The following is a 131421-nucleotide window of genomic DNA, read 5'->3' as shown; positions in this document are numbered from 1 at the left end:
CCCCGTCCCCACCCTGCAAACTGTCAGATCCCATCCGCACAAGCCCCAAATAGTTATGATTTTATACTGAACTTATTTTATTAAAGTATAAAAAGAGACTATTCTGTACAATTGTCATTTTATAAACACAAATAATACAGAGCAAGGATCAACAAAACCCCTGTCTCCTCTCCCTTTCACAAATATTCCCTCCACTATTGTGAAAACTGAACAAACCAAATTACTACAGAATGCTACATAGAAAAATCAAGCTAACAGGAATAGTGTTAGGGGAGAGCAACTAGGGAAACTACCCCCTGGTCAGAGAGAGAGCCCTAAGCCAGCTGGAAGCTAAAAAAGCACAGCCTGGGCTTTGCGGTCCCCAGTTATATCTAATACTAGCTCTAGCAGGATACATATTTCAAATCTGAAATATTCTAATCACAAAATATTAAATAATTTTTTTTTCTACATTTTGTTGTCTGGTAATTTTATTCTTCAAATCACATTGGTCTCAGGCTTTGGTTTTGGGTTCCTTCTGTCTTCATCGTGGCATGGCTGGCTCCTGAAGGTAAAATAGGCCCAAGGGGAGCTGGGGAGGAGATGCCGAGTCTGACACGGGCGCAATTTTTTTACCACAGGAGCAAGACTTTTCACCACTTCCACGGGGCGGTGAAAAGTCTTGTCCACATTCCCGCAGGGCGGTGAAAGGTCTTGTCCCCATTCCTGCAGTAAACTAGCTGCAAATGTCCCCATTACTGCAGATTTACTGCGGTGACCAAGGTTTACTGCAGTAAACAGTCCGCATGTCATTCTCTATCTCCCACCACAAACACCCCCCTGTAGCGGCGACCCCCCCCAGCAGCGGGATAGATGCCCATTCTCTCCTGCCGCCATACAACCCCTCACCCCCTTATCTTGAATTAGTTGGTTAACCGGAGGAATACCTGCTTCCTGTGGCCAGCTGGCCCACCTCTTCAAAATGGGCCTTCTCCTCTCCAGTGCATCCTGTGATGCACCAGGGAAGGGGCTCTGATTGGCCCAAGTTGTTTAAGGCCCCTCCCATAGGAGTGCATCCAGAGCCTCAGGCCCCTCCCTGGTGCATTGGGGAGGGGAAGGCCCATTTTGATGAGGTGGGCCAACTGGCCACAGGGAGTAGGCATCCTTCCAGTCAGCCAGCTAATTCAAGGTAAGGAGGTGAGGGGTTGGAGGCGGGAGGTGTTGTATGGCAGCAGGAGAGAGTAGGCATCTCTCCCGCTGCTGGGAGGTTCGCCACTTCAGGAGGGGTGTTTGTGGTGGGAGAGAGTGGGCATCTCTCCCACTGCTGGGGGGTTGTTGTTGCTGCTAGGAGGGTATTGTTTGTGGCGGGAGAGAGCGAGCATCTCTGCCGCTGCTGGGGGGGGGGGGGGAGGTCGGTTGGCTTTCTAGCAGTTTCCAACACTGCCATGCCTGGGTTATAAACAGTGCTATCATTGTACTGGCACCTCTGGACCAGCCAGTCACTGATTTTTGTCACCAAAAGCCGACGCCACTCTTAGAAAATGGCTCGGCAATTGTTAAGAATCCACCAGAGTGCTCATTTCAATGTTGAAGAGCCCATTTGAATGTAAGTGTCAGAGACTGCTAGAAACCTCACAAAAGACAGAGATACGCCATTTTGATAATCCGCCGCTAAAATGCCTGCAGGCTAAACCATCAGAAAACAGTTTAGCGATGGCGTTAAAGTTTTGAGAATCTGGGCCATGTTTGGTTTCTGTCTTCTGCCATTGCAGATGTTCCTTTAACCTCACAGGGTCTTCCCTGTGACAGTACGTTCGGAGTTAATAACTGGGATGAGTTTAAAACTGTATTAGATTTTGAAGTTCTAAAAGCACTGAAGCATTTGCACTCTTCTTCATTTGCTTTGGACAAACTTCCTTTTTCTATCATGGTAAGAACAAGAAAGATTATTCTTCGATTAGTAGCCTATCTGGTTAATCTCTCTTTAGAACAAGGGGCTAGTCTTGATACACTTAAGTTTTACTGTGGTTACACCTTATCTGAAAAAAGGTAAATCTGATGCTAAAAATAAATAAATAAATAAATACAATATTCTGCCTACAGACCAATATCTAACTTGTCTATGCTCAGTAAGGTCATAGAGAAGATAGTACTTGATTAATTACAGGAATTTGTAGGCAAACAGAAGCTGTTACATTACAGTCTGGTTAAAAGATATTCTCGTCTTCGAAAATCAGGAATATGATGCATTATGGCTGCAGTTTAACCAGCCAAATAGGATTGCATAAACAGCATTGGCCAGTTTAACTTAGCCAGTTAAAGCTGAATTATGGTACTTAACTGATTAAATGCTGGCTACAAGCACAGTTTCCATGCTCAAGTGTCTTCTGAACCCTGATTTGACCTGATCTAGTTTCGATGAGTTCTCTAAGAAATCTGATATTTGTTGGCAGGCTAGTTTGTCTAACTGGTCACGTGTTAATTCCATCCCCGCTTCACCCCTGGATTGCCCTCAAAATTACTGGTTTTAGTTTATTGTTTATTGAAAAAAATCTTATCGTATTCCGTGTTATCTCAAGAATTCTAATTGGATTACAGATGTATATACATGTAGCATTCAATGAAAATAGGAAAAAATGAAGAACAAATATCAAAACTTAAAAGAAATACATACATAAAAATTAATAAAGACAATATCGAAAAAAATAAATTACAAAACTATCACAAAAAAACAAAACAACATAATACTAAATATATGACATTGCACCATCAAAGTATTGTATCTCTCAAATCATACCTTGATCAAAATGATAACAGCACAATATAAAATATAATGTGAGCTTAACTGTTAAAACAGAATCATCTTTTTAAAATCTTGTTAAATGCTGGTATTGATCTAATTGCTTGCACCTGACATAGCAGATTGTTCCATAACTTAGGCTCTGCTACATAAAAAAATTGAGGCTCTATATTCCTCAAGCCTGATTGATTGAAATTAAACATCTAACAGATGCGCTGAAGGGGAGCATAGGGATCCTACAGGTTGATGTTAATGTAGAGAAGCAGAAATGGCTGGTGAAATACTACATATTTGTTAAAATGTTGAACACAAGTAACAAAATCTAAGAATGAATTCTGTATTCTGTTGGTAAACAGTGTAAGCTTATAAGCATAGAAGAAATATGATCAAATCTGGACAGACCATACATCACATGAGCTAATGAATTTTGCGCTATTTGGGGTGATTTTAATGCATTCTTTGAAAGTCCTAAAAGCAAAGCATTACAATAGTCAAAATGCGGAATTTCCCATGCTTTGAATCGCCATTCTAAAATAATGTGTTGTCAAATAATCCTTAAACCTTTTTACCAATCTAAGGACTCCTTTTACAAAGCTGTAGTAGTGATTCCCACCTCGGCAAATTCACCAAAGCCTATGCAATTTCTATGGGTTTTGGTGCATTTACCACAGGAGAATTACGACGTCTACAGCTTATGCAAAACATGGCAATAAAACTTATTTATAAGTTAGGGAAATATGATCATGTCACCCCTCTCCTGAAAGAAGCCCATTGGCTACCTATTACATACCGTATCACCTACAAAACACTAATGTTGGTCTTTAAAATCAAATCTTCCCATCAACCATCTTTCCTTGACAAACTTCTTATCCCTTTTTGCCCTTCTCGGACTCTCAGATCCGCTGATCAGAATCTACTATCTATCCCCTCAATCAAGGAATTCTTCTATACCAGGAAATCTAACTTCTCTGTGGTCGCTCCAACTTTATGGAGTGCTCTGCCTCCCCAACTTCGTCATGAAAAACTCATCGATAAATTCAAGACACATCTAAAAACATTCTTATTTCAAGATGCTTTTCATAGCCCTTGAACCCCTCATCATCAAGTTAACCAACTGCTTTTAAGAAGCGATCCCATTCCTAATGTTTTCTCCCTCTTCCTCTCCTTTTTCTTTCAACCCTTTTTTTTCCCACACCCCCTTTTCATCACTAAAAATGTACTCTAACTCCCCTCCCCTTCCTTCTAACCTCACTATCATGTTGTTATTGTCTAAAGTCTTTTATGTACACTTGCACTTTTTCTCATAAATATTACTTTTTATAAGCATTTCTCCTATTCTTATTTTATCATTTTATTGTAAACCGGCTAGATACCAGTTGATGGTCGGTATATTAAAAATTAATAAACTTGAAACTTGAAAAACTTGAATCACTACTGTGGCTTTGTGAGGGGCCCTAAGTCTGGAAAATAAATAATACTAATTTTCTTACTTGGTCTCCCGTAGTCAGTGCCGCATCAATAATTACATTGGACAGTTTTGTCCAGTTAGGCCCCCTTTTACTAAGGTGCGCTAACCGATTAGCGTGCGCTACATGCTAACATGTGAATTTTAGTCTATGAATGCGTTAGCATTTAGCATGCACTAATCGGTTAGCGCAACTTAGTAAAAGAGGGGGTTAGCTTTGATAGTCAGAGGCACTACCTGATCAAGTGCCAATGACTATCAGTGGATAGCCCAGCACAGGTGATTTAACCTGGCCATTGGTATAGTAAGGATGGGCGGGGTGGTGGTCCACCCCAAGCGCCATCTTGATGAGAGTGCAGGCACCAGTCCTCCTCTCCACCCCGCTGCTCCTTCCCCACTCCCCCATTGCCTTGCGTGCACACCACTTCCCTTCCCCTGTTCCTCTGTAACGTTCCTGGTGTGAGCAGTAACCCCCAAGTTGCTATCGCACCAGCGTTGGCTCTTCCTCTGATGTCACTTCCTGGACCCACGCCTAGGTACGGGGGAAGGGAAGCAGTGTATGTGTGGCAGGAGGGGGCAGGGAAGGAGCATGTGGAGGTGGAGGGCAGAGAAGAGGGTGGGGGAGGGATGCCAACACCCCGGGCGCTTCTCACCCTTGCTACACCACTGACTGCCTGGTCAAGTGCCAGTGACTATCAGTGAATAGCCCAGCACAGGTGATTTAACCAGGCAGGCTTTGAATAGTGGCATCGCGGTGTAATAGCAATTATCATTAGATTTAAGTGACCTGTGCGTTGTGTTAGCATGAGCCGTGCTGAAAGTTCATTTGAACATAGGACAGCCACTGCCGCGCACAAAATGAGGAACTGAAGCCAAGCTAAGTGGTGCGCAAAGTCTCACACGCTATTATCTCATCAGCACCTGTGTTTGGGTAAATCACCCTCCCTGTGTGTTGATCCAATTATTAATAGATAAGAATAACAATAATTGACCTATGGCTTTTTATTTTTCACTTTTTCGCTTCCAAAGCTGCTGTTCAGGGTCAGTACTTTATTGCAATTTATTAGTTGACATTTGCAAAGAACAAACTGTTTAATTATGTAGATTTTATGATATGGTTTGTTTTTATCTTATATATGTTTTAATTGATGTAAACGGTTTAGTCTTTTTTTGTAAACGTTATAAAAAAAGTTTTTAAACACTGCAGAACTGAAATGTGTAGGTTCAGATCAATCCTGGGTAACGGCTACAGTAGGAAATCTGGATTATTATCCTTGCCCTGATAAAGTTTGGTGTCTTTACAGTGCAGAGCTACAGCAAGGTAGGGATGGGCTGTCATGAGCGGCTACTTAGGAAGCTGTGGAACTATGGGGGTTGAAGGGGACGTATACGGATGGATTAAACACTGGTTGGCAGGCAGAAATCAAAGGGTTGGAGTGAAGGGCCACTACTCGGACTGGAGGACGGTCACGAGCGGTGTTCCGCAGGGGTCGGTGCTCGGATCGCTACTGTTCAATGTATTTATAAATGACCTGGAAACGGGGACGAAGTGTGAAGTTATAAAATTTGCGGATGACACCAAACTCTGTAGCAGGGTTAGAACCGCGGAAGAATGTGAAGACCTACAAAGGGACCTAAACAAACTGGAAGAGTGGACAAATAAATGGCAAATGAACTTTAATATAGAGAAATGCAAGGTCATGCATATAGGGAAAAAGAAACCGATGTTCAGTTACAAAATGGGGCGATCAGTGCTAGGGGAAAGTAACCTTGAGAGGGACTTGGGTGTGCTGGTGGATACAACAATGAAATCAACGGCACAGTGTGCGGCGGCCTCAAAGAAAGCAAACCGAATGCTGGGTATTATTAAGAAGAGTATTACAACAAGGACGAAGGAAGTCATCATGCCGCTGTATCGTGTGATGGTGCGCTCGCATCTGGAGTACTGTATCCAATATTGGTCACCGTACCTTAAGAAGAACATGGTGATACTTGAGAGGGTTCAGAGAAGAGCGATAAAAATGATAAAAGGTATGGAAAACCTTTCATACGCAGACAGGTTGGAAAGGCTGGGGCTCTTCTCCCTGGAGAAGCGGAGACTCAGAGGAGACATGATAGAGATCATGAAGGGCATAAAGAAGGTAGAAAGGGACAGATTCTTTAGCCTATTGGGAACCACTAGAACAAGGGGGCACTCAGAGAAATTGTAAGGGGACAGGTTTAGAACCAATGCTAGGAAATTCTTTTTCACTCAGAGGGTGTGGACACCTGGAATGCGCTTCCAGAGGTTGTGATAGGACAGACTACATTACGGGGTTTCAAAGAAGGATTGGATAAATTCCTGAAGGGTATGGGGATTGAGGGATACAGATAGAGGTAGAGATAGGTTATGAAAGGGTATAGATAGAAGAATAAAGGGGACTAAAGAGTTTTAGACAAGGATCACCTTACAGGTCATGGACCTGATGGGCCACCGCGGGAGCGGACTGCTGGGCGCGATGGACCTCTGGTCTGACCCAGCGGAGGCAACTTCTTATGTTCTTATATCGTTTGCAAATGAGCAGGAAACAATGACATTTTGGGGTCGATATTCGAATAGATTTAACGAACCAGAAACGGCTCCTGGCTGGATAAATTGCCTGTTCAGAGCTAATTGCTAATTTTCACTGACACTTAACCGGTTAGCGCTGCTGAAAATAACTGATAAACGTTGAACTGAAAACCACCTATTTGGGGGGATACCAAGAGCATTTACTTACGTAAAATCCGGACATCTGGTAACCCTATCCAAGGGCAGAGTCAGTCCTTGGCTGATTAAGTTCTACTATTATTACTAATTATTTCTAGAGCGCTACCAGAATTACACAGCACTCTATAGAGTCAGAAAGAAAACAGTCTCTGCTTGAAAGACCTTACAGTCCAAATAGACAAGACAGCCAAACAGGATGCCAGGGTTGGGCATACAGTTAGGGGGATGAGCAGTGGACAGTGGAAAGTAGGGTTATAGACTGAAGGCTATATCAAAAATGTGGGCTTTCAGTCTGCTTTTAAACAAGGTAAGGGAAGGGGTGTGGCGGACAAACTCAAGTAGTTTATTCCAGGCATTCGGGGCAGCTAAATGAAAGGAATGAAGTCTGAAATTGGCAATGGAAGGGAAGGGTACAGATAATAGCAGCTTATCTGAGAAACAGAACTCTCAGGGAGGCATCTAAGGAGAGATAAGAGAGGAGAGATACTGAGGGGCTGCGGCATGAACACACTTGTAGATTAGTAATAGGAGTCTGAACTGTATGCGGAGGTGGATAGGGAGCCCGTGAAGTGATTTGAGGAGAGGTGTAAGGTAAGTGTAGCATGATTGGCAGAAGATAAGTCATGCAGCTGAGTTTTGCACTGCTTACAAGGGGGGAGAGGCAGTTCAGCTGGAGACCGGTTAGAAATAAATTGCAGTAGTCTAAGCGTGAAGTTATGAGAGTGTAGATAAGGGTCCATGTGGTGTGTTCAGAGAGAAGGGGTGAATTTTTGACAATGTAGAGATAGAAGTGACAGGTTTTAGTAGTCTGTTGGATGGATGTAGAAAATGAGAGGGCGGACTTGAAGATGACTCCAAGGCTGTGAGCAGAGGAAACTGGAATGATAATAGCATTATTTACAGCGATGAAGAATGGAGGGTTTAGGAGGAAAGATGAGCAGCTCAGTCTTGGACATGTTTAGTTTCAGATGGTGGTGAGACATCCAGGCAGTGATGTCAGCCAAACAGGCTGAGACCTTTTCTTGGATTTTAGGTAAAATTTTGGGTGCAGAGAGGTAGATCTGGGAGTCCTCAGCATGTAGGTGATACTGGAAGCCATGGGAGGAGATCAGGGCACCAAGGGAAGAGCTGTAGAGAGAGAAAAGAAGTCCTAAGACAGAAGCTAGCGGGATAGCAGCAGAGCAGAGCCTGCCAACACATATGCTACAGGTGCAATTGGAGCAGTAGGAGGCAAACCAGGAGAGGAAAGATTCCCGGAATCCAAGTGAGGACAACATTGTCTGTATATTATGTATGTTAACCTGTAGTCCGCTCTGAACTTGTAGGGGAGAACAGGATAGAAAATGAAATAAATAAGCAGTGATCAAGAAGTATGAGGATCGAGTAAAGGCCCTTAGATCTGTCCAGGAACAGGTCACTGCAGGCTTTGATGAGGACAGTCTCTGTGGAGTGTAGAGGGCGAAAGCCAAACTGTAGAAGATCAAGAGTCTTTTGAGATGAAAGGAAGTCAAGGCAGCAACAGAGGACAGCACACTCGAATAGTTTGGATAGGAGCAGAAGAAGGGAGACAGGCAGGTGGGATCCAGCAAGGGTTTTTTGAGAAGCGGCTTAACCAACCAAGGTAACCACATAAATAGTACCATATAAATATCCTATCTTTATGCAGTGACCCATAGCTAGTTAAGTGCTGAATATCGGCTTAACCAGCTATGTATAAGTTGATTCTGGAAACTTGGAAATTAAGCACCAGTGCCCAGATATGACCCAGCATTAAATTTCTGGGTTTAATGCTGTGGCAATCAGCAAAACATGAATCACCATCAGCTGAATATCAGAACCTTTGTGTTTTGTCATTCACCAATAATGCTGTGCTCCCTTTGGAAATACTGCACATTTTGTGGGAATAGGGCATGCTAATTTGGAAAGAGGGCACACTATCCTGATAGTGGAACTACCATGCATGTGCAAACTTGTGAGTGCATGTGTGGCCTGTTGGGAAAAGAGTGTGCCCACTTTCTGAAATAGTGCATTCCTATTATTGGGACACGACAAAAAAGCAAAAAGAGTAAAATAAAAATCCCTGTAAACAACAAGGAAATCGGCATGAAACGAGCGGCCCATCCCTACAAGATGGTGCTTGTTATAAGTAAAGAAAAAATATATATATACATACACTCTAAGCCCAATTCTATATATGACTAAAAAATTGGTGCTGATTAGTGCAGCGCTAAGCACGATTCTATACAAGTAATGTGCACTGAATAGAATCACGCTTAGCGCCCCCTAAGCATTGCTAGGTTTCCCAACTTTTAGGCATATTCTATTTATGCCAGGGTTTTCTTGGCCTAAATGCTTGCAACTACAGTATATTGTGTGCACATCAGCGCATAAGTCAAAAAACATGCGCATTACTTGAAAAAATGAAGATGATCTGCCCCCTAACCACACCTACTTTTAGATACGCACATTAGACAAGACACATATCACTTTGTACTATGCACCTACCAAATTGTGCGCTTAACTTTCAATTAATTCCAATGTATATAAATTATGAATTGCTAATTGCCAGTTATCAGCACTGATTAAGCCTATTAATCAATTAAGTTGTGTGCGTATATCAGCTATGTGCACTGATATAGGCGTACAACTTTGGGCACATTGGGGCTGATTCTATAAAGGGCGCCTAACTTAATTGGCAAAATACCCTTAATAGGCTCAACTTAAATGCTAAAAAAAAAAAAAAAATTAATTGGATGATAGGCACCTATCTGATTCTATAAAAGATAGGTGCCTATCACATGGTGCTAAGCGGCGTCTAATGCCTACGTGGGCGTTTCTATGGGCGGAGCGTGACTTAGGCGCCGCTAAGCGTGATTCTCCAAAAACTTAGGCACCTGAAATGTAGGCCTTTAAAACTCTCATGCTTTTACAAAGGCATAATTCTATAAACAGCGCCTAAGTGTGATTGACACGCAGCTGGCACCATTTATTTAGGCGCCGTTTATAGACTATGCCCCATTATACAGAATCTTTGCCTACATCATTAGAAAACAGAGATCACCACTTTTTCAAGATACTTTAATTCTGCCCATCAATTTCCTAAGTGAGAGGTCTTGTAATTTCCTGCTGTCTGTACAGCCAGCACTTTCTGCAGGGCACATTCCATAAGCTTGAAGCGTATGATTGCCAAGAGCATTAAACTGTGTTCTGACCCTCCCCTCCCCTCCCCCCCAGTGCTTCCTGAACTTTATGTGCAAAACATGCAGCAATGGACGTGAGGGTCTGATGATTTATCTACTGATTCATACTTTAAATACCAGCCCAAGCGAAACCACTCATTGGGTTGTCCTTTGTCATGCTGCATTGCGTTTCACCTATGAGGCAATTCCAGCTTTTAACAAGTTTTAGGCTCCTCCCTATGTCACGGCCAGAATTCTGAAAGTAAGAAGATCATGCAGTTCCTGTACTGGCTACCATCAGAGCTTCAAGCACACCGATTCATGCAAAGCACCAAAGCTGGGCATGTTGCAAAAGAAGCATTTGGGAAAAAAAAGATTTTAGGGTAAAAGTGGAGAATGTAAAAGAGAAATAAAGTCCTGTCCTGTCCTGGATGGTGCAGCATTTTGCCCTGGATTGGTAGCATGGAATGTTGCAGCTCTTTGGGTTTTGGCAAGGTACTGGTGACCGTGAGGATGGGCTACTGAGCTAGATGGGATCATTGATCTGACCCAGTAAGGCTATTCTTACCCATGGATTTCAGGATTGTGTTTATTGCCCTGGCTCTGAACGAATAAACTGCACATACTTTTGCATGCTGAGGGTCAAAACAATGCCCTGGGGCAGAAATATCAAAACATAGGGATTTATAGGTACTAAAATTATGTGAAGGTGTAATCTCTGTGCATGATCTTGCCTGGGGGAGAGTCAATAATTTGATTATTGGTACAAACTCCATGGGTAAAAGTACCCACAAGATTTCTCCCAGTACAAGCTGTCTTGACTATTGTACCCCGGGGAAGTAACATAGTAACATATATAGTAACATGGTAGATGATGGCAGATAAAGATCCGAATGGTCCATCCAGTCTGCCCAACCTGATTCAATTTAAATTTTTTAAAATTTTTTCTTCTTAGCTATTTCTGGGCAAAAATCCAAAGCTCTACCCGGTACTGTGCTCGGGTTCCTACTGCCGAAATCTCTGTTAAAATCTACTCCAGCACATCTACACCCTCCCAGCCATTGAAGCCCTCCCCAGCCCATCCTCCACCAAATGGCCATATACAGACACAGACCGTGCAAGTCTGCCCAGTACTGGCCTTAGTTCAATTTTTAATATTATTTTCTGATTCTAGATCCTCTTTGTTCATCCCACGCTTCTTTGAACTCAGTCACAGTTTTACTCTCCACTACCTCTCTCGGGAGCGCATTCCAGGCATCCACCACTCTCAGTAAAGTAGAATTTCCTAACATTGCCTTTGAATCTACCACCCCTCAACCTCAAATTATGTCCTCTGGTTTTACCATTTTCCTTTCTTTGGAAAAGATTATGTTCTACGTTAATACCCTTCAAGTATTTGAACGTATGAATCATATCTCCCCTGTCTCTCCTTTCCTCTAGGGCAGGGGTGCCCACACTTTATGGGCTTGCGAGCTACTTTTATAATGACTAAGTCAAAATGATCTACCAACAATAAAATTTAAAAAAAAAACACAAAGCACACTGAAAGGCAGAGAAAATGTTAATTATTCATATTCCGGGTTTTTTCAAAGAGGTCACAGCAGATGACTCTATGCAATGTCACCTCAGTAACAAAATACAAAAATAGACAAATACACCCCCTCCCTTTTTACTAAACCACAATAGTAGGTTTTAGCACAGGGAGTTACGCTGAATGCCTCGCGCTGCTCTCAATGCTCATAGGCTCCCTGCGCTAAAAAACGCTATTGTGGTTTAGTAAAAGGGAGCCATAGTGCAAAATATAGACAGCAGATATAAATTCTCAAAACAGACACATTTTGATCACTAAATTGAAAATAAAATCATTTTTCCTACCTTTGCTGTTTGGTGATTTCATGAGTCTCTGGTTGCACTTTCTTCTTCTGACTGTGCATCCAATCTTTCTTCCTTTCTTTCAGCCTCCTGTATGTTTCCTCTCCTCCAGACCTCATTCTCTCCCCCAACTTTTTCTTTCTGTCTCCCTGTTCCCCCTTCTTTCTGTCTCCCTGTTCCCCCTTCTTTCTGCCTCCCTGTCTGCCCCCTTTCTTTCTTTTTCTGTGCCCTCCCCCAAGCCACTCGGTTTGCTGCCACCGCCATCGGGGAACAGCCCCCAAGCCACCGCCGTCCCAAGCTTTCCCTGCAGAAGCGTCGCGCTGACCAGCATTCCGCTCCCTGACGTCAATTCTGACGTAGGAGAGGAAGTTCCGGACCAACAAGGCATTTCTCCTCATTCCATCCAGCCTGAGCCCCATCTCTCCTTGATCCAGCATTTCCCTTCTGTGTCTGTCAGAATTACCATTCCACCTATTTTCCAGCATCACCCTTCTTTGTGTCCACCTCACCTATATCCCTATCTCACCACTTTTTCAGAATCTTCATTTGTCTCTGTCCTTGTCTTTACCCCATGTTCACCATTTGCCCTTTCAATGTCTTTATCTCCCCCCCCCCACTTTTTCAGCATTACTTCTATGTCTCTATTTCACCTCCTCTTCATGTCCCCTCTGTATCTCTATCCTTATTCAGTAGGTCCTGCTTACCCTTTCTCTTCTTTGTGTCACTATCTCCATTTTCTGCTTTCCCCCCTTTTCCTTTGTTACTGCACCCTGTAGCCAGAATTTTCCACCCTCCCTCCACTCAGGCCCAGCCCAGTATGAAATATTTCCTTTTGTTTCCCTCCCCTCTCTCTTTCTTTCTCTCTCTCTTCCCCTCCCTCACCCACGAGTCCTGCATCTGGCCCTCTCCCTTCTACCTGCACCCGGCAACACCCCCTGCTCCGCGGCTCTCTTCAGCAACTCGTCAGCAGCGGTGATCAAGACAGGCTGCCAAAATCGAGGCCCTCCCTCTACGAGTCCCGCCTTTATGGAAAAAGGAAGTTGAAACAAGCGGGACTCACAGAGGGTAGGCCCCGATGTCAGAAGCTTGTGTCGATCGCTGCTGCTGAGTTGCCGAAGAGAGCCGCGGAGCAGGGGGTGTGGCCGGAAGCAGGTAGAAGGGAGAGGGAGATAGGAAGGCTGTAGAAGCTCCGGAACATGACACCGACCCCGGCCAGGATGATTTCTTTTTCAGGCTGCTGCTGCCGCTGCCACGCTCCCCCCCCCCCCCCCGAAATGACAAAAACAGCCTAATGCCCGGCGTCGGCGTCTTTGACGTCGGGGAGAGGAAGGCTGATAGGCCCGGTAGATCGGGACGGCAACACGAGTCTATCACAGAGCCCGGGATCGCGATCGACGTGTTGGGCACCCCTGCTCTAGGGTATACATATTCAGGGCTTCCAGTCTCTCCTCATAAGTCTTCTGGCGCAAGCCTCCTATCATTTTCGTTGCCCTCCTCTGGACCGCTTCAAGTCTTCTTACGTCCTTCGCCAGATACGGTCTCCAAAACTGAACACAATACTCCAAGTGGGGCCTTACCAATGACCTGTACAGGGGCATCAACACCTTCTTCCTTCTACTGGCTACGCCTCTCTTTATACAGCCTAGCATCCTTCTGGCAGCAGCCACTGCCTTGTCACACTGTTTTTTTGCCATTTTATTGTGTGGAAAACAGCATTCTGGAGACATTTCTATAACTGAATGCCTAGAGAGCACCTGGTAGGAGTCTATTTCTCCTTCCCTTTCCTTCTAATTATTTATTTATTTAAAAACTTATACCCCGCTTAAACCCAAGCGGTTCACAAGATACATACAGTTTTTAAAAACCATACAAATATTAAAAAATTCTCCCACAGTAAGGTTACCAGATTTTACTCATGTAAAATCTGGACCTATGGCCACACCCCAGGCCTGCCCACTTTTACCTGGCACCAACCCAGCTCCACCCTGCAGCCCTGCCCCCTCAACCTGCTCTCTTGCTTGGAGCTGCGTCGGGAGGCCACCTGCACATGCGCAGGTGTGACGCACTGACGTCACTGGGTTGCAGGGCTGCGGGGCGGGGTTGGGGCAGAATGGGGCACAACTCCCAAGCCGTCCGGACATGTCGTCTTAAAGAGAGGACATGTCCGGGTAAATCCAGACTTCTGGTAATCCTATCCAACAGTATTATTAAAGTGAGCAGCTTTCAAGAAAAGGCTTCTATAAATAAAGTCACCTTTTAAATCTCTGTCAAGAGAGTATCCAAAATTACCCTGTCAGATTATTTCATAGTAGCACCCCAGTCACTGAGATTACTGAAGCCTTCATTTTTGAGTAATATTCGCTTGTCAGCCCTTCACTAACTATCCGTAGTGTCCCCTCTGACCTCAGGGCTTAACCTGGTTGATATACTTCCAGCACCTAGGTCAGATACTTGAGGTGGTTAGTATAGATTGGAGAGGTGAAGTATGTATGTGTTTAATGCAGTTATAATTATTTTTTATTATTATTGTGATCTGTCTAATTGAAGGCAGATTATAAAGATACCAATATTCAGCAGGTGGCGATCAGTATTTTGCTAACAGCCACTGGCATTAAACCAGGAAATTCAAAGCCGGGCCATGTCCAGGCATCGACATCAAATTTCTGAATTTCCAGAGTCGGCTAACACATAGCTGGCTAAATGTGATATTCAACACTTAACTGGTTATGGGTTACTGCATATAGCTAGGATTGATTTTTATGTGGTCCTATTTATGCTGTAAGTGCCGACTCCAATGGCGTAGTAGTCAACCACAGAGATGGGGACTCAGGCCCAGATTCTCAAAACTTTAACGCAGTAGCTAAACTGGTTTCCAAAGGTTTAGCCTGCATGCATTTTAGCGGTGGATTATCAAAACAGCTTCTCTCTGTCTTTAATGAGCTTTCTAGCAGTCTCCGACACTGCCATGCAAATGGGCTCTTCAAGATTAAAATGACCATTCTAAATCTCAAGGAGGCATGTTGGAGGTGTATTTTGGGTGGGACTAGGGTAGGCTTATGAATTGGATGTTTTTCTGAGATAATGAAACATTGTAAAAATATCCAAGGTAAAAAAAAAAAAAAGAATGTTTTGGGCTAGTCCTGTTTCAACAAGACTACTTAAGTGCTAAAAAGGTGCCTGCCCTGACAAGATAACCATTGGAAGAATGAAGGCATGAATGACCCCTCCCAATGGTCACTGACCCCCCTCCCACCTCCTAAAAGATGAAAGTGACAATACATACAACTGCAGATATGATGGCCAATCCCTGCAATAGCCTAGTGGTCAGTACAGTGGACTGTAGAGAAGGGGATCCAGGCCCATATTTCACTCTAACTGATACACTTGTGATAGAAAGTGTGAGCATCCCCAAAACTACAAAATTCCTATACTGAATCTACTTATAGATGGAACTTGCAGACATAAGAGCTATTGTAGTGGTATAGTTAGGTACAGTACATTTTTTGCTGTTCCTGGAGGGCTCACCATACAATATAATGTGTTTATGATGTGATATATACCAGGGACCTTTTATGTGACGTTCACTGTAGTGTCCCCTAGGCTACCCCACTGATCTACTGGGATGTCTGTATGGCCAGTCTAATAAGGCTGCTGGTCCCCTGACATCCCAGTGGCCTTTTTTTGTGCATTTTTCCCTTGAACATTTTTTGTTTGAAAGTAGCCCTTAAAGAAGGATGCACTGTGCACAAAACATCTAAAATAGGGTGATTTTTGAACCATATTTTCTGGTTCATAAATGACCATATTTGGATTTGAATGTTATATCAAAAATGCCCCTCAATAAGTTCTATCTGCCTTGTTTAGATTAGGTAATCATCAGATTCTCCTTATGGTCCAAAACTCAGTATGGTTTTACTTTGAAGGGCGTTAGCTGTGTGATGGTTAATTTATAAATTTGTAAAGGAGTCCTCAGTGTGATGTCATAAATTATACCAGAATGCACCATCAATTGTACCTCTGGTGCACCATGCACAAGCAAGGCCCAGACAATAGCTGGATTACAATTGTCAGCTTTTGCCACACACCATCATCAAGACTGACTCTTATGTGTATAGTGCTGTGTACATCTGGTATGCTGACAATAATAACAATCCCTTAGCATGCATTACTAATATCACAGCCTAATGCGGTGTATAAATGTCTCATTTCGTTGTCCCATTTATTTTGCTTTTAAATATTTTAGTACTGTTCCATCTCTTTCCAGGATCCTGTTTTGACCGGAGGGGATTATGTAACAGGCACTCAGGCTCTATTACTGTTTACTGTCTGGTAGTCTGTTCAGGACACATAAATTACAGGACTTTATAGACATGTATTCTAATCTTTCACTCACTGTAGTATATTATAATACAGAATGTCTCACTCAGGGCTGGCACTCTCATTAAGCCAAACTAGACAGTTGCCTAGAGCACCAAGATTCTAGAGGTAGTAGAAGAGCAGAAAGTAAGCTTACTAAAATTTGCTGGGCACTAAGGTCCACTAGCTTGAGAAGCTAAACCACATTTTAAAAAAGGTCTTATTTGGTTCATACTGGTGATGATTGCAGGTTGGAAGACACAAGATTGATGGGGTGGGGGGGGGAGCACAAGACTGACAATTCACATAGGGCAGAGTTTCTCAGTTCAGTCTTGGAGCACATCCAGCCAATGGGGTTTTATCACAATGAATATGAGTCACATGAGTTACATTTGCATACCAAGAAGGCAGTGAATGCAAATCTACTTCATGCATATTTAGGGTTATCATATGGCTCCAGAAAAAGGAGGATGGATCGCAACATCCAGATTTTACTTCCGATGAAAGCAATGGAAGTAAGGAGGACAGACTGAGACATCTGAGTTATACTTCCATTGAAAGCAATAGAAGTAAAACCTGGATGTCTCAATCCATCCTCCTTTTTCTGGAGCCATATGGTAACCCTATTTTACTCATTGTGGATATCCTGAAAATATGATCAGCTGGGTATGCCCCAAGGCCTGAATTGAGAAGCACTAATCTAGGGTACAAGATATTCTTTCACAAGCCCTGATTGTGCCACTCACAGTATGCAAATCATTCTGAATTTTGCCATTTACAACCATAATTTTGCAAAATGTTGATTAAAAACATAGGAATTGAATGGACTTCTTTGCATTCAGTGCACCGCTAATCAGCAGCGATGGTTTATAAAAGGAGCCCACAGAGGGTCAGATGTTCTAAACTCACCATGCCTATAATGATCAACGCTAAACCAGTTTGAACTGGTTTACTGTCGAAGTAATTTACCGACTGATGTACATAATGGCTTACTGTGGGCTTTTCTGTAGGTTTGTTGCAGCCTCCGACTCTGCAATGCAAATGTATTTATTTATTTCTTTTTAGTATTTATATACCACTTATAGCTTAAGGGGCTCATAATCGAAAGAGAAAAACGTCCAAAAACCGGTCTAAGTCGGCACTTGGACGAACATTTCTCAAAAACGTCCAAGCACCGATAATAAAACCGGGTTTTGGACATTTGTATTTCTAAACGACCTAGGTCTTCATAGTGCCGCTCAATGTCCAAAGCTAAACGGGGTGTCTCAGGAGGCGTGTCGAGGGCGGGAGTTGGGCGAGACGTGGGCCGGCTTAAACTTAGTCGTACAGCATGTATAACCGAAAGTTTAACAACAGAGCCTAGACGGAACTTGGACGTTGTGACTTAGACCAGTGTTTTTCAACCGCTGTTCCGCGGCACACTAGTGTGCCGCGAGATGTTGCCTGGTGTGCCGTACGGTCAGGGCCGCCATCAGGGCAGTACCACCAGTCTAGGGAGAGGGGCGGTCCGCCCCACGTGGACAGGAGAGAGCTGGACGGGGGACCCGCGGAGTTCAATACATCTCGAGCCGCGAGGCTCGTCTTCTGTTCCTGCCTGCCCTGCAGCTAACATATAGCCGATCGCAAGCGTTCCCCGATGTCAGCGCTGACGTCGGAGGGAGGGCTTAAGCAAAGCCTGCCCTCCGACATCAGCGCTGACGTCGGAGAATACTTCCGTTCGGCTATTTGTGTGCGGCAGGGCAGACAGGAAGCAGAAGACAAGCCTCGCGGCTTGAGCTTCGTTTTGCTGAGAAAGTTGCAAAGATGGGCTGGTAGGCAAACACGGAACACAAAAGGGGGGAGGGAGTGCGTTTTGGACACAAGGCATGAACTTGGGAGAGAGGAAGGGAGGGAAAGAGATGCTGAGGTGGGGGAGGGAATGCGTTTTTGGACACAGAAGAAATGGACTTGGGAGAGAGGAAGGGAGGGAAAGAGTGTTTGGACACAGAAGGCATGGACTTTGGAGAGAGGAAGGGAGGGAAAGAGATGGTTGTGTACACGGGGAATAGAAGAAAGGAGAATTTTTGGTCATAGGGAGGGAGTGAGGTACAGATAGTGGCATACCAGGGTGGGGGGGGGGCAGTCTGCCCCACCCCAGGTTTACGTCCCAAGGGGGTGCACAGCTGGCCACCCTCCAGTGTTGTCCCTAGGCCGGCAAACTGCGGCTCTTTAGCCACTTGAGTGCCACCGCCGCCAACGGTGTTGTTGGCGGTGGCAGCATTATAAAATACTTTATTTGTGTTTATTTGATTCCTATTCAAGAGAATTACTTTATATATAGTCAATATAGGCACAGAGTTAAATTTTTTAACATTTTCTAATGGTGGTATGCCTCGTGATTTTTTTCATGAAACAAGTGTGCCTTTGCCCAAAAAAGGTTGAAAAACACTGACTTAGACCATGTAAAACATGGTCTAAGTCACAAACACCCACCTAAACTCACCAGATAAGCACTGCAAACACATAAAACAGACCCCCACACACTACCCCAGTGATCACCAACCCCCCCCCCCCCATAAAAATGTTATTCACAACTTTAAATTTCAGCCTCCAGACCATCATCACCTGGCCGCCTGGCATAGGAAAGCCTAGTCGTCCAGCCCAGAGGCAGCTGAAGTCATCTTGGGGGTGGGTTAGGGACCCATAGAGAGGAGGACCCATGCCCATAAGCCCCTGTAATCACTGCATTGATACTGAAACATGTGCACATACACCCCCAAAACCCTTTTTTACTAGCATATAAGTGGCTCCTGCTGCCATAAGGGCTATTGGGGTGGTAGATAAGTGGGCCTAGAGGATTCTGGAGGTGGTTTGGGGGGCTCATCATGACCTATAAGGGAGCTGTAGGGAGGAGAAGCCATGGCACCCTTTTTGTGAAGTTCACAGCAGTGCCCTGTAAGGTACCCCACTATTTAGGTGGCATGTCTGGGTGTACAGTCCATCACTTTGCAGATCCCTCCCACGTCCAACAGGGCTTGTTCTAGGCGTTTTGGACAGAAATGTAGTATAAAGATGGACGATCAGATCGGCAGGATGTATAATTTGACAATTTTCGAAAGTAAAAAAAAGTTGGACGTATCTTTCGAAAATGTGTCTTAGGCTCTTAACTTTGGACGACTTGCGAAATGGACGTAAACGGACTTAGACGTCCCTTTCGATTATGCCCCTCCACGTGGTTTACATTCAGGCACTCAAGCATTTCTCTGTATCTGTCCTGGCAGGCTCACAATCTATCTAATGTACCTGGGGCAATGGGGGATTAAGTGACTTGCCCAGGGTCACAAGGAGTAGTATGGAATTTGAACCTGCAGCCTCAGAGTGCTAAGGCTGTAGCTCTAACCACTGTGCCACACACTCCCCAGAGCTGTAGTAAAATGAGGTCATTAATATTAAAACGAGCACTCCGACTGATGCCCTAACATCGTTTGTTGATGCAGAAAATTTAGCGCCGACTTCTAATGACCTGAAATTACTGACAGGTTTGGAGGTGCTGGTAAATGTGTTACTGACAGGTCTGCCATGAAATTGAAATAACAGTTATCATCATACAGGAGGAGGGCCATATATGCGTGTGTTATAAGTGTTTTTCATGCACGTGTGTTAAAGGCACATCTTATGCACATCCATTAAAAGCATACAGTTCAAAAGGGGGAAGCATACGAAGGAATGCTGAAATGTTTTCAGCCCAACCAGCGAACTGAAAATTCTATATATTTTTTGTTCATTGGTTCAATCAATGAATGATAAATATCTCACTCTGATACACTTGTGATGGAAAGCGTGAGCATCCCAAAAGCCACAAAATTCCTACTGAATCTACTTATAGGTGAAACTTGGTGTGGAACGAGCTGCGGGCCAAGAACTTTTCAGAACCCCCTTGTATATGTTGCACAAAAGCAGTATTGTAAACAAGTATTTGCATATGCATAGTTTGCTGGTACTTCTCCGCCCCCTCCCCTCCAGCAATAACGTATGCCTATGACGTGCCACAATAAGGCACAGCTATGATTGATGCTCACAAATGCCTATGTAACTTTCTTTGGTCAAGTGGGCATTTGTGCCTGTCTCAAGTGAACCATTCTGCGCATGTGTTGCCCACTTTCTCCTATAACCGATTGGATGGGATTAGGGCGGACTTCCACGAAAATCATTTGCATGTGAAATAGTTTCAGCATCAATCGTCATTTTCAAATCGGATCATTTATCGGCACCACAGTGACCCACAGGATTTTAATGCCAATTTTAGGGCATCCGGACCAGAGTGCAAAACTGCAAATGCTGGACGTGAGGTGGATTTAGGGTGCCAGGGCTAGTTGTAACTCCATGCTGGCTTTGGGCAGCTGCTGTAGGTGAAGAAAAGCTCAGCATGCCAGCAAAAGGAGAGGGATGTAATGAGGGTTTAAAAATAAAAAGCAAGAGATCTTTAAGTGCAGTGGAAGGCATGTAGGTAATGGCAAGGGCTGGCCTTAGCAATTGAGGGGCCCTATGCAGACCAGTCTGGTCCCCCCCCCCCTCCGGATTTACATGAGGTGTCAGAAATTATTTATTTAAACAGAATTCTTTAATCACTGACTTTTATTGTAAACTTAGGAGCCCTTTTACTAAAGTTTAGTGTGTGCTAAATGCTGCATGAGCTATTTTATATCTTTGGGCCATGTGGCACTAAACACACGCTAATGTCCATTGGCATGTGCTAAGCTTTAGTAGTGATTTACAAGCCTGGGATACCCTGGTCCGAAGAGGCAATAAAATGACACTATCCTGAAAAGAATAAAATCAAAGGGCGAGGGGGAATGAGAGGTAGGAGATGTAAAGCTGATCAGCAATGCTGTGGAGCATTATTACCAAGGAGAAGATGGAAACAGAAAGGAAAAACAAGCTTTAACTTTTGGCCATTTGCCAGTTGTAAAGCTGACTCAGTTAAGCATGGGGCTCATAGGAGCAAAGGGCCCTGTGCAGCTGCCTCTGTTATCTCTGCTTAAGGCCAGCCTGGTACTGGCAAGGGGGTAAAAGGAAGGGTGTTTTAGATGAGTTTTTAGTAAGCCAGCTCAATAAATTTTGGAAGTAAAAAAAGGGATATACTAAGTCTTGGCCATCTTATGATTAAAAATATTTCTGTAAAGCTTTTTTTATCTTACTTTTTTATTTTTAATTTCACAAGATTTCAACAAATAAGAAAATTACTTTAAAACAATAATTTTTTTAACAGGAGGTTTAATCGTTTCATTTTGGTTATATATCTAGTTTCATGCCCCCATCAGGGTCAGTTGGCAGGGTACTGCCTCTCCCTGCTTGTGACCAACACATTAATCTCAGCCAGGGGACCACGAAGTGACTTATCCCCAGCATGATTCAGATCTCACTGACAAAGGCCTGGGAGTAAACTGTGCCAATGATGAAACAGGCACGTCTAACGTTAAGCTGTCACAAACTGCACGTACAGCACAACCAAATCATCTAGCCCTCTGTCTTTGGAAGCACGTATGCCATCTATGTTGAAATTTTGATGACGGGTTTCAGATCCTAACTTCAGAAGTTAAAAATAATAATTTTTAAAAATGAAGTTGCATGTCTCATTCTTTTGAAGGCCCCTTATAAGCATGCGCTGAGAAGTCTGCCTTGACAAAAAAAACAACCTTCCACTTTCCCCTCCCCTCCGGCTCTACAACGCCCCGGCTGATGCTTCCTAAATGTGTATGCCTGCCTCACATTCTTCCAGCACACGGGGAGGGGTGATTGGCTTCCCACTCACTGAAAAGTGATCCCCTGCCCACCCTGTTAAAAAAGAAAGAAGGAAATCGGAACTTATAGCCCTCCTTTTAATACCAATATTTCATCCAGTTAATAAAGCACCTCCTCACCCCATAATAAGCGTCCAAACATAAATTCAGAAATGCATCATGCTTTTAGCCAGTTCTGCAAGGGCTCAGTACCCACAATTTTGAGCAGGGTCTAGAAAGAGGTACAGTTTGAGCTTACTTTAGAACAAACCCGTTTCTTCCATCAGCCCTAGAGGAAATGAATCGGCGGCTAGCACAAGTAATGGGGGTTCAGCCTGAAATACAGGGCCAGTTTTACACTGCTGTATATGTATTTCTAATGCAAAATAGTCATGAGTATCTATTTCAGCGTTTTCTCTGACAGGAAGGAAGCTGGAGCTCCTCTTGATACTGTATTATCACCCGGGGCAGAATTTGCTTCCATAACCATTGCAATAGGCTTATGAAGGGGCGTGCTTCCTTACACGTTTGACAATCCCATTTACACAATGCATTTTATTTCACTCAAAATTCTTATTCTGCAATTATTGCAAAAACAACTACAACAACAAAACAAGAGCTATGGAGATGAAAAAAAAATGCACAGGGTTTGGAGCCAGAATAGGCACCAACACTGCAAATTGACTCCTAGATTCTCAAAAAGTTGTGTTAAAAACCAAACAGGCTGCTGTCACAGCCGTTATAATTGCGATTTTTAAAAAAGTGAGCCTTTCTCCAAAAAACGCTCATGCAAATGAGGTTGGCGGAGAGTAGCGAAGATTCGCTAAATTTGCATGTGCCCATCACTGGTGATAGCGATGGGCACATGTGCAGAATAAACAGACACAACATCCCCACCCCTGAAAAAAACAACAAATCGAACCTCCGAAGTCAAGCAACCCTTCCAACTGTCAGCGGGAGCAATGCCTATTCCTTCCTGCCGCCAAGCAACTGCATCCTCTGGCAGCAGGAGAGATGCCACTCTCTCCTGCCTCAATGCAACTCCTCCCCCATTATTTAGATGGCTGGCCAGAGGGATGCCTACTCCCTTCATCCAGCAGGCCTGCCTTCAAAATGGTGGGCCTTCCCTCCCCTGGTGCATCTGATGCCTAAAGCTCTGATTGGCCCAGATGCCTAAGGCCCCTCCCATAGGGGGGCCTTACAACAACCTGGGCCAATCAGAGCCTCAGGCCCCTAGGAAGTGTAAGGCCTGCCATTTTGAAGAGGCAGGCATGCTGGCCGGAAAGAGTAGGCATCCCCCTGGCCAATCATCTACATAAAGCAAGGGGGAGAGGACATGAGTCGTCAGAGGCACAGGGGGGAAGGGTTGCATGGTGGTGGGAGAGAGTGGGCATCTCTCCCGCTGCCAAAGGGTGCAGTTGCTTGGCGGCGGGAGTGGACATCTCTTTTGTTGCCGAGGGGGGAGTTGTCAGGGTGTCTGTTGCGTGGTGGCAGGAGAGATGGGCATCTCTCCCATTGCCGGGGGGTGCAGTTGCTTGGCAGTAGGAGTGGGTATCTCTCCCACTGCTGAGGGGGGTGTTGGGGGTGTTGCTTTCTGGCGGGATTGAGCATCTCTCCCGCTGCAGGGGTGGGGGATTATTAGTGTCAATGATGCAGCAGGAGAGAGTGGCATATCTCCTGCCGAACTTCAGTTTGGCTTGGGGATTTTAAAAATTATTTTAATTTGCATTGTGGGGGGCTTAGCAGTGTTGGGTGATTGTGCGATGCAGCAGGAGAAAGTGGACATCTCTCCTGCCGATCTTCAATTTGGGGTTTTTTTGTTGTTTTTTTTTAATTATTATTTTAATTTGCATGTGTGTGTGGGGGAGGGGAGTTGAGCAGTCATTGCCTTACTTTCCTGTCAGTGCCTGAGCCAATCAGCGCTCAGGCACTAATCAGAGAATAAGGGAATGACAGCTCAGACCTGTCCATAAATTTTGGCTGCAAATGTGGCACAACGAGGTTAGAGAATCATTCGGCAATTATAGAGAATCGCTCGGAGTGATCATTTTAATATTAATGACCTAGTTGTGCTACATTTGCATGGCAGTATTGGAGACTGCTAGAAAACTCGGAAAAGACCGTATTGATAATCTGCCGCTAAAATACATACACACTAAATTGGCTGGAACTGATTTAGCGAGCACGTTAAAGGCAGATTTTAGTTTTGAGAATCTGCCCGAGTGGGGCACCTCCACCGGCCAATGACCTGGCCGCGTTCTTCAACAACAAAATCTCCAATCTCAGAGCCACCCTACCTATTTCCTCCAACAACCATCTGAACTATCTGGACATTCAGTCCCATGATGACGAAATCAAGGCTGATTTTTACTGGAACAACTTCACCACCCCCACCTGGCAACAATTCTGCAAATTCTACTCAAAATACGCCAAATCCCACTGCAAACTAGATAGCTGTCCACCAAATGTAATGCAAGCTGCCCCGATCTCTTTCAAAATCAAATTATATACTTGGCTCTCCTCCCAACTACAATTAGGCTCATTCCCTGTGGACCTAGGCCAGATTCTGATTACGCCTATCGTCAAAAATCCCAAAGATCCCATCTCCCTCATATCCAATTACAGACCCATTGCGAAAATACCCTTCTTTACTAAGTTGATGGAAGGTCTAGTCAACCAAGATTAACAACCTACTTGGACAAATTCAACATCCTAAACGACAACCAGTCAGGTTTCCGCCCTGTACACAGCACTGAAACCGTCATCGCTTCTTTGGTAGATTACCTTCACAACCTATTCAGCCAAGGCTCAAGTGCTCTAGTCCTACAATTAGATCTTAGTAGCGCCTTTGACTTGGTTGATCATGCCATTCTTCTGGATTGTTTGGAGTCTATCGGCCTCTCAGGCAACGTGTTAAAATGGTTCCATGGTTTCCTAGGTCAAAGCTCCTACCAAGTCTACAGCGACAACTCCCATTCCACCAGCTGGGCCAACACCTGCGGAGTTCCACAGGGCTCCCCCCGTCCCCCACGCTGTTCAATATCTACCTGGTCGCCCTAGAGAATCTACTGCTAAACTTGAAGATCAAATTCTACATCTATGCTGACGACATCACCTTAGTCTTCCCCATCTCCAACATAACCCCCGAGATAAACAACCTCCTAACTTCAATCCTAACGCAAATCGAACTATGGATGACCGTCTTCAAACTGAGACTCAACTCAGATAAAACCAAGTTCTTCCTGGCAAGCCCAAACGACAAAATCAAAGATACCTCAATCTCCCTGAATGGCCAAGTCTTTCCCTTAACAAACTCCTTAAAAATACTCGGAGTGACTCTCGACCGCAACCTTACCTTCAAAGCTCACACCGACCTTCTAGTCAAAAAAGGCTTCGCCACCTTATGGAAGCTAAGATCCATCAGAAAATACTTTGACACCCCCTCATTCCGCCTACTTGTGCAATCCTCCATCTTAAGTCTAGTCGACTACTGCAACATCATCTACCTGGGATCTTTCAAAAAAACCACACAAAGATTGCGAAAAACACGGCAATCCGACTGATCTTTGGACTAAAAAAATGGGAACACATAACTCCCTACTACCACAAACTTCACTGGCTATCCCTAGAAGCAAGAGTGCTATTCAAGTTCGCCTGTTTCTGCTACAAATCCATCCTTGGCTCAGCCCACCTTTATTTAGTACCCCATTTTATCCTAGACCGCCCATCCAAACTCACACGTAGAACCCACCTGTTTAGCTATCCTACCCTAAGGACCTGCCGTTACAAAAGATATCTAAATAGAACTCTTGCCTTCCAAGCAGGTCAACACAATAACTGGCTGGCCCACATCATCTCACGCACTTCATCCTACTTAAACTTCAGGAAGCTACTAAAAACTAATCTTTTCACCCGATTCATACCCTAAGACCCTATGCTCACCCTGGCCCCTTCTATCTCTCTATGTCCTTTACGCAGATTGTCCTGACCTTCTTCCCTGTACCATTTCATTGCCATAATTGTACCCATCTTTCTTTCTGTTTGTACCATTTTTTTCTCTCTATTGTACCATTTTTTCTCTCTGTTGTACCATTTTTTTCTCTGCCACCTAATTTTCTCTGACTGTAACGTTGTACCATTTTCGCTGATTCCTTCTTCGTTGTAAACCGCCTCAAACTACTATGGCTTTGGCAGTATATAAGAAATAAAATTATTATTATTATTATGAATAAGGCTCCTCTAGGCTTATCCTATATAATAAAATGCTAGCCGCGCATGCGCACTCAACTGCGTGCTTCCGTTTTCCCTGATCTGTGAGATGTAATAATAATAATAATAACAACTTTATTCTTGTATACCGCAATACCATGGAAGTTCAATGCGGTTAACAGATGAAGAGACTGTTGAGAGGGATAGATTCTTCAAACTTTAAAAAAATAAAAGAACAAGAGGGCATTTGGAAAAGTTGAAAGGGGACAGTTTCAAAACGAATGCCAGGAAGTTCTTCTTTACCCAGTGTGTGGTGGACACCTGGAATGTGCTTCCAGAGGACGTAATAGAGCAGAGTAGAATACTGGGGTTTAAGAAAGGATTGGATAATTTCCTTCTGGAAAAGCGGATAGAGGGGTATAGATAGAAGATTAATGCACAGGTCCTAAACCTGTTGAGCCGCCGTGTGAGCGGACTGTTGGGCACGATGTAGGTCCGTGGTTTTGCAGGAGTGCGCATGCGCGAGTCCCCAGCCTTACTTTACAGCACCTACCACTCGTCACCAGCGCTGGACTTCCTGGTCTCCGTGTCAGCTCCTCTCACCAGCCGCACCAGCATCTGAGAAGGCTTCCGACGCTGGCGGGATCGAGATGAGCCGTGGTGACACCTCTCGGGGTTGGCAGGGAAGCCCAAAACACTCCAGCCGCGAAGGGATGCCGTGGTCCCGACTCAAAACCAGCTGATTCCAGCAGCATATGCAGCACTCTACACACGCTGCTTCGGGGCCTTTTACTGCCCTGATTTGCTCTGCCGCGTCTCTGATGATGTCATCAGGGACGTGCCAGAGTAAATCAAGGCAGTAAAAGGCCCCGAAGCAGCGTGTGTAGAGTGCTGCACACGCTGCTGGAATCGGTAGATGGTTGGACCGCGGGAAGGGAAGGGTGGGGGCGGCAAGGGACTAAGGGAGCAGTCAAGACCGAGGGATGGGAAAGGGGGGGTAAGGGAAACGCTGCTGCTGTACAGGGAAGTGGTGTGGGGTGGGAGGAAATGCTGGTGCTGCTGTGGCTGCTGCACAGGGAAGGTTGGGATCTAAATGCTGCTGTACAGGGAAGTAGTGGCGGGGAGGGAATGCTACTGCACAGAGACATGGAGGGGGAGGGGATGCTGCTGTGGCTGCTGCACAGGGACGTGTGGGGGGGGGAGAGAGAGACAGATGGATAGAAAGAAAGCCAGACAGCGAGAGGAAGGCAGACAGAAAGAAAAGAAGAAAGGCACAGGGGCAGAGAGAGACACAGAAAGACAGACAGACAAAGGGGGCCAGGGAGAGAGACAGACAAAAAGAAAAACAGCGGGAGGGAGAGAGACACAGAAAGAAAGACAGACAAACATATATTCTAGCACCCGTTAATGTAACAGGCTAAAATACTAGTCCTATTATATTGTATAAAGCAAACAAGCCCTGACTGTGATCTTGAAAATGGCTGTAAGAGCTGGATGCTAAATCGCTGTTAAAATTCTGTGGGTTACTGTGGTGCCGGTAAATTGTTTGATTTGAAAATGGTGATTGATGTTGAAACAATTTCACATACAAATGTGTTTCACGGTGGTCCACTGTAATCCCATCCGATCAGTCATTGGAGAAAGCAACTGACACATGCGCAGAGCCGGCAGGGGAAGCTGACACATGCGCAGAGCCGGCGGAAGAGCCCCGAACTGCTGAGTAGCAGGGGAAGCCCTGAAGCAGCCTCTTGCTTCTCAGTTGTTTAGGGCTGGATGAGTAGTTTGTTTTATTTTTAATGGGCATAGATGTGTGTGTGTTACACACGCACATCTGTGCTCAAAAACAAAAAGTCATGCCAGGATTCCCCCAACTGACCCCTCCCCCATCCCCAAACTTTGAAAAAAAAAAAAATTAGCAGGATGGAGGCCCACTCCCTCCTGCCTTGGCCACCCGGTCCCCTACACCCTCCCCCCATAAGGATTGGCAGGAGGGATGGTATCAGGAGAAGCGTTGAGAATGTGATTAGCTAGGCTTTCTGGTAGTCAATGCATGTCTGGATATAGATGCTCAACGTCAAGGAGTCCGAGGTCTTAGCCGTACTGGACTGCCTGAGCATTGCTCGGACTGAGTCGAGGCTAGGAGCGTGGTAGCAGGTATTTGCATTTGATGCGCCTGCTGTAGCCCAAACTGGCTCCTTCTGCAACAATATATGAAACTGTTCTTGCAGAAATGGTCCATGAGGTAAGATGCTTAAGCTTCTTAGCTTTCTTAGGGGGGCTCCCTTGAAGTTGCCATTGAAGAAGCCTTGCTAGGCGTTGATGTTGCACGTGCATGATGCATGTCTGATAGGTGTCGATAGTGATCATTCATGAGAGATATCAATGCTGGACTCTCCAGGCATAATATCAGTGAACCGAAAAGTTTTTCGAACTGAAATTTTCTTGCTTTAGGCAATCTTTTCTGTAATTGAAAACAGAGAGTGCAAAAAAAATACCACAATGATTAGGACAAAGGTACTGGATACACAAGTTTTGTGGATCCCTACTTGAAAAGGCCCTATTACATTAATCACACCTCTTGAAGCCGCTAAAAGCCCTGCTCATGGATTGAAAACCTGCTGACAAAGGTCCCTGGGAGCTGAGTAGATGCTATGCCGAGAACAAGGCGACACTCTCAGCCTATAAATGGGTTCAGCAGAGCCCGCAGGCCTGAAATGTTAATCAAAATTGAAAAATTTTTCACCCAAGAAAAATGAAATATAGGTCTAAAATGAAGAGAAGGCACAAAAGTAAACATCTAAATAAAAATAAATAAATAAACGTGCATAAGAAGTACTGAGAGAAATAGCTTCTCGCTCTGCAGAAAACGAAAACCTGAAGGAGCCACATGCCAACGTTGGGCAGGAAGGCATTGGCGCGTGCTCCGTTCTGGCGGTCTTCAAACGTTTGAAGCTTTTAAAGTGACAGTGCACTTTTCGACTGTCCATACTGAGCTCCGTGGAGGACGCCGTCCACATATGAGAATATGCTGCCTGCTTGTCCTGGGATAAAAGCAGCACAGTATTTCACTAATCTCTGTAGATATTGCTTTGGGAGATCAGTAGCTGCTGACGTTTGTGAGACAAATCAAGACAAAAGAGTCAACCCATCTCTTCCTTTTATAAATAGGCCCTTGTCCGATTTTTGGCAAAATCGAGGTGGATGCAGCGTTCTAATTTAAAACGAATTACATAAAAGGACTGCAACGTGGAGCCTTTCCTAACGAAAGGCTGTTTTACTCGGATCCCTGATACTCTCTCTGCTACACACACACACACACATAGGAAATCTGGGACAAACATCTCGCAGAGCCAAACAGAGAAATAAATCATTTTTCTTAGCCAAAAGCCACTCCTCTCTTCTTCCTCTTAAATTAAAAAAAAAAAAGGTCAGTCAGTTTTAAGGCACTTCTGTTCGTTAACATGCAGCGAATATGTGTAATGCATGATATATTCTACATGCAAACGTTATACTAAACCCCACTTTTCATGCATGTACATTGCAAATGCAAAGACAGCCACCGACTTTTGCAACTGCTTGGAGGTGGAAGACGTATCTTGCAGCACGGAATTAAAACGCACCAGTGTTTATTCTCCCTTTAGGTGGGCGTGTGCATAAATGGCAGTCGAGCAGCCAACCAGCGGCCGAGGGCTGAGCATGTGGGGAGCTTGTTTACAACTAGAGCTTCAGAGAAGCTTTAACCCGGCCGGCAGGAGGAGGAAAAGAAAAAAAAAAAAAAAGCATCAGCTTATATTACAAGCGACGGCAAAAGCCCGGCACAGATGTTAAGTGGGAGCCGGCTCCACGCCCTCCCAGCCTGCGGCACGTGGCACCCCTGATTCTCCCCCACAGGTGGGCACGTGAATCTGGCTGCCAGGAGGCGAGGGGTGGCTGGACGGGTTCAGGCAGCAAATGCTAATGGGTTGGCTTTAGGAGGTCGAGTCGGGGATTGGGCAGTTGGTGTCCGCGAGGCGCTTTTTCGTGGGAAGCTCTGCACGCTGGTCAAAAGAGAAAGCGAGGGGTTAAAACAAAGCAAAGAAGAGGAGATTTATTCGCTTGTTGGAAAAGAGTCTGTGAACGTTTGCAGCACCCGGAGAAGCGTGCAGGTGAGTGCCAGGGGAAGGCAGATTGGCAATGGCAGGGGTGATGGGGGGGGGGGGGGCAGCATGTTGGAGGCTTGGACAGCTGCTGTGTGCATTTGAGTGCTTAGGGACGGGTGGGTGTGACCGCATGCGGCGGGAAGTATACGGGCACTCTGGCACTTAACTCGGCCAGTACAGTATTGCGGATGCCGGTGCAGGGGCTGTCGGGGCTGTGAGTCTGCTTGCAGGCATCGGACGTAGAGCTCCGCTGTGCACAGATGGCTCCCCTTTGCTGCTGCTACTTGGGCGGGATTTGCTTTGGCAGGGTAGTAGGGGGAGGGGAGCAGAGGGGCTTGCGTTCTTATTTTCCGCTTGCAAACTTTGCTCCTCCGGACCGGCGTTTGCTTTTATGTTTGTACGTGGGCGCAGTTATTTTCTGTTTGGTTAACTGCCTGCTGACTTTAGGGGGATGAGGGGGGCGTGGATGGTTCGGCAGTGAAGTTAGAAATTCCCTCCTCTTGGTGAAGCTCCTCCTCCCGCTGCCTCAGAGCCAGCTGCCACTCCCTCCCCTGCTGCAGCTTCTCTTAGGCACGCCTCACGTGTGCTGAGACTCAAGGGTTGTGGGGCATACACGAAGCTCAAATGTATGCTCTGCAGGCTTAGAAATGGTCTTAGGACAAGTATTATTATGAAGGGGGTGGAGGTGCGCTGTCGAGTTATGCAGCAGGGTTGGCTTTTAACCATTAAGGAGATGAGTTGGTGGCCTGGGATGGCAACAAAGAACAACTGTTGTTGAAGTAAAATGGTGTAAGCCCAGACGAACTTCCAAGAACACTCATGTTTGTACTTTTTAAACTATAATGAGTTTTTATAGAGTTGTTTTTGGAGTGCTGGTAACTATACTTGTTGAGATATTAGAACCTGGTGAAGGAAAGAAGGAAGGAACATAAAAATTGCTATACTCGGACAGACTAAAAGTTCTTCAAGCCTAATATTCTGTTTCCAACAGTGGTCAACCCAGGTCCCAAGTACCAAAACAGGTTTATGCTGCTTATCCTAGGAATAAGCAGTGGATTTCCCTAAGCCATCTCAATAGGCCTATGGACTTCTAATTTACGAAATTAGCCAAACCATTTTTAAACCCCGCTAAGCTAACTGATTTCACCACATTCTGAATTCCAGAGTTTAATTACATGTGTGAAGAAATATATTTTCTCCAGCTTGTTTTAAATCTACACTTCTCCCTCCGTATTCGCTGCGATAGGCGATTAACAGACCCGTGAATACAGAAAAACTGCAAATAACTTTTTCATATGCTGTTTTCTACCTGGCCTGTTCCTGAAGGGGAGGCAAAACACAGTGAAGAAAGTGCTGGGAATCGGCAATTTTCTCTGTAAATGCTTGGAATCAGTGATTTCTCTATGCAAGCTGATGTAACTGGGGGGGGGGGAGCCAGCAAGCAAGCAAGCAAGCAAGCTAAAAACTGTGAATAATCGAAACCGCGATTGCTGAAACTGCGAATACAGAGGGAGAAGTGTACTACTTAGTAGCTTCATCGCATGCCCTCTAGTCCTAGTATTTTTGGAAAGAGTGAACAAGTGATTCACTTCTACCTTACCTTTCTACTCAGTATTTTGTAGCAGTGGCGTACCTAGGGGGGGGCGGGGGGGGCGGGCCGCCCCGGGTACCAGCCCTAAGGGGGTGTTCCCGGCCTTGCCGTTCAGTCCCCCGCCACCCCCGAAGGACCGCTCGCCCCCCTGGCCTCCCCGCACCACCTATGAACAGCCGCAGCAGGATCGCGAAGTCAGCGTCAGCATCCCTGCGCTGCTTCCTACGACGCGATCCCGCCCCTCCTCTGACGTCAGAGGAGGGGCGGGACCGTGGCGCAGGAAGCAGCAGGGATCGCTGACGCTGACTTCGCTATCCTGCTGCGGCTGTTCATAGGTGGTGCGGGGAGGCCAGGGGGGCGAGCGGTCCTTCGGGGGTGGCGGGGGACTGAACGGCAAGGCCGGGAACACCCCCTTAGGGCTGGTACCCGACGCTGACTTCGCGATCCTGCTGCGGCTGTTCATAGGTGGTGCGGGGAGGCCAGGGGGGCGAGCGGTCCTTCGGGGTGGGTCGGGGCATCAGGCCTTCAGGGTGGGGCGGGCGGGCAGGCAAGCAGGCTTTCAAGGGGGAGGGGGTGACAGGCAGGCAGGCAGGCCTTCAAGGGGGGACAGGCCTTCGGGGGGGGGTGCAGACATTCAAGGGGTGCAGGCCTTCAAGGGGGGCAGGCAGGCCTTCAGGGGGGTGCAGACCTTCGGGGGGGGGGTGTAGGCCTTTGGGGGGGTGCAGACCTTCAAGGGGGTGCAGGCCTTCAAGGGGGGAAAGGCAGGCAGGCCTTCAAGGGGGGGACAGGCCTACAAGGGGGGGGGACAGGCCTACAAGGGGGGGGACAGGCCTACAAGGGGGGGGACAGGCCTTCAAGGGGGGGTGCAGGCCTTCAAGGGGGGGTGCAGGCCTTCAAGGGGGGTGCAGGCCTTCAAGGGGGAGACAGGCCTTCAAGGGGGGGGGAAGGCAGGCAGGCAGGCCTTAAAGGGGGGACAGGCCTACAAGGGGGTGGGACAGGCCTTCAAGGGGGGGACAGGCCTTCGGGGGGGTGCAGACCTTCAAGGGAGTGCAGGCCTTCGGGGGGGGGGGTGCAGTCCTTCAGGGGTGGGGTTTAGGCCTTCAGAGGGGGACAGACCTTCGGGTGGGAGGTAAAGTCCTTCGGGGGGTGCAGGTCTTCAGGGGTGGGGTGTAGCCCTTCGGAGGGGGGACAGACCTTCGGGGGAGGGGGGTCCTGGTGTAAAAGTACACAGAGGGAGAGAGGGAAGGGGGGGTTCAAAGATACATGCATATGCCAGACTTTGGGGGTTAGAAATAATGGGTCTAAAAACAGAGGAGTGGGAGAGAGATGGTGCATAATGGGATTTAGGGAGGGAAGGAACAGAAAGGGAGAGAACTTGGAAACAGGGGATGGTGTGGAGGGGGGATAGAGATACTGGATAGGAGGATAGTTGGGAACAGAAAGGGAGAGATGGTGGATCCTGGGGTGGTGGGGAGTTGAGAAAAGGTGAATCTGTGGATGGAGACAAAAAAAAGGAAAGATGCCAGATCTCCGGGAGAGGGAAGGGAAACGGAAGGGGAGAACAGAGATGGCAGACGGATGGTTAGCACGGAGAAAGGAGACCCTGGCAAGCAAGACAACAAGAGCCTGGGACCAACAAGATTTGAATATTGATCAGAGAACAAAAGGTAGAAAAAATAATTTTATTTTCTGTTTTGTGATTACAATATGTTAGATTTGAAAAGTGTACATGAGACAGCTTGAAATGGGAACTTTTCTATTTTTGTGAATGGCAAGGCTGAGTTCAGTTAAAATATATGCTTTATAAGAAAATATAATAATGTGTTTTATAAAGTTTATAAGCATTGCTGGCATACTCGGTGAGGTGTTCCTAGTGTTGGTGGTGGTGGTAGCATGTCAGTGTGTTGAGAGGAAGAGGTAGTCTGGGAAATTCTGCTGAGCAAACTCTGGGCCCATTTCCACCCCCAGTTAGTGCACTCCACTCAACTGGTTCACACACTGAGTGGGTCTTTGGGTGTTATTTCTGGGTAGTTGTTTTAGAATCTCTTCCAGTGGTTTGTCAGTATCTCCTTCTGGTCCAAGGAAGGAAACTTTGTCAACCTTAGCATTGACCTTCAGAATATGTTTGTAACAGCGCTGCTTGTGTGGCATTAGGCTATGTAGTAATCGAAAGAAAAAAACAGACCTTTGCACATTTTTGCACTATATGGTGGGTGTATGAGGAGATTCATTTCCTGCACAGTTAAGTCCATTTTTTCTACTGAATAATAGTATAGGTACAATGAAAGTAAATAGCAAAAATGTTTGAGTAGATAATTAAGGAAATCTTTTTCATATTGCTTGCTTATGGACTGGGAAAAAAGACTGTTCAAGCAAATGTCTCCAGAACTGCTTTAATGGAAAAATGTGATTTTTTTTTTTTAAGTACTTTGTGAAATTTATTGTTGTTGTGAAATTTATTGTTATACTTTGTTTAAACTTAAAAAGCGGTGTCATTAACAGTGAATCTAATCGACAGGGTGAATCGGATCGAATGAAATATTTTTCTCTGAATCAGGCAGCACTATTGGCTACCATGAGAATGGGCTACTGGGCATGATGGACCATTGGTGTGACCCAGTTAGGCTATTCTTATGTTATGTTCTCATCTGTAGGGGCCTTTGTTTTCACTTCTTATTTTAATGTATTTTTTTCCTGGGAACTTATCAGTGTTTTTTTATAATGGGGAGGGGGGGTTGGGTCTGGGCTTGGTGGGGTAGGTGTGTCTGGTAGTTTTGTCTGGGTGGTGGCTGGGTGTTTCTTGGGTGCTTGTTGTGCGGATTGGTGTGTCTGGTGAGCGGTCTGGGTGTTGTTGCTTGTGGGGGTTTTTTTCATTATAAAATATGGCTGAGGGTCTAGTCCGGCTTATTATTCTTGTGGGTTCTGGGGTGGGATTTGTTTGCTTGCCCCAAGTTTTGGCCTTTTGTTGTGTATTGCTATGCCTCTCATTGGCAATTTTCTCTTGGGAGAGGCTTGTTCATGCTTGTTGTTGCTGTTACTCTCATTCTGTGTTCTTTTTGATAATGTATAAGTTTCTGTACAGACCATGGTTGCTTGTCTGGACCTTTTGCCATTCTCAATAAAAATACTTTGGAAAAAAAAAAAAAAAAAAAAAGAAAATTTTCACTGCCTGTTTCTATTCTGACCATTTATTCCATTTCATGGTTATTGCAAAAAAAAAAAAAAATTTTACATGAGGGGGGGGGGGGTGTCAAAAAATGATGGGCCCCGGGTGCCACATACCCTAGGTACGCCACTGTTTTGTAGACCTCTATTATATCACCCCCTGAGCCCTCTTCTCTAAGCCAAAGAGCCCTAGCCGCTTTTGCCTTTCCTCATAGAGAAGTGGTCCCATTCCTTTTATCATTTTCATCGCCTTAATAGGTTTGCGCTGGTCTTGTTCCATTGGCATAGCCACAGGTACGCCCAGCCCACCCATTTTGGGCTAAGGCCCACTCAGTAGCAGCACATCTACGATGGGGATTCCCAAGCCCTGCCAACTTAAAACTCCTGAAATCTCTCCTGCTTCATACCTCTAAAAAGCCATGCATTGCTGGCAGCAAACAGTGTGATCGATACATACTGCTCGTGCTGTCCTATAGCCAGTGGCGTACCTAGCATATGTGATACCCGGGGCCCATCATTTTTTGACACCCCCCATCTATATGAAAAATATGATTTTTAGTAACAAGCTACATATCGCACAACAAGAGTGTACCTAGGAAAAGGCAACATATTAAGCATTAGAACACCAACACATACATTGTAAAACTAAACAAGTCAGATCCTGTACAGTCAATTGATCCTGTACAGTTAATGCTATCAGAAAGCCATGTCCCTTTCATACACACAGATACACCCTCGCCCAATATGGAATATTCACAAACTAAAAATAGAAATATGTAGACAAAAGTTAAACTGAACCGCCAAGAAACCAGACTCTGCATACAATGCAACACTACAACACCACAAAAACAGTAATACATGTCCTCTAATACTGTGCAAAATATAAAGACAGCAGATGTAAATTTGAAAAAAACTGATACATAACAATCACTACTTTACAAATTAACAAATAAAAATAAAACAAATAATGAGAAATAAGAAAATACCATTTTATTGGACTAATCCCGTAAGCTCGGTCCTCATCCTCACAAACCACCTGATTCCATCCACACAAGCCTTGAATTGTTTTATATTGAACTTATTATATTAAAGTATAAAAAGAAACAATATTCTGTACAATTGTCAATTTATAAATCAGCGTCTTCTCCCGACTCTCTCTTCCCCATTTCCCTTCAGTGTCCTCAGCCCACTCTCTCCACTTTCCTTCAGCGCACGCACATAAAAACAAGCAAGTAATTTTATATCATTTTCATTCTATTCATTCATAGAAATTAAAGTCTAAATAATGCCAGTCATATAACAAAACATGATTTTACAAAAATAATTCCCTGCAGTCAAGCCTGCAAGGATTACTAAATGTCTTTCAGCACCTCAGTAGCAACTATACAAAAATAGACAAATATAACCACTCCCTTTTTACTAAACCGCAATAGCGTTTTTTAGCACAGGGAGCTGCGCTGAATGCCCCATGCTGCTCTCGACGCTCCATGCGCTAAAAACTGCTATGCAGTTTAGTAAAAGGGGCCCATAGTGCAAAATATAGACAGCATATATAAATTCTCAAAATGGACACATTTTGATCACTAAATTGAAAATAAGATCATTTTTCCTACCTTTGTTTGGTAATTTTATCAGTCTCTGGTTGCACTTTATTCTTCTGACTGTGCATCCAATATTTCTTCCCTTCTTTCAGCCTCCTGTATGCTTCCTCTCCTCCAGACCTCATTCCCTCCCCAAACTTTTTCTTTGTTTCATCCTGTCCCCTTCTTTCTTTCTCTCTCCATGCCCCCTTTCTTTCTGTATGTCTGTCTTTCTCTCTCTCTCTCCGTGCCCCATTTCTTTCTTTCACCCTGCCCTCTTCTTTCTTTCTTTCTCTCTCCATGCCCCCTTTCTTTCTCTATGTCTGTCTTTCTCTCTCCCCGTGCCCTATTTTTTTTCTTTCTTTCACCCTGCCCGCTTTCTTTCTTTCTGGATCCCTATCCCCCCCCTTGCTTTCTTTCTGTCTCCCTGTCTCCCACGCCCCTTTCTTTCTTTCTCCCTTCCCTCCCCCATGCCACCGCTGCCACCACCACCATGTTGCCACCACTGCCGGGGAAAGGCTGCCACTGGCCATCGGAAACAGGCCGGCGCCGAATTCGCCCTCCTTCTTTTCCCGCGGCCCGACCAACTCTGGCTGCCCGACGTTTATTCTAACGTCAGAGAGGACGTTCCGGGCCAGCCAGGCAGCGATTGGCTGGTGCAGAACATCCTCTCCGACATCAGAATTGAAGTCAGACGGCTAGAGTTGGTCGGCTCGGGGAAGAGAAGCAGGGAGGGAGAATTTGGCGCCGGCTTCTTTCTGATGACGGCAATGGCAGCCTTTCCCCGGCGGCAGCCTATTCCCCGGTGAGTGGCCAGCTGTGCACCCCCTCGGGCCTTGCATCCGGGGCAGATTGCCCCTCCTTGGTACGCCACTGCCTATAGCTTTCCTTCTGATGTACTCTGCCTATGTAGAAACAGGAAGTTGTAGCAGAAAGAAGGCTGTGGGTCCAGCACAAGCAACATGTATCATTCATGCTGCTTGCTGCCGGCAAAAATTGGCTCTCTAAAGGCTATGCAGCAGCATCGAGCTTGAGACACCAGAGTGCCGGAGGGAGGGGGCAGATTGCCAAAGTGGGAGAGGGAGCGAGGTGCCTAACCAACTTGGTTCCAGGCCCACCCAAAATTGGGTATCTGGCTACTCCCTTATCTTGTTCTACACAGCTTAAAGTCACATAAAATAAACCTGTCACTGCTCATTAGAGCTTACAGTCTAATCAAGACAACCCAAAACTAAAACAGACAATAAATATACTGTCATAAGTAGGGGAACAGAAAAAGATTCAACCAATCAAATCTCCACACAATTGCAGTTATTACATTATACTGTATTACTATTTTTGTTATAATGTCTTCAACTCTTTTTATTGGAAGAGAGAGAGATTTCCGAGCTTCGTGGTATCAAGTGCGTCTGACTAGAGAATGACATGGTGATAGAATTCATCATCGTTCCATCCCCGAGGATAACCAAAGGAAACCATTCCGTGTCCTTCTTTATCTCAACCTCAGTCCTTCTACACCAACATTCTTTAATGCAAGGCTTGAGGGTCAGTGACTGTGCCCGTTTGCACTCTGATTCTTTCCTCTCTCCTTAAAGAATGATACGGGGATTGTTTCCTGTGGTTATCCGCGGGAACAGTGATGAATTCTGTCATTGTGTCATTTGCTACTTCTGACCAATCGTACTCTTTGCAAAAACATTAGGGGCCTGAAACATTAGGGTACTAAAAGTATTTTTCACATTTTGAGGGCAATTTTATAACAAAGCAAAGTTTAAAAATTCTCAAAACTAAACCTGTTTTATGAAGGCAATGAACAGGCCTATTTGCTTTTATTAAATAAGCTATTATCATTAGAAGCCAACTGAATCTGTGACCAAAATTTGCTTCTTGGTTTTATCCAAAGCCAAAACCAACCTGCTCTTGATTCACCTGTGTCTACCCAGGGCAGGCACAATCTCGGGCACTTCTGTCCCTGCCATTTCAATCATTAAAAATAGCTGCTGAGACCTTCAGCTGCAGTTTTGTGAGACTGCCACTGAAGGTCTCAGCAGCCATTTTTAGTGGTGGAGACACCAGGGACAGGATTGCTTGGGTACTATTCTTGCCTTGGTTAGGTCACTATACCACTAGGGCTTATAAGGTAGGCTAGAGAGGGCCTATGTGTGATGGGAGGGTAGCACTTTTGGTCGGGGAGAGTTAGAGACTGGTGGTCATTTTATAGTTAGGGAAGGAGGAGTTTTGGTTTTGGCCAAAAATCCAAAACATGACATAAGTATCAGTAAATATCTAGTCACTCCTATGCTACTCAGCAACAGCACTGGGCAGGAATGAGTGAGCATTGTTCTTGCCCCCAAAGAGGCCACTAGACCACTAGAGCTTGTTATGGTAGGCTTGGGTGACCTTAAGGTAGAAGGATAGAGTTTCTGTTTCTGCCAAAAATTCAGTGGCATATTTTTGAAAGAAACCCAAATCTGGATTTTGGGTTGGTTTCAAATGCTGAACCTGAAACCAAAATTTTGTTGGCCTCTAATGGATATCAGATACAGCAGGGTTGATCAAGAAATGGGAGATGCCAGCAACCTACTTTATATCATCTTTAAACTCTTGTTTAAACAAGGTGTGGACAAATTTCTGGAGGAAAACTGCATAAACTGTTATTAAAACAACCGCACCTTCAAAAAGATTTAAAAAGGATGGAGTCGGTCCAGTGGGAGGCTACTAAAATGGTGTGTGGTCTTCATCATAAGGCGTATGGGGACAGACTTAAAGATCTCAATCTGTATACTTTGGAGAAAAGGCGGGAGAGGGGAGATATGATAGAGGCATTTAAATACCTACGTTATGTAAATGCGCATGAGTCGAGTCTCTTTCATTTGAAAGGAAACTCTACAATGAGAGGGGCATAGGATAAAGTTAAGAGGTGATAGGGTCAGGAGTAATCTAAGGAAATAACTTTTTACAGAAAGGGTGGTAGATTCGTGGAACAGTCTCCCAGAAGAAGTGGTGGAGACAGAGACTGTGTCTGAATTCAAAAGGGCCTGGGATAGGCACGTGGTATCTCTCGGAAAGAGAAAGAGATGGTTACTGCAGATGGGCAGACTGGGTGGGCCATTTGGCCTTTATCTGCCTTCATGTTTCTATGTTTCTAAATCCTTGGGGCTAAATAGCATGGAATCTGAACATTTGGGGGGGACTCTTGACAGATACTGGATTGGCCACTGTTGGAAGCAAGATACTGTGCTAGGTGGACCCCTTGTTCTGGCCCAGTAGGGCAGCTTGTGTGTTCCTCTAGGCTGAAAGTTGAGCAGCTCCTGACTTTCCATGGAATAATCAGCAGCAGGGATGTGAAGTCAGCACACCAATCCTCTAACTCATACTACAATGGATGGGTCATGCCTCTGAGTTAGCCACTGACTCATAGCAACATGCACAGTGAGGAATACCTCCCCCTGTGGTGTTTCATGGCAGAGTACAGGAAGAGTGGTTTGCCATTGCCTTCTCCTGTGCAGTATGCAACTCCACTATGTTGCTACTACTGCCTAAGACAGGGTCCCTCAGCATACAGCACCTGGTATTCCCAGGCAGTCTCCCATCCAGGTAAACATAACATATTAACATAATAAATGACAGCAGATAAAGACCTCAATGGTCCATCCAGTCTGCCCATTAGCTATTATCATTAGAAATACATGATTACATTAACTTGTCTCAACTTTGATATTTCTGGGCCATAGACTAAAGTGCACCTGGTAACGTCCTAGGTCAGTGTTCTTCAACCTTTTGACACCTATGGACCGGTGGAAATAAAATAATTATTTTGTGGACCGGCACCAGTCCACGGACCGGCAGTTGAAGAACACTGGGCTAAGCCGTGCCCATACCTGCCCCATACTCCACCCCCATAATAGTACTAATTATAACACAATTTTTTCCATTCATTTTTCATATATACACACACACAATATAATTGTATTAACAACACATAATGGTTAACCACAAAATTAAAATACATAAAGAACACTGTATGCTTACATTAATTCCTACCAGAAAACAGATAACCTCATGCAAATGCAGGACCACAAACTAAAAGTACTAATATTTACAAACAAACCCTAAGATGCAAGACTTTGCAAGCAGTCCAACCCCAGAGGAAAAGAAACATGCATTTCTTCCTGAACAGACAGATGTACATCAATCACTAAATTAAAAAATAAAAGCATTCCCCCTACTGTTGTTGTCTCTCTCCCTCCATGCTGTGCCTTGCCTTCTGGCCTGCCCCCCGGTGTTATCTTCGGGCTGGTCCACAGTGTGATCAACGTGGCGTCTTCGGTTCAACTCCCTGAGTGCTGCATTGCACAAAGCTGTAGGCTGTGGCTCCTTGCACATGTTCCGCGCCTTATCTGGAAGCCTTCCCTCTGATGTTGCGATATCAAAGAAAAGGCTTCTGGTTCAGGCGCAGGACGTGCGTAGAAGCCTTTTCCCTCGGCTTTGTGCACTGCAGCACTCGCGGAGCCAGCCCAAAGATGCCACGATCGCACCATGGACCGGCGGCTGAAGAACACTGTCTTCTGCCTGATGGACATACCAGCCCTGCGGACCGGTAGAAAATTTCTGTGGACAGGACTGGTCCACAGACCTGCAGTTGAAGAATACTGTCCTAGGTTTAATTGCTGAAGTTGCCGTCTAAGATTATTCTAGTCCAGTGGTCTCAAACTCGCAGCCCGCCAGGTACTATTTTGTGACCCACAGTCTGTACTAGTGCTGTCTGTACCAGTGCTGCCCGCTCTTTGTAGTGTCCTCCGGCTTCCCCCCGGCCTCCCGTTCTTACCTTCAGATAATTACTGCAGCCTGCAGAGAGGATCACCGGTGCTGTAGCATTCCTTGCAGGCTGCTGTTGTCCTCAGCAGCACATTCCCTCTGCCACGATCCTGCCCCTGACATCGGAGGAGGGGCAGTACCGTGGCAGAGGGAATATGCTATGGAGGCCGATGGCAACCTGCAGGAACGCTATAGCACTGGTGATCCTCTCTGCAGGCTGCGGTAATTAGCTGAAACTAAGACCTGGAGGCCAGGGGGGAAGCTGGAGGACGCTGCAACGAAGGGGGGAACATGTTCGGGGGGGAGGGGAGGAAGATTTATAAACTATAAAGAGTTTTACCTCATGGCAAATTGTCATTTCTTTATTAAAACATTCACTATTTTTTCTGCGGCCCTCTAAGTACCTAAGTATCCAAAATATGGCCCTGCAAAGGGTTGGAGTTTGAGACCACTGCTCTAGTCTATCCAACCATCCCATTGTTTGCAGGATATCTATTGTAAAGTCTGGCCAGTAACATTCTCATGTTCCAAGTTAATGGAGTTCCCATTGATGCCCTCCCCAGCCCATCCACACCAAATCACCACATATGGGACACAAGTTTGTCCAATACCGGCCTTAGTTCTTTAATTTATATCATTTGTTTGTTTTCTAATTAGAGATCCTTTGTGTTTATCCCACTCTGGTACTAGCCAGGCTTGATGCTGCTTAGCTTCTGATTGTTAGAACAGGCCTACTCGGGGCAGCCAGGCCGTAGACGTGCCCTACTACAATATAGTAAATCTAAGTGAAACTTGATTTGATTTACAGAAGCATGGGATATTGTTTTATGTACTAAATTAAGACCAAAAGACTACAAAATCTACAAAATATATTTATCATTTGAGCAAAGATACTATATTGAACATATATTATAATGTACCAATTTTGATTGCAGCTTCAAAATAAAAACATCTTTATCAAAACTGTTTCTGATTCCAACCCTAACTCCACAGCCCCGTGCAGAAGGCTTCAAGGGAAGTGGTTCAAGTAGGGTTGCCAGATTTTCTCTTTGAAAAAAGAGGACGCCTGGTCCCATCCCATTCTGCCTCTGTCTCCGCCCCATTCCTCCTCCAGCCCAGCCTCCACACGAATCTCCCCGAGTTCAAAGGACTCATTTGGAAGTCTTCACGCATGCACTGACGTTGATGCAATCGCTTGCATGCTCGCATGTATGACATCATCACGGAGACGGCCGTGCATATGCAAAGGCTTCCAGACACGGTCTCCAAACTCAGGACTCCAGGTGCCTGGACAGTCCACTAAAAAGAGGACGTGTTCGGGTTTTCCCAGATTTATGGTAACCCTAGGTTCATGGGACAACAGGTCTAGAATGGCAGGAGCTGCTTGGATGGAATTGATTCCACTATGTAAAACGTTCCCTCAGAAACTGGAAATTGTCGCCTTTTGAAAAGGAAGGAAAGATGGCTCATCTTATGTCCTGTATCTGCTTTCTACAGATAATTCATACTTTTGTTGGGCTGTAAAAGTAGAGTTACCATATGGCTCCAGAAAAAGGAGGACAAATAAAGACATTTACTGCCATTAAAATTTTGGCCTCTAGGAAGATTGTTAATTTGTACAGAATAAATGGAATTTTTAATATGCAGCATCTCTCACCAGGCTGCCAAAGAGGCAAAGCTGGTATTGGGACTGTGACCTTATTCACGTGCTATCTCATTTGCATGTATGCTTTTGCAGATTCAAGTCTTATGCCTGCTTTTTAAAAACATTTGAGCTCACAGTTATATCAGTAGGTAAAATCCTCTATAAATTAAGTCTCTGACTTGTGTGACATCGCTACATAAGAACATAAGAATTGCCGCTGCTGGGTCAGACCAGTGGTCCATCCTGCCCAGCAGTCCACTCATGCGGCGGCCCCAAGGTCAAGACCAGTGCTCCAAATGAGTCCAGTCTCACCAGTTTAGCATGAACTTGTCCAACTTTGTCTTGAAACCCTGGAGGGTGTTTAACCCCTATAACAGACTCCGGAAGAGCATGTCTTTTTTATAGAAGCTTACTTCCTTTACTGATATCTACAATGTCTGTTCATGGGATCCAAAGAACTTCGGCCCAGCCCACAAGTGAACTAGGCCTTAAATCATTTGACCAGGAGTTTGGCCAGATGTAACTCCATAGGCAGGGTCTGTTTTGTGTTTTTTTTTTTTCTTCTTTATTAAGTAATATAGTTTTAAAATGTTTGCTTGTGAGGCTACTCTTGGCTGCAGCTGTGAAATGCATGATGGCTCAAATTCTTTTGCTTCTGTTGTTGTTTTAATGGCATTTCTTGTTAAATTTACCACATAGAGCAGGGGTGTCCAATGTCGGTCCTCGAGGGCCGCAATCCAGTCGGGTTTTCAGGATTTCCCCAATGAATATGCATTGAAAGCAATGCATGCACATAGATCTCATGCATATTCATTGGGGAAATCCTGAAAACCCGACTGGATTGCGGCCCTCGAGGACCGACATTGGACACCCCTGACATAGAGGCTGTGTGTGCATCCTGTACTGGGCCACTGTGAGCTCTGTCTGCTTCAAAAAATACAGGTTAAGATCCTATCCCTTCCCTCTGAGTTTATTTTATGAATGTGGTGCTGCTAGCAAATAGATCACAAAGCATAGGCCAGGATTGTATAAACAGGGACTTAAGGTTACCATATGGTTCCAGAAAAAGGAGGACGGATTGAGACATCTGGGTTTGGGTTTTGCTCCCATTGCTTCAAATGGAAGTAAGCCCAGATGTCTCTATCTATCCACCTTACTTCCATTGCTTTCAATGGAAGTAAAACCCGGATATCGGAATCCATTCTTGGGAAACTGGGTTCAGTTCCTACCACAGCTCCTTGTGAATCTGGGCAAATCACTTAAGCCTCCATTGCCCCAGGTACAAAATAAGTACCTATATTTAAACCACTTTGATTGTAACCACAGAAAGGCCCACCCCTTTCACTTTCAACTTTTTCCTTGGTCTCTTTTTCTTGCTTCATCCTGTTATTATACTGTATCTAATTAATTTGTTGCCATTCACATTCTGTTGAAATATATAAAGGCCACATTCTCCTCTATTTGGTCTCCTTCCTGGACTGCACCATTCGCGTTTCTCATTTCCCACTGTGGTTTTGAACTCTGTAGGTAGGAAGAGGGTATGCAGTAGTGCTGCCCGATTCACGATTCAAATCGGTTCACCGATTCATTTCAGGTGAATTGATTCAAATCGATTTAAAACAAAAAAATCGGCCTCCTGATTCGATAACTGACCCTCCCCCCTCCCCCTCTAAAGCAGGAGACTAAGACGGGGGGTGGGGGGAGCTCAAGGCAGCCATTTCCTATGAGCAATCTGCATGGAGCAGGAGTGTGGGAAGATTGCTCTTGCCCCCAAAACGCACTAGACCACCAGGTAAGGCTTAAGGGGGGCTTACAGGGCTTAAAATAGCCAGGGGGGGGGAAAGTGGGGGTTAGGGGCAGAGCCGACCCGAATATTCTTAGCAGTTTTTTTAAATATTTGTGGGCCGGCTCTGCCCCTAACCCCTGTGGATATGGACAGAGAAGTGTATATCCATCTATGGCTGGCCAGCCTAAGAAACAGGATAACTTGCTTAATTTGGTTACTCTAAAAATCAGACCTACTTGGGGAGGGCTGTAGTCTATTGAGTCCATTCTGGTTTTATTTGTGTGCTGCCTGCATATCTCAATGAAAGGCGTGGCTGATCTCACTAATCATTAAAACACAAATACCTCCTTGGAAAGGAAATAAGAATCCTAATTAAACAAAAAGGCAAAGCCTTAGAAGATTTGTTTTTTTAAGCAGCAGCTGAATTGTCTAAAACTGTTTCCTTCCCTCTGTACTGTTACTGGACAAGAACTTCATTTCTTTCTTTCTTGTGAGCAGTTTGTTGGCTCATGGCCTGCCTTTGTAATTAAACATTAACACAAGTTAATAGATCTCTGGACTGGTTTGTGCCAGAAGGTAGAGCCTTTGGCTTTCAGCAGTTATCAACATTGTGTTTACTTCATAGGCACAGCAATGTCAGTGCTATGCCTTCGAAATGGGAGGGGTGCTCCTTTTTGGCATGTAGCCTAGAATGCCAAGTCATGTGAGCAGCATTTCCACTGCTGGGGGGAGGGGAAGAAATAGCCTACAGAATATTCAAGCTCCTGGTCCTTGCGGCAGTCTGTTAGATAACACAGAAATGCACCCTTCAGCTCTTCAGAAGAGGAAAATATTCTAGCTACGGAACTTATGCAGTTGGAACAATCTCTAGATAGTACTGTTTAAAAGTTAAAAAAAACCAAAACTAGTTGCACATGAATTATTTTTTTAAATTACAGTTACGAGAACATTTGCTAATACTGTAGTAAAATATAATTGGAGTTCACTGAATGTCCTTTAAAGATTTTATATTACAATACGGAGAGGATAATTAACATCCTGTTTAAGTATGAAGACTCTATGGGCTCCTTTTACGAAGCCGCGTTAGCAGCTTTATCGCATGCACCTTTTTACGCGCGCTAACCCCCGCGCTAGCTGAAAAACTACTGCCTGCTCAAGAGGAGGCGGTAACGGTTAGCGCGGCCGGCAAATTAGCGCGCGCTATTACGCACGTTAAACCGCTAACGCGGCTTCGTAAAAGGAGCCCTGTAAGATCAGAGTTCTAACTTGTTCATATTTACCCACCTTAAAAAATGTCCTTGTAAATAACTGTTTACAATTGCTTATCTTTACATTTTATTTCCTCTTCCCATCTACAGTACCTCTCTTCAAGTGCCCCTCTTCTACTTCTTTAAATGCTTCAGGGCATTATGTTCTCAATCTAGTTCTTTTCAAGAATGTAGAATAAATTTAGCAGCTTGTTAACATGAGTCTGTCTGGCCATTGTAATTATGCCCTTGTTTGGCAATATTACCAGTATTTTATTTGTCAGATTACACTTGTTAAAAAGCATGAATTACTTTGCCTACTTTCCCTATATAGACCATTAACATAACCAGGTATTAATGCACCTAACATTGCTAGAACCTAAGAGGGGGCAGGTACACCCGTAACTTATATCACCCCTCCACACACACTTTTATCAAGCCACAGTGCCAAGCAGCGCAAGTTAAATGCCGAGCCTAATCCTTTGGGCACTGCTCGGCAGTGTGGCTTGATAAAAGGGGAGGGGGTAAGCTAGCTGCTTAAGTGGGAACCCTGTTGCCCCCTTGCAAATACATAACAGAGGCTTAGCTGATATTTGCAGAATAGCACATAGCCCCTCAATATCTCTCCTCACATCTCCCCTCCCCGTTCATCAGGTAATTCCCTCTTATCTGTGCCCTTCTCCTCCACTGTCAACTCCAGATTCTGTTCCTTCTTTCTTGCCTCACCATATGCCTGAAACAGGCTGCCAAGTCAATACGTCATGCTCTATCTCTAGCAATATTCAAATCCAAGCTAAAAGCCCACTTTTTTTTTGAAGCTACTTTCAACCCTTAGGTATCAGATACTTGTACCAATCATATCGTTCCTTCTGCTAGAAACACCCCAATCCTTAGATGTCCTGTCTGTCTGTCCAAATTAGATTGCAAGCTTTTCTGAGCAGGGAACATCATGTTAAATGCATGTTCTATTGCATGTTAAATGTACAGCATTGCCTACGCCTTTCAGTGCTATAAAAATGATAATAGACGTAATAGCATGTAGACACCAAGCTAGCACTTTCACAGTATTCTAAACCTTTATACATGGTGCTTGCATTTACATGCATGATACAAAAGTTATAGAATTACCCCGTTCACATTGATTTGAGATCTTGCTTTGTATTGTATTTGATTTCCTATTCTGACGGTCTCATATCTTTTGATTTGGGTGCAAGTTGTCATTCAGAAGATGCACACAACTAAGGGGCTGTCCTGGCCACCTCTTCACTTTCTAGTCATGACTATTATTTGGCAGCTGTGGTCTCTTTCTGAAGGTTTCGTTTGTTTTTCTCTCTCTCTCTCTCTCTCTCTCTCTCTCTCTATTCAACATGAGTATGTAAACTGTTGCATATCCTCTTTATACAACATATCGGCCTTCCCCCAGTGGCTTCTGCTGTGTTGTTTATTCCATGGGAGCCTGTGTTTAAATGTTGACTGTGCCACCACCTAGTGGATCAAAGCATTGCTGATAAAAAGTGAATGACAGATTCTGCACCAATGCTGCTACTTATCAGTCAATGCTGTTAGTCCTACACAGCTCTGTACAGTTACCACTAGAGACCATCTCTCCTCCATGCATAGAGAATGACAAGGGGACAGAATTAATCCCATCCCCGCGGTTAACTGTGGGAAACTATCCCCATGTCATTAAGGAGAGAGGGACAAATCAGAGTATGAATAGGCACAACCACTAACCCTCAAGCCTTGCATTGAAGAATGCTGGTGTAGAAGGACTGAGGCTGAGATAGACACGAAAGAATGACATGGGAAGTTTTCCTGTGGTTATCCATGGTGATGGGGAAAAATTCTGTCCCCATGTCATTCTCTATGGCACTTAAAATCCATGGGTCAATATTCAACTAGCGGCACTCAGTAGTTTGCTGACCACTGCTGGCATTATGCCCCAAAATTCAGTGCCAAGCCACATCCATGCTTTGGCATTGAATTTCTGGGTTTCTAGAGCCAACTATGCCATAGCCAGTGTGATTATTACATTACATTACTATTTTATATTTTATCAAAGCTCTAATGAGTTCATGGCACTGCATAAAGATAGGACTGACGATAAAATTGGGGACTGTCCAAGATGGCGGTGGGACTGGCGAGCTGCTAGCTGACCGCGTTCATTTTTTTCCTAAAGCACTGTGCCGCATACGAAGTGCAAAGGTTTGGTCCGTCTGGGATCCCCCACCAGCCGGTTCTTCAACGCTGATGCGCCAAACCATGCTGGATTTTGCCGCAGTGTTTTTCCTTTGACAGCGGGAGTGCGAGGCTTGCAAACGTCGACGTCCCGGGACTTAGTCGCCACGCTGGAGCCGGAAGTCTCTCTATTACCTCCCGACCCAGTAGTGCCTCCGTCTCCTGCAGCCACACTGTTCGAGCAGCTGAGCAGCTTTGAGACCGAGGTGGTTGTTGGAGCCGACTCGCTAGAGGGGAGCAGGATGGAGGACGGAGCTGCGGTGAAGAAGATTCAACCAGGGGTCGAAGGTAACATTCCAACCCTGTCAGCGGAGGTAACGTTACTGGATGTTTGGAAGACACACCAGAGAATGGATATCACTATTCAAAAAAACAGCGGGAGAAACTGTATCATTAGTAAGTAAGGTAGACTCATTGGTAAAAATAATTGATGATTTAAAAATGGACAATGAGGCTAAATTTGATAAGGCGAATCAGGAGATGATCGCTTTGAAGTCTGTTTCTGAAAGTCTGATTAAAGATAAACTAATGATACACAGAAAGATAGAGCAATTGGAGAACCATAATAAAAGATTGAATTTGAGAATGTTGAATTTTCCTAGATCATCAGAGATTTCCTCAGTTGAACCGTTTAGGAAATATTTACTACAAATATTAAGTTTCACTCCTGAGACTATTCCTCCTTTGAATAAAATCTACTATTTACCTGGTCCTATAAAGAAAAGTGGGAGTAAGACTTTAGAAAATCTTCAAAGTCCTCAGAATAAATCTCCTGATTTGGGAAATATATTAGCAATTTTGGAAACATCTGTGGTAACTTTGGAAGAGAGAGCTACCTTACTTGTCTCATTTGTGTTTCAGCAAGATCTCAACGCTGTTTTAAAATTCTATTTTCGTAACTCGTACATTCCTTGGTCAATGTATTTGGATATACCCTGACGTTAATAAAACAACTCAAGAAAGGAGGAAAATATTCTTAACATTGAGTCAATGAGTACGAAAGATTTAGGTGCCACGTTCCAATTGGCATATCCATGCAAGTGCCTCATTAAATATTTGAGGACAAAATATACATTCTTTGATCCAGACCATCTCCGGAGTTTTCTGGACATGAAGAAGATCTCCAGGGCTTAAAGGGTGTGATTATGTAATGAGGAGTTAATCCATGTTAAGCCATTTTCTTTATTGTTTTTCTGATGGTTAAATTAAGTCTCTGTATATTCAGGACTTCTCCCCCACAGTGTTTTGTGGTCTTCAGGATTTCTCCAATGAATATACATGAGATCTATTTGCATGCACTGCTTTCAATGCATATTCATTGGGGAAATCCTGAAAACCCGACTGGAATACGGCCCTCGAGGATCGGAGTTCCCTACCCCTGAGTTAGCCCAAACAAGAAGATTTAACCAGCCAGGAGCCATTTCTGTCCGGTTAAATTGCTTTGAATATTGACCCCCCCCCCCTCAGTAAATACAGACCTACAGTATATAAGTGAAACAAGACTCTCTACAAGAATCTATTTTATCATACAGAATCAATTAAGATTTAAAAGCAGCCTCAAAAAGATGACGCCTATCCCCCCATGTTAAAAATAAGGAAGGCCTTAGATTTGTTTGGTTTGTTTTTCAATACGGGCCCTTATATTCCCCACATGTAATTTTAGAAAGCTGCCATTTTCACGTGGGAATCGCACCAGATTCTGCACCAAGGCTGCTTCTTATCATTTAGTTCCATTACAGCTACACAACGTACAGATAACACCTAAGAGACACCAGATCCACAACTCAGACTCCAACTCTAATTCACATTCCCCACTTTACAAGGGGAGTACATGTCACTCCTAAATAATATAGATGTTGACATTATTACAAGCTCTTCACTGGCTTCCTGTTTCATTTTGGATAGAGTCTAAATAAATGGGATATCCAAATATAGGGTGTAAAGAATTAAATATAGAATTTTGAAAGATAAGCTTGGTTGTTGCTTGCCTTCTCGAGTCTTTGATCCCTGCAACAGGACTCGCTAGCTATGAGGCCCAGTATGTGTAAAAGTGTTCTCTAGTAGAGTATATTGCAATTTTATTTTAGTGAAACAAGATGTCCTTAGAAGTGTGAAGAGAAATGTGTTTGCAGTTTAATAAACAGGTGAAAGCTTGGGGTGAATTTTTTGATTTTGAGGAGGGGGAAGAAACTGACTTTATAATTCTGAATTATTGTAAATATATTTTGGCTTGTATTTCGTATGAATACAGTTTCATGATCTTAAAAACTCTTTCCAGTAAAAAAAAAGCAAACAGCAGCGAGTCCTATTAAAGACTTGTTCAACAAATCTCTGGAGACGGGAGTGATTCCTGGGGATTGGAGGAGAGCGGATGTGGTCCCTATTCATAAAAGTGGTCACAGGGATGAAGCAGGAAACTACAGGCCGGTGAGCCTCACTTCAGTTGTTGGAAAATAATGGAAGTGTTGCTGAAAGAAAGGATAGTGTATTTCCTTGAATCTAATGGGTTACAGGATCCGAGGCAACATGGCTTTACAAAGGTAAATCGTGCCAAACGAACCTGATTGAATTTTTTGATTGGGTGACCAGAGAGCTGGATCGAGGACATATGCTAGATGTAATTTATTTGGATTTCAGCAAAGCCTTTGATACAGTTCCTCATAGGAGGCTGTTGAACAAACTTGAAGGGCTGAAGTTAGGACCCAAAGTGGTGAACTGGGTCAGAAACTGGCTGTCGGACAGACGCCAGAGGGTGGTGGTTAATGGAAGTCGCTCGAAGGAAGGAAAGGTGACTAGTGGAGTCCCTCAGGGTTCGGTGCTGGGGCCAATCCTGTTCAATATGTATGTAAGTGACATTGCTGAAGGGTTAGAAGGAAAAGTGTGCCTTTTTGCAGATGATACCAAGATTTGTAACAGAGTAGACACCGAAGAGGGAGTGGAAAATATGAAAAAGGATCTGCAAAAGTTAGAGGAATGGTCTAATGCCTGGCAACTAAAATTCAATGCAAAGAAATGCAGAGTAATGCATTTGGGGATTAATAATAGGAAGGAACCGTATATGCTGGGAGGAGAGAAGCTGATATGCACGGACGGGGAGAGGGACCTTGGGGTGATAGTGTCCGAAGATCTAAAGGCGAAAAAACAGTGTGACAAGGCAGTGGCTGCTGCCAGAAGGATTCTGGGCTGTATAAAGAGAGGCGTAGTCAATAGAAGAAATAAGGTGTTGATGCCCCTGTACAGGTCATTGGTGAGGCCCCACTTGGAGTATTGTGTTCAGTTTTGGAGACCGTATCTGGCGAAAGACGTAAGAAGACTTGAGGCGGTCCAGAGGAGGGCGACGAAAATGATAGGAGGCTTGCACCAGAAGACATATGAGGAGAGACTGGAAGCCCTGAATATGTATACCCTAGAGGAAAGGAGAGACAGGGGAGATATGATTCAGACGTTCAAATACTTAAAGGGTATTAACGTAGAACAAAATCTTTTCCAGAGAAAGGAAAATGGTAAAACCAGAGGACATAATTTGAGGTTGAGGGGTGGTAGATTCAGGGGCAATGTTAGGAAATTCTACTTTACGGAGAGGGTGGTGGATGCCTGGAATGCGCTCCCGAGAGAGGTGGTGGAGAGTAAAACTGTGACTGAGTTCAAAGAAGCGTGGGATGAACACAGAAGATTTTGAATCAGAAAATAATATTAAAGATTGAACTAGGCCAGTTACTGGGCAGACTTGTACGGTCTGTGTCTGTGTATGGCCGTTTGGAGGAGGATGGGCAGGGGAGGGCTTCAATGGCTGGGAGGGTGTAGATGGGCTGGAGTAAGTCTTAACAGAGATTTCGGCAGTTGGAACCCAAGCACAGTACCGGGTAAAGCTTTGGATTCTCGCCCAGAAATAGCTAAGAAGAAAAAAAAAAAAAAAAAAAATTTTTAAATTGAATCAGGTTGGGCAGACTGGATGGACCATTCAGGTCTTTATCTGCCGTCATCTACTATGTTAGCAGCTTTCAGTTGATAAGAGATCTTTCTCTGAAAGCCCCCAAATGGCACCTAAAAAAATCGACTCCAAATAAATAGTACTGCATGCTGTTCTATAAATGGTGCTCAAGTACCGTTTATAGAATAGCACTAGGAATCACACCTAGCTTTAGGTATGTCCACTTATACCAAATTAGGCATGGATTCCCCTCCCCCCTTATGGGATAACTCCACGTGCAAATTGCAAAAGCGACCCTAGTCTGCCCATGCCCTTTTCGGTGCTGTCCTTTTAAAATGTAGGCACAGATCTTGCACCTAAATTTACCCATGTACATTTTCTTTCCAGTTAGCACCAATAATTGCTTGATAAGATCCCAGTTATCGGTGCTGATTGTCTTAGTTTATTTAATTGTGCGCGCACACTCAAATTTGTTTTTTTATAGAATTGGAGGGTTAATCTGTTAACGCCGCTTGGAATGTGTGCTTAGTAATTCCACTGCTTATTTGCAGCAGCAATTTGACAAAATATAAAATCTGTCCTAAGAACCTCTCCCTGGCTGCATGGTTCAGGAGCTCCTGCCTCCCACAGTAGCAGTTCTCTGTGAGGCACCTTCCTCTCTCTCCTGTTTCAAGACTTGTACATTTTTCTAGAGGTGGAGAGAGGAAAGTTCATATACAAATGGAGATCAGAAATGTACACAAAAGAGGTAGGAGATTGATTGCTGAATAAGTAGTTGAGTAAAAATTGATTTGTTAGAACAACTTAAAGCTATAGGTCAGACTTTCAGCCTAAAGCGTGGAACTTGTGGGGCTGGGAAGTAATGTGGGTTTGTGCTGTGTTGACTGTGATATTACATTTCATGGGCTCTGGATCAGAAAGGCAGCCCGTGTATCCAATACTGAAGCCCACAGAGCCTCTGTTGCTTCTAATTATGGAAATAGTTTAGTAGGGATGACCTTATTTTGGTAAAAATATGTTGTATACAGCAAATAATTTACTGTTGAGTTTAGTTAAAACACAGTTGTGACTGGCAAGCTGAAATAAAAATAACCATATAGTCATGCCAGTGAGATCTGTTGTTCTTTCTCTTTTCTGCAGTGTTTAAGGTCTGCAAGTTCTCTGGGGCATTTCTTATATATTTATGATGTAAGGAAGAGTTTGGTGTCATCATTTGCATGAGTTCTAATGCAAGCCTCATGTTTGGGAGTAGATTTTGCATTCAGTGGCTCTGCTCTGGGCACCTTGTTGGGCAGACTGGATGGACTGAAAGAGGTCTTAATCTGCTGTCATTTACTACGTAATAGAGCATATTTACTAAAAGTAATTTTCAAATAGGTTATTTAGATAGGGAAGGGTGAGTTGGATCTATTTAGGCGCTTTTGTGTCTTTCTAAGTGCTCCCATAAAAGCTGCAGAAATCTTGGCTAAAATGAAGCCATGGACATTTATTCCCAGTTAGGAACAGGTGTTTATGTTCTTTATATAAATGTAAATCACAACTCGTTCATGATAAGACCCAAAATCTACCCCTGAAAACCCCTACACCCCAGTCACGCAAAAAAGTATGAATGTTCTAGCTGCACATACTTTTATGCAGAGGGTAACTTTTTATAAGCAGCATTTAAAATGTGTATCCAGATTATACAAGTAAAAAGCTAAGTCCAGAGGTTAAACACGGGGGGGAAAAAAAAAGCCTTGGGGAAGAAACTCCAAAAAGAAATACTGCAGTTTAAGGGCAACTCCCTAAATTGTATATACAAGAGTCAAGACTTTGGATCTACTGTTAGGGGCTAAGTAAGCAAAACGAGTTTTCAAAATAAGCTCTTGGAAGATATAAGGGGAGAAGAGGACAAGATGATGATATGGGAAGATCTAAGGGGACCTAATGAGGAATAGGGAGGAAAGTACTTGGATAAATTTAAAATATTTATATTCTGTATTAGCTTAACATTCTAAGTGGATCACAATGATACAGACATAAACGTATAAACAAGCAATATCATAATAACAAATACTGATTATAAATGGGGTCCCAATGCAAAGAGCACAATGGGTTGGAAGGAAAATTTTGAACCATATTCAAAATAAATTGCCAGCGAAAGGAAGCAAGAAGAGGAGTAATGTGATTGTCATGCCTAGCATTAGCTAGGATTTTAACCACATCATATTGAACCAGTTGTAGTGTCTTTCGAGAAATAAGCTTTAGTCCACGAGAAACTGAATTGCAGTAATCTAGTTTATTTAGAATAAGAGCATGTGTAATTAAGTCATCTAATGAGCACATGAAAAACAAGACCTGACTACTGAGGAAATCTGTGTGTTAAAGTTTAAATGGGATCTACCTGGAATAGGGGAACCAGCAACTGTTGAAATGATGCAGATCCGGTGACAAGTCAAGTGATGTCAACAGCTGCATGTCATTGGCATAGATAAAGAAACCAACACCGAAATTCTGAACAATAATAGCTATAGGAGACCAAAAGAAGTTAACACCATTGGAGCTTAAGAGATCTTTATGGCACGCCACACCTAAGTGGCAAAAATGAGGAAGGCTGAGAGTGATAATTGTTGGTGAGAAAGGAATAGCACCAGTCAGAGACCATGCCACCCATTCCCAAGTCGCATAAATAAGACACCGGGTTGAATGCAGCAGTTAATTCAAGTGAAACCAGAAAAATATCCTCTCCCATATCTAACGTCTAATTTGAAAACCTGCCCAGAAAGTCAATAAATTAGAGCAGAGCTGCCTTCCAGCAATTTAACACAGATATCTAACCTGTCTTTTATTTGTAATCTGTGTTATGCTATTTTACAAGCCCTTGCATTGAGAAGGAGAAGGGGATGACTTTATTTGTGATAATTAGATGTTGCAGAGGATTCTGCTGTTTTCAGAAGAGTATACTTCTGTGTCCTGGCTGGGCAGGTCTGCTCTGCTTGTCCCCCTCGAGGTTCTATCCAGATCTTCTGATGGCATTCTGTCTTCCACTCCAGGGTCCTGTGAAGGAAGTCGGTTTCTGTTTGGACTTGTCTCTGATGCATTTCCCTATTGACTGACCTCAGCATCTCTTCTGTCTTGTGTTCTCCCTGGCACAGGTGACAATGACGAGCATGCTGTCGAAGCGACTGGGGAAGCGCTCCCTGCTAGGGGCTCGTGTCTGCGCACCCAGCTGTCTGGGAGACAGGGTGCTGACCGCAGGGCATGTCGCAACCTGGCAGTCAGAGGTGGCTGGAATGGTTTATCCTCTGTCCATTGAGGGCAGTCTTTGCAAGGGGCTTCTGGAGGAGAATGCCAGGTCTTTCCCGAGCCTGAATCGCTTCAAACTCTACCCAGGACAGAAGGCATGGCTCAACATATTCATCTCTATATTGTACATCTGTGTTTTATGTCTTGGGTGTCCATGTTTTGGAATGCCTTCAATGTTTGGGATAAATACCATGTATAAGATCTCTGAGAGGAAGGGATAACAGAAGGCATGAATGGGCTGACTGGATAGGCCATCTGGTCTTTATCTCCCTTCACTTTTCTGTGTTTCCTCTTCCATGGGTAGAATGATTCATGCTTGCATGTGCTGATTGAAAAGGCTTGTGCTAAAACTGTCATCACTGCTGCCTGACAGACTGTATATTTTTGAAAAGTCTTTAAATAAGAGGTAGCAGGAAAACAGAGAAGTAAGTGGACAGCAGCAGGTGTCTGTCCTGTTGTGGTTTCTGTAGACACTCGATATGGGACCCCCATGGCTACATTGTCCAGCCGGCTGACAGAATGCAGTTTATTTTGCTCCTTTAGTATGCTTTCCCCTTTTCTTTATTAAGAACTCTTCATAGTTTTTCTTCAGACGCTTTTGCTTTTTTTTTTTTTTTTTTTAATTTAGAAGGCATGCTTCATTACTATTCAGAATCGTAATGAAAAATGCATATGATTTGCATGTGTGACTTCAGGCTGTGGTTTGTTTTTTTTTTAGGCTGTACAGTATTTCGATCACAGTTTATGATTGTGATTAATGAGATGGCTTATAAAAATTTAATTGCTATTAATCACACGACTAAAGGTCTTTTATTTCCCACTGCAGCGCCTTGTGACTCTGGGGCAAGTTTATTAACCTTCCATTACCCCAAGTACAAATAAGTACCTGTATATATAATATAATATGTAAACCACTTTGATTTTTAACCACAAAAATGCAAATATATTGAATCCCATCCCCCCTCTCTCTCTCTTTCTCATGAGCAATGATGCAAACTTAGTGGTGAGCATCACTAAGCTCTTCTTGTGGCTGCTGGAGCTCACTGTCTTGACTGTAGCATCCATTGGTGGCTCCTCCAGTTCTGCGGGGTCTGGAGCTCAATTCCCTCCCCCCACCTGTCTACCTTAAAGGTGGTTTTCTGTCGATCTCCGGTAGTAGCAGCTTTACACATAAGAACATAAGAACTGCCATCTCCGGATCAGACCTTCGGTCCATCAAGTCCGGCGATCCGCACACGCGGAGGCCCTGCCAGGTGTACACCTGGCGTAATTTATAGTCCACCATATCTTTATATGCCTCTCTTAAGGAGATATGCATCTAGTTTGCTCTTGAAGCCTAGGACGGTTGATTCCGCAATAATCTCCTCTGGGAGGGCATTCCAGGTGTCAACCACTCTCTGAGTGAAGCAGAACTTCCTGACATTAGTTCTGAACCTGTCCCCCCTTAGCTTCATTACATGTCCTCTAGTCCGTGTCAAATTGGACAATGTAAATAATCTTCTCTGCTCTATTTTGTCGATTCCTTTCAGTATTTTGAAGGTCTCGATCATATCCCCACGCAGTCTCCTTTTCTCAAGGGAGAACAATCCTAGTGTTATAAGTCTATCCTCGTATTCCAGTTTCTCCATACCCTTCACCAGTTTTGTTGCTCGTCTCTGCACCCTCTCCAGCAGTTTTATATCCTTCTTTAGGTAGGGAGACCAATGTTGGACGCAGTATTCCAAGTGTGGTCTGACCATTGCCCTATAAAGCGGCATTATAACTTTCTCCGATCTACTCGAGATCCTTTCTTTATCATGCCCAACATTCTATTTGCCTTCTTTGCCGCTGCCGCGCATTGTGCCGACGGCTTCAGGGTCCAATCTATCAGTACACCCAGGTCCTTTTCTTGTTCACTCTTCCCCAGAGTTGCACCTGACATTGTATACTCGTATTCCTTATTCTTATTGCCTAAATGCATTACCTTGCATTTCTCCACATGCGCTGCTCATCATCACTTCCTGTTTCTGAATGGGCATGATGAGTCGGAGACCAACAGAACACCACCTTTAAGGTAGAGAGTGTGGCGCAGTGGTTAAAGCTACAGCCTCCGCACCCTGGGGTTGTGGGTTCAAACCCACGCTGCTCCTTGTAACTCTGGGCAAGTTACTTAATCCCCCCGTTGCCCCAGGTACATTAGATAGATTGTGACAGAGAGGGAAAACTGCTTGAGTACCTGAATAAATGCATGTAAACCGTTCTGAGCTCCCCTGGGAGAACGGTATAGAAAATTGAATAAATAAATAAATAGATCGGTGGTGATGGTGGGAGAATGAATCACAGGCAGGGGGCAAGGGGAGATGTTGGATCACACCAAGGAAACAGTTGGGTTTGGAAGAGAGAAGAAGAGATTAGGAGGAGGCAGGAGACGCAGCAACACAATTTTTTTAAATTAGATTAATTTTTTAATTGCAATTAATAATACAAATCGCAAAATAACTGCGATTATCTTGCAGTCCTATTTTTTCTTTGCACTAAATAAATCTTTGAGGGGAATGCAACCTAGTCCTGGTGGGGTGGGGTAGTTCGAGTTTATGCAGAGCGATCACGACTCTAACTCCAGTACCCAAAATTGCCTCCGACTCCACAGCCCTGGCCAGGACAAGTCATTTTGCAGAGTAGGGGGGTCTTCCCAGTGGCTTAGCGAGGGTGAGAGGCGCCAGGGACAGTGGCGCCCCTTCCCTGCCCTCTTCTCCGCTCCCCCACCCCATCTGTTCCTTTCTGCTCCCCCTACTACTGCGCACACATGCCCCTTCCCCCGTACCTCTTAAAGTTCTGGGAGCGAGCAGCAACCCCAACCTGCTGCTCGCACCAGCATTAGCCCTTCCTCCGTCGTCGATTCCTAGGCACGGGTCCAGGAAATGACTTCAGAGGAAGAGCCGACTCTGGCACCAGCAGCAGGTTGGGGTTTGCTGCTCGCTCCCGGAACTTTAAGAGGTACAGGGGAAGGGGCATGTGTGCGCAGGGGAGCAGGAAGGAGCGTGGGGCTGGAGAGGAGCATGAGTGCTAGCGCCTCCCTTAATATGCCACTGGGTCTTCCGTTGTGTATCAGAAGCCTGTTAGGGGAGACATGTTCAGTACGTAAGACCAGACTAGTTACAGCTGCAGAGAGATGTGTGCAGCCATTTTCAGAGCACACTGAGGGACCAGCGATAGAGGACGTACCAACTATGTGTTTCATTGCAGGTGTACATCACACACAATGGCTGCGAGTGCTTTGGTTTGGTGGAGCAGCACAACCACGTGGATGATGAAGTGACCGTCTTTCTCCCAGTGCAGGAGCTGCGTGCCCGCAGAAAGATGGAAGATGTACGACTGCTTGAGATGCCACTGATTTCTGCACTTGAATACAACGCACTAGCTTCTCCAGAGGCAGCCCTCAGATCAGTCTCCTGCAGTATTGAAGTCCCTAAAAAGTATGTTTGTGTGTGTGTGTGTGAGAGAGAGAGAGTAAGGATTGCAGAAACATTAGTAGAAGTGAAAAAAATGCTTCTTTTGAAGGGGGGTGGGGGGTGCTGTTAGAAGACTTTTGCCCTTCAGTGTAAGGCAGTGGTTTCCCCTAGGGAAGAAATCTTGCATTGTTAAACACCAGATAAGGTAAATCTGATTCCAAGATAGCATCAGTTCTTTGTATATTTTCATACAAATGAAGGGTATATAGGACCAGTTGTAGTGGGTGCAGATGATTGTCCTGGGCCATCCATGCTACAAGGACCCACAAGCTTGTCTGAAGCCAGCAGAGAAACAGCCAGCAGGTAGGCTCTGGGATCTTGTCTCAAATTTTCATTTGAGTTCCAGCATGTTTAACACCAGTCCAGAGGGTGTCATATAAGTACTATACATATATTACCCATGCTATTTTGTTCATGTAATGCAAGTGAAAGCCTTATAGATAGCTATTTGGGTTCTTTGCCCCTATATTTTTGCAGAACTGAGGAGTCATGTTGGATTATGGGACAGTTTCCCTGCAGTGCTGTTGGATGATGTATGTGGGTGTATTTGTTTGGGGTTGGATTTTTAGTTTATTTGTTTTACACTCTGCTTATTCAGTGGTACCTTGGTTTACGAGCATAATTTGTTCCATAAGCATGCTCGTAAACCAAAATACTCGTATATCAAAGCGAGTTTCCCCATAGGAACTAAGGGAAACTCGCTTGATTCGTTCCTACCCATCCCCATCCCCCAGGGCCAGCAGCGCTGCTCTATTTCCCCCCCCCCCCCCCCGGAGAACCGGCATTGCTCCCCCCGAAGGTCCCCCCCATGTGATCCGGCACCCTCCTGCCACAATCCGGCACCCCCCCCCCCGCCCCCCACTGCGATCTGAAGTCCCCCAGACCCACCTGAACAGGCTTCTTCCATCTCGGCCTCGGCACCGGCATGCCCTGTACGTTGGTGCCGGTGCCCGAAGATCGTCCTCCTCTTCTTTGCTGGGCCTTGAGCATCTGCGCATGCTCAAGGCCTGCAAGTTCACACTCTCTCTGAGATTCTCGGAGATCTTGGAGAGAGCGTGAACTCGCAGGCCTTGAGCATGCACAGATGCTCAAGGCCCAGCAAAGAAGAGGAAGCCGATCTTCGGGCACCGGTACCAATGCACAGGACATGCCGGTGCCGAGGCTGAGATGAAAGTAAGAAGCCTGTTCGGGTGGGTCTGGGGGACTTCAGATCGCGGCGGGAGGGGGGGTGTTGGATTGCAGGGGGGGTGCCGGATCGTGGGGGGGAGGGTGCCAGATCACGGGGGGCGCCGCTTGTAAATCGAGGCATGCTCGGTTTCCAAGGCGCCGATTTTGGGAATGTTTTACTCGTCTTGCAAAACACTCGCAAACCGGTGCACTCGTAAACCGAGGTACCACTGTATAGCTAATGGCAGGAAGATATCAAGTATCATTACACCAAATGCCCAAAACACATTCAGTTTTAACTCACAAACTCGGCCACTTTCTAAAATCAAGATATGTCCTTTGGCTGTAGGGAAGACCCCCCCAGGTTTCCCCGTGAGGCCATGACAGTTGTTGCCTAATTGTGTCTCTTGCTTACAATATTGTAGGACTGAGCCCCTTTATTCCCCCTCCCCTTTTCCCTACTTCCAGGTTCTTCACTGTCTCTCTCCACCTCTACTTTTTTCCATCTGGCACTGCATGGTTTAGTTGGCATGTGGTACAAGAAAAGAGTCCATGTTTACACCATGATCCTCCTGGAAAATGGGGAATCAGAGTAAAGCCAGTAACAGTAAGGAATTCAGCAGCCCCTAAGTAGAGATAGTGAAGGAAAAAGAGGACCAGGCTTAGTCTGTGCCAAGGACAGGATTTTTTTTTTTTTAATGCAGCTCAAGGTAAGGTGGAGGGTCAGAGTAGAGAATGATAAGGGGAAAAAATTTGTCCCTGTCACCACCCCGTCCCTGCAACCACCGTCCTTGTCCCGTTCCCGCAACCACTATCCCGCCTCATCCCCACAACTACTATTCCCGCAGCATCCATACAAGCCTCAGTACTGCAATATTTAGCTTTTTCCTTCCTTATAAATCAAAGTTCTGGCTGTTGAACTAGAGAAAGAGATGTTCAGCTGGCAGAGCTTTGTTTATAAATTTTTATCAACACAACTAATATATTACTTTATCCTAAAGTAATAAAAGGGAAATAAATAGAAAATTTTTTTCTATCTTTGTTGTCTGGTTTCTGCTTTCCTCATCTTCTTATTCAATTCCTTCCATCCACTGTCTATCTTCTTTCAGCATCTTCCATTTGCTTTGTTACTGTGCCTCTCCCTTCATCCCCGCCCCCAATTGGTCTGGCACCCATCTTCTTCCCTCCACTCCCCCCATAGGCTGGCATCTCTGTCTTCTTCCCTTCCAGCGTCTTCTTCCCTTCCAGTGTCTTCTCCCCACTCTCTGTTCCCCGTTTCCTTTCAACAACTTCGCCCCACTTTGTCTTCCCCATTTCCCTTCAACGTCTTCTCACCACCACCCTCCCTCTTGCCACCTCATTGCCCTTTAGCACCCCTCGTGCAGCCCGAGAATCTCCCTCCCTCCCCCTTACCTTTGTGGCGTGTTTGTAAAGTAACTTGCTGAAGCCAACCGAGCCTGCCTGCAGTCATGTGTGTGTGTGGGCAGAAGCTTCTCCTCTGATGCAACCGGAAGTTGTGTCAGATGAGAAGCTTCCGCCCACACACACGGCGACTGCAGGCAGGATCAGCTGGCTTCAGTAAGTTACTTTACTAACACGCCATGAAGATAAGGGGGAGGGAGATAGATTCGGTAGGTAGGAAGGAAGGAGGGGGCCGCGCTCGATCGGTGATCGCGCGCATTACCTCCCATAACTGCGAGGACAAGGCCATTCACTGCTCCACGGGGCGGTGCATGGCCTTGCCCACAGTGAGCACTTCCCCACCCCCTCACCGTTTCGGCAGGGGTAACAGCTACCATGTCATTCTCTAGGTCAGAGGTCACTAGACAGTGCAGATGTTGATACTGCCTGTTGTTTTTCCATCATTGATCCAGGCTTCCTGCCACTGACTCCAAAATGGCACCTGTGTCTGAAACTCTACTGTGTGGAGGATGTGGGAGGGAGAGAAAGAAAGGGGTCAGTAGGACAGCATGGAAAGAGGGGGTATAATGCACCTTATAAGTTTCCCTGGCAAAATTTCATTCCCTTTTGTCTTTTACACTACGTTCAGCTAGTTGTGTTTCAGCCTGAATTTTCCTTCTTGGAAATTAGTGCTAGCAGAGATATAAACATCCCCAAGAAAGAAGGCATCTCAGACAGGTCTGCTATCTTATCTAATGCCCTCTCCTGCTCTTAATTTGCCCATTACCATTATTATTATTATTATTTTTACTGTTGCCTCACTGACACCGAATTGGATACCCGGCTGTTCTGTATTGTGCCACAAAAGGGAATTCTAAGTCCAAACTCAGACCATTTGAATTTGAATAAGGGTTTGGCTTGCCATTGGATCATTTTCCTTTACCTTTTGGGAAGTTTGATTCTCATCTGCTTCAGAGGGAGAGCCAAGGCTGGTGCAAGCAGCAGGTTGGAGATGCTGCTCATGCCGGTGAAGAACCAAAGGTACAGGGAGGGGGGGGGGCGTGGAGAGGAAGAGAGGTGACAGCACCCAGAGTGGCTTGTACCCCCCTTACTACTCCACTGGAAAACCTCTCTGCAATGTGGGTGTTTTATTCCTGGCTCACAGATGACTTTTGTAGAACTTTCCCTCAATTGTCCTTATGCTCCAACACCACATTATCACAAGGGGTGTAACCTGCATGGAGACACTAATTGCTTGTTTAGACTTTCCAAAAATAGTAGGACTAGGGGGGTATGCAATGAAGCTACTAAGTAGTAGATTTAAAACAAACTGGAGAAAATGTTTCTTCACCCAATGTGTAATTAAACTCTGGAATTTGTTGCCAGAGAATGTGGTGAGAGCAGTTAGCTTAACAGGGTTTAAAAAAAAGGTTTGGGTAATTTCCTAAAAGAAGTGTCGCTAAGCCATTATTAAGATGGACTTGGGAAAATCCACTGCTTATTTCTTGGACAAGCAGCATTTATTTATTTATTTGACGTGTTTATGTTCTGCATTATTTTAGCATTCTAAGTGGAGCACGGTAATATAATCATAAATAATTAACACATCAACAGTATATAAGCAGTGCCAAAAATAAACATCTTGATGACAAATCTAAACATAGGTTCCCATAACTAACATAAGTTAGTTAAATGCTGCTCATATTGGAACTCTCAAATATGTTTCTTTTGTGCCAATAAAGTTTATTCAGCTCCAAAATATTTTTAGAAAAATAATAAAATCTGTTTTACTCTTTTGAGATCTTGCCAGGTACTTTAGACTTGGATTGGTCACTGTTGCCAACTACTGGGCCTTTTTGCTCTTAAAGTGGATGTAATTGCCTTGAACTTTTATTAGATCTTTCAATAAACAACATCTCAAGAACATTGTCTTCCACATTCCTCTTTGTCTTTTGGAGGACTGGAAGGTGGTGAATGTTACGCCGATTTTCAAAAAAGGTTCGAGGGGAAACCCGGGAAACTACAGACCGGTGAGTCTGACCTCGGTACCGGAAAAAATGGTAGAGGCGCTGATAAAGGATCACATCATTCATCACCTTGACAGACCAGACCTTGATGAGGACCAGCCAGCACGGTTTCAGCAAAGGCAGATCTTGTCTGACAAACTTGCTGCACTTCTTCGAAGGAGTAAACAGGAAGATAGACAAGGGCGACCCGGTCGACATTGTATATCTGGATTTTCAGAAGGTGTTCAACAAGGTTCCACATGAATGACTACTTCGGAAAAGAGCCATGTAATTGAGGGTGAAATACGTGGATTAAAAACTGGCTGGAGCATAGGAAACAGAGAGTGAGGGTAAATGGACAATACTCAGACTGGAAGAGCATCACCAGTGGGGTGCCGCAGGGCTCGATGCTTGGACCTGTGCTCTTCAACATCTTTATAAATAATCTGGACATAGGTACGATGAGTGAAGTGATTAAATTTGTGGATGATACGAAGTTATTCAGAGTAGTGAAGACACAGGGGGATTGCGAAGATCTGCAATGTGACATAATCAGGCTCGAGGAATGGGCATCAACTTGGCAGATGAAGTTCAGCGTGGATAAGTGTAAAGTGATCATGTCGGTAACAAAAGTCTCATGCACGAATACAGGATGTCCGGGGGGGGGGGGGGGGGTACTTGGAGAGACCTCTCAGGAAAGAGACTTGGGAGTTCTGATCGACAAGTCGATGAAGCCGTCCGCGCAATGTGCTGTGGCGGCGAAAAGGGCAAACAGAATGCTAGGGATGATAAAGAAGGGGATCACAAACAGATCGGAGAAGGTTATCATGCCGCTGTACCGGGCCATGGTGTGCCCTCACTTGGACTACTATGTCCAGCACTGGTCGTCGTACATGAAGAAGGACACGGTATTACCGAAAGGGTCCAGAGAAGAGCGACTAAGATGGTTAAGGGGCTGGAGGAGTAGTCGTACAGTGAAAGAGGAGATTGAGAGGGGACATGATCAAAACATTCAAGGTACTGAAGGGAATAGACTTAGTAGATAGGGACAGGTTGTTCACCCTCTCCAAGGTAGGGAGAACGAGAGGGCACACTCTAAAATTGAAAGGGGATAGATTCCGTATGAACATTAAGAACTGGAACACTCTTCCAGATTCTGTCATGGGGGGAAAACACCCTCCAGGGATTCAAGACAAAGTTAGACAAGTTCCTGCAGAACCAAAACGTACGCAGGTAGGGCTTGTCTTAGTTAGGGCGCTGGTCTTTGACCAGAGGGCCGCCGCATGAGCGGACTGCTGGGCACGATGGACCACTGGTCTGACCCAGCAGCGGCAATTCTTATGTTCTTGTGGTCACTGTTGAAACAGGATATTGAGCTTGATGGACTTAGTCTGTCCCAGTTTTGCAGTTCTTTTGTTCGTATGTTATCCACCTTACTGGACACACTGAATGGACCATGCTGGTCTTTATCTGCTATTTTTGCCGATAGATAGACATCAAACAATAAATGACATAGGTGCCAAAATGAGAGCTTAACAAAAGTACTAAGTCAGTCAGCTGTGTTCCCTCTCTTCTCCAAACACATTAATAACTCATTCAATCGGTGGTTGTACCAGGTTGCAGCTTTATTGACCCTTATAGTGACCTAAGCCAGATCTTGGTTCTCATTCCAGCCCTCAGCCTGCAGCCCAGAACCAGCTATCTGGGTAGTGCGTTCCTTGCACCTTTCCTTTGATACCTCTCTTGCTGTACCCCTTTTTTCCTGGGTTCAGCTTTCTTGTTTGGGTATCTGCCTGCTTGAAGCTGCAATAAACTCTTTTCTCCTTCCTTGTCTCTGTGCCTGTGAGGCAAGAGTGGATGGGCAGAAGCAGGAAAAGAAGTCATCAACAGCTATCCCGATCTCTAACAGTCTGATTCCCCTTGCTCAGGTGCTTCAGTGTTAGGTGGCTGCAGCCACCTCTAATAAAAAATGGGAGATATCCTTGGATGTTGCAGCTTCTTTTGATATGGTCAATCACCAAGTACTCTTTGGCCTTCTACTTGGAACACATCAAACCACACAGAACTGCTCCTCAACTTTTTGTTTCCTTCGATCCAAATAAGTTGGGCCATCCTATTTCTAAGCGTACCATCTCCAACTGGATGGCGGCTTGTATCTCTTTCTGCTATGCCCAGGCTGGATTACCCCTTCACAGTAAAGTCACAGCCCATAAAGTCAGAGCAATGGCTGCTTCAGTAGCTTTCCTCAGATCTATACCTATTGAGGAAATTTGTAGAGCTGCTACTTGGTCCTCGGTTCATACCTTCACTTTTCACTATTGTCTGGATACTTTCTCCAGACGGGATGAACAGTTTGGCCAAACAGTATTACAAAATTTATTCTCCTAAATTGCCAACACCCCCACCATCCCATTCTGGTTAGCTTGGAGGTCACCCATATGTGAGAATACCTGCCTGCTTGTCCTGGGATAAAGCACAGTTACTTACTGTAACAGGTGTTACCCAGGGACAGCAGGCAGCTATTCTCACAACCCACCCACCTCCCCTGGTTGGCTTCTCTGCTAGCTATCTGAACTGAGGAGACGCGCCCTGCGCTGGGCGGGAAGGCACTCGCGCATACGCGGTGCAGGCGACTCGAAACTTTGAGTTTTTTCAAGCAAGTCTACTTGCGAAGCGTCCGTACCCAGGCTCCGTCGATGACGTCACCCATATGTGAGAATAGCTGCCTGCTGTCCCTGGATAACAACTATTACGGTAAGTAACTGTGCTATATCAACAAGGGATCCAAGAGGAAAAAGAACAAGGAACCGGCATGGCTCACTGTAGCGGTGAAGGAAGCGATCAGAGACATGAAGACTTAGTTTAAGAAATGGAAAAGGTCAAAAACTGATGAAAACTGGAAAAAGCACAAACAGCATCAAAGAAGCTGCCATAAGGCAGTAAGAGGGGCCAAAAGAGACTATGAGGAAAAAATAGCCAAAGAGGCAAAAAACTTCAGGCCATTCTTTCGATATATTAAGGGGAAACGACCCGCGAAGGAAGCAGTGGGGCCGTTGGATGACCATGGAATAAAGGGAGTGCTAAAGGAGGACAAGCCATCGCCGACAAACTGAACACATTTTTTGCATCTGTATTTACCAAAGAGGATATACACAACATACTGGAAGCTGACAGGCTATTATACATGGGAAATGAAGACAGGAAACTGACAGGGTTGACTGTCAGTCTAGAAGAGGTATGCAGGTAGTTTGATAGGCTTAAAAATGATAAATTCCAGGACCGGATGGCATCCATCCGAGGGTAATCAAGGAACTGAAAGGGACTATAGCTGAACTGCTTCAACTGATAGCCAGCCAATCTGTTGATCAAATTGGGAAGGATTCCAGAAGACTGGAAAGTGTCGAATGTTGTACGCCGATCTTCAAGAAAGCTTCGAGAGGAGATCCAGGAAAATACAGACTGGTGAGTCTGACCTCGGTACTGGGAAAGTTGGTAGAAGCGCTGATAAAGGACCGCATCATTGATCACCTTGATGGACACAATCTGATGAAGGCCAGCCAGCATGGCTTCAGCAAGGGGAGATTTTGCTTGACGAACTTGTTGCACTTCTTCGAGGGAGTAAACAGGCAGATATACAAGGGCAAGCCAGTCGACATTGTATATCTGGATATTCAGAAGGCGTTCGACAATGTCCCGCATGAACGACTACTACAAAAAAATTGCGAGCCATGGAATCGAGGGTGACATACTCATGTGGATAAAAAAAACTGGTTGGCGGATAGGAAACAGAGAGTGGGGGTAAATAGACAATACTTGGACTGGAAAAGCATCACGAGCGGAGTGCCGCAGGGTGCATGGACCCGTGCTCTTCAACATATTTATAAACGACCTGGAAATTGGTACGACGAGCGAGTTGATTAAATTTTCAGACGATACGAAGCTATTCAGAGTAGTGAAGACGCAGAAGGATTGTGAAGACCTGCAACAGGACATAAACACACTCAAGAAATGGGCTGCGACATGGCAAATGAGGTTTAATGTGGATAAGTGTAAGTTGATGCATGTTGGTAACAAAAATCTTTTACACGAACACAGGATGTCCGGGGCGGTACTTGGAGAGACCCCCCCAGGAAAGAGACTTGGAAGTACTGGTCGACAAGTCGATGAAGCCATCCACGCAATGCGTGGCGGTGGCAAAGAGGGTGAACAGAATGCTAGGAATGACTAAGAAGGGGATCATGAACAAATCGGAGAAGGTTGTCATGCCTCTGTACCGGGTCATGGTACGCCCTCACCTGGAATACTGCGTCCAGCACTGGTCGCCATACATGAAGAAAGACACAGTACTACTCGAAAGGGTCCAGAGAAGAGCGACTAAAATGGTTAAGGGGCTGGAGGAGTTGATGTACAGTGAGAGATTAGAGAAACTGGGCCTCTTCTCCCTCGAAAAGAGGAGAGACATGATAGAAACATTCAAGGTACTGAAGGGAGTAGACTTAGTAGATAAAGACAGGTTGTTCACCCTCTCCAAGGTAGGAAGAACGAGAGGGCACTCCCTAAAGTTAAAAGGGGATAGATTCCATACCAACGTAAGAAAGTACACCCAGAGAGTGGTGGAAAACTGGAACGCTCTTCTGGAGGTTGTTATAGGGGAAAACACCTTCCAGGGATTCAAGACAAGGGTGGACAAGTTCCTGCTGAACCAGAACGTATGCAGGTAGGGTTGATCTCAGGGCTCTGGTCTTTGACCAGCGAGAGTGGACTGCTGTGTGCGATCGACCACTGGTCTGACCCAGCAGTGACAATTCTTATGTTCTCCCCTCAACTGGGAAGGCACCAACCCTAGATTACAGTTGCTTCCTGGGTACTCCAGCTCATGGGTTTCCTCTTATCCCAAACCATATATCGTCACAAAACAGCAGCTGAAGCACTTAGTTGAGAGCAATCACATGCTTCACGGTGCTGGTTTTTTAATCCATCATATGATTTGGGCTAAGTACTCTCATTATGCTCTAACAGCAGTTACAGCACTTACTGTTTTGATGTGGTTTTAATGGCAGTAAAGACCTGAAATAATTCAAAAACATTGACTATGAGACTGATGATTGATTGGAGGAGTGAGCCAGATAAACAGCTTTATAGGAGCTATTAAGAGTAACCTATGCAAGTAAGAATCAGTGCATGTACTTTATAAGATGCACATAAACAGCAATTCTATCCCACCACCCATTCTCTCCTCCCCCTCTACACTTCTCCCTCAGAACAGTGACTTATATATTGCATAAAAAAATAACTCTGTTTTGTAGTGTCTGCTCTTATGCATTTGTATTGACCAAGCTAATTCTATGTGCATACTTGGGGGGGGAGGGGGTTTAAATTTGTAAGTGATCTGTATGCTCAACCTTAAAGACTCATAAGAATGGTGAGTATAGAAGTAACAAAAGTTTATTATAGCAAGTGATGTTCTGATGCCGTCTGGAATGTGAGATGCTTGTCATATTACAACCAGCTAGGACACTCGTACATATTTTAGCACAGAAGTATGGGCCTGAAGGCTCTTTATTTAAAGAATGACATAAGTAGCAACACTTTACTCCAGATATTTTCAGAGGGACTGCCGTGTCAGAACACTTGCTATGAAACGGCAGCAGCTGTATGAAGGAGTTGCAGACCTTGCCATTAATATCATCTGAAGAGGTTTTAAATGTTTAAATAATTTTTTCCTTGAAGCGATACTGCCACCTGCTGAATAATGAGCTGTATAAACATTTTCTTTCTTGAATCTGCAAATATAGGAATTGGTGAACCTTTCTGTTGGACAAACGTATATCTGTAACAAGTTTACAAGAATTATCATCCACCAGTTCAGCAATTAAACAGCACAGCTACACAGGGATTAATTTGTACAAACTTAACTAGAGCTTAGGCTAAGGCTCTGTAGGTCATAAGTGGGTGGTGAGGTCAACAGTGCTGAGACAGTAACAGTTTATGCATTACCCTCCATTTACCCCTCTACACTTTTACTGAACTGGCATAAGCAAGCAGCTTGAGACCTAAGGCTATTTTTATGTTCTTATTGGGTTTTGGCCAGGTACTAGTGACCTGGATTGGCCACTGTGAGAACGGGCTACTGGGCTTGATGGACCATTGGTCTGACCCAGTAAGGCTATTCTTATGTTCTTAGATAAGACCTAGATATTTAACCCTAGTGAGAGTTCATCACAGATAACTTTGTTATTAGATTAACATCATATCTTCGGTAATATCCAGTTCACACACACACAACATCCTCATCAAGCTCGACACGATTCTGTGTTTCGCCTCCAGGCTTCTTCAGGAGCTTATTCTGGGTACGGCTCCATTTCAAGCAAACATACTTGTAGTTTCATTTATAATAATCATAAAAAGCAGTTCATATGGTTGGAGCGGCCAAACTGGGATCACCCATCCAACTTCAAACTGAAATGGAACTTTCCTTTCAGTTTGAAATTGGATGGGTGATCCCAGTTTGGCGCCGCTCCAACCATATGAGCTGCTTTATATGATTATTTATAACTAGCTCTTTAAGCCCGTTACATTTAACGGGTGCTAGAGACGCTTCCTCCCTTTCCCCTTCCCCTTGCTACGGTCTCCCTTGTGATCAGGACGGGGTGGAGGGGGCTGCGTCCGGGGCCGGCGGAGAGGAGCTAGGCGGCTGGAGGAGTAGCAGCAGTCGCTGCCGATCGCAGCCTCCGTCCTACCTGGATTTCCTTTTTTATCTGCATCGGGAAGGTGGAGAGCGGCCTGCGAGGTTCGTTACAGCAGCTGGCGAACCTCAGCAGGCCGCTTTGTAGAGCAGCGGCAGCGGGATGGAGGACGTCTCTGGAACACGCGCCTCCAGCTAGCGCAGGCGCCGTGAGGTGTGACACAGAAGCAAACTCATGCCACCAGGAATCACGATTTTTGAAAAGCGCATGTGCGCTTAGCCCTTTTATTATTATGGATGAAACTACAAGTATGTTTGTTTTGAAATGGAGCCGTACCCAGAATAAGCTACCTGAAGACGCCTGGAGGCGAAGCACAGAATCTTGTCGAGCATGATAAGGATGTTGTATGTGTGTGAACTTGATATTACTGAAGATCAACGGGATGTATGCAAACGAAGCAATTGAGAACTTTGAATCCAAGCATTTTGTGTGCTGATTGCTGTTATTTATACCATTTGATTGTTGCTATACCCAGGTGATGGGTGAACATTTCATAAGATATTTTTAGGGGGATTATTTTATTAATTGGATGAACTGGGGGGAGGCTCTAAGTGTATGTATTAGATTTATAAGTATGTTAGATGAGATACATTTAGGAGTATTTAATAAAATTATTTCACATTGAGTTAAGAATTAATAATGAATATTGTGACTTGATTGTTTAATTAGCTTTTTGGAATTGATGATATAAAATATAAGTGATTAAAGCTATTGAAAGATTAATAATAAGCCTGAAAGGTTTGTTAATTGATTGTCAAGAAAGTATAATGAATATGCATGAGAGAGATTTGCATATAATGGAAGTGACGTATGCAAATCTCTCTCATGCAGAGCTGGATTTTAGGAGAGTCAAAATATGCAAGTGAACCTAGCTTTCGGACATAATAGGGGAAATTCTACCTATGTTGCCGGAAATAATCCATGCTTAGCACTATTCTATAAACCACATCTGGAGTAAGGCGTGGCTTATAGAATATGCGTAGTACTTGGTCCTGGAACTAAAATTGAGGTGCAGCCATTTATATCGGTGAAAACCTGGTATAAATGCCTGCACCTAAATTGTGCACAGATCAGGTGTATTCTATAATAGAGTGCCTAACATTTTTAGGAATGTCCATGACCTCTGAAGACCCTTCCCCAGCCACGTCCCCTTTTGAGATCTGCACACTAGAATTTTCGTGCACTACTTTTTAGAATCCGTTTAGAAAGTTGTTCCTGTAAATTCTAATTATTGCTTGTTAATTGGCAATTATCAGTGCTGATTGGCTTGATAACTAAGTTGCGTGCACAAAATGTGAGCTTGTATGGACACAGATGTCATAAGAATTGTTTTTACCCTCTCATCTGAATGTGGTCTACTCTATATTCTGTTTTTTAATGGCGTTCCTTTCATTTATGTTAAATTTTATCATGTAAACCGCATTGACCCATTCGTGGAAAAGGTGGTTTATCAAGCTTCAATAAACCATAAGACACACAGATTTGCGATGCAACTTAGTCGTGATATATAGAATCTGGGGAAATGTGTGTAGTTATCTCTGATAAATATTCTTTGTGAATATCTCAAAATCCAAATGGTGCACAAGGACTGAAATGCATTTGCCTTGGTGAATGCCCACGGTGTCGCCACCTTCATCAGAATTTCAGTTACTAAATTTATGAAATGCTTTACATAGCAGAATGTGTAGGAAATTGTACTGATTTGTTAACTTGTTTTGATTTGACTCAGTATGAACCATATGGAAATTCTCAGCAAATCTGACTTTAAAACATGACCAACCCAACTGCTCTTATGTGGATAAAATTTCCATGTAGCACAATAATTGTTCTGGTATTTTGAAGTTTTGCCTTTGATAGTGACAGTAGTAAGTTTTGTGCAGTAGTAAGTTTTGTGTCCTGAAGGTTTCTGGCTGTGTGTCCTGACTGCCTGGTATCTCTATATTTAAATTGTCTCATGATATGCACCCAGCACTTGAGTTGTCATCTGCCTCCCTCTTAACATGTGCTTTTCTCTGTGTTTTTTTTCTCTTCAGGAGGTCAGATGCTGTGGAGATGGACGAAATGATGGCGGCAATGGTGCTAACCACTTTGTCCTGTAGCCCTCTTGTACAGAGCCCACCCTGCACTGAGAAAATCAAAAGTCAGTGAATTGGCAGAATATGTAGCATGCACTAACCTGGAAAATGTGTTTTGACCCTTTTCGTGTGGAAAATTTTGCTGATTGTGGAGGGAAATAGTGACTGTTTTATAGGAGACAGATATAGAAATTGTCCTTTTACCCTGCTGTTCACCGCACACACACACTTGGAGCATTCTATGTTCATTCTGGTTGAAAAGGCTGATCCCCCACCCTCAGCAGCTGGTTTCCTTTGGAGGTAATTTTATATTTTGTGCAGAAAAATACACCACAGCCACCCTGTAGATGAATTGTTAAGGTCTGTGGAAGTATCTCGCCTCCTCCCCCACATGAGGGATTATACAAGATCCTTAAAGCCTTTGGAAATAAGTTTGGCAGATGCAGTACGTGTTCTGTGCCTGTTGGCACTTCTGCCAGCACTGTCATTTCATAGTTTGGAAAGAAGACACAGTGTGCATCCACTCTGTCTTCTAATTTTGGCCCAGTAGTGAGTCAGAAAAGCTGCTGGAGGAGGTGGACGTTAGCAGCACACTTAACCAATAGCATTGCAAAGGAAAAATTATACTGCTTCCAGAGAGTATGTGGAGCTGTTGTGTTTTGTTTTGGAAGGGGAAGGGGGTTGTTTCTTTGGTCTTTTCTGTGTAATTTTGTTGCCTAGTTCAGTGCTTCTCAACCATCTCCTAATGATACAATGAATATGCATGAGATAAACAGAACATAGCCTTACTGGGTCAGACCAATGGTCCATCAAGCCTGTCCTCACAGTGGCCAATCCAGGTCACTAGTACCTGGCCAAAACCTAAAGAGTTGCAACATTCCATGCTACTGATCCAGGGCAAGCAGTGGCTTCCCCCATGCCTTTCTCAATAACAGACTATGGACTTTTCCTCCAGGAAATTGTCTAAACCTTTTTTAAAACAAGCTACGCTATCCACTCTTACCACAGCTTCTTGCAATGCATTCCAGAGCTTAACTATTCTCTGAGTGAAAAAATATTTCCTTCTATTTGTTTTAAAAAGCATTTCCCTGTAACTTTGAGTGTCCCCTAGAATGAAAAATCAGTCCACTTGTACTCGTAAGAACATAAGAGTTGCCGCTGCTGGGCCAGACCAGTGGTCTATCGTGCCCAGCAGTCCGCTCTCTCGCAGCAGCCCTTAGGTGAAAGACCAGTGCCCTATTTGAGTCTAGCCTTACTTGTGTATGTTCTGTTCCAGTAGGAACTTATCCAACCTTGTCTTGAATCCTGAAGGGTTGCTTTCCCCTATAACAGCCTCTGGAGGAGCGTTCCAGATTTCTACCACTCTCTGGATGAAGAAGAACTTCCTTACATTTCTAAGGAATCTTTTCCCTTCCAACTTTAGTAAGTGCCCTCTTCTTCTCTTCACCTTGGAGAGGGTGAACAGTCTCTCTTTCTCTACTAAGTCAATTCCCTTCAATATCTTGAATGTTTCGATCATGTCCCCTCTGTGTCTTCTCTTTTCAAGGGTGCAGAGGCTCAGTTTCTCTAGCCTCTTGTTGTACGGCAACTTCCCCAGTCCCTTAACCATTTTTTGTCGCTCTCCTTTGGACCCTTTTAGAGTAGTATTATGTCCTTTTTCATGAATGGCGACCAGTGTTGGACGCGGGACTCCAGGTGTGTGTTTGTTGGGGGGGGGGGGGAGGCCATACCATGGCCTGGTATAATGGCATGATAACCTTTTCAGATCTATTTGTGATCCCCTTCTCAATCATTCCTAGCATTTTGTTTGCCCTTTCGCTGCCACTGCATGTTGCGTGGACGGTTTCATTGACTTGTCTACAAGTACCCCAAGTCTCTTTCCTGGGGGCTGTCTCCGAATATAGCACTGGACATCCTGTATTCGTGCCGTCCGGTCCCGGACATTTATTGTTTTTAAGCCTATCTGCATACCTCTTCTAGACTGACCATCGTCCCTGTCAGTTTCCCGTCTTCATTTCCTGTGTATAGCATGTCAGCTTCCGGTATATTGGATATATCCTCTTCGGTAAATATAGACGCAAAAAATGTGTTCAGTTTGTAGGCGATAGCTTTGTCCTCCCTTTATTCCCTGGTCATCTAATGGCCCCACCGCTTCCTTCACAGGTTGTTTCCTCTTAATATATTGAAAGAACGGCTTAAAGTTTATGGCCTCCTTGGCTTATTTTTTTTTTCGTAGTCTCTTTTGGCCCCTCTTACCACCTTATGGCACTTGCTTTGATGATGTTTGTGTTTTTTTCCAGTTTTTTTCCGTTTTTGTCCTTTTCCATTCCTTAAACCAAGTCTTCTTGTCTCTGATCACTTCCTTCACTGCTACAGTGAGCCACACCGGTTCCTTGTTCTTCTTCTTCTTGGAACCCTTGTTGATACGCGGTATATATACATTTTGCACCTCTGTGACTGTCCTTAAAAAGGGACCATGCTTGCTCTAGCGTATTTACAGTGCTTATCTTATTCCTCACCATGACTCTCATCCCTTCGTAGTTCCCTTTTCGGAAGTTCAGTGCAGTGGCCAATGTTCTGGATCGATATTTTTGTTCCTGTGTCTAGGTTGAAGTGGATCATGTTGTGATCACTGTTTCCCAACATCCCTTCTACTTCTATACCTTGTATCGGTCCTCATAGTCATTCTACTCCACTCAGGATTTTGTAGACTTCAATCACATCTTCCCTCAGCCTTCTCTTTTCCAAGCTGAAGAGCCCTAACCTTTTTAGTCTTTCCTCATATGAAAGGAGTTCCATCCCCTTTATCATCTTGGTCGTTCTTCTTTGAATCTTTTCTAGTACTGCTATATCTTTCTTGGAATAAAGAGACCAGAACTGAATACAATATTCCAGGCAAGGTTGCACCATAAAGCGATACAGAGACATTATAACTGGCCTGCACAACTCAAAAATGATCCAAGGCCAAAACGAAGTCAGAAAATGTAGCGAGGGGCGCAGGTAGCAGCCACGGCGCGAGGCACCCGAAAGTATGCAGATGTTACCGTGATGACATTGCGCACATGCATGACATTATCACATTGATATTTGCACATGCACAAAGGCCTTCCAGATGGGCCCTGAGATGCCAGTAGGGGTGCGTAGCACCATAAAAATAATTAGTAGTAGTAGTGATAGCAGGGAAGAGGGCAGGAGAGGAGAGGCACTGGCGGCAGCTGATTGCCTACAGCAGTGTTTCTCAACTACTTCAAGCTAAGTACCCCCAATAACAAACCTACCAAGCTCCACCCTAAACCCACCCAAGCTGTGCCCCAAATCCTGCCCCCTTTACTAATTGTAATGCAATTTTTTCTTTTCATTTTTCATATACACACAGTACACACAGCAGATATAAATTCTCAAAACTGACACATTTCGATCACTAAATTGAAAATAAAATAAGTTTTCCTTTGTCTGGTGATTTAATTAGTTTCTGGTTGGACTTCCTTCTGACTGTGCATCCAACATTTTTTTTTCACATACCAGCCCCATCTCCTTTGGGTCCAGGTCTCTTATCTCTTTTCCCTCTGCTTACCCTCCCTAGATCCGGTGTCAGTTCTCCTTTGTATCTACCACCACCTTTGTTCCAGTTCTCCCTCTCTCTCCCTCCTCTGCTATGATCTTCCATCTCTCTGTTCTTCCTCAGGGTCTCTCACTCTGTCTGCACCTCCCATAGTCCAGCATCTGCCTCCTGTCTTTCCCCTTTGATCTTGCCTTTTTTTCTGCTTACAACCCCCCTTCCCCCATTTGTTCTCCTTTCTTCCAGGTCTTTCTCTGCTTCTCTCTTTCTCCTTCCTTCCTCCCTCCCTGGTCCAGAATCTTTCCACCTCTCTGCAGTCTCTCTCTCTCTCTCTTCCCTCTATATACCTCCAAGTTGAACATCTGCCCCCCTCTCTTCTGCCTCCCCTTTGTTTCAAGTTTGTCCCTGTCGCTGCCCCGTCCCCTCGAACCACAATCCCTGTCACCGTCCCGTCACCGCGACCACAATCCCTGTCACCGTCCCGTCCCCGAGACCACTGTCCCCGCCCCGTCACCGCAGCGTCCATACAAGCCTCAGTACTGCAATATTTAGCTTATTCCTTCCTTATAAATCAAAGTTCTGGCTGCTAAACTAGAGAAAGAGATGTTCAGCTGGCAGTGCTTTTTATAAAATTTTATAATAAATATATGTAGGGATAATACTAATATTTAATTGTGATAATATGTCAAATCACTATAAATATGAAAATCACAATATAACCTATAATACATAAAATTAAATAAATAGATAGTGCTCAGACCCGCAACCATCAGTTTTTAAGTGCAATAACATACTCAACACCAGTTGCCGTTGGACCATAAACACAACTAATATACTTCTTTATCCTAAAGCAAAAAAAAAAAAAGAAAATAAATAAATATAAATTTTTTTTCTACCTTTATTGTCTGGTTTCTGTTTCCCTCATCTTCTCATTCAATCCGTTCCATCCAATGTCTGTCTTCTCTCTGCACCTTCCATTTGCTCTGTTACTGTGCCTCTCCCTTCACCCCCCCCCCCCCCAAATGGTCTGGCACCCATCTTCTTCCCTCCCCTCCCCCATAGTCTGGTATCTCTGTCTTCTTCCCTTCCAGCGTCTTTTCCCCATTCTCCCTTCCCCATTCCCTTCAGCGTCTTTTCCCCACTCTGTCTTCCCCATGTCCCTTCAGCGTCTTCTCCCCACTCTGTCTTCCCCATGTCCTTTCAGCGTCTTCTCCCCATTCTGTCTTCCCCATGTCCTTTCAGCATCAGTTCCTCTTCACCCCCCTTCAGCGTCTGTTTCTTTCCTCCACCACCCTTTCCTCTCGCCCCCCTCCCTCGTTCCTTCCTACCCAAATCTATCTATCTCCCTCCCCTTTACCTTTGCAGCACTTTTGAGTAACTTCTTCAAAGCTGTCAGAGCCTGCAAACAGTAGCGTGCGTGTGTGGGCGGAAGCATCTCTTCTGACTCAACGACTCACCTTTATCTACGTGTTTGTTCACACCTTCAAAGAATTAAAGCAAATTGGTGAGGCAAGATCTTCCTCGGCTGAACCCATGCCGACTCTGCCTCATTAACCCCCCACCCCCCACACACACTTTTACAAAACAGCAATAGAGGTTTTTAATGCAGGTTGGCACTCATAGGAACTCTTAGTGTCAAGAGCAGTGCAGAGCATTCAGCACGCTGGTCTGTGCTAAAAATCACTATTGCAGTTCTGTAAAATAAAAAAAAGGGGGGGGAGGTAAATCTTGTTTATCTAAGTGTTCCACAAATTATTTTTTATAATTGTTTCCACTATTTTTTTCCGGCACTGAAGTCAAGCTTACCGGTCTTTAATTTCCCAGATCTCCCCTGAAAACCTTTTTAAAAATCGGCGTATCGTTGGCCACCTTTCAATGTTCAGGTACTACAGACAATTTTAGATCACTAACAGCAGGTCTGCAATTTCATGTTTGAGTTATTTTAGCATCCTGGGATGTATACCATCCAGTCCAGGTGATTTATCACTTTTTAACTTGTCAATTTGGCTTAGTACATCTTCCAGATTCACCGAGATATCTTTCAGTTCCTCTACATCATCACCCTTGAAAACCATTTCCGGTTCAGGTAGATCTTACATCTTCTTCAATAAGACCAAAGCAAAGAATTAATTCAGTCTCTCCGCTATGGCCTTATCCTCCCTGAGCGCCCCTTTTTGCTTTTTGATCATCCAGCTGTCCACAAATTCTCACACAGATTTTCTGTTATGACTTTTTCCAAGTTTCTCTTCATATTCTTTCTTAGCTTTCTTTATCAGTGCTTTGCATCTAACTTGCCAGTGCTTGTGTCTCTTCTTATTTTCTTAATTTGGATCCTTTTTCCATTTTCTTAAAGGATGATTTTTTGACTCTTAATAGCCTCTTTCACTTCACCTTTTAACCATGCCGGCTCTTGTTTCCTCTTCTTTCCACCTTTCCTAATATGTGGAATACATTTGGTCTAGGCTTCCACGATGGTATTTTTAAATAATATCCATGCCTGGTTTACGGTCCTAACCATTACAACTTATTTTCAAGTAGCAAAAACCCATTATTTCTCATATAGACATCCAAAAGTTGGTCAAACTGATTAACTAATTAGGTGATAACATTCAATTATTGATAACAAGCACTTGAGCAGTAATTAGGAGTTATGCACTGATCTACCCTACACCTATACGCTGCTCCTTGTGACCCTGAGCAAGTCACTTATTCCCCCATTCTCTAAATGGTACCATTGCGTGATTGACACATGATTGGTGGCTGCTTTTTAGGCGGACACCAGCAATGGCACCGCTTAGAGAATCTGGCAAAAAACGTGCACTACCTTAGTATTCTGTAAAGATCATTCCATGCAGGGCACCCTTTACAGAATGCTAGCTTAGCACACATCATTTTGGCACCTATCTTTGAACACTGTTTACAGAATCTAGCCCTATATGTGTATCTTATGCATTTTCATTATGGTGGTCCTGAAAATCTGACTAGCAAGATGTGCCTCCAGGAGCGGGTTAGGTATTGCTAGCATAATTACACAATTTAAAAGAAGTCGAAGGCCCTGGTACACATCTGTGTAGGGTAGTACAGGGAAAGACAAACATTGTACATCTGTAGCTCATTCTCAACTGTGAAAAATCTCTCTTCCTGACTCGATTTGTATGATTGATTAAAATTCCTGCATTACTCCTGTACTTCTGAAGTGTTAATTACATTCGTATACCCTGCAGTTCCTTTTTCCTCCCAGAACTTGCTCCAGTGACGTGTACCTGAGACTTGCAATAAAATGTGTCCTCTGCTGTCCTGGACCTTACCATGCCCAGGATATTTAGACCTATTGGTGTCTTGTAACTTTGCTCCCTCTTCTGTTTCCTCCCCAGCACCCCAAGCAGCCTTTGACTCATGGAAGGAAAGTGGAGATGTTTCAGACAGTGGGAGCAGCACTGCCAGTGGGCACTGGAGTGGTGATAGTGGCATCTCCACACCCTCGCCCCCGTATACCCAGCTCAGCCCCAAGTATTCGGTGGAGGCTTTCGGCTCTCTGCGAGCAGATGAAGGGTTTGACACTGACCTTGACCCTTTCCTCGTGGCTGAGCCATCTCCACGTAAGAGAAAGGTACAACAAAAGGCTATGGATCAGCTCAGGAGAAACAAATAAAAGCACATGCAGCTTTATTGGTCACACCCAAAACTTAACTCGTAGGTTTTTTTTGTTTTTACTTTTGCAGAATTCTTTGAAGGTCACGTACAAGTGTTTGTGGCCAAGTTGTGGGAAACTTCTTCGCTCCATTGTAGGCATCAAGCGACATGTAAAAACCCAGCACCTCGGGTAAGACCTAGCACCCTGGAGGATGTACCCAGTGGGGAAATGGGAGAATGAGCGTAAATTGGAAGAGGATGGAAGACCCTCAATACTTGCTATAGGAGACTGCATGTCTAGGTTGACAAACTGTAGGAGATTTCTCTACCCTGATGGCAGTGATCACTGCCTTGACACTCACAAAATCTTTCTCCCATGGTCTGCCACTACAGTGTGCCCTTTACCTCTGTAGCCTTAAACTCCTATTAGTGCTCTAGGGAAAAGGCTCCATTATGACTTTTTTTATTATTGTACTGGGTGCTACTATAAGTAGAGCTGAGCAGTAGCCTAGTGGATAGAGCACCTGGCTGAAAATCGGGAAAACCCAGCTCAAATCCCATTTCAGTTCCTTGGGCAAGTCAGTTAACCTCAGGTACAAACTTAGGCAGGCTTTTATTAAGTTGCTCTAGAGGTTTTAGCATGGGCCAGTGCGGCAAATGCTCTGACACTCATAGAATTCCTATGAGCATCAGAGCACTTGTATCACCTGCCCGCAGTAAAAATCTCTAGAGCAGCTTGGTAAAAGAGGTGGTTAGATTGTAAGAATGCCAAGATCAGGGAAATATCTATTGTGCCTAAATATAACTCACCTTGAGCTCCTATGGAAAAATGTGTAAACTAAATTTTTTAAAAATTAAAACAAAAACCAGTACTTACTCATAGAGGTGGAATGAGAGAGGATCGGCGCTTTTCTTTTAGCAAGGCTATTTTCAGGCTTATGACTCTTCTCTAGGATGTTTGGTAATCAATGTCAACAGTAGCATAACCTGTTTAATGAAATGAAATTTGCAGTGGCATAAATACTACTCACAAAATCCCCACATAACAAGATTCCATTCTACCAACCTTCAGGGATAAGTAATGGCTTCCCCCAGTTCTACCTTAATAGTTTATGGAATTTTCCTCCAGGAATTTGTCCACACTTTTTTTTTTTTAAAACTAACTGCTTTTACCACATCCCTCTAGCAGTGTTTGTATTTTTTGGAAAAAGTAAATAATTGATTCGTGTTTACCCATTCTATTCCACTCAGGATTTTATAGGCCTCTTATATCTCTCGTCAGCCATCTCTTCTTCAAACTGAACAGCACTAACCTCTTTAGCATTTCTTCACGTGAGAGTCGTCCCATCCCCTCTTGTATCATTTTGGTTGCTCTTCTCTTCACTAATTCCACTGGGGAGAGTGTGGCGCAGTGGTTAAAGCTACAGCCTCAGCACCCTGAGGTTGTGGGTTCAAACCCACGCTGCTCCTTATGACCCTGGGCAAATCATTTAATTCCCCCCATTGCCTCTGCTACGTTAGATAGATTGTGAGCCCACCGGAACAGACAGGGAAAACTGCTTGAGTGCCTGAATAAATGCATGTAAACCGTTCTGAGCTCCCCTGGGAGAACGGTATAGAAAGTTGAATAAAAAAAATATATATATTTATATATCTTTTTTGAGATGCAGTAACCAGGATCATACACAATACTCGAAAGTGCGATTACATGACGGAGTGATACAAAGACATTATGATTATTTTTTTGCAAGGTAGGATTTGTAGTAGAGAATGACACGGTGGCGGTTTACCCGCGGCCACCGTGTTTAGCCGCGGGTAACCCGCCAAAACAGGGAACGAAAACTAGCAGTTGCTGCGGCGACGGGGACAAGGCCATTCACCGCCCCGTGGAGCGGTGAATGGTCTTGTCCCCGCAGTGAGGCATGAAGGATCGCGCGGTCCCCGCAGCCCACACCCGCCTGCCCAATCGATCCTAGTGATTAGCCAGCTCTCTCCCTTCTCCTTACCTTAGTTTGTAGGTTTTCTTTTTCGGCGACTCGCACGCTATCAAAGAGCCGCGCACCCGCTGTTGCTCAGTTTCGATCTTCTGCTCTGATGCAACCGGAAACAGGAAGTTGCAGCAGAGCAGAAGATTGAACACTGAGCAGCCGCGTGTGCGCGGCTCTTTGGGAAAGCGTGCAGGTCGCCGAAAAAGAAAGCCTGCAAACTAAGGTGAGGAGAAGGGATAGAGCAGGCTAAACACTAGGATCGATTGGGCAGGCGGGTGGGGGCTGCGAGGACCGTGCGATCGCCCGTGTTCCCGTCTCAAACTGGAAGGAGAGAGTGAAAGGGAAAAGGATTCTGGGCCAAGGGGATGAAGATGGAAAGAAAAACCCACAGCAGGAAAGAAAGGGAAGGACAAGCAGGTGAGCCAGATGCTAGAAGCAGGGAGGGGGAGGAAGAAAGAGGGAAAAAAGCTAGATGGGGTTCAAAAGAAGAGACACACTGGTATGGAAGAGGAAGATAGGGGAAATCTGGACATAGGAAGGTAACAGAAAGAGGGGAAATTATGTGCATGGGGCTTAGGGACAGAGACATAAAGGGGACATGCCAAGGGGATGGTATATAGACACAGGGGGGGGGGGCAATGGCAGATACATAGGGGAGATATTAGAAATGGGGAAAATAGGAGCACAGAAGTGAGATGGTTTGTGGGGATGGGACAGGGACCGAGCTCGCAGGCTCCAGTGGCTTGCACAAATTACATTGTAACGTGCCATGAAAATAAGAGGGAGGAAGGTAGATAGATAGGCCATGCGAGAGGAGCTGAAGGGTGGTAGAAAGGAACAGATGGTAAAGGAGGGAGGGAAGGGTGGTGGTGGAAAGGAATAGGACAGACATTGAAGGAGGGTGGAGAGGAACAGACCCTGAAGGGAAATGTGGAAGACAGAATGGGAAGAAGACAGATGCCAGACTATGGGGGAGCGGAGGGAAGAAGATGGGTGCTAGACCAATTGGGGGGGGAGGTGAAGGGAGAGGCACAGTAACAGCAAATGGAAGACGCAGAGAGAAGACACACAGTGGATGGAAGGAATTGAATGAGAAGATGTGGAAAGCAGAAACTAGACAACAAAGGTAGAAAAAAAATTCTATTTATTTATTTTTTGCTTTAGGATAAAGTAGTATATTAGTTGTGTTGATAAAAATTTATAAACAAAGCCCTGCCAGCTGAACATCTCTTTCTCTAGTTCAGCAGCAGGAACTTTGATTTATAAGAAAGGAATAAGCTAAATATTACAGTACTAAGGCTTATATGGATGCAGCGGGGACGGTGACGGGGAGGTGAAAGGGATGGCGGTGACGGTGACGGGGTGGTGAAGGGAACGGCGGTGACGAGGCGGTGCAGAGGATGGTGGGCCGGGGACGGGGCGGTGACAGGGACAGATTTTTTCCCCGTGTCATTCTCTAATTTGTAGCACTCTCCTCCTGCTTACCTTTTGCATGGAGGTCGGAAGGAAAGAATGGGGTCCCTTCCAGGCTACGATGAAGGTGAGGAGGGGTCTCACCAGACTTTTACTTGAGGGTCCAGGATTTGAGTTTAAACCATTGTAAGTGCACTTTCCAAATTATTTTCTTTTGCTTCAGCTTAGTATAATACTAAGATCATTATCGTTTGCTGATGATAAAATTAATAGGTGTCAATTTAATGTGATGTTGTGGAGAAAAAGGCTTTTACTGTAACTCTGCATGTATGGTGCAGAAAAAGACTATGCTTAACGCTATTCTATAAACTGTACCTAGAGTTGGGCGTGGTTTATAGAATACGCAAACTGGCTGACACAACCCCCCCCCTGACTAAAATTTAGATGTGATCTCTTATATCAGCTGAAGCTGGCATAAATTCCCACCTCTAAATTTCACACAATTGTACAACCCCTTCAGAGGAATATCCAAACAGACAAAGTACAAAAATCCTCTAATAAAAACCCCAAATTATGAGCAGCACTGCAAAGGAACGTATCACTGTCCAAAACCAGAATAATAAACAGGTATAATATATAAATAATTGAAGTGGGGCCTCAGTGCTATAGTAGAAGGTATGGTGCGCTGTTACCAGTGCTCTTGGCTTACCATTTTTGAAACAAAGCAAGCATTCAAGCTTCGTTGTGCACTATCACGGGCCCCCCAGTGCACAGTTAATAGTGATTTTTAAAGTGCAATAAATAAATTCAATTTAATAAATGAAGTTAGAATGTAGTGCTGTACATAACGAAAGGTTAAAACTCAGAACCAGCAAAAAAAGTAAAACTTATCTGCTGTAGCTGGCAAAAAGTCATATCAAGTCCACCATCCACGAACTTTCAAATGTCCTTCTCAATATTCCAACGAGGCTCAACAAGATGGCCAAGTGTAGCGCAGCTGGTCCAGTTTCAGGAAAACCCTTTTTCAGGAGCAAGAAAGGAAACTTATTGTGGAGGAAACAGGCCGCAGGCTGTTAGAACGCCACCGGTGAGACAGAATGGGAGAGACACCAAGTAATTTAAAGCAGCTGAGCAACACGTCATCCTCAACAAACTTTATGGAGAGCATACACACACACACACACATCCGGGAATCACAACAGAGTACTCCATTCAATAGTTTCATTCAATCCAGCAGGACTGACAGTGTCCATTTCTACGATCCAGTATTGTTCACGTAGGTGAAGATAAGATCTCTTGTCATCAGTCCAAGTTTCAGGTATTTGTTCAAGCACCAGCCACCTCAAATCCCGAAATACATGCGCTTTATCCATACAATGCTCAACCATAGGAGCAGCTGTGACCTCGTGTCAAAGCCTACTCTTATACTCTGTCAATCTGGTTCGGACCTGACACATAGTACAGCCCACATACATAAGCAGACAGGGACATAGAATGACATACACCACCCCCATGGATTTGCAAGTCATGGAACCCCTCAGCTTATAGAGTTTACCAGTGCAAGGATGTTGGAAGGTATCCCCTTCAAAGATAACTCGCATACCGCACAATTCTGATATGCCATATGACCTTGATGCCCCCGGGCTACACTCATTTTATTTGAATGCCTTACAGTGGTGAGATAGTTGGCCAAATTCTTAGGTCTCAAGTAAGTAACCCAGGGACCCTCACTAAATACAATATGCTTAGTGAGCACATTCCAGTGCTGGCGAATACTATAGCACTGAGGCCCCTCTTCAATTATTTATATATTATACCTGTTTATTATTCTGGTTTTGGACAGTACGTTCGTTTGCAGTGCTGTTCATAATTGGGGGTTTTATTAGAGGATTTTTGTACTTCACCTCTAAATTTCAGCATATAATTTTTAGGAACACTCATGGCCCACCCATGGCCATGCCCCTCTTCAGATCCATGCATTAGAACTTGCAGGCACCACTTTATAGAATACACTTAAAAAGTTGCACATATAAATTCTAATTAGTGCAAATTATTACCGATAATTGATTATTAGTGGCCAATTATCGGCACTGATTGGCTCATTAAACAAGTTACACATGCAGTTTGGCCTTATAGCCAGATTTGCAGCCACAGCTTTAGTAGCCATATATAGAATATACGGGTTAGAGTACAAAATTGGGCGTGGAAGTTACTATTACCGGTACTACTAATTATTTCTATAGCACTACCAGATGTACACAGCGCTGTACAGAGTCACAAAGAAGACAGTCCCTGCTCGAAAGAGCTTACAATCACAGACAAGACAGAAAACAGGATGTCATGGATACAGTTAGGAGAACGGTTAATCCGCTGGTTAGTTATAGTATAATGCTTGTTGTGTGCCTAATGTAATTATTCAGTTAGGTGCTAATAAGCACTAAGGGTCATATTCTATAAACAGCGCTTAGCAATGCCTAAGTTTGGAATCCACGTCTAACTTTTTTATTTTTTAATTGGCTTAATCAACTTGGTAACTGATCGACAGTTTTCAGCCAATCAAAAAAAAATACATTTAAGAATTTGACGCTGAACTCTTAGGACGCTTAGCGACACCTAAGTGGAGGTGCCTTCCCACACTTAAGGATGCCTAATGACGCCTATCTCAAAAAATAGGCATGGTTGAGCTAGGGGTCCGACATAGGTGCCGCCAAATTAGATGAGTGCAAAATTGGTCTAATGATACGGCACCAAGTCTGCTTAGGCATCACCAGGTTTGAATTTATAAATGGCGCCTTGTAGTTGGTTGACAACTGCGTCAAGCGGCACTAGGTCTCGTTTATAGAATCCGGGCCTTGGTGCCAATAGTAGGTTCTTAATTGCAATAATTTGTAGTTACTCATGCAATTGCACTTGCACACTATTTCGGAATATGAATGCCTAAGTTCAGTAGTGTGTTAACTACAAAGGGGGTAAAAAAATGGCAGGTCTGGGGCAAGTCATGCAGTTGCGTGTGTAAGTTAGAGTACTAGCGCTTACAAGCACAGCTGCAACATTTAGATACACCAGCCATCTGGCTGACATAATTGCTCACGTCTTCAACCTCATTTTGAGGCCCATTTTTAAAGCATTTACACACACAAAGTACCATAGAAACCTATAGTGCTCTGAAAATGAGCCCAAAATAAGGTTGAAGGACCTAAGGAAGCCATAATGTGCTCCTATCCCTTGTTAATCGCCTTACCCTCAGATTCTAAAAAGGGCACTAAAAATTGGGCACGCAGGGGTCATTTACGTGCATAACTAAATTGGTGTCGACAAGCACTAACGCACGCTAATTTGTAGTTACATGCTTAAATATTCTATAAATTTACATGCTTAAATATTCTATAAATTTACCAGCCAATATTCAGCCCAGGGGCTGCCTTAAAATATGTGGTGGGTAGGAGAGAGCGGGGATTTAGAGGAGGAGGAGGACCCACATAACTTCTGGTGGTCAGCACTTTTTTAAACACCGACTGTTACAGGCAGATTTAGCCCCAGTTATTTAATGTCGGGCCTTGTCTGGGCATTGTCATTGAATGTCCATGCTAAATAAATGTAAAGAAACCACCCAAGGTTATGCGGGTCCTGACTGAAAATCAGCAGGATCACACTTGTTTGTCTTTGCTTCTCTGAATCGCTCCTCCCTTCTACCCACCATGTTTCCTATGGTGGCCTGAGGCCCCCTGGGCCTATCTGTTCATACCTGGTCCAGTGAGGTCGTATGGTCAGAAGCGATGCCCACTCCTTGTCACAGCAGCCTCACAGTACATGCTCAGTTAGCTATGAGGCTTAAAGGCTGTCCTGATTTTTAATTGCTCACTTACCTGGTTAGAGGTCTGAACATGGCCACTAACCAGTTAGATCCTGTCTCTTCCTGGGTTTTGCTCATGAACCACCCCAGCACTAACCAGACAACGCAGGGGTAGACTCTGGTAATATTCAGTGGCCACTGAATAGCAATATCAAGGCATTCAGAAGAAATTTAACTGGGCTGGAGCCTGTCCTGCCCAGTTAGATCACTTTGGTTATCAGGCCCTTAGCATCTAATTTCTATGGTGTGCCTCCAAGGGTGGCCATGGTCCTGGGAGGGGCATGGGCAGGTCAAGGGTTTCAAGGAATTAGGTGATAAAAGATATAGAATGCTGTCAGTAGCAGCCAGTATTTGCCTATTGACATGGCATAACAACATAAAAAATCCATTTCTAGACCGCAAATACCGAAAAGTTCTATGCGGTTTACAAAAGTTTAACTAATAATACAAATCATAATGAGAATCGAATAATCAAGGGCCAAGAAACTTCCAAAATAAAAAGGTTTTCAGGTGTCTCCTAAACTGTAAATAAGAGGTAGACAAAGATAACACTGTTTAAAATCTTTATCGCAAAATGCTGCCCGGAAGGAGAGAGTTCTATTATGATATCTTTTAAATCTACAGCCCTTGACCGGTGGAAAAATGAAAAAAGCTTTAGTACATCGAGGGCAGTGTTGAGGAGAGTGACAAAACAGTTCTATCAAATAGTGATCATGTCCACTCCAGAATTAGGCACCAAAATGCAGGCATTTGCTGTTATTCTACAGTGGCAACCTTTGTAATACTGCTGCTACAGATTTGGTGCTTGGTGCTGATTTTTATTTTTTTTTGTGCTGAAGTTTTAGTGCCTTTGTTGAATCGGGTTCTTAGTGTCATCTCCTGAAACTCACAAGGAATGTCTTAGGTGTCCTTAATCGGAGAAAACAGTAATTTATATATATTTTACAAACATGGACTTTTTTTTCCCCCTTGCTATTTTTAGAGATGGCTCAGATTCCAACCAGCATAAGCGAGAGGAAGACTTTTACTACACTGAGGTCCAAGTGAAAGAGGAATCTGAGGCAGAACCATGCAAAAGTCCCAGCGTCATAACCGCTGCCCCGGCATCTGTCATACAGCAAGCCCCAGCCAGGCCTAAGGTGCCTGTAGTGGAACCCCTGCCAGTGGAGCCCCTGCAACCTGGTATCCTCAGCCACTCGGCCCCGGGCTCCTTCTGGCACATACACAAGGATCATGCCTATCAGGTAAGCCCTCCGCTTTTTGCCTTTGAATCATACGAGGGCAATAAAGTGCAAACTACTCTTCTTGAAAACATTTTTTATTGCCAACACAACTGGCTTCCTTAGATAGGCATCCTCAAAGCTCTGGAGGCATGGCCATATTTGTGCTGGAATAGGGAATCTGTTTCTGTCCTTCACTTTCACACTTAGTGTGGCACTTGCTATTTGAGGTGCCAAAGGTGCTACAAAACCAGAGAGTCAAGTTGCCCAGTTCCAACAGGAAAATTGTAGGACAGTCCTAGACTTCTTACGATCCTCATTCTGATGCATTATGGGATATGCAGCACTAATTTTAACAGGTATTTATTTATTTGTTCAATTTTCTATACCATTGAGGTCAGTCTCACCTCAATAGTGAGCAAACTCATGGAAAGACTTATTAAACAAGAATTAGATACGATCCTGACCGAGGAGAATCTACAGGATCCCCAGCAGCATGGATTCACAAAGGGAAGGTCCTGTCAATCCAATCTGATCAGCTTCTTTGACTGGGTTACAAGGAAACTGGATATGGGGAAGTCTCTAGACGTCGTGTACTTGGACTTCAGCAAAGCTTTTGATAGCGTCCCGCACCGCAGATTATTGAGCAAGATGACTTCGATGGGATTGGGAGTGATATTGACGACATGGGTCAATGACTGGTTAAGCGGTAGAATCCAGAGGGTGGTGGTTAACGGTACCCCCTCCAATACATCGGAGGTGACCAGTGGAGTGCCACAGGGATCGGTCTTGGGACCGATCCTTTTCAAAATATACATAAGAGACCTGACTCAAGGGCTTCAAGGTAAAATAACACTATTCGCCGACGAATATGCTATATACCAGGGGTGCCCAATATGTCGATCGCGATCGACAGGTCGCTCACTCAGGTGACCCCAGTCGATCTCAGAGCGGGTTCCCTTCTTCCCTTCTCTTTTTCCCCTCCTGACTGGCCCGCCTCTTGAAGAACGCCAGCCAATCAGAGTGCTGGCAGTGCGGCGTGAAGGTCGGTGGCGTACCAAGTGGGGGGCGGTCTGCCCTGGGTGCACGGCTTGAAGGGGTGCGCAGCCGGCCAGGTGCAGGTCCTCCTGCCCTTCCTTTCCCCCTGTCCGCGCTCGGGGCTCGTGCCTGCCTGGTCCTGTGCCGCCGCCCAAATGGTGCTGTTCAACTCTTGCGAGACTCGCGGGAGTTGACGGCACCATTCGAGCGGCGGCGCAGGACCAAGCAGGTGCGCTCGGGGCTCGCGTCTGACTTTAACTTCCGGCGCAGATGGAGCCTGCCGAGCTGACACAATTCTGCCGGCACGAGACCAGGCAGGCACGCTCGGGGCTCACACCTGCCTATTACTGCCGCAGCAGATGGGGACTTGGGTGGCTGTCCAGCAGGGAAGGCTGCCGATGCAGCGCTGGACCGCCAGGATTGCATCAAGGTACCAGGGCTGAGGGGATGTTTAAAATACCAGGATAGCCATCTAGGGAGGGAAGGAGGGATTTTAAAAAGTACAGGGGGTATGATTAAAAAAAGGTACTGGGGGATACGTAGGGGGATGATTTAAGGTACTGGGGGATATGGGGGATGGTTTAGGGTACGTGAGGGGTATGGGGCCAGCCTGCCTGCCTTGTGCCCTGTCACTGCCTAGCGGCAGTGGTTTGGGGGGAGGGCAGGGAGAAAGAAAGAAAGGGGGCAGGCAGGGAAACAGAAGGAAAGAAGGGAAACAGAAAAAAAGAAAGGGGGCATGAAGAGAGAAAAAAAGAAAGGGAGGCAGGGAGAAAGAAAGAGAAGGGAGAGAGGAAGAAAAAGTTGGGGGAGGGAATGAGGTCTGGAGGAGAGGAAGCATACAGGCTGAAAGAAGGGAAGAAAGATTGAATGCACAGTCAAAAGAAGAAAGTGCAACCAGAGACTCATGAAATCACCAGACAAGGTAGTAAAAATGATTTTATTTTAAATTTAGTGATCAAAATGTGTCTGAATTTATATCTTCTGTCTATATTTTGCACTATGGCCCCCTTTTACTAAACCGCAATAGCATTTTTTAGCACAGGGAGCCTATGAGCATCGAGAGCAGCACTGGGCATTCAGTGCAGCTCCCTGCACTAAAAACTGCTATTGTGGTTTAGTAAAAAGGGAGGGGGGTATATTTGTCTATTTTTGTATGGTTGTTACTGCCTTGACCTCTTTGAAAAAAACCCGGAATAGGAATGATATTTAATATTTTCTCAGTGTACAGTGTGCTTTGTGGTGTTTTTTATTTTATTTTATTGTTGGTAGATCATTTTGACTTGGTCATTTTAAAAGTAGCTCGCAAGCCCAAAAAGTGTGGGCACCCCTGCTATATACTATTATGCAACATAGTAGATAACAGCACCTTACCCGACAGTATGGAGCAGGACCTGCTCTTATTGGAACATTGGTTCTCGACTTGGCAGCTGGGCTTTAATGCCAAAAAATGTAAGGTTGGCAGCAAAAACCCATGCAGAACTTACACTCTGAATGGTGAGACCTTAGCTAGGACTAGGGCAGAACGTGATTTGGGAGTAATCATTAGTGCAGAAATGAAAACTGCCAAGCAGGTGGAGAAAGCTGCATCCAAGGCTAGACAAATGGTGGGATGCATCCGTAGAGGTTTCGTCAGCCGGAGGCCCGAAGTCATAATGCCCCTGTACAGATCCATGGTGAGACCTCATCTTGAATATTGTGTTCAATTCTGGAGACCACATTATCAAAAAGATGTGTGGAGAATCGAGTCGGTTCAGCGAATTACCACCAGGATGGTCTCGGGACTCAAGAACCTCCCATATGAGGAAAGACTGAATAAACTGCAACTATACTCGCTTGAGGAACGTAGAGAGAGGGGGGACATGATTGAGACTTTTAAATATATCACGGGCCACATCGAGGTGGAAGACGATATCTTCTTTCTTAAAGGACCTTCAACCACAAGAGGTCATCCGCTGAAAATCAAAGGTGGGCAATTTCATGGCGACACCAGGAAGTATTTCTTCACCGAAAGGGTAGTCGATCATTGGAATGAACTTCCATTGCAGGTGATTAACGCCAGCAGCGTGCTCGATTTCAAAAAGAAATGGGATATGTATGTGGGATCTCTAGCCGGGTGAAGTCTGGGGGTGGGTCATTAGCGTGGGCAGACTTGATGGGCTACAGCCCTTTTCTGCCGTCATATTCTATGTTTCTATATTCTCCCCAGGGAGCTCAGAACGGTTTAATGAATTTATTCAGGTACTCAAGTATTTTTCCGTCTGTTCCAGTGGGCTCACAATCTATCTAATGTACCTGGGGCAATGGGGGTGGGGAGATTCAGCGACTTGCCCAAGGTCACAAGGAGCAGCATGGGTTTATACCCACAACCTCAGGGTGCTGAGGCTGTAGCTTCAACTACTGTGCCACACACTTCCCCACTAGAATCAGGGACTACAAATCCTACAATTTTGGGGGGATGAAATTCAAAACAAGGACTAGTTGAAAGTCTTCCTGCTGGAACTGGATGGATTGGCAGCTTAGGGGGTCATTCTATGAGCAACTTATAGAACCAAGGATAAGGACTATAACGCTTGCCTAGTCAGCCTGTGACTCCCTGTATCCCTCTGCACTTCAGCATTTGAGCTTTAGCCTCACAGTCAGTGTCCAACAATGTCTGTTCTAAGGGCCTGATTCTGTATAGGACGCCGGTATCGGCGGCCACCAATCGCGTGTCAGTCATGCAGTGGCGTCCTATTCAGAATCGGGTCTGCACACCCAGACAGATGTCTTAAATGTAGGCTAGCATTTTGCAGGCCTATATTTAAGGCATCTGTCTCCCATCTACGGAGACGTGTACCGATGCTTCAGCCCACCCAAGGCCACTTCTGAGTGAAACCACGCCCATGTCCTTGGGCGAGCTTAAGCATACCTGCGTGTCTCTATAGATGCACCACAGATACCCTCCTCGCAGGCGTCCTTCCTCAGCAGCATTTTTTCTAAAAATGTGCATCCCGATTGGCTGTCGGACGGCGGTAGGATGCTAACCGTTGCCTAAAATCAGGATGCATGGTTCTAGAATCAGCCCTAAATGTCTGAACTACCTTTGGGGGATAGATTTACTAATCCCATTTCATAGAGTGGTTACTAGTGGTGATTTTTGTAGTTGCAGTTGAAGTGAGCTGTTATTTCAGACATTGCATTTGTTTGCAAAATGCACTTTTTTTTACACATCGTGGATTGTTTTTTATTCAGTTGGCTTATTGCATTCCAAACTCCTAATGCAGGCTGTTTAGCTGAAACACAGACCATGTCGAGTCTACAAGAATCCACGTGAATACAGTTCAGTTATGTGTTTTTCGATGGTCATCTCCACTGTTGTGATTTTTGTGTGGTTTTGGATTCATTTGAGTCATCATACTTCAGGAAACCTTTTAAAGATTTTCTTTTTAAATATTTTAAATAGTTTTTATTCATTTTTTTAACAGGTACAACATTCAGTCAAAAACATTTCATAACATTTCATAACAGAAAATTAGATCATTTTTAAAAGAAAAGAAGGTGTTTTATGGAAGAGGATGTATGGAAAGTGTGGCCTTCCTTGTTTTATGGGACGTTTTATATGTTGTGAAGTTGGATTTTAGTCTCCAGGTACACAGTATCTAAAGTACAGTGCTTGTGCACGTCTGGCTTAATATACCATTGTTTTGTTGCAAAGAGATGAATTTATCAGTAGATGAATTAGGACCCCTGCTTTTTTCACTTCGTCAGTATATTTTTCTTATTTTGAAGAACATATTTCTTTAGTTCCTGCATCTCTGCCTGAGTTTGGATGATTCCTGGTTCAGTGGATAGGAAAGGTTTAGGTTCTCTGGCAGAAAGCTGAGAGACAAAAATGATCTGCAGGAACATGGGACCCTTCAGCTCTGAGGAGATATGTTGCTGTTTTTAAATGAACATATAGGGCTCCTTTTACTAAGGTGCGTTAGGACCTTAATAAGCGGAATAGCGCGCGCTAGACCTTAACGCCAGTATTGGGCTGGTGTTATTCTAGAAGTGTACCACGCGGTTTAGTGCACGGGAATTTCGTTCGTGCGCTAAAAACGCTAGCGCATCTTAGTAAAAGGAACCCATAATTCCATATTTCACTTTTTAAAACTGATTTGTGAAAAGTGGATTCTGAGGAGGAAGTGTTGGAATTTTATGGTCATAAGTGATTTAAATTGGAATTCGGTTTAATTAAACCATACCGTAGATATTACCCAGGGAATGACCAGTTTTCTTTTTATTGGTTTTGGTTTGAAGAATGTTTTTTGGTTATGTATGTAATTCATTGACTTGCCTGGATTAGTAGATAGGCTATAATTTTTTAAAATAAATAATGTGGCATATCAGGTGTGCTTTATTGGTGTGGAGATTGATGAGAATCTTCTGTGTTCTCTCTCTTCATGCAGGCTCTGCCATCCATCCAGATTCCAGTTTCTCCTCACATCTTCACGAGTATCAGCTGGGCTGCTGCTCTTCCTCCTGCTCTGTCTCCGGTAAGTGTCTCTCACCCAAACGTTTTTCCTTTATTATCTCTCTTAAGACCTGCTTCTTATTGCAGTGTGAAAATCTTGCTTGCACACAGTTTTGAAAAGAGAGATATTTGAGGAATGGAGGAGCTGGCAATCAAAGAGAGAATTGGCATTTCCTGTTACTGGTAAAAGTCTTGGAACTTAAGAACGTGAGAAAATATGTGCTGAGTCAGACCAAAGTTCATCGAGCCCATTACCCAGCAGATCCCCAAAAAAGATCTGTTTCTCATAGTTCCTTCCAAGGGATGAGCAATGACTCTTCCTAGACTACCTTGCTCATAGGTGTCGGAATGGGGGGGGACCACAGGGGCCGTGGCCTCCCCAAAATTTTATTCCTGGTGGTCCAGAGGTGCAGCAGGCAGAAGCGAGCTTTCAGCGTTGCTGCCCGCTGCTAACCCGGTGGGTGGTGGCAGCCCCGGGATGCGGTTTCTTCTCCTGCTCAGCAGCAATGAACAGGCGCTGAGTGGCTTTTTAACTGGCTCCAGCGAATTCTTGCAAATAGGCACCAAAAAAATCAGCACCAAGCACCAAATCTGTAACAGCAGTATTACAAAGGTTGCCACTGTAGAATAGCAGCGAATGCCTGCATTTTGGTGCCTAATTATGGAGTGGACATGATCACTATTTGGACAGAACTGTTTTATCACTCTCCTCAACATTGCCCTCGAAGTACTAAAAGTTTTTTTTTTTTCATTTTTCCACCAGTCAAGGGCTGTAGATTTGAAAGATATCATAATAGAACTCTCTCCTTCCAGGCAGCATTTTGCAATTAAATACAGTGGTACCTTGGTTTACGAGCATAATTCATTCCAGAAGCATGCTCTTAAACCAAAACACTCATATATCAAAGCAACTTTTCCCATAAGAGTTAGTGTAAACTTGAACAATTCGTTCCATATCCCCAAAAACTTAATTACCATTAGGGACGCCTCCACCGCTGCCTCTGCCACAGACCCATCTACGCGGCTCCTCCTCTGCTGCTGTTCGCTGCCTCTCACTGCGGGTGGTTCTGGCTAAGCAAACTGCCGCCGCCGCCACAGAGCCCAACTGGACACTGTTGGCTCTGCCGCTTCCGGATGCTGCCCTCCCCCCGGATGCCACTATCCCCTCTGCTGGGACTCTCAGGTGCTGCCTCACTCCTGCTGGACGCACCCCGACTCCCATGCTCCACCCGAGGCCACCGGTGCTGCTATTGCCTCTTCCCCTCCCCCCACCCCCCGACTGGCCCTGTCCTTACCCCTGCACCGCCGATGATAGAAAGTGCCTGCCGCCGGTCTGCTGCTGAGCCCTGAGCATCTGCGCATGCTCAGGCCTTCTGGATCTCACCCTCTCCGAGATTCTCATGAGATCTCGAGTCTCATGAGAATCTCGGTGAGGATGAGATCCAGAAGGCCATGAGCATGCACAGATGCTCAAGGCTCAGCAGCAGACTGGCGGCAGGCCCTTTCTAACTCCAGTGGCACACGGGTAAGGACAGGGCCAGTCGGTAGATGGGTAGGAGACGATCGTGAAGGGAGGGAGCAGCGTTGGTGGCCTCGGGGGGGAGCAATACTGTTGGTTCCCGCGGTCGGGTCAGGTCGGTTCGGGTGGGGCTCGCAAATCGGGTCAATGCTCGGTTTGCGAGTCAAAAGTTTGCTGAGTGTTTTGCTCGTCTTGCAAAACACTCGCAAACCGGGTTACTCGTAAACCAAGGTTTGACTGTATTTTAAACGGTTGTTATCTTTGCCTACCTCTTATTTATAGTTTAGGAGACACCTGAAAACCATTTTATTTTTGAAGCTTCTTGGCCCTTTATTATTCGACTCTCATTATGATTTGTATTATTAGCTAAACATTTGTAAACCACATAGAACTTTTCGGTATTTGTGGTCTAGAAATTGATTTTTTATGTTATGTTATGCCATGTCAATAGGCAAATACTGGCTGCTACTGACAGCATTCTATATCTTTAGCACCTAATTCTTTGCAACCCTTGACCTGCCCATGCCCCTCCCATGACCATGGCCACCCTTGGAGACACACCATAGAAATTAGGTGCTAAGGGCCTGATAACCAAAGTGAATTTACAGGAGCCAGTCAAAAAGTTGCTCAGCACTAAACAGGTGCGCTAAAGTGTGGGCTTGCTCGTTGCCACTGAGAGGCAGAAGAAACCGCATCCCATGGCTGCCGCCATGCAACGGGTTGGTCGCAAGGTAGGAGGACGGGGCTGGCTGCAGAGTCTGGGGGAAGGGAAGGGGGCTGGCTGCAGAGTCTGGGGGAAGGGAAGGGGGCTGGCTGCAGAGTCTGACAGGGCGGGGAAGGAAGGGGGCATAGTCTGACGGGGGGGAGGGGAGAGGGCTGTGTGCAGAGTCTTATGGGGGAAGAGAGCTGGGTGCAATGCCTGAAGGGAGGGGGGCTGAGTGCAGTGCCTGATAGGGGAGGAGGGAAGGGGGCTGGGTGCAAAGCCTGGGGGAGAGACTGGGTGCAGGGGGTAGGGAGTTGGGAAGGCAGGGAGGACAGATGCTCAGGGGCTTGGGAAGACAGATACTACACATACTGGGAGAGGGTTGGGAAGGAGGAAAAGCAAGATGCTTCACAGGTGGAGTAGTGGGAAGGGAGAGTAAGAAATGCTGCCAGTGGGGAAGGGAAAAGGAACGGAGAATTGTTGGACATAGGTGTGTGGCGTGAGAGGGAAAGAGAGATGATGTATATGGGGAAAGGAAGAAAGAGGAAGAATTGTTGGACATGATAGTGTGGAGGGGAGGGAGGGAGAAATGTTAAGATGCTTGTGCCTTGGCCAGTGAAGGTATGACACAGTTTGGACTGGTGGCTGGAGCCTCAGTCCATGGTTCTAGGAATTCCTCTCCACATCTTCTCATGGGTGATTCTGACTCTTTGGATGGGGAGCACATTTCGAATGGTGTCCAGTTCAGGGATGATAGTCCCCCTCCCAGAAGAAGTGGTCAATCAATTGGTTGGAGCTGAGAGCCATCTGTCTGGCACTGCAAGATTACGGGAGCGCACTGCATAGCAAGGTTGTGCGAGCGTTCTCGGACAATGCAACAACAGTAACTTATTTCAATCGGCAGTGGAGCACCAAGAGTGCTCTTCTACACCTGGAAGCTCAAATGTTGTTTCAGTGGGCAGAGATGCACCTGCTGTCTCTTTCAGCAGACATATAGCAAGTGTGGACAATGTGCAAGTAGATTTTCTCAGCCGGAAAACCCTAGATCTCGGAGAATGGGCGCTTATCTCATGAGTCATTCAACAGCATTGTGAGTCATTGGGGGGCGTCCAATGTTCAATTTGATAGCGTCAGCAGCCAACAAGAAAGCGGCGCAGTTCTTCAGCCAAAGATAAAGCCAGGATGCCCTGGGGCAACCATGGCCAAAGGCAGGGCTCCTTTGTCTATCTTCTGTGGCACATGATAGGCAGAGTCCTGTGAAGAATAATGTCACATTAAGGGTTAGTAGTTCTAGTCGCTCCAGGCGTCCATGATATGCAGATCTCATCCATCTACAGAGGCTTGCAAAGGCTATCCGGATGGGGTGATTGCCAGCCTCTTATGATCCAAGAAGCAGTCAACATTAGCCACCTATGTGAAAGCCTGGAATTGTTTCTAGGGTTGGTGCACACAGAAGAGTGAGGACTCGGTTTCGGCTCCAATGTCTTTGGTCTTAGCATTCCTCCAGGAAGGACTTGCGAAAGGACTGGCAGTGGGCTCCCTCAAGCTTCATGTAGCAGGCCTTTCATGTTTCAGACTTCAAACGCACAAGAAATCCTTGGCTTTGCATCGAGATATGACCAGGTTTCTGAAGGGGCTTTGTGCCTGTGTACTCCAGTATGACACCCTTTTCCATCATGGAATTTTAATCTTGTCCTACGGACACTAACTAAAACTCCTTAAGAGCCGTTGGAGCATGCTCAATTATTGGACATCATGATTAAAATGGTGCTTTTAGTGGCAATCACTTCAGCTCGGCTGGTGTTGGAACTGCAGTTCTCTCATGCAGAGAACCATTTCTCAGAATTTTGGAGTCGGGAATGATTCTAAGTACTGTACCTTCTTTCTTACTAAAAGTGGCCTCCAATTTTCATGTTAACCAGGAAGTATGATTGTCTGCCTTCACTTTCTTGGGATCAAGAAGAGGAATAAAGTCCTAAAATTGTTGGATGAACATAAGAACATAAGAACATAAGCGTTGCCTCTGCCGGGTCAGACCAGGGGTCCATCGTGCCCGGCAGTCCGCTCCCGCGGCGGCCCCCCAGGTCCATGACCTGAAAGTGTTCCCTACCTAACTTAAAATACCCATACCCTGTTCACTCAATGTCCTGTAAGGTAAATCTCTATCTGTACCCTGTTATCCCTTTCGCTTCCAGGAAGTCATCCAGTCCCTTTTTGAACCCCAGAATTGTACTCTGTCCTATCACCTCTCCGGGAAGCGCGTTCCAGGTGTCCACCACCCTCTGAGTGAAGAAGAACTTCCTTGCATTCGTTATGAATCTGTCTCCTCTCAGTTTTTCTGAATGACCTCTTGTTTTAGTTGTCCCTGCTAGTCTAAAGAATCTGTCCCTCTCCACCTTCTCTATGCCTTTCATGATTTTATAAGTTTCTATCATGTCCCCTCTCAGTCTCCGCTTCTCCAGGGTAAAGAGCCCCAGCCTGTCTAACCGTTCGGCATATGAAAGGTTCTCCATACCCTTTATCATCCTCGTTGCCCTCCTCTGGACCCTCTCGAGTATTGCCATGTCCTTCTTGAGGTATGGTGACCAGTATTGGACGCAGTATTCCAGATGTGGGCGCACCATTGCTCGATACAGTGGCAGGATAACTTCTTTTGTTCTGGTAGTGATACCTTTTTTGATAATGCCCAGCATTCTGTTCGCTTTTTTTGAGGCCGCTGCACATTGCGCCGCCTGCTTCATTGTGTTATCCACCAATACCCCCAGATCTTTTTCTTGGCTTCCTTCCCCGAGTACCCTCCCTCCCATCGTATAGCTGTACATGTAGTTCCCCTTCCCTATGTGCAAGACCTTACATTTCTCCACATTGAAGCTCATCTGCCATTTTTTTGCCCACTCACTCAGTTTGTTCAGGTCGCTCTGCAGTTCTTTGCATTCTTCAACAGTTCCGGCCCTGCTGGAGAGTTTTGTGTCATCCGCGAATTTGATAACTTCGCACTTTGTCCCCGTTTCTAGATCATTAATAAATATATTGAACAGCAACGGTCCCAGCACTGACCCCTGCGGAACACCACTTGTGACCCCTATCCAGTCAGAGTAGTGCCCCTTTACTCCTACCCTCTGTTTCCTGTCCGCCAGCCAATTTTTGATCCATCTGTACACGTTTCCTTCCACCCCGTGACTCCACAGCTTCTTCAGTAAGCGTTCATGGGGCACCTTGTCAAAGGCTTTTTGGAAATCCAGATATATAATGTCTACTGGGTCACCTTGGTCCAATTGCTTACTTATCCCCTCAAAGAAATGCAGTAGATTTGTCTGGCATGATCGGCCTTTACAGAAACCATGCTGACTCGATCTCATCAGATTATTTTTTTCTATATGCTCGTTGATACCTTCCCTGATCATTGATTCGACCATCTTCCCCGGAACAGAGGTTAAACTCACCGGTCTGTAGTTTCCCGGGTCGCCTCTCGATCCTTTTTTGAAGATCGGTGTAACATTCGCTATCCTCCAGTCCTCCGGGATTACCCCTGTTCTCAAGGACAGGTTGCAAATATGCTGCAGTAATTCTGCTGTTTCGTCTCTAAGCTCTTTTAGTATTCTCGGGTGGATCCCGTCTGGGCCCGGAGCTTTGTCCGTTCTTAATCTATCTATCTGCCTGAGAACGTCTTCGAGGCTTACCTCCATGCATGATAGTTTCCCCTCCTGATCTCCCCTGAAGATTTTTTCCGGTTCTGGCACACTGGATGTGTCCTCTATTGTAAAGACCGACGAGAAGAACTTGTTTAGCCTACCAGCCACCTCTTTTTCCTCTTTCACCACTCCCTTCCGGTCACCCTCGTCCAGGGGCCCCACCTCCTCCCTCGCTGGCTGTTTCCCTTTCACATATCGGAAAAATGGTTTGAAATTTTTTGCTTCCTTGGCTAGTCTCTCCTCATACTCTTTCTTGGCTTTCCTGACTACTCGGTGACATTCTTTTTGTTGCTTCCTGTGCTCTCTCCAGTTTCCTTCAGTTTTGTCCTTTTTCCACTTCTGAAATGATTTTTTCTTGTCTCCTATCACTTTCTTTACTTCACTGGTTATCCATGCAGGGTCCTTTGTCTGATTTTTCTTGGAACCTTTCCTAAATCTTGGTATATATAGGTTTTGTGCCTTGTTTACTGTGTCCTTGAATAGGGACCAGGCTTGCTCCACAGTCCGCGTTTCCTTGGAGCTGTTTCTGAGCTTTTTTCTCACCATTTGTCTCATGGCATCATAGTTCCCTTTCTTGAAGTTAAATGTTGTTGCCTTGGTTCTCTTTCCCATAGGTAGTCCTACTTGCACTTTGAACTGAATCATGTTGTGGTCACTGGTTCCTAGTGGTCCTATGATCTCCACATCCTTCGCGGGGCCTTTCAGCCCATTGAGGATCAGATCCAGAGTCGCTGATCCTCTCGTTGGTGCCTCGACTAGTTGTTCCATGAAGCAGTCCTGTACTGCTTCCAGGAACTCCGTTTCCCTTGCACATTTTGAGTTTCCGAGACACCAGTCTATCCCAGGATAGTTGAAATCTCCCATAACTATGGTGTTTGGGTTCTTGCATTCCCTTCTCAGCTCGGCTACCATTTCTGTATCTTCAGCTTCAGTTTGCCCAGGTGGACGGTAGAACAGTCCCATCTTTATCTCGGCTCCGTTGCTTCCTGGTACTTTGATCCACAATGCCTCCAGTTGGGCATTTGTCTCTGCTGTGTCCACAGTGGTTGAGTGAATTGTATCCCTTATGTATAGTGCTATTCCTCCCCCCTTCTGGTAAGTCCTGTCTTTTCGGTAGAGTTTGTATCCTGGCAGTACTATGTCCCATTTGTTTTCCTCGTTCCACCATGTTTCCGTGATCCCTATGATGTCTAGTTTCTCATTATTGGCCATGACCTCTAGTTCCCCCATTTTGTTCTTTAGGCTCCTTGCATTTGTATACATGCAGTTCAAGTCCTGGCATTTTCTCTTCCTTTCTATTTCATCTTGCATTTCATTCTTCATTTTGTCCCCTTCCTGGCCTGCCAACTCCTGAGTATTGTCTCTTTTGGCCTTTCTTTGTGGTAGATTCCTATTGCCTTCCCCTTGTGGCATGTTCCTATTGTCCTCCTCTTGTTCTCTCTCAACATCCAATCCCGTTTTGACTTCCCCTTCCAGTATGTTCATCCTGGCCCCCTCTCGCTTCATCTGACTCCCTTGTTTGTTCATAGTCTGTTGCTTGCCACTTGTGTCATCCCCAAAATCTTTCCCCTCAGTACCCTCATTGGGTACTGTTTCCCGAACCGTCGATACCAGGTCGACTGTCGGCTTTCCCCCTCTTCTTAGTTTAAAGCTTGCTCTATCGCACTTCTGACGTTATTTGCTAGTTGTCTGGTTCCCGCCTTGCTCAGGTGTAGACCATCCTTCTTGAAAAGCTTGTTCTTTCCCCAGAACGTTGTCCAGTTCCTCACGAAGAGAAATCCCTCTTCCTCACACCATTTTCTCATCCATGCGTTAATTGATTGTAGCTCCGTCTGCCTCTTCGTTTCTGCCCTCGGTACTGGCAGGATCTCTGAGAAGGCTATCCTCTGGGTCCTCATCTTCAGTTTCCTTCCTAAGATTTTGAATTGTTCAGTCAGTGCATTCTTGCTGTAGTCCCTCCTGGTGACATCGTTCGTCCCGACGTGGACTATCACTGCTGTCTCTTCCGTCTCTGCTCCTTCCAAGATTCTCTCAATCTTGTCAACGATGTCCTTTATTCTCGCTCCTGGGAGACAGGTCACTAGCCGATCCTCTCTCCCTCCTGCTATGTGACTGTCAACGTGCCTCAGGATTGAGTCTCCCACCAGGATTGCAGATTTCCCTTTTTTCAGCCTCCGTGTCGGTCGCAGGTCTGTGTCCTTGGTGTTCTCTGTTTCTTCCAGCAAGGTTCCTCCGCGGGTATCCTCTACCTTGGTGTCAGATGTTCCTTGTCCTCTGCTCTGTGTGTCTTCCTCATTTCCGTGCTCCTGTTCTTCCACTCTCCTGTAGGCATCATCAATGAACCTCTCGAGCTCCCTGACTTGTTCCTCGTTGCACTCATCTTGCATGGGGTCTTCGGCTGTCTGGAAGGGGGCTTCGGAGATGTAGAGTCCCTCCAGCTCCTGGATCCTGAGCTTCAGTCGACTGACTTCGCTCTTCAAGCTTACCAGTTCCTGGCATCGTCCACACACATATGACTGCTGCCCGGAGGGGAGGTAGTCATACATGTGGCAGTCCGTGCAGTACACTGGGAAGCTCATCCTTCGGGTTCCTTCCGCTTCCATATTTGTCCGCTCTCTAGGAGTCCTGTTGCTCTTTGCTAGTGTTTTCACTCCTGTGCCTGGCTCTTCCTTACCTTCCTCGTCTTTCGCTTCCTTTTACTTATGCGCTTGTGCTATTTGCCCCTTGCTTACCCTCTGTGGCTGCCTTTTCCTTTAGCTCGTGTTCTCTCCTGAGTCCTCCTTTTCTTGTCCTGTTGAGCTTGTTACTGCTGTCTCTGTGTATGTGTGTGTGCTACCTTCTTAGCCTGCTTCTAACCTGTCTTTTGCCCTTGCTACCGTTCTTCAGTGCCTTCCTTGCCTGTCGTTCCTTTGATGTGTGGTCCTTCCTGGGCCTACTCCTTCCTTCTTTTCTGTGTTTGCTTCCCTTTTACTTGTGTGTGTGCGTGTATGTGTTACTTCCTTACCTTGCTTTCTTCCTTTCTTGGAGTCCTTGGATGTAGTGACCTGGCCTGCCCTTCTTGAGGCCCTTCGCCGCGCGCCGAACGGCTGGGCGCCGTTGGCTCCCCTCCTCTTAAGGGGGAGTCCGGCCTCTGGCTCCGCTGGTGACGCGGTGCGGGTGGGCGGAGCTTACTCTCGCCGCTGCCCGCCCTCGCCTCTACCTTCTCTGTCTCCCGGCTCCTCTCTCCTCGCTGCAACAAGCCTCCACGCGGCTTGTGCTGCTTTCGCGCCGCGGCTCCCCTCCTCTTAAGGGGGAGTCTGGCCTCTGGCTCCGCTGGTGACGCGGTGCGGGTGGGCGGAGCTTACTCTCGCCGCTGCCCGCCCTCGCCTCTACCTTCTCTGTCTCCCGGCTCCTCTCTCCTCGCTGCAACAAGCCTCCACGCGGCTTGTGCTGCTTTCGCGCCGCGGCTCCCCTCCTCTTAAGGGGGAGTCTGGCCTCTGGCTCCGCTGGTGACGCGGTGCGGGTGGGCGGAGCTTACTCTCGCCGCTGCCCGCCCTCGCCTCTACCTTCTCTGTCTCCCGGCTCCTCTCTCCTCGCTGCAACAAGCCTCCACGCTTGCAGAATATTTCTTCGTTATCTGAAAGTGACAGATTTGGACTGTTGGATCATCTCTTTGTGCTGGCAGGTGCGACCTGTAAGGATTGACCAGCTTCCATAGCAACCATTTCTAGGTGGATTCATATGGCCATTTCGTTGACTTACATCGGGAGTGGGAAGCAACCCCCTTTTACCTTAAAGGCGCATTCCATTAGAGCACTAGCTTTCTCATGGGTGGAAACTACAGCAGTCTCTCCTGAAGAGATTTGCAAAGCGGCCACATGGTCCTCTTTCTATACTTTCATAAAATTTTTACAGAGTGGACATGGCAGCCAAACTGGATGCTGCCTTTGGACCCTCTATTCTTTCATCAGGTTCATCTGTCTCACCCTAGATTCTGGGAATTGCTTTGATTATGTCCTAAAATGATGTGCCTGTTGCACTAGAAGGGAAAATTTAGGTACTTACCTCAGTGATCTTTTTCTAGTAAATAGGCACCTCATTCCTGAAACCCACCCTATCAGATGTTCATTAGCCTGCTTACCTCCTCAGACAAGTTGGGAAGTTCGGTTTTCTTGTTTCTTTCCTTTATCAAATAAGGATAAGGCTAGAGGAACACACTGCTACTTCATTGCATTCAGGGAGTATCCTTCAGAACCCTAAAACTGTCAGTGCAGGTGGCTCTCGAATAGGTGGCTAGCTAGCTCCACCTCATTATATGCTATTATAGTATATGTTTTATGAGCAGAACAAACTTGTTTCTCGGGGAAAGTCCCCATACCCCTCCCTCTTATGTCTCCTCTCTAAGGCTGACCATCTGCTTTGATATGAACTGAGGAATCATAGGACAGCCCAGAGAGATGAGAGGTGGAGCAAAAAATATATACTAATGATGCTCTCTACACAATTCTTGTAGGAATGGGTTGACTACCTAAGAGTTCAGGAATGAGGTGCCTATTTACTAGAAAGAAGATTACTGAGGTAAGTACCTAATCTTCCCTTGATAAATGTTGACATCTTCAATAAAAAATAAGTTTAAAAAGTAAAACAAATAAGATAATATATTGTTTCACTCTGTGTACAATGAAACTGTGTAATTTGTTGTTGGAATTTGCTGAGTTTAATATGGATTTATCCAAGTTCTTGGAGGAAGAGTCCATAAACATGATTAGTCATGTGAGAACCACATTTTTGCAGATATGAACTATAAAGAATGGATTGTTTTCTTGAGATCCAACTGGTTAACCTGTGATAGGATGCTGGACTTCTTTTGCCTGATCTGTGTAGCAATTCGTATGTTATTGCATGCAGCTGAAAACAATTGTAGGAGAATTATCACAAGGTAGGATACTGGGTGTGTTTTAGTGGTCTGTATATCCTGAGTATCTGCTGTGCACAACCATATTTTAAACAGGAATGGAATCCTCTTGCTCTTAATGTAATATCTTCCAAATTCTGGATCTCCCTCCAGATTCGCAGTCGATCCCTGAGTTTGAGTGAGCAGGAGCCCGCAGCAGTGAAATCGCAACCAATTGTGACTTCTCCTCCCAGGGCTCACAGTGGCACCAGGTGAGAATTTTATCCATGGCCGCAAAAGTGTGTATGTCTGTATAGGGAGGTGGGTACCAGTGCTGTGAAAATTGCCCATACAGAAACATCAGTTTTTATGTTGTTGGGGGGAGGGGGGAGTATAATTTGTATAGCCGAGCATTTATAAAGGCAGATAAAAGACCATGTTGCCCATCCATACTATCTATTTTCCCTTTTCTTCCTTAGAGATCCCATGTAATTGTTCCAAGCTTACTTCAGTTCAGATAGTTTTTGTCTTCACCACCCTTTCCGTGAAGTATTTCCTCAGGTTACTTCCAAGTCTATCCTAGTTCACCTTCTTCCTGTGCCTCCTCATTCCAGAGCTTTCTTTTACCAGTAATTGAAAGAGATTCACCTTTTGTGCATTTATGCCACGTAGATATTTAAGATTTTTCTATCATATTTCCCTCTTCAGCCTTTCTTTCAAAGTATACATATTGAGATCTTTACATGTATCCCCATATGCTTTGGACTCGATTCTATAAATGGCATCAAAATATTGGCACTAAAAATTACACTAAGCGCTATTCTATGAACTGTGCTGAAAGTTAGGCTTCGATTTAATTTGATAATTTGGTATATCGCTTTTCATACAGGTTTTAAAGTAGATTACAATAACGAGTAAAAAGACATAATACAATACGTAAATAATATAACTGACATTGAATCTTTCTGAAGGAAATCCAATTAAGAGATACCAAAAATATTTTGAAACATCCAAGGTTTCAAGTCTTTTTGAAAACTGAAGTAGCTGTGTGTAGAATAGCACTTAGGCCCATATTCTCTAAACCAGGGGTGTCCAACCTTTTGGCTTCCCTGGGCCGCATTGGCCGAAAAAAAAATTTCTGGGGCCGCACAAATGCTGCAGCAAGACAGAGGAGGTAGCCGGCAAGATGGTAAACACCCAGGGGCAGCAGAGAAAAACACTGCATCGCCCTCGACCGGGGCCGCACAAAATACTTCACGGGGCCGCATGTGGCCCTCGGGCCGCAGGTTGGACACCCCTGCTCTAAACGGTGCCTTAACTTAGGTAGGCACCTAAATTAAGTAAAAAGTGCTGTTGAAAATGCTACTCAAAAAAAATTTGAAGGCCTTAAAAAAACGGCACTGGAATCGCATCCATGTAGGCGCCTACTAGTGCCTAATGCCACTTTAGGCGTGGCTAATGCTGGAAGTGGGGTTAGGCCCCTCCGGTGGCGTGATCCACATCAAAGATGGGCACCAGAAATGTAGGCCTTTAAAATCCTGGCCTACATTTCCGGTGCCTAACTTTGCCAGAGGTTCAGTTCTCTAAACAGCGCCATCACGTGATTGACACCTGATCGGCTGCCGCTTTTAAGGCTGCCGCTGACAATGGCACCGTTTAGAGAATCTGGGCCTTGGTGCCAGGATCCATGCCAACTTTAGGCGTGAAGATTTACATCAACTAAACCCTGGTGTAAATCCGCACACTTAAATTAGACACCGATCCTGTAAATTATGCATAGCATTATAGAATAAAGAGCTACTCCCTCACCTAATCACCCATGGCAGTGCTCAGTTGTTGGAACCACTTGTAAAATTTCTGCATGGATCCTGGTGACTAAAAATATCTAAATTTTAATTGATACCAATTAGCAATCGGTTATCAGCTCTAATTGGTTTGTTAGCCAATTAAATTGCATGCAGAAATTAGGCATGTGCCCAAATATCTGCACACAACTTTTAGCACCATTTATGACTGACCACTGACCGTTTTAATAGCTTCCCTCTTGACCAACTCCACCCAGTCCAGTTTATATCTTTTTTTGAAGGTGTGATCTCCAGAATTGTACACAATACTTTAAATGTGGTCCCACCAGAGTCTTATACAGAGGCACTTTCATCTTTTTTATTTTTCTGCTGGTCATTCTTCTCCCTTTGCATCCAAGCATCTTCCTGGCTTTATTTACTATGTATTTTTCTGATACTGTATCATGTTAGTCTTTTGGATAAGGGGATAGGGGATAGAGGGGTACAGATAGAACTTGAGGTAGGTTATAGAAGTGGCCAGAAACCACTTCACAGGTCGCGGACCTGATGGGCCACCGCGGGAGCGGACCGCTGGGCGAGATGGACCTCTGGTCTGACCCAGTGGAGGCAACTTCTTATGTTCTTATGTTTTGTTCGACAAGTTTATTACTTAGTGAGTTTTATTATTGAAATTCTATATTTGTATTTTTTTACTGTACTTTTGTATTTCGCTGATTGTCCAGCTCTTTTTAGTGTAAACCGCCTAGAACTTTTGGTTATGGCGGTATAAAAGAATAAAGTTATTATTATTATTATTAGCTTTCAGTCTCTTATTTCCAAGTTTCTCACTGATTGTATTTATGCTTATATCGGTCTTTATACTATTGTTATGCTGTTAGCAAAACTGAAGTTTTATGTTGAGTTGGACCTGCTGTACACCGCTGTGAGTGAATCTCTTGATAAAGGTGGTTAATACCATTAAATAAATATACACATGCTCACTTTTTGTGCGTGCAGGCTTTAACTATAGTGGACAACAAACACTTTGGGGGGGGGGGGGGTTTCAGGCTTGTGTAGAAGCCAGGGTCTTTTGTTCTCAACAGTAACTGAAGATCCATATTGGATCCCTAATTCTGGTTTAGTGACTCGGGGAGTGGGTGGACTTCCTCGACTCACAGAGTTTTGAAATATAGGACATCCCCACAGCAGCTAATGGTAGCTTAGCACTACGAGTTTGGCACGATAACCAGATCCTACAATATATTTATATGCTCTTTAGTTGTCTGCATTATTTCCCTCTTGTTTCTCCCTCATTTTATTTCATTGGTGTTCTGCTGTAAATATTTTTTATCTAGTGATACTCTTATGCATGTGGTGGGGGATGGGGGGAAGGTGGAAGTGGCATGCCATTGTCCTCTGGTCTTTTCCCTGCATTATTATTATTATTATTTTTTAAGTATTTGTACACTCTCAGGGTTAGTAAAATAATGAAAGTGAAAATTTGATGCTATACTAGAGTTCTAAACCAAAATGGTGCAGGCTGAAGCACGCAGGCCATTGCTGTGCCTCTTACTGATTGGCTGTTGCCTCATCATCCTTGGAAGCCAGTGCAGGATGATGCAGTACAGTAGCTGGCAATGTTTTGTTGTTATGTTTGTTGAGGGGTGGGTTCTATTTCCTTTCATTTTCTGCTGCAATGTATTTTACTTATTTGTTTGTTTTTGCACATTTTGAATGGCACAACATTTTTTTTCAATGTTAATAGCCATGTTCTCTATGCCTGCTCTTCAGTGATTAATGTCCCGTATATAGTTTGTCAATCTGTGCCGTTCCCTTGTATGGTTCTGGTCTATTTTGATTCACAAAGGTGGAAGAGGCTTGAAGATGTCTGTCACTACAGGAGAGCGCTTGACACTCTCTCTCTCATCTTGTTTGTTTGCAGAAAAGTTCGTGGTGAAGCTAAAAAGTGCCGTAAGGTTTACGGTATCGAGCACAGGGACCAGTGGTGCACAGCCTGCCGGTGGAAGAAGGCCTGCCAGAGGTTTTTGGACTGAGTCGGAAAAATGTCGCAAGTTCTCACATTCTCTCTCTTCTTGGGGGGCTTCTAAACAGCACTTATATCCAGGCCTCTAGATCTGCATTGGATGTGCTCCAAAGAAACACCTGGAGAGCAGCAAAAGACTTTGCAAGTGTAAATTTCAAGCTGTATATAATAATGTTGTGCAATTTTCTTTTTATTTTTTCAATTGAAGCAAAGAAATGTTCCTTTTTTATAGCTGAAGAAGCATAGAAAAGCTCAAAGCATGATGATATTTTTTAAAGAGAATTTATATGAAGGTGCAGAGACCAAAGTGTAAAGCAGAATTTTTTATCAGACATTGCAGTTTTATTACTGAGCTGCAAGTTCAGCAGGAATGGTTGGTGAAACAGACCCTTGGAGGCCTTCACTATATCATTAGTCAGCCTTCACTGGGATTCAGCCATGATGCTGATAGGAGAGATCACTCTCTTGCTAGGCCTTGCATCATCATGTCAGTCTTACCAGGACAGCATGATGTAGACCATGCTAGTGAAATGCAAGGGAAGGGGGTGGCCTAGCAGTTGGAGCAGTGGGTGAAGACACTGGGATTCTAATCCCACTTCCCCTCTGACCTCCACTGCCAATCCTTGTAACCTTGGGGAGTTACTTCTCTCCCTCATTCCATAACTTGGTGCCTAAATTTAAGTGCTAAAATTTATAGAATACTAGCTCTTATGCAGGTACATGTACACTTGCTCATATAAGTTCTATCTGAGCGCTCATTGCTGGTCTATAGATGTACGCAATTCATTTTGCGCTTAAATGCAAGGGGAGAGCTCACAGGGGAGGAACACGAGCGGGACTGATATTTACATGAATAACATACAGAACACTGTCAATTATGCGCTGAAGTGCCAAATTTAGGCACACACATTTCTGCCAGCTATTGGCATGGCATAAGCGGATGCACTTAAATGCAGGCTCATTTGATGCTGACTTGCACTTATATTTTGTAATGGAATCTTGGTGTCCAGATGTGTTAGAACAGGGACGTCCAGTCTTGGCCCTCACCAATCTGAATTTTCAGGATTTCCACTGTGAACATGCATGAGATCTGTTTGCATAAAATGGAGGCAGTGCATGCAGGTAGGTCTCTTACATATTCATTGAGAAAAACCTGACTAAATTGCAGTCCTCGGGGACTGAAGTTGGACACCCCTGTTCTAGAATCTAGGTGTCCAGTTCTAGAAGTGCCCCTTTTATCTCTCATTGCTTCAAGGTATCCACTTAGATTGTAAGCCCTTTTGGGCAGTGACATGTTATACCTGAATGCAAAGGATGCCTTGAGTAGCATTAGGAAAAACAGCTCAGTATCCAGTTCTTGTACAATCCCACTCTATTCCTGGACAAGTGCATTATGCATCTCATGTCACGAGACTGCTTGTAGGAAACCTGATTTGCATAATTTTTCTGACCCTCTCCTCTTACCTCAGGACTGCCCTCTGGTCACTTTGCTTTCCTATAAGTAGGAGCTAGTCTTTTCTGCCGTGTTTATTTTTCCTTCTATTCAGTAATTTTACGTGCTTTGCGTCCTGCTGCAGAGGTTCCCCATGGAGACAGCTTTGGCTACAGGAGATCGCAGACTTCGCAGGTCAAATATGCTTCCAGGGGGTTGGCTGCTTTGCAGTGCACCTCCTGAACAGCCTGTACCTTCAGATTGGGGCTCAAGGACCGTTCCCTTGGGAGCTGGCTTATTGCTATTGGGCTTGAGCACAGGTTGCGTGGCTCCATGGAGGTGGATCAGGGCCAACTACATCCCTCTGCCAGGTTGTGTGTGTGTACCAAAGATAGCAGAGGTCTTCCGCCAGAATGCAAAGCACTAAAATCTTATTTACCAGGTCTGCTTTCATATAGTGGATACCGCTTCATTAATGCCTTGAGTAAAGAGTTCTGCTGGCACTGTGACTTGCTGGAGCAGGTTTATTCAGAAAGCGTGGGATAAACACAGATAATCTTTAATTAAAAAACAAATTATATAAATTAAAGAACTAAGGCTAGTATTGGACAGACTTGTACGGTTTGTGTCCCATATATGGTGATTCGGTGTAGGATGAACTGGGGAGGACATCAATGGAAACTCCACTAACTTGGGAACGTGAGAACGTTACTAGCCAGACTTTACAGTAGATATCCTGTAAACAATGGGATGGTTGGATAGGCTGGAGTGAGCTTAGATGGCAACTTCAGCAGTTGGAACCTAGGACAATATCAGGTGGACTTTAGTCTATGGCCCAGAAATATCAAAGAAGAGACAAGTTAATTTAGTCATGTATTTTTAATGAGAATAACTAATGGGCAGACTAGATGGACCGTTCAAGTCTTTATCTACCATCATTTACTATTATGGCAACTGGTGGAAAGCTTTTGTAATTTAAAGCCACATCAAAGTGTATCATGAGCCCACCCTGTCTCCATCCCCTGAGGAAATGGCCACTACCTATTTGCTTGAGGCCTTGGTGCTGTGCTTGTTTGTACCAATGTATCTTGCAGACCATGCTGCTGACTGGTCACAACAAAATATTGCTTTTCAGTAGTTGAAGGTTGGGCTAATTTTTGCTTGTATGCGAGCAGCTTCTGGAGAAACTAACGCTCTTTGGAATGTTCATTGAAACTACAGTATTAAGAAGTAGTTAGACTGTTGAAAAGGTGCTGACAGCTAGGGTTTGCCAAGGCAGTTTTTATTAGAGGTTGGACAACTCGGATATGATTTTGCTGCATTATGGGTAGACGTTTGGGTAAGAGGTGCGTAAGGAAAGGGTACTTTTCAAAAGCCATTTATCTTGTAAGTTCCAACATGACTGGGTGAAAGAGCTCTCTGAAAATTGCTCATCCTTAACCTGGCTAAAAATATGCTTGTGATGTCTAGCTGTGATAGCAGAAGGCATTCCTGAGGCTATATGCTAGTTGAGGGAGGGAAAGAATGCATGCAGATAGAATATCTAATTCTGTTTTATATTATTTTCCATTGAAATGATACCTGCAGAAAAATCAGGTGGAATTTTCCTTTTGAAAATTGGTGCAAAGACCAAGAGTGGAAAGAACCTGTAGACTTTGTAGCACTACAGGCAGGGGACCTTACATGGTTTCTCTCAGCACCGAACTCTGCAGTGTTTGAAAGTGGAGCAACTTCAGGGCCCTCTGCAACTTCTGCTGTATGTGCACACTGAAAAGCCCAACATGACAGCTATACCCAATCCTAATTGTAACCATCTTTTCCAAACTAGTTGATGCTAATATAAAGCTACAAACATTGAAGCATGTTCAGATATTATTTTAGAAGTTATTTAAAACTTGAACGGAGTCTGGATTTGAATGTACTTTTGCTTAGAGAAGTTAAGAGGACCATGCAGTCCAGCCAAACCTTGGTTAATTCACTGAGGTCATTGTTCCCTTGGACTGTAATCCTGTCAAGATGAGGATTACCATAGTATCTCAGTGTTTTGAAGAGGTATGGCCTCGAAGGCTACTTGGCTTCTCTTCTTCTTAGGTGCTTTCGACTCGTGCTCAAGTGTTAGCGACTTGATTAATTACAGATCTAAAAAGAAATCAGTTTTGTGCTAATCCAGTAAGGTCTTCTAGCATCATCCCCATGGTTGTTTCCAACGTGTCAATCCATCTGATTGCAGGTCGCCCTCTTCGCCTGGTTCCTTTGATTTTTCCAAACATGATATCCTTCTCCAATGATCTCCCTCTTCTGATGGTGTGACCAAAATAAGACAGTTGTAACTTCATCATTGGGGCTTTGAGTGACATAGCTGATTTGATCTCTTCCAGAATTGATTTGTTAATTCTTCTGGCAGTCCACAGCATGCATAAGATCCTTCTCCCGACAAAAAAGAAGAAATTATTCCAGTATTTGTAATAAACTCCAAATTCATAAGGAGAAGTGAGATACTCGGTCCTCAGAGGGTCAAATTACCCAATGGTTCAAATGAGCAGAAGCTAATAGAACCCGATCTTCATGGGATCCAAATGTATCTTTTTTTATCTTTATATACTTTTTTTTCAATTTTCTTTCATCCATAAATCATTAGTAAAAATGGTTTTTACTTAGCTTTTATCTAGTTTTTAAAGGGGAGCGCCTCCACCAACATGTCCATGTTTCACACGCTTTCCTCAGGGTCGAGGCTCCCAATTATATCTGTAAAACATTTGAATATCAAACATTACTCCTAAACTATTATTAACTTATGTTTTTTTTATAAAAAACTCTTAGGTATTAGTATACTATAGTATGTCTAGTCAAGACTTTTAAACTCATAGCAACTTACTCATGCACACAGTAGAAATCGCTCCATTCGAGATAATTTCATGTCGGTCGGGAGCATCTGACGTCAGTTCCGGTATTTAAACCCTGAAAAAGCTTACTCAGCAGAAGGCTCATTGTATGTCTAACCGGAAAAGACTGAAATATGGAAGAAACGTCAATCGATTCAAACTAAAGACATCAATTGGACTGGATGTCTTTAGTTTGAATCGATTGACGTTTCTTCCATATTTCAGTCTTTTCCGGTTAGACATACAATGAGCCTTCTGCTGAGTAAGCTTTTTCAGGGTTTAAATACCGGAACTGACGTCAGATGCTCCCGACCGGCATGAAATTATCTCGAATGGAGCGATTTCTACTGTGTGCATGAGTAAGTTGCTATGAGTTTAAAAGTCTTGACTAGACATACTATAGTATACTAATACCTAAGAGTTTTTTATAAAAAAAACTGTATATAAAGATACATTTGGATCCCATGAAGATCGGGTTCTATTAGCTTCTGCTCATTTGAACCATTGGGTAATTTGACCCTCTGAGGACCGAATATCTCACTTCTCCTTATGAATTTGGAGTTTATTACAAATACTGGAATAATTTCTTCTTTTTTGTCATGATATAACGCATCAATTCCAGTTTTCAGTATAGCCATTTATTGAAGGACTCTATACTTAGGTAAGATCCTTCTCCAACACCAAAGCTCAAATGAGTCAATCTTCTTTCTGTCTTGTTTCTTATTTCTTTGTCTTTGAATACTTTGTTGAGAGCCTTCATGAAGAGTGACCAAGTGCTATTCTGTGGAGTATTTCTTCCCTGCTAGTTGTGTCTTTGTTTACAAAAGAGCCCAGGAGATAGAATTAAAGTTGTAAAGGATTTCAATCGCATTCATGCTCAAAATCTTCATCATTTTCCATGTTCACGATCTTTGTTTTGTTTAGGTTCAGTTATAATCCCATGTTATGACTTTTGGCTTTGACTATTTTCTGTAGATATAGCATGTCATTCTTTGCTGCTGGTGATGAGCATTGTATCATCTGCATAGCACAGCTTGGCTTCTAGCCTCACAAAAAATACTTGTTTAGTGAGAACATGTGTTTTTCTTTATGGAAATGTTGGCCCTTTAAAAAAAAAACAACTCCAAATACAGTGCAACCTTTTTTTAAAATAATCATTATGCAATACTGGCTTCTTCTAGAAGACTGACATTATACAGCACCCACCTGGTACATTAGAGCCTATAGATCTATAGACAACTCATGGTGGCTGATATTGTTTGTCCTTCCTGCGCCACTTTTTGTGAGTTGAGAAGTGCCAGTATGTAGGTATTATACAAAGTTCTAGTCTGAAACAAAGATGACCACCAGCAAAGATTTTCCTAGAGATCAGCAAACAGCTAAATGCAGCAGCTTTTGAAATTTTAATGATAGTTGTCGACTTAGTGATGTGGATTACTGAAGTTTCAGGCCCATCTGGGAAATGTCTCATGCGTACCTCACATTTTCTAATGCAGCAGCAGTGCATGCAAACCCTATTTCAGGAATTTTTTGTTGTTGTTTAATAAATCTTTATTCATTTTAAAACATATTCAAGTGCATACAGAAATACAACAATTAACACCAAATAACAGCACTTATTACTAACAAATTATAATATAGACGTATTTTGGAAATTCCTACTCTAGAGCAAGGATTTGGTCTTCTGAGTTGAACCTCCTGCAGTTGTGCTTCTCAGTCCTCTCCAGGAAGTGCAACCTGGTCTTCTAGGTTTCCAGGGTTATTACAAATGAATATGTATGAAGTAGTTTACATACATTGATGTTGAGAAGCACTGGGCTATTAAATAAAGACAAAACTTAGTTGAAGGGGACATTGGAAGACGCCAACATCCAAATTCCAGATTGGTGCTTAATTTTGACATTTTAGAAAGCATAGATATCTATATTTTTACAAATTTCAGAGTTGCATCATATGCAGAACTGGCTGGTGTAAGTGGGGTGGGGGGGGGGGGTAGCAGCATGGAGTTTCCTGTTGAGGTTGAGAGACAGGTATCCAACCATTTGAGCGTTATACTGTACATCTTTTTGAAATGGAGTGAAGGGTTGTCTGGCAGTGCTGGGCTTTGTAGCACATTTTGCTGGCTCTTTTCAGTTTGTATAGTTCAATCCTCACGCTTTAATAGAACTAGGGCATTTATCCAACACTAATGTAATGGAGAAAAAGCTATATTTAAAACGCTGATTGCTTCAAATTAGAAACTGAAGCGAAGCAAAGTTAAAGATGACCGATTATGTAGCTTATAGGTATCTCTTATACTTGAGTTGCTTCAGTGTGATTTGGCCAGTTGAGGGGTAAGGGAGGGGCAAAGATAATCCTGGACTCACTCTGTGTATGCCTAGTCCAAGATTTCTGAACTCAATTCTCAGGGAACCCTTCCCTCCCCCCCAGACATTTTAGATTTCAAGAAATCCACAATGAATGAGAGATATTTAAATACAATGGAGGCAATACGTGCAAATTTCTCTAATATATACTATCTAATACTGGTTGCAGGTTCCTGAAAGACTGGGTTGAGAAACCTTGGGCTAGTCACTTGGGCAGACTAGTTTACATATATGAGCGTTCCTCACTGCAGTTTGAGGCTTTGGGCCGGGCCCTTATTTTGTTAGTGGATCAGAACAAATAGATCCCAACCAGAAACGAAGAACAACACCAGTATGGTAAAAAAAAAAAATTTATTGGAAAAAAAAAACCAACAACTTCTTGCAGAAAACCTGATGCGGTCATATTTAGCCAAACACCAGAATAAGGAAAATGATAAAATCACCACATAAGCAGGATAAAATGAAATTAAACTTCAGAACTGAAAGGCAGCATCTAAATCACAAGCAGTGTCGTTTAAAATGCTTTAGTTCATAAGAACATAAGAATAGCCTCACTGGGTCAGACCAATGGTCCATCAAGCCCAATAGCCCGTTCTCACTGTGGCCAATCCATGTCACTAGTACCTGGCCAAAACCCAAGGTGTAGCAATATTCCATGCTACCGATACAGGGCAAGCAGTGGCTTCCTCCATGTCTTTCTCAATAACAGACTATGGACTTTTCCTCCAGGAACTTGTTCAAACCTTTCTTATAACCAGCTACGATATCCGCTCTTACCATATTCTCTGGCAACACGTTCCAGAGCTTAACTATTCTCTGAGTGAAAAAAAATTTATTTCTATTGATTTTAAAAGTATTTCCCTGTAACTTCATTGAGTGTCCCCTAGACTTTGTAATTTTTGATGGAGTGAAAAATCGATCCACTCGTATCCATTGTACTCCACTCAGGATTTTGTAGACTTAAATCATATCTCCCCTCAGCCGTCTCTTTTCCAAGTTTAAGAGCCCTAACCTTTTTAGTCTTTCCTCATATGAGAGGAGTTTCATCCCCTTAGTATCTTGGTCGCTTTCATTTTATCTGCTTATGTTTCTGTTTGGGACCTATTTCCTTTGATCCACTTTATCATTTGTGTCACCTGACTCGACTTCTTTTCATCCTTACTTTAAGCAGGACAAACGTTTCACTCCTTCACTCCCTGCATCAAATGTGCTACATAGCCTTGTGCTAAAGATTGCCCTGCACTGAATTGGTCTGTGAGTGACTTCTGAGGCTTAGCTGGCATCAAGGAGCTTAGAGAGCCATAGATCAGAATGAAATATGGCCTCAGCTGTATAGTTTTCTAAGAGAGGAACTCCATTCTTATCTCAGGATTCAAACTTCTTAGCATAGGACGGTCCAGTCTCAGGCTGTTGTAGCACTTGCTTGCACTTAAACTGGGAAGTTACAGTCTTTAACTTTGAGGACTATATAATGAGAAACTTCTACAGTATTGTAAATAAATGCGGTTTTTTTCTAGCTAAAAACTGAGTTTCATTTTAATTTTTCCTTTTGTACAAAAAGAATTAAAACATTGGGGGTTGATATTTAAAGGGGTTTAAGCAGGGAGGAGAGGATTCTGTTCATTTAAACCCTGATCAGCGTGCTGAGAGTGGGGATATTCAACACCACTTAACTAGGCACTGCCTCTCAATATCTCATCTGACAGCTCTGGCACTATCTGGTTAGTAGGGTGGTGATCTGTGGGTGTACTGGAAGATATCGGGCTCCAGTGACATTCAGTGCCAGTACCTGTACCCCTAGCTGGGCAGATTGCACAAAAAGATGTATGTGTGGGGTTTGGTATTTGGAGGCAGCAGAACACCTTTTTGTTTGGAGGGGGACAAGATCTCCCCTTACGTAAGAATAGCTTCACTGGATCAGACCAGTGGTTCATCTAGTCCAGTATCCCGTCTTCACAGATGCCAATCCAAGTCAAAAGTACCTGTCAAAACCCCAAAAAGAAGCAGCATTCCATGCCAAGCAGTGGCTTCTCCCATGTCTGTCTGAATAACAGTGTATGGACTTTTCCTCCAGCAACTTGTCCAAATCTTTTTTAAAAGCAGCTTAGCTTACCTTACCTACCATCCCATACAGGGAATTGCCTTTTTGTGGCTTTGGCATTCAACGCGGTCACTGGAGGATTAAGTGACTTACCTGAGATCACAATGAGCAGCACTGGGATTTGATCTCACAACCTCTGGGTGCAGAGGCAGAAACTCTACCAGTGAGCCACATCTTCCCCGCCCCCCCTTCCCCCTCTGTGACACGCAACATCTCTTACTTTCCCTATTTCTGAACCTCCCCCCTCAACGGTGTTCAGCATCTCAAACCCTCCCCTTCCCCTTGAGGTCTCCAGCATTTATTTCCTTTTTTCCTCTTACCCTACAAAGTTTGTTTATTACCTTACCTCCCTCCCTTGGGGCGGTGATGCTCCAACTGGCATAACCCAAAAGGTATGGAGGTAGCAGGCGCAGAGCTTTGAGCATCTGCACATACCTAAGGCCTGCCGACTCCTACCCCTTCCAGAATAGGAACTTCAGAAGAGACAGGAGCCAGCAGGCTTTGAACATGGGGAAGATGCTCAAGGCTCTGCACCCACCAGCCCAAATACTTTTGGTTTTTATGCCAGTTGGCTCCAGGGGAGAGGGTAAGGAAGGAAACGCCTCATGTGAAGAGAGGTAGAGATGAGAAAAAATTTGGGGTTTCCATGGTACCTGTGGCTCCCCTGTTCTGATGCCTCTGCTGGCACTGAATAATGTCCAGCACCTGCATAACTTCTGGTCTGCCAAAGGCCTGGATATCAATGCTGATGCCTGGGTTTGTCATGGCATTGATTATCTAGGTCTAATTCAGCCCATGGCTATATGTGGCTTTAAAATCTCTGACTGACCACCTTGGATGAATATCACTCCCATTAGTAATGTGTAAAGTGACCTTGGAATAGCAAAGTCTACGTCATACCCATAAATGACTCTCTTCCTAGAGCTTATTTCAACTGTCTTCCAAGTATTATTTTTATTGTACAAAAAAAATGTGAAATGTATGTTTTTACAGCAGCAATATGAAATATATTTTATAAAAAATAAATGAAAAGTGTTTTTATTTTGCCAGATTGTCAGTTGCTTTTATTTTGAATACTTGTAATTCCAGTCTCCTCCACATGCACACTGGTTCTCCTTTGTAAGGCCTTTCCACCTGCCTCATTGGCAAGTGTTGGCGTTTAATCCTTTTTTCCACGTTCTCTTTGGAGAGAGATTTGCCAGGTGTTGGACAATGGTTACCTTGAGAACAAGGTGCAGCTTCCCCAGAAACTGTTTCTTAAATCGATCTTCAGTAACGCCTCTAAAACCCAGTTCTATGCCAGAATCCTGGATAATTTGATCCAGTGTAACTTCCAACCCTTATGTTTAATAATGAATTAGTTAAACAAAGCACAAATATATATATATATATATTATATAATGCATTTATTTTATTTATATTTATATATAAATAAAATAAATGCATTATATAATAAATATATATATATATGTGTGTGTGTGCTTTGTATAAGTAATGCATTATTAAACATATTTTGAGCTTAATATCAACCTGGAATCCTCTTTAGTCCAAAAAATAGAAGCTTTAGTATGCAATATATACATTTTTAAATGTGCTTTGCTTATTAAACATTAAAAAATAGAAGCCCCGTTTACCTATATGAGGACACCTCAAGCACGCCTAAGTGATGCCTAAGTCACGTCCATCTAAATGAAGCCCATCCAGTGCCCAACTCATGCTCAAAAATAGACCTCCTTATGTAAGCAGTGCTCTTAATAAAAAATACAGGATTTAGTATGCAATATATATATTTTTTTGTTTTTGGTTTTTTTCATATAATTTGAGGAACATAGAAGCCAAAAGAGAAATTGGACAAGTATTGAAGGTACATGTTTGATATTTATCCTAGAAATATGACTGCTTCTAAATCAAGAGAATATAAGCTGTGCTATGGAACTGACATGTACTTTACTATCTGAGTGTATGTGGTGCAATGGTTAAAACTACAGCCTTAGTACCCTGACATTGTTGGTTTTAATCCCATTCTGCTTCCTGTGACAGAAGTAAAATAAATTTTTTAAAAAAAGGATCAAAATATAAGCATTTTGCTGCATACAATTTTAATGAAAAAACTGCATAAAATTGCCTTTCTAATAATGTCATAATATTGAGACATGATGTTGTAGACATCTATGTGACGCCTAAAAGGTGATTCTGTAAAGGACTTCTATCTAGACCCGATTCTATAAAGGACGCATGACTCTCTATAGTGCGTGTATGCATTATAGAATCGCGCTCAACCGGATGTCTAAATGATGCCTAAATTTAGACATCCTTTACAAAATCTAGCCCTTAGTATACACCTCTGATGCACTCCCATGTCAAAGGAAAGGCTTCCGGCTCAGCCGTGGAATGCATCTAGGAGCCGCTGCCCACGGCTTTGGGCAGAGAAACAACTGCGCCTGGAAGGAGGGAGCCGGCCAGAAGAAGGTAAACACCTGCCAAAGAGAGGCACGTACTTGGGGCACAGAATAGAGGGAGGGAGAGAGAGAGGGGCATGTTGGGATTTGGGAGGGAGGGAGCACAAATTTCAGATGAAGGAAGAAGGGAGGGGGCAAGAACTTGGGCCACAGAATGGAGGGAGGGAGAGGAGCATGAGCCTTAGGATGGAAGAATGGAGGGAGGGAAAGAGATGTTGAAGTGGGGGAGGGAATAGAAAGGGAGAATTGAGTGTCTGAGTGAGAGGGAAAGAGATGTCCCGTCATTAAAGATAATAAGCACACGTCGCCAGTGTATTTTCTCTGTCATAGCCCCTCAACTGTGGAACGCCATACCGGCAAATTTAAGAGAGGAAAAAAAACTTATGCCACTTTAAAAGCAACCTAAAATGTTTCTTATTCAAAGATGCTCTCAATCTCTAGATGCTAAAAAGCACTTTCCACTCCCCTCTACCTTTTCTTCTACCTTATTGTTCTTTCCTTGAATGTGTTCCTATTCTTTAAATAGTGTATTTCTACCCTGTTTATCCTTGCGTTCTATTTTGTTTATTTGTCTGTAATTTGGTATATTGTCACTGTATTTTAATTTGCATGGTACCTAATTTTATTTAATTGTAACTCACTTAGTAATTAAAATAAGCGAATGAATCAAATTTTAATAAAAATTTGAGAATTCATGGGGAAAAGAAAGATGAGAGGGAGTAATGTTGGATGTGGTGCTGGAGAGGGAACAGTGGGATCAATGGAGAAGGTAGGAAGAATACTAGAATCTGAGTTACACACACATTCAACTTAAGAACGGTTTACAAAACGGAACCCATTCTTAACCATGGACTGCCTGTAATGCTAATTCAGGCATTCTCAATCCATCCTCAGGACACAGCTAGCCAGTCAGGTTTTCAAGATACCCACATTCATGCCTACATGACTCCTAGTTGTTACTACAACTGAAGTGGTTTCCTCCAAGTACTACATTGGGATGTGTGAAGACTTATGCAATCACGACTGTTTCATTTCTTATGAAACTCTTCATAAAGGTGATTAATAAAGCCCAATAAATATATAAGATAATTACGTTCTGAACAGTTCTATAATCGAACAGATAAGATCCAAAACATGTTAAGTAACAAAAGCTGTTTTCTAGAGAAAAGCAAGCTTTTTTGTTTTTCAAGATCTCTATCCATTATTGAGATTTTTTTCACTGAGTATAATATGCCCTATAAACTGATGTCTGTTACTGAAAATGTTACACATCCTGAGCCATATATGAAGCCAATCTGTTTCTAGTATGAACTCATTTTTGAAAAAATAAAAAAATGTGCACCTCTTACTGATGTGCTGCCAGTGGAACAAACCAACAGAATCGCTTCACAAGTTCTTTCAGGGAGTCACTGCCTGAAAACTCAGCATCAGATGAGATCAGACTAGTGTGCCATCACTCTGTACCTGCTCATGATATAGAAGCATTGGTTCAGGCAAAATCTCCTTTAATTTCTGTGATGACACCTTCTTAAAGCTGAATTACTGTAGAAACTGTAAACATAATCAAATTCAAGCACTGCTCACAATTGGTTATTCTCTTCTGGTTGAACACATTTTCATTCTCATTGTTTCCTTTCTTTTGTTGATTGAAAGATAAATTACTCAAACTGACTACAAAAATCCATGGAAACACTCCTCCATTTCTACTGCAATACAGAGGAACTCCACTAGGTGGCAGAATAATCTAGTTTATAAATAGTCAATAACCCTGCATTGATCCTCTCTTTTATTCCAATGCAAAGCAAAAATTATGTTTCAGGTAAAGGGAGGTGGAAATGTACCCAACTAATGTAGTGAATTTTAGATAAAGATAATAAATGATGCTGTTTGTCAAATAGTACAAGTGGAGGCAGATCTTACTCATAGATAGAATGTGAAATGGTGTGGTGGCTGTGTTAGTCCACTTTTCAAGGTAATATTTAGAAACAAAGGAAAATAAGGTATTTGTCAACATTTGCTTATTTGTGATCTGAAGAAGAAGGGGTTACCTTTGAAAGCTAATCATAAAATGCATTGAGTTAGTCCAATAAAAAGGGTATTACCTTATTTTCCTTTGTTTTTGTTTATTTCTAAATATTAACTTAGAATGTGGAGAGGGGAATTCACACGTCCAAGTCAGAATGTGTGGAATTCCCATGTTATTTTACAAGAGGATTTGGAAAATGTAGACCAACTTGTAAAAGAGATGCAGGTCTACACGTTAAAAATACTCCATTTATAGAGGGCACAGTGATTTTTTTTTTTTGTCTCTACCCTACTTTTTCTCCTATCGCTCCCAACCACATACTTCCCAAATCCTACCACATTTACAATCCCTTTACATATTACTCATTATTTACCACAATCAATCAATACTCTTATAGTGTCACACCTTCCCACCATGGACCTCTAAAGACCTCGACATGGGACATTCCTTGTGAGACCTCTTCGGTGTTCCACTGTGGCCCGCAGCGACGGCATCCGAGCAAATCAAACAACACTCCCCCCACACACACTTTTACAAAACTGTAGCGCGGTTTCTAGCATCAGCCACGGCAGTGACAGCTTCTACACTCATAGGAATTCTATGAGCGTCGGAGCTATTACCGCCGTGACCGGCGCTAAAAACCGCACTACGCTTTGGAAGAGGTGGGGGAGGGGCGGGTCAGTGAATATGTCATTCTGAAAGAAAAGAGGAGTGGACTAGGCAAAGCTCACTAAGGGCAAGATTCTCAAAACTTTAACACCGTCGCTAAACTGTTTTCTGTCAGTTTAGCTTGCACGCATTTTAGCGGCAGATTTATCAAAACAGATTATCTCTGTCTTTAGTGAGGTTTCTAGCCGTCTCCGACAATGGCATGCAAATGTGCTCTTTAACATTGAAATGAGCCCTCCAGCGGATTCTTAAAAATCGCTGAGGCATTTTCGAAGAGCGGCATCGGCTTTTGGTGACAAAAAACAGCGACTGGTCTGGGGGTGCCATTACAGTATCGGCTAACAAAAACCAAAAAATATACCAATACTGACAAAAGTCCAAAATCCAAAAATTGGTATAACAGTATATAATCCCCAAAACTGAACCTACAACGGTGTGAAAGAAATGCACCACCAGCCAATTCTTAAATAAGAAAAGAATATAAATTCAAGAAGAACAAAGGGCACTAATCAGTACGGACTTGTCACTTAATAAATACCTGCCCGGGGCCATTGGCTATCACGAGGGTGTGCATGGGCCCGTACTGATTAGTGCCCTTTGGCTTCTTGAATTTATATTCTTTTCTTATTTAAAAATTGGCTGGTGGTGCATTTCTTTCACACCGTTGTAGGTTCAGTTTTGTGGATTATATACTGTTATACCAATTTTTGGATTTTGGTGCCATTACAGTGCCAGCACTTGTGTTTTGACTGTGGCTAATGAAAAAAAAAGTGTATCTATATATTTTTAATGGAGGGTAGTAAAATCACGCTTCTTTTGAGTTTTGGGGAGAGACAGACATGTTTCAAGCGTGCTTGTTAAAAGCCAACTTTACTTCATGAGCGTGTGTATGATACCCTTCTCTTGTGTGTTTCTGGCTGTGGGTCTTCATTAAATTTTACATTAAAAACAAATTACAAAATTTACCTGAATTATAGTAGTTTTGGGGAGATAAAGGCATGTTGTATGCACGATTGAAAAAAGTTGACATTGCTTCTCCCCTCTTCTCCCTTCCATTCGTCCAATAGAGCAGCTGGAGAGTTTGTTTTTAGGTTTGTTTGGTTTTTTTACAGCATGGCACATGCAAATGTAGGAAGTCTTCGCTGCTATCCGCTGATCTTATTTGCAATTTTTAAAGAATGTCTCAGGTTTTTAGATTCGGTATCAAAACGGCTGCGGTAGCAGACCATCGCTTTTTAACGTGGGTTTTGGAAAATCCTGACCTAAGAGAGGAATTCATCAATGGGCACTACCGCGATAGCATGCACTAAATGTTAAAAATGCCCATTATTCCCCTCCCCTTTTACAAAGCCGCGGTAGCAGCTGCCATGTGGCAAATGCTCCGACGCCCATTAAGTCCCTATGGGTATCAGAACAATTACCAAAGCAGCAGCTGCTACAGCGGCTTAAGCCCTATATTCCTATGGGCATCTTTAGCGTTTAGCAATTGCTGATAAGCATGCGCTAAGGTGATTGGTGCGTGCTAAAGCAATAGCACCCATTGATGAATTCCCCCTTTAATCCAGATCTGTGGTGTAAATACTTGAGCCAAATAGGGCATTCCTTCTTAGCAAATGCAGTAAGGCACACCAGCTGACTTTGCGGGATGGGTGGGTATGGCAAGCAACAGTTGTGTCGTGCCTGGTGCAAAGTTAAGCAGGCCACTCTTCATACAGATTGCTCAGCTTGCAGTGGAATGGTGGGCACTGAAGCCATGATCCAATAATTTAATAATTATTAGCTGATTAGGTATTCATTTTCCAAACAAAGCTGTGGACATTTCTCACCATAATAAGTCTTGTGAGTCTCATTGTACTTATATTAATCTACTGGGCAGGAATTGCACAAGGATGTTCCAATTGCCCACTGGTTACCTTCTTATCTAGTGTGTCCTGTCTTCTTTGGACCCAAATAGCTAAGGGCCAGCAGGCAGCAGCAGTAAACTAGTTATATTGATCATAGAATAATTTTGGAATTTTATGGCAGTGGGAATCAAGCAAGGTCTCTTGGAGCTGCTGCAGTATATTTTGAGACATTTGCTATTGGCATAGGAAAAGCACAGAAGCGTAAACCATCAGATCTGCAGACTTCAATTTTTTAGTCTAATACCTTTAATCAGAGATAGCGTAGCCATTAGCAGAACTTCTGATGTTCAATCCTCCCTTCCCCATCTATCTGTGCGTTCCCCTTGTGCACATTAAAAGGGAAAGTTTTCAGGCTGTGTACATGCGCTTGTGTCGAGCTATAGCCGAGAGCTGAAATTAGCTTCAAAGTGCCATTGTGTTGATAAAGTACACTGTAAGGTGTTGCACAGTGGTGGCCTCGCTTTCGTATGATTGTACAGGAATGGCATGAAAGACACCTGCAAGGCAGAACAGAAACACATTTGGAGTCCGCTGTTTAAAAATTAAAGAAATTGCTTTCTGATAGTTCTTCTCTCTGTGTCTGATTAGAATGAAATTCAACTTTGCATTCAGTTTCACGCTTAACCCTGATGCTATTTCAGAGGAACGAATGCTTGCTTTGTGTTTGAGGATGAGAGGGGGGGCTCAAGTCTCCCTTTGAGGGGCTCACACTGCCTGCCTCTTTTCTGCCTAAGCAGGGGACAGGTCACCTGAGTTCAAGAATCTGTGATTTTGGATCACTCAGTTTTGAAGCAAAAGTACCTCCTACTCAATGTGCAATGTAACATGCCATGGGGAGCAGAGAACGGAGACTGGGTCTCTCGTACGAAGAGAGACTGAACAAATTGCAGCTCTACACTCTTGAGGAACGTAGGAAGAGGGGAGACATGATCGAAACATTTAAGTACCTCACGGGACGTGTCGAAGTGGAAGATGATATTTTCTTTCTCAAGGGACCCTCGGCCACAAGAGGGCACCCGCTCAAACTCAGGGGCGGAAAATTTCATGGCGACACCAGAAAGTATTTCTTCACAGAGAGAGTGGTTGATCATTGGAACAAGCTTCCAGTGCAGGTGATCGAGGCAGACAGCGTGCCAGACTTTAAGAATAAATGGGATACCCATGTGGGATCCCTACGAGGGTCAAGATAAGGAAATTGGGTCATTAGGGCATAGACTGGGGGTGGGTAAGCAGAGTGGGCAGACTTGATGGGCTGTAGCCCTTTTCTGCCGTCATCTTCTATGTTTCTATGGAAACGATATTATTCTGGTCTGTTTTTTATACTAAAACAGAAACGGGGCAAGGAACTTTAATTAATAAACTAACTGGGCTCCAGAACACATTTTCCCATCCTCTATGAACTCTGCTTGCAGGAACTGTTAATGTTGAATTTTCTTTAAAAATAAAAAAAGTGGTTCCCAAAAGTGTTTTACTAACCCCATATCCACTCAAGTCTAGGATATCCACAGAGAATATGTAAACTTTGGAGACTCAGTTATATGCAAGTTTATTTCATTCACATATGGAAGGCCATTTTTGATATGACGTCTAAATCTGAGTTTAGACATTTTGCGGATGACGCACAAAAATCCAGAACCAAACAGGCGTGGCAAGAGGGGGCCGGGAAGGAGCGTGTGGAGGTTGGGGGGAGGTGGAGAAGAGGGCAGGGCAGGGGAGGGGCGCCACCATCCAGGTGCCTCTCACCCTCACTATGCCACTGGCCATAACATCTGAAGCTCTCATACAGACTGGTATGTACTATTTCACTTACAACATTGGGAGGTGGAAGGAGGTCATGTTTACATCCCTGGTCAGTTTGAACACCTTTTTGGCACCTATTCATTATTAAAATAGGTCTAGCTCCAGACATCCAAATTGTGCCCTGGTCATATTCTTAAATGGTTGATTATGGCAGATAGAAACGCATAGAATGGAGTCTCATATTTCAATCATGGTGGTCAAGAGCACTGAGAGTCTATAAAAGGAATCGCTGTCACAAAGTCTTTAATCTTTAAAAGTCAAGCTTTATTAAAATAACTCTTTGTTGATGGGACCCAAGTCATAAGCCTGCCCTAGTCCCACCCACACCAAGCCTCTAACATGCCCCCTTTGAGATTTAGATGAACTACTGATCAGTAGCATAAATATCCAGCTATGCTGTGCGACGCTGTGCTCCCACCGCTCTTCATGTTTGATGTTCGGGTCCACCTGCACTCTCCCAATTGGTCCTCCCAGCTGTTTGCACTCTTCCTGCTTCCTGATCCTCCCGGCTACCGTCAACTTTTGGGTCCACCTCGTCCTCCCTGCTGCCTGCACCCTGGGTCAGACAGAACCAGCAGCATTACAAACACGCCAATGCCAACACTGACACCAACACCATAGATTCTTGTGGATCTGGCACAGGAGCATTACATTAGGGATTTCTATTCCGCCATTACCTTGCGGTTCAAGGCAGATTACAAATGGATTGTCTGGAGATTAAAAGTATTTAGGGAGTAGTTTGTACATTTCTTTGAGTTGCTAAGGATTACATCTGAGTTGTCAAGATATTGGAGGTACATATGTAGTAGTTGCAGGTGATGCTTGGGACATTCCTGATTGTGTTAGTTGGGTTTTTTGTGTTTTTGGAATAGAAGGGTTTTTATTTCTTTCTTGAAGGTTTTGTAGTCTGTGGTCGTGGTCAATAGGTTGTAGAGTTGTGAGTCAAGTGTTGCAGCTCGAGTGGCTAGATGGTTGGGGAGATCACTAAAATTGGTGGTGGGGGATGCAAGGAGGCAGAGAGGTGATGTACTTACGAGAAATTCAGAAAGCGCCTAAAAACTTATTTGTTCCTAAAGTATCTAGACAACTGACCCATTCATCTCTTTCTCCTTAACGGTTCTTTTGTCCTATTACCACTTTCTTTTCTTAACCTCTTTTAAATTCAATCAACTTGTACCTCTTTTAGTCTTTTGTAAACCGCATAGAACTTCACGGTACTGCGGTATATAAACTGTTATTATTATTATGTATGGGGTGTGGAGGGGTGAGCAAGGAGGGAGAGGGGTGTTAAACTTGGGGAGGGGAGGGAAGAGAAAGATCCAGTGAGGGGACTGAGGATGAGAGGGGGAAACTGGATGCACAGAGGGAGGGAAAGAGATACTGGATATGGTCCTCTCAGCTCCTTAACTGCATCTAATATACTTCTTTTCTGTGTCTACAATCAAAAGGGAAGTGGAATGGGGTCTTGTATACCACCTTTTTGTGGCTTTGGCTTTCACGAGCACCTTCCTCTGCCTTCGCCTTTGCCGTTCGTGGTCGCCTGCACCCTCCCGGCTATTTTAGGCTTCTGTTTATAATTTTTAATTTTGGCCCATCACAGAGTCGGTGTGGGGTTGCAGAGGTTGTAACTCTATACTTCGACTAAGACTAAGGGGTCCTTTTAAGGGGTGCACATTTAGCGCATGCTAAATCGGTTAGCATACCTTAATAAAAGAATCCCTAAGTATCTTAATTTTAAAAATTTGGCCCGCAACTTCGTCTATGTTTTAGGTTTTGGCCCCTTATGTGATTCAGTTTGACACCTCTGCTTTAAGCAGTATATAAGTGATAAGTAGCAGTAGTAGTGTCATATAAGCATAAGTGGAATAGACAACGGGATTCACTCCACAGGGGGCAGGGAAGAGTAGTGACATGGTTTTATTCCTAATTTAGAGAAATTAGGGGTGAGAATGCCTCTCTCCCTTTGGGGAATCCAGAAATTCTTACACTCGTGATCCTTGAAGGAGGGTCTAGACTAATTTTATCCGGTCACCTTCATCCTGTGCTCCCTCATTTTAGAACTTCCTTCCAGGTGAAAGAAACTCGCCTCCTATTTTCTACTGTTACTACTATTTATCAGCTCTATAGCACAGAAAGGTGTGCACAGCACTGTACATTTAACATTCAGAGTCGCTGCCACAGCCCTGTGGCAAAAATGGATGCAAGCGGACATGAAGGGGGAGGATGTGCCGAGCCAGGAAGATTCCTGGACTGTTTTTTTTGTTGTTGTTGTTGGTTTTTTTAAAGTAGAATGGGGAGGAATTTCAAAGACATGCTAGATTGGAGGTAGAAATTAGATGCTTCGGAGCCTTATCTCATCCTTCCATCTCCCTATCCTCTCTGGGAGTCACTTCTCCCACCCCTGCCTCTAACTGTTGAGGATGGTCCTGGCCTTGCAGGAATGAACACTTTGGACTAGATTCACAAAGCAAACTGATCATGTACTGATCGATTTGCATTCCCTTTGTGACCCCGACCCAATTCACTAACCTCTCCGATCCGATTCCAATCAGTGCATGTAAATGAGGGGAAACAGAATGCAAAGTAGGCAGGGACGCGATTCACAAAACTTTTCAAGGAACACCAACTGGGCTGGCCGATCCAAAGCGAAGTGACTGCTGGGGACCAGTCGCTCAGGTCTTTTCCGACTGCCCTGCCTTCTGCCACTCTGCTTCTCTGCCCCGATCTGCTCTGCCCCGTCTCAGCCTGATCTCCTGCCTGCCCCGATCTGCTCTCTGCCCCATCTCAGCCCTGATCTCCTGCCCTTCCCCGCCTGCCCTTCCCCTTGCCCTGCGAGCCTGTGGTTTTAACCCATGGGTTTAAAGCGGGTTAAAACCACGGGCTCGCTGGGCCAGAAAGTTTTTTTTAAAAAGTTGCCACTCTAGACACGCGCATGCGTCGGGATCACTCTAGCGATCCGTGCGGTGGGTAGGGGCCGTGCCAATGATTGTCCCCATTTGCATCCAGGCCTTTTGTGAATTTGTCAGCCTGCATGCAATTGGGCACGAATCGGACACAGAATCGGGGGTTAGTGAATCTAGCCCTTTGTCAGAGTCTTCCCCTGTGGGGCTTTTACTGCCCTTAGAGCCGTCAATATATGCATCTGCCTCTGCTACTCCTTGGAAGTCTAGCCATCTTGTTGGCCATGTGGCTGAACTACTGCCGAGCACAGCACCAAGCAATGCAGTGTGTGCTGCTCCTGAGGGATCTGGCCCTGAGGTATACCCACCACTGGCCTAGGATCCAGTAAGTCCCAACTGTGCGCGCTTGGATGCCAGTTGATTGTTTGCGGTAGAGTGGGCACTGTGCCATTTGCAGCTGGTATGGAGGGTGGTGCTGGAGGAATGGTGGTCTCTCTGGCTCCGGTGGGAAGATCTGGCACCTGTTAGATGGGCAGCGTTCTGGACAAGGCCACAGTGCGCTTGTGGAGACCTCACCATGTCCCAAGAAGCTGCTGCCAGATATTAAGTCCAGCATCCCGACTCTCCCGCTGTATGGTACACAGCACCTGCTGGCAGTCCTCTTGCAGTCGGAGTCTTTGCTGCACACCCTCACACAGCAAGCTTTAGCATGGGGCAGAATGCTGGAGCTGGAGCTGGAGCTGGAGCTGTGCGTGTGTGTGTGTCAGGTGGTCCAGATGTTTACAGTCCTTAATTTCTTAATGTTATGGTTTGTGGAGGGGGCTCCATGGGAGCTGAAGAACATGTTCTGGGTTGTTCTGCAGATGTTGGCCATGGGATGAGGGGAGGGGACCTGATGGCCTTTCTTCAGAACTCACTGTATTTGACACTGCCTATGTATGGTGTTTGTACATGATTGGTGATGTGATCCTGGGATTAGGGGTGGTAGTGCTTGAAAGGTATTAACTTAGAACAAAATCTTTTCCAGAAAAAGGAAAATGGTAAAACCAGAGGGCATAATTTGAGGTTGAGGGGTGGTAGATTCAAGAGCAATGTTAGGAAATTCTACTTTACGGAGTGGGTGGTGGATGCCTAAAATGTGCTCCCGAGAGAGGTGATGGAGTTCAAAAAAGCGTGGGATGAACACAAAGGATCTAGAATCAGAAAATAATAGTAAATATTGAAGAACTAAGGCCAGTACTGGGCAGACTTGCACGGTCTGTGTCTGTATATGGCCGTTTGGGGGAGGATGGGCTGGGAAGGGCTTCAATGGCTGGTATGGTGTAAATGGGCTGGAGTGAGCTTTGACAGAGACTTCAGTAGTTGCCCAGAAATAGATAAGAAGAAGAAAAACCCACAAATTTTTAGATTGAATCAGGTTGGGCAGACTAGATGGACCATTAGGGTTTTTATCTTCCGTCATCTACTATGTATGTTACACTCATCTTTCCAGGCTGCTCCTGATTGATCTCTATGCCCTGGTGGACAGTGGTGTAGTAAGGATGGGGGGCACCCCTCCTCCTCCTCTTCATCCCCGCCTCCCCTCACCATACCTGCGCCCCCTTCCTTTCCCCCCTCCCTCTAGTTTTTCACCACCTTGAGTAACCACTTCAAAGTGCTCCTGGCGACCGCGTTGTCTCTCCCACTGATGTCACGTCCAGGAGCCACACATAGGAAGTGATGTCAGGAGGGAGAGCCGACAGGGGTCGTGAGGAGCACGTCGATGTTCTTGTTGCTTGCGGCAATGAATGACTAGAGGTACAGGGGAAGGGAAGGGGTGGGTGCGTGCATGGCAGGGGGGATTGGGCAGGTAATGAGTGCAGGGGAGTGACAGCCACCACCCCAGGTGCCTCTCGCCAACACTGCGCCACTGCTCATGGAGACATGCCAGTGCCTTTTTGAAATTTCTTACGAGGAGCTCAGACTCCTGCTCTTCCTGGGAATTCTGTCGGCTGGTTTGGCACTGCTTTCCATGTCCAGGCTCTTGTCCAGCAGCAGAAAGGGGAAGCCATCAGCGCGATGCAGCACGGCCCCGACGTGGTCACCTGTAGTGGATTGATACTGGTGTCGGTGGATCTCCTGTAACCTGTCCTCTCTTCCCCTCTCCTCAGCGGACTTGCACTCCTGCAGTTGCATTGTTGGACACATCAAAGGGAAACTGGACTTCACTTCAGGGGTCTACTGTCGGCAGCGCCTGGCCTTGCCTGTCTGGTGACTGGTGTCATGGTGTTCTTCATTGGAGTGGTTCCTGGTCCTGCTTCTTTGGTGGCAGCGAGTTGACCTGGTTCTGCAGACTGAACTTACTATCAAGCCGCCTGAGACTTTTCTATCTCTTAAATTTGTTTTATTT

At 44.4% G+C, this 131421-nt stretch overlaps 1 protein-coding gene across 2 annotated transcripts; it reads left to right on the top strand.

The window, feature by feature from the left end:
- Nucleotides 1-30140: 30140 nt before the first annotated feature.
- Nucleotides 30141-108825, top strand: ZNF395 (zinc finger protein 395). Of its 2 annotated transcripts, none has more exons than XM_033938611.1 (10): nucleotides 30141-30259; nucleotides 55643-55888; nucleotides 59019-59248; nucleotides 72638-72744; nucleotides 79613-79848; nucleotides 79961-80061; nucleotides 88108-88369; nucleotides 93814-93900; nucleotides 104840-104937; nucleotides 108392-108825. In XM_033938611.1, the coding sequence occupies exons 2-10, from the start codon at nucleotides 55649-55651 to the stop codon at nucleotides 108501-108503; spliced, it is 1473 nt and encodes a 490-aa protein (XP_033794502.1). In that variant the 5' UTR covers nucleotides 30141-30259; nucleotides 55643-55648; the 3' UTR covers nucleotides 108504-108825. The 2 variants fall into 2 exon arrangements, with proteins under 2 accessions (XP_033794502.1, XP_033794501.1); XM_033938610.1 differs by having other exon boundaries at nucleotides 30144-30513.
- Nucleotides 108826-131421: the final 22596 nt, after the last annotated feature.

Source organism: Geotrypetes seraphini, chromosome 3, assembly GCF_902459505.1.
Source record: "Geotrypetes seraphini chromosome 3, aGeoSer1.1, whole genome shotgun sequence".
In the NCBI taxonomy this organism is placed as follows: Eukaryota; Metazoa; Chordata; class Amphibia; order Gymnophiona; family Dermophiidae; genus Geotrypetes; species Geotrypetes seraphini.
Note: the sequence above shows the minus strand (reverse complement) of the source record. Positions and strands in the feature narration are given on the sequence as shown.

Coding starts and splice junctions, on each gene's coding strand:
- ZNF395 (XM_033938611.1), top strand. CDS start 55,649: ATGACGAGCATGCTGTCGAAGCGACTGGGGAAGCGCTCCCTGCTAGGG. Junction 59,249..72,637: donor AGTATTGAAGTCCCTAAAAA/GTATGTTTGTGT, acceptor TTTTCTCTTCAG/GAGGTCAGATGCTGTGGAGA. Junction 88,370..93,813: donor ACAAGGATCATGCCTATCAG/GTAAGCCCTCCG, acceptor CTCTTCATGCAG/GCTCTGCCATCCATCCAGAT.